The sequence below is a fragment of the Tasmannia lanceolata genome, unplaced genomic scaffold (genome assembly GCF_043159265.1).
Source record: "Tasmannia lanceolata isolate RefF3 unplaced genomic scaffold, GAP_Taslan_0.1 ptg000003l, whole genome shotgun sequence".
NCBI classification, from domain to species: Eukaryota; Viridiplantae; Streptophyta; class Magnoliopsida; order Canellales; family Winteraceae; genus Tasmannia; species Tasmannia lanceolata.
The window spans coordinates 12164680-12307523 of record NW_027518680.1 but is presented as its reverse complement, the minus strand read 5'-3'; the positions used below and the strand labels follow the sequence as shown (position 1 = coordinate 12307523).

General features: G+C 38.1%; 11 protein-coding genes and 2 long non-coding RNA genes across 19 annotated transcripts in view; 8 read left to right on the top strand and 5 right to left on the bottom strand.

Annotated features, from left to right (window-relative positions):
* LOC143851486 (uncharacterized) overlaps nt 1–1753 on the bottom strand; it is an 11251-nt gene extending 9498 nt beyond the window's left edge. For both annotated transcript variants that reach the window (XM_077360947.1, XM_077360952.1), the window contains exon 1: nt 1212–1753. In XM_077360947.1, the coding sequence (XP_077217062.1) occupies nt 1224–1697 (474 nt within the window). In that variant the 5' untranslated portion in view covers nt 1698–1753 and the 3' untranslated portion in view covers nt 1212–1223. The remainder of the gene's footprint in view (nt 1–1211) is intronic.
* A 1386-nt stretch (nt 1754–3139) lies between these two features.
* LOC143851472 (ubiquitin carboxyl-terminal hydrolase 6-like) lies at nt 3140–34974 on the top strand. Of its 2 annotated transcripts, XM_077360938.1 has the most exons (19): nt 3140–3219; nt 6829–6974; nt 7418–7453; nt 7544–7651; nt 11673–11773; nt 11924–12050; nt 23571–23630; nt 23720–23787; nt 24197–24247; nt 30126–30234; nt 32075–32163; nt 32244–32313; nt 32577–32657; nt 32782–32877; nt 33089–33137; nt 33861–33980; nt 34081–34155; nt 34305–34361; nt 34733–34974. In XM_077360938.1, the coding sequence occupies exons 1-18, from the start codon at nt 3144–3146 to the stop codon at nt 34358–34360; spliced, it is 1518 nt and encodes a 505-aa protein (XP_077217053.1). In that variant the 5' UTR covers nt 3140–3143; the 3' UTR covers nt 34361; nt 34733–34974. The 2 variants fall into 2 exon arrangements, with proteins under 2 accessions (XP_077217053.1, XP_077217046.1); XM_077360931.1 differs by lacking the exon at nt 34733–34974 and having other exon boundaries at nt 34305–34600.
* Nucleotides 34975–37421: 2447 nt separating this feature from the next.
* LOC143851460 (DEAD-box ATP-dependent RNA helicase 15) lies at nt 37422–48649 on the bottom strand. 2 transcript variants are annotated; one of them, XM_077360911.1, is made up of 12 exons: nt 48459–48649; nt 48256–48372; nt 45296–45396; nt 42801–42973; nt 42432–42663; nt 42184–42302; nt 41467–41523; nt 41178–41362; nt 39273–39417; nt 39113–39196; nt 38972–39035; nt 37422–37772 (listed from the first exon to the last, which is right to left on the bottom strand). In XM_077360911.1, the coding sequence occupies exons 2-12, from the start codon at nt 48369–48371 to the stop codon at nt 37762–37764; spliced, it is 1287 nt and encodes a 428-aa protein (XP_077217026.1). In that variant the 5' UTR covers nt 48372; nt 48459–48649; the 3' UTR covers nt 37422–37761. The 2 variants fall into 2 exon arrangements, with proteins under 2 accessions (XP_077217026.1, XP_077217033.1); XM_077360918.1 differs by lacking the exon at nt 48459–48649 and having other exon boundaries at nt 42801–43114; nt 48256–48294.
* A 4938-nt stretch (nt 48650–53587) lies between these two features.
* LOC143851448 (uncharacterized) lies at nt 53588–63210 on the top strand. Of its 2 annotated transcripts, XM_077360894.1 has the most exons (6): nt 53588–53631; nt 53950–54041; nt 60623–60758; nt 60861–60948; nt 61974–62126; nt 62933–63210. In XM_077360894.1, exons 3-6 carry the CDS (start codon nt 60626–60628, stop codon nt 62964–62966), a joined length of 408 nt encoding a protein of 135 aa, XP_077217009.1. In that variant the 5' UTR covers nt 53588–53631; nt 53950–54041; nt 60623–60625; the 3' UTR covers nt 62967–63210. The 2 variants fall into 2 exon arrangements, with proteins under 2 accessions (XP_077217009.1, XP_077217019.1); XM_077360904.1 differs by lacking the exon at nt 53588–53631 and having other exon boundaries at nt 53950–53966.
* Nucleotides 63211–66348: 3138 nt separating this feature from the next.
* Nucleotides 66349–88779, top strand: LOC143851436 (uncharacterized). 2 transcript variants are annotated; one of them, XM_077360882.1, is made up of 16 exons: nt 66349–66603; nt 66831–67891; nt 70802–70931; nt 71089–71290; nt 75243–75329; nt 75439–75498; nt 75606–75692; nt 76711–76782; nt 76977–77032; nt 78396–78481; nt 80826–80916; nt 81198–81355; nt 81447–81538; nt 87219–87299; nt 87774–87844; nt 88301–88779. In XM_077360882.1, the coding sequence occupies exons 2-16, from the start codon at nt 67330–67332 to the stop codon at nt 88374–88376; spliced, it is 1911 nt and encodes a 636-aa protein (XP_077216997.1). In that variant the 5' UTR covers nt 66349–66603; nt 66831–67329; the 3' UTR covers nt 88377–88779. The 2 variants fall into 2 exon arrangements, with proteins under 2 accessions (XP_077216997.1, XP_077216988.1); XM_077360873.1 differs by having other exon boundaries at nt 87771–87844.
* A 1296-nt stretch (nt 88780–90075) lies between these two features.
* LOC143861289 (uncharacterized) lies at nt 90076–91176 on the bottom strand. The gene is made up of 3 exons (XR_013239948.1): nt 91042–91176; nt 90728–90771; nt 90076–90134 (listed from the first exon to the last, which is right to left on the bottom strand). It is a non-coding gene; the product is annotated as an uncharacterized LOC143861289 (long non-coding RNA).
* A 2740-nt stretch (nt 91177–93916) lies between these two features.
* Nucleotides 93917–97954, top strand: LOC143851429 (uncharacterized). The gene is made up of 3 exons (XM_077360861.1): nt 93917–94086; nt 94797–95229; nt 97570–97954. The coding sequence occupies exons 1-2, from the start codon at nt 94074–94076 to the stop codon at nt 95219–95221; spliced, it is 438 nt and encodes a 145-aa protein (XP_077216976.1). The 5' UTR covers nt 93917–94073; the 3' UTR covers nt 95222–95229; nt 97570–97954.
* Nucleotides 97955–99270: 1316 nt separating this feature from the next.
* LOC143851422 (SMAD/FHA domain-containing protein) lies at nt 99271–103793 on the top strand. The gene is made up of 2 exons (XM_077360850.1): nt 99271–101112; nt 103074–103793. The coding sequence occupies exons 1-2, from the start codon at nt 100239–100241 to the stop codon at nt 103619–103621; spliced, it is 1422 nt and encodes a 473-aa protein (XP_077216965.1). The 5' UTR covers nt 99271–100238; the 3' UTR covers nt 103622–103793.
* Nucleotides 103794–105580: 1787 nt separating this feature from the next.
* On the bottom strand, nt 105581–109491 carry LOC143851412 (heat shock factor protein HSF30-like). 2 transcript variants are annotated; one of them, XR_013236322.1, is made up of 4 exons: nt 109042–109490; nt 107855–108136; nt 106214–107076; nt 105581–105924 (listed from the first exon to the last, which is right to left on the bottom strand). XR_013236322.1 is itself a non-coding variant. In XM_077360842.1 (4 exons), exons 3-4 carry the CDS (start codon nt 108125–108127, stop codon nt 106315–106317), a joined length of 1035 nt encoding a protein of 344 aa, XP_077216957.1. In that variant the 5' UTR covers nt 108128–108136; nt 109042–109085; nt 109243–109491; the 3' UTR covers nt 106018–106314. The 2 variants fall into 2 exon arrangements, 1 of the variants encoding a protein (XP_077216957.1); XM_077360842.1 differs by lacking the exon at nt 105581–105924 and having other exon boundaries at nt 106018–107076; nt 109042–109085; nt 109243–109491.
* A 1208-nt stretch (nt 109492–110699) lies between these two features.
* LOC143861285 (uncharacterized) lies at nt 110700–113215 on the top strand. The gene is made up of 3 exons (XR_013239947.1): nt 110700–110885; nt 112370–112659; nt 113146–113215. It is a non-coding gene; the product is annotated as an uncharacterized LOC143861285 (long non-coding RNA).
* Nucleotides 113216–113334: 119 nt separating this feature from the next.
* LOC143861279 (uncharacterized) lies at nt 113335–122415 on the top strand. Its single transcript, XM_077372222.1, has 5 exons — nt 113335–113403; nt 114541–114616; nt 114734–114770; nt 121833–121947; nt 122026–122415. Exons 2-5 carry the CDS (start codon nt 114554–114556, stop codon nt 122273–122275), a joined length of 465 nt encoding a protein of 154 aa, XP_077228337.1. The 5' UTR covers nt 113335–113403; nt 114541–114553; the 3' UTR covers nt 122276–122415.
* A 4353-nt stretch (nt 122416–126768) lies between these two features.
* On the bottom strand, nt 126769–127527 carry LOC143861272 (glutaredoxin-C6-like). The gene has a single exon (XM_077372215.1). It carries the CDS (start codon nt 127428–127430, stop codon nt 127059–127061), a length of 372 nt encoding a protein of 123 aa, XP_077228330.1. The 5' UTR covers nt 127431–127527; the 3' UTR covers nt 126769–127058.
* A 14599-nt stretch (nt 127528–142126) lies between these two features.
* LOC143865484 (uncharacterized) lies at nt 142127–142675 on the top strand. Its single transcript, XM_077375825.1, has one exon. The coding sequence runs from the start codon at nt 142127–142129 to the stop codon at nt 142673–142675; it is 549 nt and encodes a 182-aa protein (XP_077231940.1).
* Nucleotides 142676–142844: the final 169 nt, after the last annotated feature.

Genomic DNA, 142844 nt, shown 5'->3' with positions numbered 1-142844 from the left:
CCTTGGTTGTAAATTAGAGAGATGGCAGTTGCTATGAATTTAGAATCAGAGATATTAGCCATGTTTGCGTCTTTTAACCGTTTAGTGTCTTTTTCATCATTATGAGGTAAAGTTTTTTTCTCTATAACATCGACTAATTTCCCTAAGTAAACAATGTTTTTAGTTTTACAGGCTTTAAGGATCATTGGGCGGAATTATCAGGACAGCGGTGGAGTTCCGCACAGTGACCAAATCCCAAAAAAAATAAAAAAATTCAATCAACATGACTAGGGAGGAAGACTTACATAAGATAGCGATGCAAGGCTGTAAACATAGCCCAACACTTATGTGTGAATCAAACCCCGGTCCTCTCGTACTAGGGAAAGGTCCTCTCAATGCTCTAACGCCCACACCAAACAAAAAATGGAAGAGTTGCATGTCGTCTCAAAGAAACCAAAAGATTAGGCGTTTTCTTTCATGCAAACTTTAAATATGGGTAGGAGATTATGATTTATATTTGGACTATCCAAATGAATGATGTGGGCCCATATGTTTTTTTGAGCTCTTGCTCAGATAACTTATCTAAGGTATCTCGCAGAAAACGTTTCCCCTTATAAATATCCATTATTTATAAATGAAACAACACTTTCTATAATAAGAAGCAACTCATGAACTGTCATTGAAAAAAAAAACAAGAAGAAGAAGAGAAGAAGAAGCAACTCATGAACTTACCTCATCTAAAAACAGAACACATCATAAACATGTACTAATTCAACCATATTAATAAAGCATTTTCATAAAAATCGGACCGTGCTTAGTGTTTACTACTTGCAACGCAATATGTCGATCAAAACAAACACACCATACACACAGAATACATCCAACTGACTAAAATAAAAGAAAATGAAAAAGAAGAATCAAATTCACTTCATTTCCAATTCATAAAACTGACCACAAGCCCAGATCACATAAAAGTTCAAATTTTGTTACCCATTAAACAATTCAGCTTAATTTATCAAAAAACAATAAAACTCACAAAAGAACCCTTAACACACTTATCTAATAGAGAGAGAAAATTCTGTTACAACCGTAGAATAGAAACTCAAAATCATGATGTCAGTTTATAATTCAACTCAATTTGATCAGCTTAGGAATAACATTATCAACATCAAATCAAGACAAAACAAATTGACATTAAAAACACCATTCAACCCATAGAAATAATAACATACCCCATGAATTTATCATCTTTTTATTTGAAGGGATAGAGGATTCCACAGAAGTAGCAAGAACAATAAGGCATTTGGGACAAGAAATGGAATCATGGGATGAATGTTGCTACCAAGTCTCTTCCTTCTCAATCTCTTTCTAAAATACTCTCTCCTCTGTTCATTGTCTAATTGAATTGGGGCTGATTCCAAACCGGCTGCAATTATAAAAGGAGGGGGTTGCTGAAAAGGGCATTTGGAACGCCAAGATGTAAGGGGAAACCCTAATTTTAAGACCCTTCTGAGGAAAAGGGAGAGACCCCATCTGAGAAGCAAGGGAGGGAAAGGGTCTCTGTCAATGTTACAAAGGATGGGTGGGAAATCCCAATTGAGATAACATGGGATTTGAGAAGAGATGAAGAGCTGAGAATGGAGAGATGGGTTTGTTGTTTGGTATGTTAGGAGGTGGGTCATGGCTTGGAATCTCTGTTCCCATCTGGTTTGCTCCATGGATTTTGTGGAAGGAAGAGCTCTGTTTGAAAGGGGTTTTGTGATTTATGTGTGGGTGGTGAGGGGGAGGGTATTTTCGGTATTTGAGGCAGCTTAATACATGGGTATTCCAGTATTTTATAGGGAAAAATGAAAGATACACTCCCTCAACTTTCTTACATTTCCATCGATAACTCTAACTTTTCGAAGTCGTCAACGACCCTCTTAATTTTTAATAATGCTTTTTACGTGACGGTTTGGACGGAAACGAAGAAATTGTCACGAGGTGTCCTTGATGAATTTTGAACTATAGGATGAAAAAGTCAGGTGATCTACTTCATGGGAGATGAAAAGTCACAGGTGTCGTTGATAATTTTGAAAAGTCAGAATTATCGTTGAAAATGTTAGAAAGTTGAGGGAGTGTATCTCTATTTTCCCTCATTTTATGCTGTGTAAGCTCATCATTTTGTGACCAAAATACTCATTTTAGATTTTTTTTCTACTCACAAAATTCAGAGTGATATTTTTTTGCTAGCGTGGGTCCCACAAACTCAATTCAAACACATGCATTGGTTGGGGCCCACTATTGTACTTATGTTTTGATGGGGTTGGTCCAACTATCTCCATCATAGCCCACGAGTATGGTGGATCTACGATTTTACATGTCATGTTTTGATGGAGTGTGCCCAATTTTTTTACACCCATGCATAAGAAAGCACATAGAAATGATATTCCCACATCACTGATTCAAAACTTATCATTGACTGTTATGCGTATTTTGGTCTTTGTATAAGGTAATTTTTTTTATGTCTTTTCATGTATAAGGACATTTTGGTTTTTTAAACGAGTAAAAAAATTAATCATGGGTATTTTGGTCACAAAATGATGAAATGACCCACTTTCTAAAATTCACTTAACCATGATGACTCCATTTGCAAATTCTCACATTAGAAGACTCGTTTTTGCAAATAAAGCAAAGTAGAAGACTTGTTTTTGCAAAAAGCCCCTTCTCAAAAATATACTTTACGGCTTACACAATAATGATCGAAGGCATCCATTTCATGAGCCACAACTTAAATAGTTTACGCCCCCAAAAATATTTCCATAGGATTATCCTAGCCCTCCGATCTATAGAGGTACTGCATATTATGGAAAACCCTATAGATCGGAGGGTTAGGATGATCCTATGGAAGTGATTCTTTCGGAACTATGTACATTGTGGCCCATCAAATGGATGGTTTGGATCATCCTATTGTGTGGGCCGTACACAGTGTTTTTTTTGAAAAATATTAGACTATAGGGCTTACACTGTAAAAACTTGTTTATACAACACATGAGGAGGGTATTACGGTCATCTAAGGAAGTTTCGGGATCAACGGTCAATTCTACGCTGAGAATAAGCCCACGTTTTATATTATGACGAAATTACAAAAAGACCCTTGTAATTAAACTAAATTAACAAAACCAATGTTTTCAAGCCCTATTATTCAATCTCAAGGGCCACCTTCTCTCATTCTGCAAGCAACAGAGAACATGCCGACAGGTTACAGCCTTACTTTGAATCTAAATCCTTATGATTTTCATTTTCTTTTGAATATTGTTGTAAATTTTACTCTTAATTTTCTACTTGCTTGATTTGTTTATGCAATATCTCCATTGAGAATGCCCTTGCTGCTTAGATTTTCTAATCCCCTTGTCTTATTCAATGTTTAGGGCTTGATTTATGCTTTTCTCGAGTTGGGTCTCTGTCAATTTATTTATTTTCGTGGTATTTGGGTTTGAATAGTCCTTATCTTCAATTTCTAGAACTGGGTATTAAGATTACTGGGAGGTGATATATAATTATTTATCTCACTCTTTTCTTTTTTTAATGTAAATGTTTTTTGGTGGATGCTAAGGGCCGAATATATGAAATTTATATGTGATTCATTTATCCATTTTTACATGTTTGTCACCGACTTGTAGAATCATACTATTTATTAGATTTATTATTTATAAATACACTACTGATATTGGCACTACTATGTTCTAATAATTGCATAAAAATCAGCTTGTATTTTCTTTTTTATTTGGTTTGTGAGGCTTTTTGGGAACTATAATAACCTTTGACAGCTATCTAAATAATAAAAGACAAGAGGAGTTAGTGTGATTATCAAAACTTGGTAGTGTCAATAACAGTAGCCTATATATATATGTTGCATAAGTTTAATTAAATGTTCAATAAGAGTATGTGAATCGACCTCATGTTTAGATGCATAGAAAATAAATTATATTCACTGTCCAAGATATAGACTATAACGAACTGTGTGTTTACAGTTGTTAACTTTGTAGACCATTTAAATGCTGTTGAAGTTCATAGTATCCTATTAGTAGTCCTGGTGACTCAATACATTCAATAAGGACTGGACTGCCAAGGAATTGTGATGCGGATTGTAGGCCCAATGAGAGGCATATTTGCCCGATAGGACTCATAAGGACACTTTTACTGTTCGTAGGGATATTTTAGGGATTTAATTTGGGATTATTATGGTTATTTGGGCTTTTATTGATTTTAAGGGTGTTTTAGTCTTTTGTTATCGTTGGGTGCCTATTTATAGGCCAAATTACAGATTTTTTTGTTAGTTTTTGGATGATGAATTGAATTGATTGAGATTTCTCCTCTCTAATTTTCTATCTTCTTTCCCTTTCCCTTTCTTCCCCTCTTTCTCCTCTATTCTTCCTCTTTTAGGGATTTATTTGGGATGGAAAACACTTTGAAAACGGGATTCCGTTTGGAAAATAGAAAGGGGACTGAAATGACCCTTGATTTGATCCTTTTAAATGTGCATTTATTGCTTTTATGGGGATTTGAGCTCCCTACATTTGTCTTTTAGTGGATGTGGCTCAAATGGTTGAAGCCCGTTTTTTTTCCCAAAACAGAATCCCATTTTCCTAGCAGTGCTCATTTGGGATTATTAGGGTTATTTGGTCTTTATTGATTTTAGGGGTTAGGGGTATTTTAGTCTTTTATTATTGTTGGGTACCTGTTTTTTGGTAGTTTTTGGATGATGAATTGAATTGATTGAGAGTTCTTCCCTCTAATTTTCTATCTTCTTCTTCCCCTTTCCCTTTCTTCCCCTCTTTCTCCTCTTCTCCTCTTCTCTTCTTCTCATTTTTTTAATGGTTCTTCTCGTATTCTTCTATTTCTCTTACTGGGCCTCCATCAAATTAACTTTGTTAATAACTTATAATTAATGGATGGGCAGAGACTGGTACAAGTAAGCATTGGGGCACTATCTTTATTTTGAAGGATCGACTCTATGGGTTGATCAATGTGATTGATTTTTATGCTTTGGAAATCAAGTACATGAGAGTTATGTGTTTTCTTGATTAAATCTAAATTATTATTTTTTACATGGGTTCTACTGATCAATGCTGGTCTTCTCACAATTTTGTAAGAAATCCTTTTTTTATCAATTGTTACTTTGCTTCTGTCACAAGCATATTTCGCTACTGATTATCAGAGGTGTATTGAACACCTCAAAATCCGATTCATGTTGTTGATACGTGATACTCCTGAGGTGAAATGGCCATTAAAAAAAATGTCTAAAAAACTATAAAATAGGGAAAAAGGAATAGGCATTAAAAAAGTATCAGATTACTCTTCAGGACACGTTAGCTGTAACACAAGGGTGATTTTATGATTTGTACCAGACTACTTATTAAATGCTATATTGTCTATTTGTTGTTAGTTTGATGCCATACATCGTGAAATATTTCAGTTTTTTTAATATTATCCGTGAGTTCATGACACTTTTATGATTTTTTGATATAATTTAAGATTTATTCGGGAATACAAACTACAATGTAGTGAAGTACAAGTCATACAACTACACAGACTAGTTACAATATTCAAACTTCAAAGTGGGTTACAAAGAACAAAGTAAAATGTGATAATATTGTAAAAAGCATAAAATTAAATCTGTAAAGAACTTACAGAGCTAATTTGACACTGTTGAGAAACTATCAAGTAAGACTTCTTTTTTTCCTTAAAACTATTTATGCATAAATCAAGCATAAGAACACATTGACAAGCATATATCTCCACTATTTACCTTTTAAAAACAAAATATATCTCCACTATATAAGCATTAGGAAGCAAATCAATTGGAAAAAAAAAAGCAGAAAAATGTGGTCCTACCCTTACCTCAACACTGGAAATCATCAAAATTGTTTGTCCACTACTTTGATAGGTTGAGTGGAGAATGAAATGATGCATTTAACATGATGGAAAGTCTAACCCTTTATGTTGTATATGATGTTTCTTTATTTTTTTTTTCTTCCAATAGTGGATTTAATCAAGGGTCATTAATTTTGGAATAAAATTTCCAAATAACCATTTCTACTTTCATTATCATTAATGGGCACCATACAGATGTTTAAGTCCCTCAAGAAAGTCACAAATTCATCAAATAGATGGCTGCACAATCATTTTTAATGGAAGCAAATACATTAAAATAAAATGAGAAGGTTGCATAATTGTCACACGAGGACTCCACTATTTTTTTTTTGGGGTAGGTAAGCTGGGATCGAACCTGTGACCTCAAGGTTGAGAAACCAAGACTCAACCATTGAGCTACAAGCCCAACCCATAGCTCACGCTGTTCTTGATTTTACTTATATAACTTTTACTCACACTGTTGTTGATATTGCATGTAATTCTTGTATTGACTGTGTTAGTGAGATTTTATATCTTGCTGGCAGCTAGAGTTTGTGGACATTACACAATTTCGAGGTCACGGTTTCAGTCCCCTGTTACCTATTTAAAAAGAGTGTGGATATGAATTATTTGAACCACTGATCAGTAGATTGTGATCAGGAGAGGAAGAATTGGCAATTGAATCGCAACCAATCGAGTGAAAAACTGGCATTTTGTATTCCATTTCTGACGTAGTCCTACTGATTATCTTTTTCGATAGAATATGCTTTTCTTTATATTTTTGCGAAGTATATTTTGCAGTTCAAGCTTTTCCCGGCTTCTACATGCTACTTTTTATGTCTTTCCTTGGCGATTTAAATATATTTTGTTATTTTTTTTTGTCTAGGCATGTTGGTCGTCTTGGTTCTTATTACTTGTACTTTTGACATTTGCAACTGCTAAATTTTTCCGCAGTCAGCGTAAAATGGCAAAAGGAGCTGTTTCCAGCTGTAGAAGTTGATACAAGTCAGCCTCCTTTAGTTTTTAAATGCCAGTTGTATGATCTAACTGGAGTACCCCCTGAAAGGCAAAAGATTATGGTTAAAGGAGGCTTATTGAAGGTACTGGAGAAATTTTTATCCCTGGGCTTGGATTTTGCAATCTATAACATGCATAGCTAAGGTAGTTCATAGGATATCATGCAACACTTAGGTCTTGTTTGGATTGCAGGAATTTTTCAGAAAAGTTTGGAAAGGAAAAATATTTCTATAATTTCCTACTCTTTTCACACGAGAAAAAGATAACTTGAACCAACCGTATTCAATTTGTACTTAGAGGGACCTTCTATTTATGATAATATTCCTCTAAATTTATCATAATCATATCATTTCCCTTTAAATTATCAATAGAAAATAAATCTCAATAAAAAAATTTCTGCTAGAAATATTTTTCTTGAAATACAAACAGGCTCTTAGGAAACAATAAATTCCCGTGGTAGAGTTCTCATTTAAGATAGTAAGGTTACATCATTCCCATTTGCTCACTCATTCACTGGTCAATGCAGGATGATGCTGATTGGTCGACAATAGGAGTGAAAGAGGTAATTTTCCTGTTAGCATTTTTAACTCCAACATCTCTTGGCCATGTTCTTTTAATTTGTTGTTTATGATGAGTCACTATATTTGCGCAGGGTCAAAGATTGATGATGATGGGAACTGCAGATGAAATTGTGAAAGCTCCAGAAAAGGGCCCCGTCTTCATGGAAGACCTTCCAGAAGAAGAGCAAGTCGTTGCTGTGGTAGGGTCCGTGCCTGCTATTGTTAATGCTTTGTTCTCGAAGTCAATGTTTTCATATGATTCACATAGCACTTTTTTTTTTTCACATAGCACTACCATGCCATTATTTATTTAAGCTCATGAATAGCCATATTCAAGTTCAAAGGAGATGAGCACAGTTTTGAAGTCCAAAAGATTTTATTTTTTATCTTTATTTTCATCTTTTAGCTTCAAAAGGATGGTGGGGAGTTATTATAATCATAAATCTAGTTGTTAAATGTTGTTTGCACTTCAAACCAATAAAGTTTGTTAAATGACCTAAGTGCATCTTAAATGTGGAGAAATGACTTCAATTTAAATGTAAACTCCATGCCATCTTCAGATATAATGATGTCATCTGCATAGATAAGTACAATATTGATCCATGTTTTGCGTCACCCGGTAAAGAGTGAATAGCTTGAGGCACTTTGATGAAAATTGTTGCTCACTATGGCCCCTCTAAAATTTTCAAACCATGCATGAGGGGCATTTTTAAGTCCATAAAGGATTTCTTAGGTTGGTATGCCAATGAAGAATAAAAAGGGACAAGGTCCTAGGTAGACTTTTTTTCCAAATCTCCATGCAAGAAAGCATTGTGACCTGGTGGTCACGGGTTCGAGTCACGGAAACAGCCTCTCTGCAAAGCAGGGGTAAGGCTGCGTACATCTAGCCCTCCCCAGACCCTGCAATGGCTGGAGCCTCGTGCACTGGACCGCCCTTTCCATGCAAGAAAGCATTTTAACATCCATTCGAAAAGTGAAGATGAGAGAGCAAACTATAGCTGTCTTTGTCATTGGAGAGAATCTTCTCATACTCAATACCATACTCCTACTTGTATCTTTGAGCAACCAATCGTGCCTTACATCCATCTTTGCTCCCATTTGAATTGAGTTTAATGGAGTAAACTCATTTGCTCCCCATGACAATGACATCTGGAGGACACAAAAGACATAACCAACTCCCAAGTATCATTTTCATACAATGCTTGAAGCTTTCCATCCATAGCCTTCTTCCAACAATCCTGTTTAGGGTTTTGCTTATCGGTAGAAGGAATAGAATGTCACTCCAAATTAGCAAAAAAGGCTGTAGGAGGGAAGCCAAAATGGTCAAGAGGATTAGACAGATGAGAAGAACGATGTAAAGTACATGAGGAAGATGAAGTAGAATGATGTACATGATAATATGAAGTGCCTTGTGTAAGAATGATCTGATGCGTGAGTAGTGAACAGGATGACATGCATTTTCTTTACGAGAAGATCCTTACGAGGTCTCTTTCTTGTCTCCTTATGGTCTTACATGCATTTTTATGGTCTCTTTCTTGTATGTCTCAATATTAATAACTTATCTTTTGTCGTCTCTTTTTGGGTCTTGGTGGGTCAAATGGTCAATGAGAGTTAAATGCTTATGGAGAATCCTATTGCCTTCAGCTTAATGGTTAGTCTGGAAGGAGGCAAAAAATCTTTGTCCAACTTATCAACACGATAATTGTCAAAGTATCCAAACGTTCATTAAAATCTTCCATATTTCCTACTGGCTTGCACCACCAAGACCATGCAAGATAACCATTTTGATGCACATTTGGGCACTTCAGTGTTTCTAAACGCAGATGCGGGTCAGCATGCGGCCAAATGATAGAAAGGTTAAAAAAAACCGTTCAAAACGCGGCCAAAGGATAGAAAAGGCAAAAAACCGTTGGCCAACTTATCAACAGGATAATTGTCATAGTATCCAAATGTGCATTAAAATTTTCCATATTTCCTACTGGATTGCACCAACAAGACCATGTGAGATAACCATTTTGATGCACTTTTGGGTACTCCAGTGTTTCAAAATGTGGATGCGGGTCAAAACGCGACCAATTCAAATCCTAATCGACTCAGCACAACACCGTTGAGTACTTAGTTGACACGGATGAGTTCTCTGTTGATGCCGTCATAACTTGAGAGTCGAGATTTGATTGAATTTGTACAAAAAAACGTGGACTTGGACAAGAATGCGGCCAAGGTAAAAGGGAGTTGACTCGAGGGAGTCCATGATGACGTGGGGGAGTTTTTAAACTATGTTTCGACAACTATCATATGCATCAACATCTCTTATATTTATCTGGCACTACCGTTCATGGTATCAATAACAATTGGATATTAATCACTGTTGGGCTTCCCCGCTCCACCTTGTTAAGACTCCCGACGAGTGGTCGGCTAAAACTCAACTTTGATGGTAACAACAAAAGTCTCCAAAACGGATAAATCAGTTACCCGTTCTGCGGCTTGTTTGGGTGCGTGGGCGAGCGTGTGTGGGGGGGGGGGGAGTGGGGTTGCTTTGATTCTAATGGTAGAATTATTTTGGCTTATGCATGCCCAAATAGTTACAGTTACGCAAAGGAAGTAGGAGTTAGGGGTGTGTGACGTGTGGTTAAGCTTGCCCTCAGTTAGGTAGAACTAAGATCTGGGTTGAAGCCGACTCCCTCAACACTACTAGATGGCTAAAAGAGGAGTCAATCCCTCTGTGGAGGTTCATACTCCATATGGTTCAGGGAGATAAAGGACATGCTGGTGTAGTTCGAGTGTTTCTTCTCTCATATTCATCACGAAGGAAATGATTCGGCTGAATCTTCAGCCAATTTTGATATTTCTTATTCAGATTTAATGGTGTGGCACAAGATACGCATTTTATAATCATTTTTTGGTTTCTCTTGAGTGTTTTGACTTTTGAGTGTTGTTGTTCTGTTGGTTTTCCCCTGATTCAATTGTTCTGGCGGTTTCCGTCTGGTGGATTTGGTTGGTTGGGGCTGTGGAAGCCCCTCTTTTCAAGTGTGCTTGCTTTGCAGTCCTCGAGCTTTTTGTATTCTCTGCATTTTTCCTTTTCTTTTTGTAAGTTCTTTTTTTTTTTTTGAAATGGTAAATGATTGAATTAAAAAAGAACCGAGAAGGTCCACAATATTTACAAGAGAAAAAAGAAACAAAAATTACAAAGGGGAACTCATGGCGGCAAGAAATCAAACCACTCTTTACCCAATCTACTAACTCCTGCTCTAGCTAAAGAATCAGCCTCACCGTTGGCCGATCTCCTAACATTCTTAAACACTATCGAAGATCCGGAGCAAGATTCATCAATCTCCTCAAAGAGACTAAGAAACCTCCACGGAGGGGCCGCCAATCCCGACAACCAACTAACAGCATTGGCTGAGTCTCCTTCCGCTATCACAGAATCAAGCTGATCTTTATAAGTTCTTTTAATTGTTCAAAAAGAGAGAGAGGCGCAAGGTTTTTTCTTAACGTTAGTTTGAAACTTCAAAGTTGGTGGAAGAAGGCATATAGATTTTTTTTTTAATAGAAGAAGGTATAAATTTGATGATATATTATACATTCTCTTTCAGTTTTACTCATATGATGTCATCCAGAGTTGCACTCACGAAACACAAGAGGATTTTAGACATCTAACCCCAACTTGGAGCTTCTTCCTTAGCTTTTGGTCTCACTTTCACACATTAGTTTTGGAGATTGGTTTTTCTTCAATCAAATTACCACTAGTTATTATCAGTGACATTTGGTCTTGCTTTCGCACATTAAGTTTTGGGGCTTGGTCTTTCTTCAATCAAATTACCACTAGTTATTATTAGTTTCAATGCAGAGTCTTATGTCTCCCACGTTTTTAGTTTCATTTTTGTTTATCTCCATGGTGTCGGAGCAAGTCTATATTGTTTATGAGATTTTATTATTCGAATCACGTCAAGATATAGCTTTAAGATTAACAATTCATGTTTAATATTTCCCTACTGAAACTGAGTAAGCTCTATATTCATGTTTATTCAGCTGTTACCCTTTCCAATTCTCATGTTTAAACTTATATCCTGGTCTCAGCCTTTCAATGGAAGTGTATGGTTTTCGTTTTTCCTTTGTAGGAACTCTCAAAAGTGGATATTTAGTGCCATTTGAAAACCTAGAGAGAGAGAGAGAGTATATGAATTTTACACTTATCTTACAAATTGTGGTTTCTATTGCAAGGGTCACTCTGCTGGTCTATTCAATCTGGGAAATACCTGCTACATGAATTCTACACTACAATGCTTGCACTCGGTTCCAGAGTTGAAATCAGCTTTACTAAAGTGAGTTTATTTCTTTCGGAGAATGATATTACTGTATTTCATATATTTCAATTATTATGTATTTTTTCGAATTGTGCTTCCATGAAATATTGGGTATAGTTGTGTTTGCTGGGTTGATAATATCTATTCAATTTTTTTCTTTCTAAGCAGCTATACAAATTCTGGGAGGAGCAATGAATTAGATCAATCCTCTCATCTTTTGACCGTTGCCACACGAGATCTATTTGGTGAGCTTGATCGAAATGTCAAGCCTGTTGCTCCTATGCATTTTTGGATGGTTAGTTCCTCTTGTTCCACTTATCTTATCAAGATGCTTTTTGATGACTCAAGTGCCTTTCTCCACTACTTTATGAGGCCTTGAGAGTAAAATCTTTAAAACAAGGATTTAGTAGTGATGCAATTCATAAAATATGATCTTTTAAAGTTCTATATATGGAAATATTAAATAGTCATTGTCAATGTGTGAAAACTGGAACTTGGTGATGAACTCGACCCATGTAATTCTAGTTGACCTGGCCCGAGTTGAACAAGTCCACTGAGATCCTTAAAAGATTTAGAAAATCAGAGAAAAGGAATATGGAAAATAAAAATGAAATGTCTTTAAATCTGCATGCCTTAAAGTTTAAAAAAGCCTTAGGATCTCTCTCTCATGTAAGTAGTTTTTTTTTTTTTTTGAATGGTAATAGCAAATTCATTAAAAAAGCGAGACTGAGATGGTCCCAAGATTACAGACAAAATAACAAACAACACTAAAAGTACATGATAGAAAACACCCTCCAAGGAGGGAGGAAATCAAACAATTCTAAGCTCTCCCTAGATACACCATTTTTGGCCAATCTATCCGCCTCCCCATCGGCAGATCTTCTCACATGGGAAAACGAAACCGAAGCCGATCCCAATCTATCCTGAATCTCGTCAAAGAGAGCTGCAAGTCTCCAAGGAGGAACACGATCTCCTCTTAACCACCTTATGACGTGAAGATTCAATTACTAGCTTGTAGAAATCCACATCTTGGATCGATTTTATTCGTTGATAAATAGCACGAACTTCCGCCTCGATTGAGTCTGCCATACCAATTGGTCCTCTGAAAGCCCAAATCACTATCCCTTCTTCATTCCTCAACAACCCTCCAATCCCCGAAGGCCCCGGATTACCCAGACTAGAATCGTCAAAATTCAATTTTAGAATTCCATGGGCCGAAGGTGACCGGCTTGGATTACTTTCGTGCCTGACTGAACGCATAACATATCTCTTGCCAACCATGCCATAATTCGTAGGCCGAAACAAACCTAAAACTTTCTAGCAATTTTACCCATGAAATTGTTAAAGCAATCACCTTATTAAACAGAAATTGTGTACTTTTAGAATATCCCTTAAAAATTCCTGTATTCCGTTCTTTCCATAGGACCCAAATAGTAGCCATAAAGGAAACATCCCATAGAGTTTTTCCTTTATTTTTCCATGGCACCAATGCCCTATTTTCCAAAAGCTCCACAAGTTTAGCCGGGAATACCCATGCTATCCCAAATCTAAGTAGTTTTTTTTCCTTTATATGATTAAAAAGAATAACAAATTTTAGAAAGCAATTATTAAAAAACACTTAAGGATACCATTAAAAAAAGGACTTATGGATGTAACCATATTCTTTTTTTTTAACTTTATTCTTTTTACAGTGTAGCCTGTTGAAAAAAAATATTATAGCTGTGACCTTATCATATGGTTTGTTTAGTACATAGTTGCTAGAGTGGGAAGCGAGTGCGAGAAGTGATGCGGGAAGCAATGGGTTTAAAAAAATGCGGGAAGCGTAAAGCTCTAAAGAAAGTAAAGAGAAAATGTGTGAGACACGTCATTCAAAGTGAACATTAAGCATCTAAGAAGCCTCATTGGGAGCGAACAAGAAGTACATAGAAAGAGTAGGATTGTGGTGTAGGTTGAGGAAGTGTTAATATAGGTAAGGATTACAAGTAGAGAAGAAGACTTCACAACTAATTAGAATTACAAATATTAGGAATTTGCAATTTCACATGTTTTATTCATGTATATTTAATGTTAAGATTTTGGAAAAAGATTTACATAATTTGTATTTGAAACTTAAAATGACTTTTCAAATTTTAAAATTATATTTTTCTAAATGCGCTCATTCAACAATATCAAAAATAGAAAATATACTTTTAGGAAGAAATAATCACCTAAATAGGAAACATACTCTTAATTATGAGGAAACGCATAGGAAACATCTGGCAAGTACACTTCCCCTAAATTTGCGAAGCGAGAAGAACTTAACTTCTTAAGCAAGTTTTCGGGGAAGCGAGCTTCCCATCCAACTAGGAAGTTTCTGGCAACCATGGTTTAGCTTTTGCCATAGTTTAGAAGTACAAATTTTAGGAATCTGCAGTTTCGCATGTTTTATTCATGTATGTTTAATATTGTTAACTTACCAACTTCTCCAATAGCTTAAGCTGTTGGAGAAAGGCGTTATTTATCTTTTATACTTTAACACTCCCCCACACGTGTAGCCCACTTGACAAACACGTGGCACATGTGGTCCCACTTTGGGCAGACCATCGCATGTGGATTTTTGCTATCTGGAAGGTTTGAACTGAAGACCTTCGGCTTTGATACCATGTTAACTTACCAACTTCTCCAACAACTTAAGCTGTTGGAGAAAGGCGTTATTTATCGTTTATACTTTAACAAATATTAAGTTTTTGGAAAGGGAAAATTACAATTACACCCCCTCAACTTTCTAACACATTCAACGATAGCGCTATAGTTTCAAACTCATCAACTATACCCCCTGACTTTTCAACGTGTATAAGGTAGACCCCCTCACTTGACGGTCCGTCCACAGATCGAAGGGTTAGGATGATCCTGTGGAGCTGATTTTTGGGCACACCCTATCTATGTCATGACCCATCAAATTAATGCTTTGGATCATCCAAACAATGTAGGCCCACTGCGTTTTTGGTTGGCGGACTAGAGAAGGTTTTCTAGTCAACCGACTAGAGAGGAGATCTTAATTAGAATTGATAGTGTTTCAAAAAAGGGGGTCTACTTTATACACATTAGAAAGTCAGGGGGTGTAGTTGATGAGTTTGAAACTATAGAGTTATCGTTGAATGTGTCAAAAAGTTTAGGGGGTGTATCTATATTTTTCCCTTTTGGAAAAAGATTTGCATAATTTTCATTTGAAACTGAAATTGATTTTTCAAGTTTTAAATCTATATTTTTTAAATGCGCTCATTCAACATTATCGACTTAACTCTACAAAGCCTTTGTCCCAAACTAGTTGGGGTCGGCTAAATGAATCCTTTAGAAAAATTTCATGAAGAAGGTGAAAGGAATCTACCCGGCTCTAATCCTGGCTCTAGTTGGGTTCTTCTACGTGGATTATTTTCTTCCATTCTATCCTATCCAAGGTCATGTTCTCTGTTATGTTCTTAGCTATCAGGTCTTTCCTCACTGTTTCTACCCAAGTTGTATTCGGTCTGCCCCTGCCTCATTTTACTCCATCAACACCTCTTCTCACTGGAGCATCCAAAGGCCTACGTTGGATATGTCCAAACCATCTTAAGCGGTTTGGACAATTCAACATTATCAATAATAGAAAATATACTTTTAGGAAGAAATAATCACCTAAATAAGAAACCCGATTCAAAGATAAGAGGAAACGCATAGGAAACATCTGGCAAGCGCATTTCCCCTAAATGTGGGAAGCGAGAAGAACTCAACTTCCGAAGCGAGTTTCCGAGGAAGCGAGCTGCCCATCCAACTAGGAAGTTTCTGGCAACCATGGTTTAGTTTTTGCTTTGTTGTATTTGTGAGGGCTAGACCTTTCGGGTCTTATATTCCCCTACGCTTTTTTAATATGATTTTTTTTTTTTTGAATGCTAACCGGGTACAGAAGAAATTACAAAAGCACAACAAGCGCTTGGCTCTCTTAGAATACAAAAGATCAACGCGGAAGGGCGTCAAACAAGGCCAAGGCTTTTTTAGGGACCCCTCTCGCTAGACTATCCGCCACTAAGTTAGCGGATCGGCGATCATGATGGAACACTATATGAGAAGAACCGATTCTTTCAAGCTTCCCATCGAAGAATCTATCAAACCTCCACGGATGTTTTTGCGAGCCACTTAGCCGACATATGACATTTAAGGAGTCTCCTTCAACCACTACATAGGCCAGTGGCTTCGATCCAAGAACTTATGATTTTATTACCTTTCAAAAATAAGTAAATAAGGCTGACCAGCTTGTCCTTATACCTTGCAAAGAGAAGGACAGAGGGACATAAATGAAAGAGGGTTTATGGTAAAAATCTCCCACAGCTTGTTTGCTTTAGTTCATTAGTTTGGTTCTGGGAACTGCAGCCAGAAAGATTCTCAGTCCTTATGGAAGTTGTGAACATTTTATGTATGTGCTGGGGAAAGGCACCTAGAATGCTTCTCAGTTACCAACAGCTTTAGAAGAGTGCATTATTTGGGTGAGAAATTTTTAACATCAACCCTCTTTCATTGCCTATGCGCACTTGGCAAACTTTTGGGTTACTATGGGCCAGTGCTATCTCTAGGGTAGGAACTTAAAAATTCCAGGAGCTTTCTTTGGTATTTGGGGAATTACATGGATCGGGGTTCACTATGCCCTTCACCTCATTAGGTTTTTAGCATCTCACTTTCAACTTTCAATAGAAACATGAGAAGATGTTTTGCTTTGTATTGGCAGGATTTCCTTGGTTGAAAAATCAATGGTGTACAGAGTTATTTCTTGGAAAAACACTCAAGATATGATATTGATAAAGTAACAGTACAAAGTAGCCATGAAGACCTTGCACAAGCAACAACTAGAATACTGACTACGTAAGAGGAAATGAATCTACCCCTCAAAATTCCAGAAGATCCATCTCTTGTGAAGGTTGCATCATTACTGGTTCTTGGTATATATCTAAAAGTGGGTAACAATTCTTTCTTTCTTTCTTTTGGATGGTTGGATATTTCATTAATGGGGAGACCAAGATGGCCACCACAGAAAACAAATATGAGAACACAAAAAGACGAAAAAAATACAACAAGATAAAAAAAGGTCAAGAGAGGCTCAAGGAGGAAGGAAATCATATTGCTCCAGAGCCTCCAACTTGACGCCTCTTCTAGCTAAACTATCCGCTTCCCCATTGGCAGATCTTCTCACATGGCGAAAACAAATCGATGAGGATCTCACGATGTCAAGAATTTCGTCAAAACTGGTAACAATTCTGTACTAAGATCAGTGATTTCTAACACCATGTTAGCTATATTCGATGGACTCGGGCTTGATCTCTTAGGCTAAGCAATCACATTAGTAAAGTCATCTTCCAAGAACAGTAGACCCATGAAATTTACGTTAAAATAGCCAGTAAGTAGTTATCTGTTTTTGCTTCATTGGAGTTTTTGACACTAATAGGAGTTGTGAATACCTTTGCTATCTCCTTTATGTGATTTCTAGAAACTCCCAGTGCCAGTTGGTTCCAAGATGGCTCTAGAGTTCTGCCCAAGTTAAGTTAGATGCAATTAATTGCTGGGACTATCTATAATTCTATGGTTGAATGATTCTAGTTGCAATTAAATTCCAGTCTCGAAACTCTAACTCAAACAGTTTGATGCTATTAATTGGAGGGACTAGCTCTAATTCTCTTTCGTTGAATGATGCTAGTTGCAATTAATCTCTCTTCCCCAAACCAAACACCACTAGATTTTTTCGTAGACATCACCCACTTGTTTTTTTTCTTTTACACCACTAGATTTTTTTTCCTTGGCATCACTCACTTATTCATGGAGAGATTGATATCCGAAGTCAGAAATCATATTGCCCTGGTCGTGCTATTAGAGATTACCTTGTTTTATTTCATTTTGTACACCCCATAGAATGGCAAATTGGTTACTTGACAATGTTTCTTCTTTTGAAGAAACCTCTCGACCAACCCATTAAATCCTTCATTACCGAATCCAGAAACACCCATGGAGGACGCTAAATCCATATTTATGGACTGATTTGCAATTTTTTTTTTGGTGATTATTCACTTTCTCTTCAAAAAAAAAAAAAAAAAAAAAAAAAACTTCAGAGCAAAGTTCCTTTTTCTTGAGCATAATGCTAACGCTTAGCTTGCGGGCCCTCTATCATCATCCAAAGAATGCCTCCACAACCGTGGGGAAGAGTGGCTTGTGTGCCGGGGCACCCCATACATAACTAGTAGGAGCGCTTGTCCCTTCTACTGCTACAACAGAAGAAAAAAGAGATTTTAACAAGAAACATCCTTTGAGGATCTGATATCCAAACTCTTTTATTGAGATCACGGTAGGGCTGCACAACAAAACCGCTCAAACCGATAAACCGAACCGAACCGGGCCATTCGGTTCGGTTCGGTTTGGTTTTTATATCTACCGGTTCGGTCACGGTTACGATTTTCACAAAACCGATCCAATCGGTTCGGTTCACGGTTCAGAAAATATTAATCCACAAAACCAAACCGAACCGCAATTGATATGAAAACCGAACTGAACCGGTTCAGATATCTCTTTTTAGTATTTTTTGCCGTTCAACTTCAAACTTCAAACGGTTCGTCCATTATCCCCAAAATCAAATGGTCCAAAGTTGTCCATTATCCCCAAAATCAAACGGTTCGTCCAATAGTAATCCATTATGTCTTTTTCTATTTATGACTGCCCATTACTTATAGGTAAAATACAGATAAACCGTGAACCGAACCAAACCGAACCGGTCAAAACCGGTTCGGTTTGGTTTGGTTCAACTGCCAATCGATTCGGTTACGGTTTGGAAAAATTCCAAACCGATGGGATCGGTTCGGTTTAAGAAATTCCCTTAAACCGAACCGGACCGAACCATGTGCAGCCCTAGATCATGGGGGCATACATAAACACTATCACACTCTTAAGTGCAAGGAAGGAATCATATTCTTGCTTAAAGTTGGAAGTATCGACTTCCATCTACCCTGCCATGCTCTCTAAAATAGCACTCTTTGACACTGCCATCTATATGGGCAACTAGTCCATACAAGCTTGGGAAAAGAAGCTGTAAAATATGGCTCGAAGATTTTTGGTTTCTTTCTCTCCATTACAAAAACCTAATTTTCATTCAAAGAAGGGATGTGACATCAGAGGAGTATTTCTACAAAATCCTTGCAATGGATCCTTCAATTACTTGCCTTCTTTGTGTTCTCATATGGATAAAGCTTAATGCTTTTGCCAACAACTCAACTCAACTCAACTAAGCCTTTGTCCCAAACTAGTTGGGGTCGGCTAATGAATCCTTTAGAAAATTTTCATGAAGAAGGTGAAAGAATCTACCTGGCTCAAATTGACTAAGTCTAATCCTGACACTAGTTGGGTTCGTCTACATGGATCATTTTCTTCCATTCTATCCTATCCATTGTCATATTCTCTATTATGTTCCTAGCCAACAAGTCTTTCCTCACTGTTTCTACCCAAGTTGTTTTCGGTCTGCCCCTACCTCTTTTTACTCCATCAACTTGGCACGGGTCACTTCTTCTCACTGGAGCATCCAAAAGCCTATGTTGGATATGCCCAAACCATCTTACTGTTCTCTCTCATCTTCTCTTCAATTGGTGCCACTCCTACCTTTTTACGGATGTCTTCATTTTTAATTCTATCTAACCTTGTGTGGCCGTACATCCATCTGAGCATTCGCATCTCCGCTACACTCATTTTGTGAACATGCTGCTTCTTGTTGGCCCAACATTCTAAGCCGTACAGCATGGCTGGCCTCACAGCTGTCTTTATAAAACTTTCCCTTCAACTTGTTAGGTATTTTACGGTCGCACAGAACTCGTGAAGCATGCTTCCACTTCAAACAACCTACTCTTTTTCTATAGTTAACATCCTCTTCAATCTCTCCTTATGTAGGATTGAACCAAGATAGCAAAAGATATCCCCTCTTAGGTACCTTCTGTCCAGCCATATTTACTACATCCTCGCCTCGCCTCCTTACATTACTAAAGTTGCACTCCATATACTCTATCTTAGTCTTACTCAGTCTAAATCCTTTGGATTCCAAAGTAGTTCTCCATAACTCTAACTTATCATTAACTCCTGCTTTGATTTCGTCAATTAATACTATGTCATCTGCAGATAACATACACCACGGCACCTCATCTTGGATACCCTCTGTGAGTTCGTCCATAACTAGCGTGAAAGGATAAAGGCTTAGAGCCGATCCTTGATGCAGTCCTATTGTAATTGGAAACTCACTAAACGTGCCATCTGTAGTTCTGACACTAGTTACTGCTCCATCTTACATATCCTTAATCACATCAACATATTTAGTAGGCACATTTTTTCTTTCAAGGTCCCACCACATAACACTCCTGGGAACCCTATCATATGCATTCTCCAAATCAATGAAAACCATGTGAAGGTTCTTTTTATTTTCTCTAAATCTCTCCATTAACCACCTAATCAAGAAGATAGCTTCCATAGTTGATCATCTGGGCATAAAGCCAAACTGATTCTCTGATACCTTAGTCTATTTTCTTAGTCTATGCTCAATTACCCTCTCCCAAAGTTTCATGGTGTGACTCATTAGCTTAATTCCCCGATAATTAGTGCAACTCTGAATATCCCCTTTATTCTTATAAATAGGTACTAATGTACTCTTCCTCCACTCATTGGGCATCTTCTTATTCTTCAAAATATTGTTAAATAATCTAGTTAACCAAACCAAACCCACATCACCCAAACATGTCCAAGTCTCAACAAGAATACCGTCAGGCCCCCTAGCCTTACCTAATTTCATATTTTTCATAGCTGCTATTACCTCTGATGCTCAGATTCTACAAACAAATCTCCGGTTTGCATCATCAAAAGCTTTATCAAGTTCTCCCAAATTCCCTACGGGTTCTCCATTAAACAACTTATCGAAGTAACTTCTCCACCTCTCTTTAACCTCGTTTTCTTTTACTAACAATCTTTGATTCTCGTCTTTGATGCGTTTTATATGATTCCGCCAACAAAATGAAAATAAATGGTGATCTCCTTATTTAGTCCCCCTTGAACTTTGGAAAACCCTACCAAATTACTACTTACAAGCGCAAATAATAGAGAAACTTGTTGTTCAAATACATGAAAGAACCCATATTCTCCAAATAGTATGAAAACCCATTCTACTTGTGAAGTAATCAAGGAAATTCGATTCCACGTGATCATAAGAATTCTGTGTTCACCTGGAAAAGTGATGCAGTCCACCCTAACACCCAAGGAGGGGAAGTCTCATTCAAGAAAGAGGAAAGAAGAAGCGTTGAACTTGACTCTTATTGTTGTTATGATGATGCCAACTCAACACCTACTGATGCCAATAAAAAGGGGGTTATATCTGATTTTATTTTTTTTCAGATGGATTCTATGTGGGTTTTAAGAAAGTCTCATATTGACTTATTTAGGGACTAATTTTTAAGTTGGTAAGTTTCTATTTTCAAGTTTAGTTGCAATCTAAGGTAAACTAGAAGTCTTTTGGGTTTGTTTTAAAGTTAGATAGTGTCTACGATTAGGAGCTGTTGCTTTGAGAAGGCTTTGGACTCATAATAGGGAGAGCATATGGTATATAATCTATATAGGGGACCCTGGGGCTGGTATTGTAAGCAATACGGATTTTGAAGCTTATGCAAAGAGTTTTACTCTCTCTTTTTTGTTGTTTTCCTTTTGAGGTAACACCATATTCTGCCCTCCTTATCTTTATGGAGGGAGGGATGTTCTTGATTTTGTTTTTGGTTTGAATTTAAGTTTTGTGTTTGATATTCTATTTCTTCTGCACCACAAAGCAGTCTGCAGTCCTTATTTTCCCTCACGATTCCTCCTACGGGCATAGTGTTAAAGGATATTACCGTGCACCCAAGGGCACTCTAGGGATTTAAAAAATTCGTGAATCTCATCCAAGAAGAATCCACCTACTAACTAGCTCCACTGGTGCCTCTATAAATAAAGGTGGGAATACCAATAGCTCCTAAGCCTTGCCTTTACACCTAAATGAAAGAGGTGATGAGAAGCTTGAGAGTTCCTAACTTCTAGTTGGAAAACTCAACAAATTTCAGAGGGGGGCTTCTTTCTCTTTAACATGGTTAGAACAACCCCACGAACTTCAAAAAACCATTAGGCCATATGAATTTCGATCCAAGGAAGGAGAAAGCTCAGTAGAAGTCAAGCTTTCTTCTCCACTCGAATTGAAAGCAAAATCTTAAACTTTTTAAGTTATACTTGATTTCAATCAGTAACACATAAGGGATAAATCGGTCCAATATTTTAAGCTTTTAATTGAAGATGTAATGACCACTGGATTTAGAAGCTAAGCACTGCATGTAGCAGGTGTAGGGGCGGGGAAGGTGGGGGTCTAGAAGAGTCTAAGGTTGGGGGCGCCATGTGAGCATTTGTGTAATATTTTATTTCCGTGCCCTCTTTCCTCGTGCCTTCTGAAGACACCTTTGTGCTTCCTCCAATGAAGTACTTTTAAGAGTTGGAGTTTGATGCAAGGAAGTTAGTGATGGTGGGACTGATGGAGTAGTTCCGTCTCTCTAGGTCGCGTCCTTGGTCGTTCCTTCCTAAGGAGCGCCGAATCGCGGTTCTAGCGTGGGAGTGGCACCCATGAGGCACGATTCTTGCTCCTAAGGCTAAGCACCATAATTTCCCAACAATAATGAGGTAATGAATGTAGATTACTTCCTTTTTAATACATCTCTCGTGGAATTCATTCAGCACCTATATAAGATCATGCTTAAGAAAATTCTATACTCTTGGAATAGCGCTATTGGGAAGCCATCCTATTCTGGTGCGCTATCCCTTTCACTCACCACAGCTGTAAGTTCCTGAGTGTGGAGATTCTTGAAAAGTTCACGACTTCATCTGCTTTTCCTCCACTGAAGCCTCCCTTTTTGTAATGTGTTGTATACAATCGTTTCTAATAGATTGCACTTTAGTTGTTCAATACTTTATAGAAGTTGGAAAATTATCATTATTATCGAGTTGGTCAAGGATAAAAAGAGACCATTAGATGGCATTTTCCCTCACCCATTACTACTAAACTCAATTTTGATGGTGGCTCAATTGGGAATCCAGGCATGAGTGGAGGGTGCGTTCAGAAATAGCTAGGGGGACTTTTGAAAGGTTTTTCCGGGCCTAGAGGCGGAAGAGTACACTATTCTTATTCATCTACACATTTTTGTTCAAGAGATAAGGGAATAGACTTCTGGTAGAAAGGGATACATCGAATGTGACTAAATTGTTCTAACAATAGTCCAGGTCATTGGAGGCTTGTGTATACAATCAATGAAATAATCAAATAAGTGACATTAGTAGGATAACTACTGTCTAAGCGGCTGATGAGTTACCTGTTAAGATTGCAAGAGAGGGCAAAAAAACTATAACTAGATCATCTTGATGTACAGGACAATCTCCTGTAATTTCTGTACTTTCTGTTTTCTCAAAATATATTTTCTGTTATCATCTTTTAAAAAAGTACCAAAGAGTCTACTATTGTTGTTTGATGAGAGGGACCCATCACAGTTATCTGACATTAATTAGATCATAAAATTAATTAACATTTGCACATTGTCATCCATTGCCTTCTTTCTATGCATTTCAGAAATCATGTGCTATTTCTGAGTGTATTTTCTGGTATGACTGTGGTTGTAGCTTATATACACGATAGGTTGACAAGTTACGCATCTATCGCCTATGAAAAAAATTCCAGTGGCCCAAATTACATTATTTTCTTATGTGCAATTGGTCTCATCCTTTGGGGCAGGTATTACGTAAAAAGTATCCTCAGTTTGGCCAGCAGCATAATGGTGCCTTCATGCAACAGGTATTTAATTTTGTATTTAGTTACTTGATTGTAATAATCTGCTGTTTTGCTGATTGATTTTGGCATGCCTTCATTCAAATAATTGATAGGATGCTGAAGAATGCTGGACCCAACTTACGTATACACTTTCTCAATCTCTTAGGTCGCCGGAATCAAGGTATTTTGCTTTGTTTCAGATATTGCTAAGAGTGGTATCTACATGCATCCATATGCTAAGATACTCATATACTTGTGTAGGCTCAACTTATTGTTTTGGCACGATGTGTTACTGTCACGGTTTTAAATTTCGGCTGAAATCCAAAATTTCGGACAGAAATTTCGGATTTTGGCCAAGACCGAAACCGAAATTTATACTGAAATTATAAAATTTTAAGATTTACTCCAAAATTACCGAAATTTCATTTTCGGCTTAGGCCGAAACGGAAACCGAAATTTCAAACCTTGGTTACTGTGTCTCTGCTACCTACTATCTGTTATCCATATAGCTAGTTTATGAACTTTTTTTTTAATGGCAATGATTTTATCAAATCAAAACTAGTCCATGAACTTTTAATGTTGTGATGTAGGGAAAATGCTGAGGCTATGAAATCACTCTTTGGGATTGAACTTGTCAGCAGGTATGGATGTGTGCATAATGTTTTTATATTAACATGTGTCGGTTAGTGGGCATGGTTCACAACAAACAATATTATGACTATCTTTCTTGCTAAGATTTTATTCTGGAGTTCATATTTTTCATTTTTAGATAGAGGCTCGTTAAAGAACTCTATTTTGCTCCCTGTCCTGTATGGCTTACGACGAACCACTTCGCATATAAAACATCCAGTTAGTGAATTCATTTATTTAGCCATAGCATATATACCTTTTTTTGTTCATAGTTTCTGGTCACTGAATTTTTCTTCAACAATACGTATCAACAGAAATATGGTTAATTACTATACCAAAGAAATAATTGAAACCGAATAAATGCATTAGAAACATGATCTGAATTAATTATCCAAAACAAAAAGGCATGTTTCTGCATATTTTTACAGACCATTATGTAGTAAAATCATACTATCACTGCTAGAGTCCTTAGTTGATCGCTCTGTAAGGCCTTCATGAATAGCTGGACTGTGCAGCTGCTCACAGCCAATTATGGAGTTGCTCATGGGTCTAAATCGGCCTGAGTTCTGATAATTAAAATTCACATTTCCCAATGTGAAAAGTGCTGGAAATCCTTTTTTTAGGCAAGCCAGAAACCTCAACTCAAGAATCTGAGTCAATGTGAGAATGCAGTTGAAACGACAGTAGTGTGAATATGAACCTCTGACCAAAAAAGAAACCCTTCAAGTGAAATTTTTATTATTATTTACACTAGGCATGATTGGTTAAAAAATTATTATTTGACAAAGAAATGTTCTAAGAAGATGGTGGTAGTCACAAATATCTCCAATATATTTTGAATCGTGATAGTTTGCGATATTTTTGTAAAACGATACAATCCCAAAATTTCCCAAGATTTTGAAAATCTCCGAGACGCATTCATATTTTATTTTTTATCGTGAAATATCACAAAAAACGCAAATACTATATGGTGTCCAAATTTTGTTCTTAAATTTTATAATTTTAGATATTTTAAATAATTTATTTTTCCAGTTTTTCCTCGATATAAACCCAAAAATTAAAAAAATAAAATATCCTGAGAAATATTCGAGACAAATATTTGTGACTAGTGAACCTGATTTATCATTTTATCCTACAACTCCAAAATATCCCGAGATATCCCGACAATCAACCAACTCCACCAACACCAGCATGACCATAATCTCTCTGAATCGAGATTAAGAAGTACTGATCCTCTTCTTTAGGAAGTGCTAACCCTAGTTGCCATCCTGACATCATCAGATAAGGTTCAGACCGGTTGCATCATAAGTTGATCCGGTATGGTCATGCATAATCCACCCATAAACCTTGCCATTTGTTGCGATATGGTTTCCACTGGATCATTACACAAGGACAATCGGTAAAATTTCTCGATGTACTCTCTTACGAATCAACTCTTGTCTACAATTTTGGTATTGTTGGAAAATACATGATCATAATTGCGTGGTAGAAATCTTCCGTGCATTTTCTGCTCCATCCTTTCCTACAATCAGATGGGTGCTTTGCTATGCCGAGTTCTAGAGATTTGGAGTTGCTCCTTTATATGGAGGTCAGGCTACAAGCTTGACCTTCTTCACTTTAGGAATCTCCATATAGTAAAAAAACTCATTCAACCTCCAAAAGTTAATCGAGGAACTCCTTTATATGGAGGTTTCCATTGAAGTTTGGGAGATCCACTCTAATCTTTTAACTTATACTCCTAATGTAAGAACCGGTAAAATATATATATATATAAATATAAAAATGGCCTCATAGGTGGGTAATCATCGGCCATTACTCATTTTCCCCAAGTTAATCGGGCATGAGGACATCTGGCATAATAGGGCGTACACGATTCGAACCCAAGTCTAAGCTAAGATTGAACGGCTTCCTACCACTAAGCCACCGCCCCAGATGTCAACAAAAACGGAATAGATATATATATATGTTAAAAATTTCCAATAGTCACTATTCACAATAGTCACTATGCGAGATTACTATGCAGAAATACTATGCAAGTTCACTATTGAGATACACTATTTAAAAGTATTATTCACAGTAGGACCCACCGAGTACTATTTACAAACGAGTCCCACCATCAGTAGGTCCCACATCAGCGGGCCCCACACCCGCAGGTCCCACATCAGCGGGCCCCACATCAGCGGGCCCCACACAAGTAGGTCTCACACAAGTAGGTCCCACACAAGCGGGCCCCACGACCAGCGGGTCCTACCACCAGCGGGACCCATCCCTAGTGGAAACGAAAATATCATCGCACCGACGAAAATAATAATAAAAAAATGCAAAAATACTATTGACCGACAAAATTAATAATAAAAAAATATTATTAACTATGCAAAATACTGTTAACCGACGAAAATAATAATTTAAAATAGTAAATAGTTTTTACTATGCAAAAGTACTATGCAAAAATACTATTGACCGACAGAAATAATAATTTAAAATAGTAAATAGTCTTTACTATGCAAAAAGTACTATGCAAAAAAATGTCTATAAATAGAGGAGGAGGAGGAGAAGAAAAGGAGAAGAGAAGAGAAGAGAAGAGAAGAGAAGAGAAGAGAAGAGAGAGAGAGAGAGGAAGAGAAGAGAAGAAAGAGAAAGAGGAAGAGAGAGAGAGAAGAAGGAAAAAGAAAATCCACTACCAAGTAAGTCTTTTATAATAGTCTCTCTTTCATGGTTGGTTCTACCACCTACCTATATTTTATTTGAAGTAATGGTTGGTTTTACCACCTATATGGATAAAGTAATGGTTGGTTCTACCACCTATATACTGAACGGTGAAATGCTCGCATAGTAACCGTAAAGTAAACTGTAAGGAAAGAAAGGCGAAGAAAGGCGAACTGCTGAGCATAGTAGCCAAAGAATGGTGGCCCACATGAATAATAACATGCGGGGCCCACATGAATAGTAACATGCGAGGCCCACATGAATAGTAACATGCGGGGCCCACATGAATAGTAACATGCGGGGCCCACATGAATAGTAACATGCGGGGCCCACATGAATAGTAGCATGTGGGGTCCACATGAATGGTAACCTATGGGGTCCACATGCATAGTAACATGTGGGGTCCATATGAATAGTGTCTGCTAGGCCCCATGATCTTGAAATATGAATTTGATAACAAATAATATGGGGTCCACAGGGAACATTATTTTGGACATTGATGGACATTACCTGGATAGAAAGGACACTACCTTAAAATATGAATTTGATGATAACTGTTAATTTTTGGGCCCACTTGGTAGGGAGGCATACACGTGCAAGGTGGAACCACCCTCAAATTGGGGTATATATATCTTTGGTGGAAGTTTGATATAAAAAAATGAGACAGCAGTATAGCGCCTCAAAATGAGTGTCTATGCCAAAACAGAACGTGAATATGATTTTATCTTCAGGATGATGCCCCTCACACCCTCACTTAGAGGCCGTCCCAATATATATACATCCGAAGTCTTTACAAGGCAGGTGATACCTAACTTTGCTCGTACGACTTTCAATGTATCCAACAAGAATGGTGAAGTATTTGATTTACATTGTTTCTAAGTTATTCTATATTATATGTTGAAATGGATTCAGTTTAAATTGTATTTATTTGAAATGATTCTGAAAATCTCGAGGAAAGGTAGGAAAGGTTGCTGGGCTGTATATGGAAAATTTCTCCTCACTATGTAGACGTGTTTTAAAACTGGGGAGGGCGTGGACCCAAAAGGGCAGTGACCCAAAAGGGCATGACCCAGAACCGGATAATAGCGGACAGTATCTACATGGGTAGGATCGGGATTTCACATCATGGTATCAGGGCTGGACCTTCTATCATATTGGAAAAGTATTTGTTCAGTTTATTTGAATTGAATTCTGGTTTAGAAAATCTCTATGAATTATTATGTTGGAAAAGTATTTGAATGTTATTTGAATAAATATGGATCTTGATCTGCTGTTTAGATTGAACTATCATACCTGCTAGGTTACTATCACTCTGCTTGACGTTGATTCCTCCACCACAGGAGTTGAGGCATTAGATGGTGGAGCATTTGCAAATGAAGGAACCATGGGATAAGGGACTGTGTTATCAGAGAGTTTGTTCCTGAGTTTTTACATTTTGACGCCTTGCGTCATTTACCATGTCTATCAATACTTTGTTATGATAAGACATCTTTCAGTTGTAATAAGATTCTATCGTGGTTGATGCTTGTATAAAAAAAAAAAAAAAAAATAGTTACATGATTTTTGCTTTCTTTTGCTCGTAGCGACTCGTCGGAAATCGGGTCGTTACACCTAACCTTGATTTACGTTGTCTAGCCTTCTTCGAGCTCGTCATCACTGGACTCATCTATGTAGATTTGTGGCCTACATGGTTATCTAGGTCTGTTACCATGAGCAAGAAGATTGCAAGCCTCCTCAACAATCCGGTCCTGCCATCGTTAGGAACCTGGGTGCGCTTCATGGATTCCACCAATCGTGTGGTTGTTGCTCGCATCTCTTGTTGGAACACTTTGAGCAATACTACTATCACGGGTTAATATCCGTGAACACCATCCACAGAGTTGCGGTGATCCAATCCGTTTCTCTCCATCAAACTAAGGATGTCCTCGCTCTGATACCAAATACCGTAGCAGAAATTGCAAAGAAAGACAGAGAAAGGAGATCATGTCTTCTTTCTTTAATAAAAGCCATATATCCACAAGGAGAATTGGGCAAACATATTGTATTCAATAGAATATCAACACTCAGGGACTCCCAAACCCCTAGATTTGGCCCGTAAGAGTATTTTTCCAAAAATAGTAAAAATCCAAAAGTGATCCAAACATGTTTGACTCTAAATACTAAAACTAAAAAGAATGGATGCAAAATCCTCTAAATTGTTGAACATGATTTAGTAAAAATAGCAAAAATGGAAAAAGTAAGATATCTACATATTCTCAGGCTTAGTTTTTTATGGTCTGGCACTTGATCCACCATAGCGGGATCCCGACCCTTGAAGAGTCCATCGAGACACTTCCAACTCAATATTAAAAGCCCTGATCCAATGGTTAGATCAAAAGTTATAGTAGTTCGAGGTTTGACCTTCTTACTTGCCTTCTTTTGAGCTTGCACGTTTAGAAACTCTTCATCGGCTTGTTCTATGTCACAAGGTAAAACCAAATGTAGCAATTCAATGATTCATGTGATTTTTCTTTGACAATACTAAGAACAATAATTCTTTTTTGACTCAGGCAAGTCAAAAGAATTTTTGACTCAATAGAGCTAAAACCAAGTCAGTTCAAGCGAGTCAAAAGAGTTTTTTTATTTTCTTTTCTCATCCACAATGAAGGGATACCGTTGATTTACCAAATGAACTGGATAGTGATGAACCTATGCCTATGGTGCCTATGGAAAGAGATCATATTTTTAATAAGTGTGGCTTGAATGTTCCTTAATGGTTGTTGACACTCGCTGAGAGGCTATTTCCGAACTTCCGATGCAAAATATTGCATCTTTGAAGTGTTCTCCTGCAACACTTGCATTGTATTGTTTGATCTGGGAGTCAAAAAACTGTTGTCACCCAGAACTAGGTTCATACTTCCAGTGTCTTGAGACATTGATTTGTGGGAAATGATATCAGCACAACCATATTTTGATATTTTCACAAACCATGTTGTCTTTTAGTATTTAAAAAGCTGTCAAAAGGTTATTACATTTCCCACAAAGCTCTCACAAGCCTATTAAAGAAGAAAAGACAGCTGGGTTTGTGCAAATATCAAAATATGGTTGTGCTGATAACATTTCCCTTGATTTATTTATATTTTACAGCTTGCTACTATAAGTCCAGATCAGGAACCCTTCATAAAAGATGATTTTGGATTCCAGGGTCCATTGTGCAGAAAGTGGTGAAGAGAGCTCAGAGACGGAATCAGTATACTCACTCAAATGCCACATTTCACAAGAAGTGAACCATTTGTATGAAGGGCTAAAACATGTAAGTATTTCTTCTAGAAAGACATTTCTAATCCAGTTACAACGAGTGATATACTAAGTTGCATGCCTTCTGTGTTTACTTCTTGATGATTGTCATTATGGGATGGTCATGGGATGGTCTTAATGTTTTTAATATTGTACTTTTCTTAAATGTCATTAAATTATCAGGGAAGATGGAATGAGGGACTTTTGCTTAACTACTTAAGTTATTAGTGAATTTTGATGAGCTGTATATCCATGCTTGCATCTTTGTTTTGAATGTTGTATTCATTATTTTGTGCCTTCACAAGCCCATTTCTGATGAAGATATTTGGTGCATTCAAACATATTCTGTGTATTCAACTTTCAGCCCCAAGGAGTGTGAATGGAATTGTGGCGAAAATGTATGAGAAAAAAATATAGTTCCACTAATTATAGTACGTGAATCTGTGAATTTGTTTTGTAGTTATATTACAATGTAGATATAATATTTTTGGAGTGATACAGTTTAGATAATGATATTTCCACCTCACCAAGAGAGATGTACGGTCTAATGAAGCTACTACGAAATATTTACTCATGGGTGGGGCAAGCTCTTCTATTCCGGTTCATAGTTTCTCTTGGCTATATGGTTTATCGGGGGAAGAAATCAAGCTTATGTGATCACCCAAAGGAAATAGTCACAGAAATCTAAGATGAATTCCAACAGATTCCAGAAGTGAAATTGTACTTTCTGGTGCAGCAGAACTTTATAAATATTTATTTCGCGAGGTGACCGGCACAGACACCCGATTTTGTATTGTCATGATCAATTTATTTTTTCTTTTTCTTAATTTTCAGAAAAATACAACAAAGGTGGTGAAAATGCTGAGAAAGGGGGTGGAAATATCATTTTACTTTCCAGTTGTATCAGTTGTAAAATCATGCAAATGCAGTCTCATCACTCAGACTAAGATGCTTCCAATATTGTGGGGACTTAGTTGCCTTAATCACACTTCTTCTGTAACAACTAATAACCATGTGTTAGCCTCATTAATGAGTGCTAGCAAAACCAATGCCGTTGTGAGTCACAATAGTCGCTTTGAGAGTTGACTTTGTGGAAGACATGATGGATGCGATACTAACCTTGCAATTCAAATTCTCACAAATTTCACCCTTTCGACCTCAGTGACTAGTTACACAGAACATCCAAAATTGAGAAGAGCCAGCCAGCCTGCAACTCAGGGCCAAACATTATAGCCTGGTTAAAACTGGACATCTTGATAAGACCTTCACCCCATCATAGGGAGCACTTCACCGCAGTGGAAGTGCTTCTCGAATGTGAGCCATGCCCTTAAGACCCTGGAAATTGCTCAAGATTGAGGTGTATGTGAAAAAGCTGCAAGAATTTAGGCGTAATGTGAAGGTTGAGCAAATTTATAATATTCTCTTCCTTCTTTTTTTTGAAATGGCAATAATATTCTCTTCCTATTACCATGTTTGTGTGCTCCATTTAGTATGTTTGTATGTGTATGTACATGTGTAAGTGGAATGTATTGCATGTTTGGCCTGGACGTGCATACTCACTTTTGCACATGCAAACTAATATTTTGTAAGGAATAGTCCCGCCCTAAAAAATGGGGTGGGGATACCCTATGTCATCAAAAAAATCCCTTTATTGTCTGCCAAAACTTTCCTTAACAAATTTCCTTTTTTTGTTAAGCCTGTTTTTCTTTTGTAAATAACTTTTCTCCATGGAGGCGCTTTCATCATGCAACTAGATATTGTCTCCAACCAACTAATAACATTTAATGGAAGTGTGTGCATACCAATATGTCTCTCTTGATCAGACAACTTATTCTGTGCTAACTTAATCCATGCAGGGTCTGAAATCAGAATTGGAGAAGGTTTCTCCTTCCTTGGGGCGCAGTGCAGTTTATTTGAAAGAGTCGCGCATCAATGCCTTGCCTAGGCAAGAATTATAAATTTCTCTCTGTCTTGATTTATTGCAGCCGTCTTTTTGCAAGATTGCTTATGCTTATTATATTCCAGGTATTTGACTGTTCAGTTTGTCCGCTTTTTTTGGAAAAGGGAGTCAAATCAAAAGGCAAAGATTTTGCGGGTAATATGGTTTTTATCTCTTTCCTTTCATATTATTCTACAAATTTTATGTTTCTTTCTGAAGCCTTAGATTTGATTGTTAGTTTTGGAGGCTATCTGGTTGTATTGGGAAGCTAAATTGTATTTTTCGCTGGAGACCATTTCATTCCTTTGTTTAATATGCTTCTATTGTCTCTGTGCGTGCGTGCGTGTGTGTGTGTGTGTGTGTGTGTGTGTGTGTGTGTGTGTGTGTGTTCAAACAACTAAAATATGCCTTTCATGCAGAAAGTGGATTACCCATTGGAGTTGGATGTTTACGACCTTTGTTCAGATGAACTTCGCGCACAGTTGCAAACTCCTCGCCAGGTAAAGCTTCGTAGACCTTATTTACTTTCTGCACTTCAACAAGGCTATATGTCTCTGATGGGAGCATATTTATCTGTTGTTCTTCATCCTTGTGGTGTTGTCTTTGTTAACGTCCCAACATTAGATTCTAAGAGACGAAGAAAGTACCAAGCTGGGGTTAAAAGTCAAGGACAAGAACAGTGCCTCGAAAGACAACGATGCGAAGACACTGAAACTAGAGGTACACACACAGGATCACTTCTAGCCAGTGGAGGACAAGAGAGATTTTTTTTTTTCATAAGCCCCATTTCTTTCAACATAAAGCAAATTTTACGTCCATTTTTACGTTGAAAGAAATGGGGCGTAAGTGGAAGGCTGCTTTGAAAATCATAATTGTCGGATGGAATTTCACTGAAATTTATGCAAGGGATTATTGTTTCTTCCATCTGCAGGGATCTTCCAATGAAAATGGAGAACCATCTGTAGTTACTTCCCAAGAAGGTAAATATAAACCAGTAAAAAATGTCTTTGCACATTATTTCATTCTGTGTTATGTCTATAAAGCTTGTATATTTTAAATGAATAGACGTTGACACAGATAGTTCTGTTGCAACCAAAAAGTCACTACTTACTGAGACAAAAACTTGTCTGCATAAATTTTTGTGACAGAATTGAACCGTCTCTGTTTTTTTTTTTTTGTACTGTCACAAATAGCAAAACTGCTTGCGAAGTGGTAGTGATTTGTATTTGTTACTGAAGACCCCTATGGGGCATTGGTATTTTTTTTTTTACTTCAAACAAGTGATTCGGAGGCCTTTGTCTATAATTTGTGTCATCAAACCCCCAAAAGATGGATAAACAATTGCCATCAAATATTTAATGTCCAGCACGACAGAGCAAGTGGGAAAAGCGATTTTTTTTTCTTTTCTTTTTGTATCATATGCTTTTGTGAGCTGATATTTATACATTTTCTGCTGCTTCTTAATATACCTTTATAATCAATAAACGAAGAAAGTATTATCAAAGAAATGTACAGATATTTCATCATGTTGGATTCGTATGTACTATTTTTATAGTTTTTGCAGCAATAGGAGCTCTAGAATCCATTTCTATGTTGTGTAAACTCCATTTAAATATTTCCAAATTCATTTGTTTATCATTTTTTCCTGTTGATTGTGCATTCTAACCTTGCACTTCATGTGTTTCTAACTTTCTATACACCAGGTGCATCGTCCGAGAAACAAATGCATTTAACTGGAATTTATGACTTGATGGCTGTGCTGACCCACAAAGGGAGGAGTGCCGACTCCGGGCACTACGTCGCTTGGGTAAAACAAGAAAATGGTCAGTGCCCACTTTACTCCAAAAAAAAAAAAAAAAAAAAAGACCTGTTCATCCATCATGTATTTGCGCCCCAAATACTGAGAAATGGCTTTTGGTCCAGGGAATTGGATTCAATATGATGATGACAACCCGATTCCTCAAAGGGAAGAAGACATCACAAAGCTCTCTGGGGGAGGTAAGAGCGACTCTTCTGACAAGATCGTCTCTATATATGTTGTTCCGTGCTTTACATTTATAGATGTTTCAATTTCGTCTTTATTTTCCAAATGAAATCCTGTTTTGGAAGTGTTTTCCTATATTTATAGATGTTTCTTTGTTCTTCAGGTGACTGGCATATGGCTTACATTTGCATGTATAAAGCTCGCGTTGTTTTCATTTAAGGTAACCCTCAGCTTTTTTCCTTGTTACAGCTGAATAGTAACTTCCCATTTGGTGTAGATTACAAAGGCAATGTTGTGTTTTTATAACCTCTACAACTATCTGCCCTGCTTTTAAGAAAGCCCAATAGCCCCACAGGAAATGAGAAATACTAGTGTGTTAGAGCTTCCTCTTCAAATGGATTGTGTACATTGAAGGGTGGCTGGGTTAAGCAGCCTCAATTAAAATTTTATTTTATACAATGTTTGAAATTCCAGCCTAAATATTGTGTGAATGCATGTGTTTTCTTGTTTAAATCAAGAAGAAAAAAAATCAGAAAAACTGACGTCTTTTCTCTTTTATATTATTCATTCTGTGAATTTTCTCTTGCCCAGGCCACAAAGTCCTAAACCTAATCGATTGTGCTAGATTTCATCTCTGGAAATGGCTTCTAGGCACCCAAATCAACATACATTCCCAAGGTATAATTGAAGGAGAGATTATATGGGGGCTCCCTTTTTTTATATTGGCACTTTTTAGATATATTTCACTCGCTGGCGAAATGTAAAAAATAATATTTTATTTGTTACAAAATTTCGGGAAAATAAAATAAAAATAAAAAATCAAGAAGGTCGAATTTCCTCATAGAAAAATGAAATTTCGGTCAAAATAAAGTAACGTTTCAGGTATGTGTCATTTCGGTTTCGGTCAAATTTCGGATTTCGGTCGAAATTAAAACCATGGTTACAACACCCTTGAGATTTGATCCAACAGCAGCTCCTCGAAAAGTGAGTGAGCTGCTGTTGGATCAAATATCAAGGATGAGATGCTGAGTACATGTTCGTAAGGCCTTTCATCATATTATAATACCCGGTAACCAACGAAAGACATCAAAACGAGGGTGTAAAAATATCATCTCACTAAATTAAAAATAATGGAGACTTAATCACTGATTCATAGACATTATTTTTTAGGTTAGGGCCCCAATCAATGTATGGCCCACCAAATCAATGGTCCGGATAGCCAGTGGAATTGGGAGATCCGAATTTGATCCTGTGCCCCCAGTAAGAATTTGGGTAAAACTGATTAAAACCTTAAGTAGCAAGCAGTGTTTCACGTCTTACTATACATGGTGTATTGCTTGGATTCATGTTCATGAGCTTATTACAAAGTGGGTGGGAATATCATGAGCTTGTTAAAACCTCAATATCTGCATTCCTTATTTGATAATGGCACTCAAAACACTTTTTCAATAGGCTGTCGGTATCTTCTGAGAATAGCTATAGCTTTAAAGCTAGTTAGAAAAAGGGGGTGAATTTAAAGAATGGTTTAGATCTTTGAACAAGGAGGACCAACTTTATTTTTGCAAAAAAATATGTGCACCTCCTTATAAACACCATATGCCACATGTTTATTAGAAAATTCATTGCAACCCTTATTACAATATCCTCACTCTCCAATTTGTAGAGGCTGATCGGAGGGTTTCGATCATCCTACGGAATTGATTTTATGGGCAATGCCTATTTACGTTGGGCCCGAGTGATATTTTTTTTTTTTAAAATATACTTTTATGATGTACACCTTCAAAGATCTAGACCATTCATTGTTGGGCCCCACCAATCAATGCACAAAGAGAGAAAAGAGAGTCCTGGTTGTGAGATTACGTACATGTGGACCTGCCTGGTTCAAAGATCTAAACAATTCACATATGTTAGAGAGAGAGAGGCTTCACAACCGGTAAAGGGGGGTGTATTTATTGTAGAAGAGGGTGAATTTATCTTTAAATGTAAATGTCTCTATCTATATTAAATACTTTATACAACTAAAGATGTTATTTAAATACTTATAAATGTAAAAGTTTCTAATCTATACAAAACATTTTATATAACATAAAGAGGTTGTTTAAAACCTTACAAAACTAAATTTCTCTTTAGAGGATCTTCAACCCCCAGGTTAAAGCTTTCATAAATGTAATTCTCTGTGTTAAATAATTTATATAACAAAGTAGTAACAAAAAAAGATTATTTAAAAACTTCTAAATGGAAATTTCTCTATATGTCAAATACTTTAAATAACAAACAAGTGAATTAAGGAAATCCATATATTACTATAAACCATATTTTAATGTGATTTAAATACATCCTAATAAAAAAAATTGGGACGTGTACAAATTGGATTTGTTGATACTAAAAACTTGAATCGAGAAGGAAAATAATAAGGGGTGTCCACAAGGCATGAGACGCAGACCATGTATGTGACCTAAGAGGTTTTCCATTAGGGCCCGTTTGGATACCTCGTGTATTTTGATTTGGATTTGAGTTTTGGATACAAAACACATCAATCAACACGATCATGTTCTAAGAGAGAGAGGGAGGGAGGGATGTAACGCTGTTGCTGGAGTAACATCGAGGAGCAGCGACGGTGAAGGAAGTTGCCACAACTATTGATTTCCAAATAATGCCTCACAGAACAGATTTGAAAATCGGAATTTTTTGCACTGTTGTAGCTGATTTGGAAATCTAAGGATATGATCCAGTTCAAAATATCAACTAAATTCAAATCTAAATCTTGTTGGTATCCAAACGTGGCCTTAGGGATTTGCCATTATAAATGGGAAGTGATACATTCACTCCCTTTTTTCCCTGGCCACCCCTTCTAGAGTACTTCGGAACTATTTCTTAGACTCCCTTGATTAGACTTCGGAACTAAATTCAAATCAAATTTTAGTTTGTTGTATGAATATGCATTGATTAGACTCCCTTGATTCCTAGTTAAGCAATTAATATCAATAGAGAAATTTACACACAAGTTGCATATATGCAGTAGAGAAATAAATATAAATAGATAATACTTCAAATTTTATTTTATTTTTTGGAAAATGAACACTTGAAATTTTACCTGGAGGTGGATGCACTAAATCAACTAAAAGCATCTCAATGGAAATAATCACAACTTGTATAGGACGGAGGGAGCTAAGCCAGCTGTAAGAGACCCCAAAAAACAATAGGCAAATATTAATGTACTTTCTACAACTAGGCAAACATCAACAAAACTAAAATTGAGAAGTTAAACATGCTAGCAGAGTATCATAAGCACTTACCAACAGCAGCTTTTATTAACTCCATAAGATTTTACTAGTAAAAGAATGAGAAAGCAAGTCTTAATACTAAGGTTCCCCATTCCCCCATCTCTGTTTTCAGTCTATTTTAGTTCAATAGCTACCAAAATGTCTAGTTCTAGCTCTATGAGTGCCCTCTCAAGCAACAGTCAAAAGAGTGATACATGAGTACCACATTATAACACATTTCTCTACTTCAAGTACGATTGTTCACAGAACCCTCCCCATCAACGATGTAACAGGCATTTGCACAAAGCCTGCGTTTCTGGATAAATTACATTGAAGCTCTCCATGTCTGCAACATCATCACGACGGCACTGCAATACAGGAAGAGAGTAGGGTTCGTAAGAAATAATATGTTGTCAGGCAATACTTTACCAACGGAAAGAAGTACAAAGAAAGAGAACAAGTGAGGGCAACTTGTTCCAGTAATGACCAGCCATTCCTCTTTTGTTTGGATAGGCCATGCCCCAAAAATCTTCCACATTGCACCATTCTAAGCAGGCGAGCCTTGGCGCAACAGTAAGGTCCATTGCGACCTGGTGGTCAAGGGTTCGAGTCACAGAAACAGCCTCTCTGCAAAGCAGGGGTAAGGCTGCGTACATCTAGCCCTCCCAAGACCCCGCAATGGCGGGAGCCTCGTGCACTGGGCCACCCTTTTTTATTGCACCGTCCTAAGCCTTTAATAGGTGGATTTGTGAATGAGCAGTGCAGAAACTAATGATGCAAGCATGCAGGAATCTCCAAAAAAACCAGAGGGTTAACATCACAAATGCAAGATCAGAAGGTAATGTGAGGAAGAAGCCAGAAGCATGTCTTTAGAAAAGGGAAAATTTAGAAAGCAAATAGAATTGAGGAGCAACAGGGGAAGCATTTTCTTTTTAAAAGACAAGAGGGGGAGAGCATGTTGGAAAGGCAATGGAAGCAAAGTGGGTTAAAAAGAAGAAACATTTAACATGAGACACGGGATCTGGTGGACGAAAAAAAGAAAAAGTTCAAAGAAAAAATATTTGGACAGATTTGAAAGAAAAAAAAACTTTTTTTTATACATGCAGGAAGAGGTTCAAGGGCTAAAAATCCAGTTTTTTTTAATTTACTGTGGAAGGTTCAGAGGTTATAATTGGAAGCAAGCATCAACCTCGTGGGACGGAGAACGCAGGATAATAGGGAACTTAGAAGCAAGCATCCACTTAATGGGAAGCACGATTCAGGATAATAGGAAAAAAGCTTCTTGTTATTTGAGCGACAATTCTCAATACCTGACAAGTAAGGGTTCTGTCAACCACGAAGGACAATTCTTGGTTAAATGTGTTGAACTTCACTTCTAATGCACAATATTTAGTAAGTGACCCATCCATTTTAGGGCCTACCAGATCAATTGTTTGCATCTTAAAACCACTGGACCCACCAAATGTGGGGACACCATAAAACTCATTGAAAAGAAGCTACTCATATTATATTTACTACAGAAGAGCAGAACGTAAAATAAAGAAAGAGAAACAGAGATGTAACGTACTATATGTGGAGGTGTCGATTTGCTCTGGAAGCTCCTTTATGTCTACCTCAAACCTCTCTTGAACCTGACACATTGAGACAGCCGGTTGAGATTTTAAGCAGTAATGAAGTGTATACACCATGAACGATGCGCATTACAAACCTGATTAAGAATGTCAGAGTCTGAACCAGATGATACAAATGTAATCGCGAGCCCTTTAGTACCAAACCGGCCAGCTCTACCAACCTGCCAAGAGAAAAGCAGTTGGTTAACAAGGTGTTCGGTATGGACGTGATTAAGAATGAAAGACGTAGGTAATGACCCTGTGTAAGTAAGTGTCAGCAGAATCAGGCATGTCATAGTTGATCACAATGTTGACACGTTCAATATCAATTCCCCTGCCGACTAAATCTGTTGCCACAAGAATCCTTTTATGCCCCTCCTTGAAGCTTTTGTACCTTGTCAACCTGAAAATGGCACCGACTTCAGATGACACATAATAGCTAACATTCCAACTGACTACAATATATAAAATAGAAACAGAGCAAGCCATAAGCATACCGGATATGTGGCTAGCGCACTAATCGCAAATTTGTGGTAGTATTTCAATTCAACATATCAGAATTTTTGGAATATTTTAAATATCTGACTTTTTTTACATATTACAATTCATTTGAGATATTTGGATAAAAAAACAAAAAACAAAAAATTATCCTGAGATTTTTTTTCACTCCACCTGCATTATGCATGTGCTCCCCTCCCCTTATAACATAATTTGACGTGAAAAGTGGGCAATTTTAACGCTTTTTTACATCAAATCACGTTAAAGGGGGGGCGGGGGGCATGCGTAATGCAGGGGTGGTGAAAATATCATCGCCCTTTCAAAGTTATCACAATAACTTAAATTTTTATCCTGAAAATTTTAAGAAAACTTTTCTTTCTAATATTTTTCTTGAATTAAATATTTTTAACATTTTATTTTCCGTTTTTTATCTTAGTATAAACCAAAAAAATAAACAAATAATAAAATCTCAATGATATATCCTTCCTGGGAAATTCCCGATGCAAATCGCACAACACACAAGGCATCAATAGAAGTGCTCTGCACTGTTTATGAAGGTAAACGAAATCAAATCTTCCTAACAAGAATAATACCAAACGAAAGCAGACATATAACCTCCATAACCATTCCAAAAAAGGTTAAAAAAAAAAAAGCCTCCCTAATTTTTCGTGCACAGATATTAAATATTGCCAATTTGCCACATTATGCAATCTAGCTCAGATTTCAAAGGGTAAAAATATGGACCATTCATACATACATCATGGGTGAAGTACTGCATTTACTGATTGACATAGGGCTTTCAGATATGCCAAGAACTTTCTGAATCATTTACCATTCAAAAAAAATTCTGAATCATGTCCCTCAATTTGCATTGATCATTCAATATTGAGCATTGAGCATTGGTCAGATGTGAACAACTATGGTTACGTGCACCATTATACATGCATGTACTTGGTTGAATGAAATATAATTTTCATTCAGGAGTCTCAGATTCATGCATACACATCCACAGGCGGTGTGAACATCATCAGTACATGTATCAACATGTAGACTCAAATGAAGTCGTGTAAAGAAATTTATGTGAACATGTGGTGTATTTATATCCATGTTCAGCTGTATATTGTACATACAACATGTATAAGCATGGATAATAATGACAAATAGAGGTCATAAGATGCATGGAACCACCATATGAAAAGTCAACCCATAAATCCTCCTAAAACCATCTCAAAAAAGAGAAAAAATAAACATCTGCCATATCCATGATGGTGCATACAACCAAGAGGATTAAACAAATTAATCTGAAGTTGTGAGCAAAACTGCATATAACCACCATATGAAAAGGCCAACATAACCACCATATGAAAAGGCCAACAAAAAAAACCCTCTTAGAATCAGCTCAAGAAAGACAGCAGCAAAAATCTTCCATATCGCATGACCAGATACTGGTTGTCAGGAATTTACAATATATTTAGAGGCATCGAAAATTTTCTGGATGGAAAAAGTACATATGTCCATCAATATCCATCCAAAAAGTAATAGAAACAAAAAAATATAATATTAGATAGACTAAACTAACTTGATTGAGTAAAAAACTAAACCTAAATAAACATAACTACCAAAACTAAGAGGGCAACGACTGGAACTGGATTGATAGCCCCTCACCTTTCCTCCTGTGACATGCCAGAGTGGATGCAGATAGACGGAAAATTACATTCCACAAGCAACTTGTTCAGCTCAGCCGCTCTGCTGACACTTTTGACGAAGATGACAACTTGATTGAAGTCCAATGCGTCCAGGAGATCGTTCAACTTGCGATTTTTTTCCAACTCGCTCAATTTAATGTAGTGCTGCCAAGAAATCAACAGCAGTTAGCAAAGGCTATTAAGTGACTGACACAATAACAGGTTATTACTAATATTAATCCATAAAGAACTAAGATGCTAAGAGGTACCTGCACAAGACCGTGCAACGTCAACTTGGCCTCATCATCCACATATATTTCCATTGGCTGAAAGGGAACAAATGTCAGATTAAAGTAGATTAGGAGCGTGTCCTCAAGCTAACTGAATCCTGTACCAAATCAATGATGCATGAAAATATCTTGAATCAAACGTTCCACTCCATCTGATTTGGTACACCAGCATTACGCCTCCTTCTAGAAACTTGTTTCTACCACTGGTAAATCCCTGGCCCAATGTATTACCACTGGTAAATCCCTGGCCCAATGTATTAAACCCAGCCACATACAACTGCAGTTAATACATCCAATTTATATCACATTATCACACATAGGGCACTGTAATTCCAGAACACGCCCTAATGTATTAAACCCAGCCCACATACAACTACAGTAAATACAGGAAGAGATGCAAAAGAATCGGGGGGTGCGGGTGGCGGCGGCATGACAAGAATCCCACGCACAACACGAGCCCAACTGGTAAACCTAATACAGGGACCTAAACAGTGACCTTGACCCGGAAATTACTAAACTAAAACCCACCTACAGAAAACACACTAGAGCCAGTAAAAATAAATGAAACACAGCATCCAGGGCAAGCACAAAGCTGAATCCTCTAAATTTGTTAGTTGTTGATATTTTCCTGGAAAGAAGTTGGCATTATGAAAAGGGTAGTTCTAAATTTGAGGTGCGCTGGCAACAGGAGATTACATCTTGCATAAATCTCTTGCAGACAGGGCGGATCTCCTTGCTGAGTGTGGCCGAAAACATCATAACTTGCTTGTCATGAGGAGTCATCTTGAAAATCTCCTGCACATCTCTTCGCATGTCTACAGAAGATACACAGCCATGAAATGAAAAGATCAAGCGTACAGAATATGAACTGGAAATACAGGAGTTTGAACCTTAAAAAGGATCGATGGCAAGGTCAGAAATTGCTTCAAATGCAAAAATCATACCGAGTGATTCAAGCATTTTGTCACATTCGTCTAGGATAAAATGCCTCACATTCTTCAATCCCAAGTCTTTATCCCTTGCCAGTGCCAGTATCCTCCCAGGTGTCCCAACAACAATATGCGGGCACTCGCTCTTAAGTAAATCTTTGTGACTTTTGATGTGGACACCGCCATAGAAGACAGCAACCTTAATGTCAGGTAAGTACGTGCTAAACCTCTCAAACTCGTGGCAGATCTGTGGGCAACATCAGATAATACTACCAAAAATTAGAACTAAAAAATACTGTAAATAACCATAAAAATTAAGCAAAATATTGCCACCACAAGATGAGCAAAGAAATGAAGATCAAGCCAAGGATCCTCAAGACAAACCTGGTAAGCTAACTCCCTTGTATGGCATAAAACAAGCGCAGCAACCTGACCTGCAACAGGCTCAATCTGTTGCAGGGTTGAGAGAACAAAAACGGCAGTTTTACCCATCCCCGACTTCGCTTGACAGATGACATCCATCCCCAAAATAGCTTGAGGAATGCACTCATGTTGAACTGGTGGAGAACCAAACAAAATCGGAGCGAAGTAACCCGCAGTAAGTAAAAAATGATCCTCCGGATCCTTTTAATGGAAGAAAGGTTTACCGAACCAAATTTCTCCTCCAAAATCGGGAGAGTATGGAATTAGTGTATTACCTGAAATCATCAAATTAAACAATTTAGAGCAACACCTATGTCATGAATAAAGAGTAACACAAAGAAATGCAACAGAGGGGAGAAAGTCTCAATAATAATACAGAAACAGTAGCTAAACAGGTGTACTGAAACCTACAACAGTCATGGATTTAAATTAGCCAATACCAAGACATAACACCCAATACATCTCAGCTTTTCAGATGGGTGATATAAACAACAAAGAGTGTGTATGATCACATACACTGCGCATCCCAAGAAACATACTATCAACGGGTAAAATGTTTTTCTCGTGAAATATAGTACAAGTATCAATTTTGAGGTGATCGATACTGATTAAATCCAATACTTTAGCACTGAGGGCCTAGCAAAAATCCTCTACAACTACAAACTCAAATTGGTAAAAAATATCAGCAATTAATGTTTCCAGAATTAGGTTGTAAGCACAGTTTAAAGCCAAATCCAACCTACCATGTGGATAGCATGAAAGTATATCAAAAGGGGGGGAAATGCTAGCCTGTAAATGGAAATACATGTGAAACCCATGGGCCAGTGATCTGAACTATTAATATGGTGGGTGCCTCTATAGTTGGCCTTTATTTTTTAAATGTATACAACATGAATTAATTTTGAGGTGATCAATACATACTAAATCCAATACTTTAGCACGTAAGGCCTAGCAAAAATCCTCTCTATAACTACAAAAACTGATTAAAAAAATATATCAGCAGTAAATGTTTACGGAATTAGGTTGTAAGCACGGTTTAACGCCTAACCCAACCTAACATACGAACAGAATTAAAGTCTACCAATGGGGGTGGGGGGGGGGGGGATTTTTGTAACTGTAGTTGGCCTTAATGCAAAGAATACATGGCATTTGTATGACCCTAGCTGGATGGCTGCATCCAATCAGCTCCTTGCAAAATTAATTTGCTAATAAATTAAGGGGAATGATGTTTCCACCCCCCTTATGAATCATTTACATTTGTCATTTCCTAAAAGTGGCTGCCTTTCCAACCCTTTTTGTTGAATTTACACAAAAAAGAAGTCATTTTCAAGAAAATACAAACAAAAAGGGGTGGAAATGCTGGGAAAGGAGGTCAAAATATCATATCCCATATATAATTAGATTGCACAAATTAATAAATATATAGTTTAAGCTGTGACTGAAAACAATATCAGCTTTCTAATGTACTGAAGCGTTAAAAGCTGAAACAAGAGGATATTATGCCAGTTGAATTTATTTATTTTTTTCTGGATGGTATTATGCCAGTTGAATGTTATCATCAGTAACCCCTTTTAAATCAATGTTACACCTGGATGTATATCACTGGACAGGAACTGCATTTGCAATTCTAGGGAAAATTCTAAACGCAAAGCAGGGGCTTCAGAGGTAGATATTGGGGGGAGAGTTCAGTAACCCCTTTTAAATCGATGTCACACTCGATGTATATCACTGGACAGAAGATGTGTTTGCAATTCTAGGGAAAATTCTAATTGCAAAGCAGGCACTTCAAAGGTAGATATTGAAGGCAGAGTTCAGTAACCCTTTTTAAATCGATGTTACACTGGACGTATATCACTGGACAGTAGATGTATTGGGGGGAGAATTCAGTAACCCACTTTAAATCAATGTCACGCTAGATGTATATCACTGGACAGAAGATGCATTTGCAATTCTAGGGACACACTGGGCGTATGTCACTGGACAGCAAATGCATTTGCAATTCTAGAGAAAATTCTCATTGCAGAGCAGGGGTTCCAGACGTAAAAATTAGGGGAAGAGTTGCTCAGGGAATATTCTAATTGCAAAGCAAGGGCTCCGAAAGTAGATACTGCGGGAATAGCTCAGTAACCCCTTTTAAATTGATGTTACACTGGATGCATGTCACTGGATAGCAGATGCATTTGCAATTCAGGGGAAAATTCTAATTGCAAATCAAGAGGGTTCCAAAGGGGAAGAGTTGACCAGGGCAGCTAGTCATCCATCTATCCAGAATGACAATAAAATAATAAACAACAAGTTGTGAAATCGGGATAAAATCTCAAATTCTTCGCGTTATTTCATAGTTGCTTAGCACATGAGCACAATACTATTCTGACAATTCAACACAATCATATTCATATTTATAAAATTATGCAATTTCAACAGAGAAATTGTAAGGAAACAAGTTCAGAGTTTGCCTTCTGAAGGATGCTCAAATCCCGAATCAACAATAGCTCGAAGGAGCTCTGGCTTCAAAAGAAAATCTCTGAATCCCGAACTGTGAATTCCTACGTAGCCCCTACATGACAGAAGATATGGAAATAAAAACGTAAACAATATCACCAGCCATAATCTCTTTTATTCAATGTGTAAAATAATGAAGTATATAGCAATTATACATGTGTATACAAGATTTATGGTCAGAAGCTCAAATTGTACATCAAAGGGAGAAATCCCTATAAAGGTATATATAACTCGGCTGACACACAAGTTTTGGCAGAACAAAAAAACAAGGTGAGACTCAACAAAAAGGAGACAGAACATATAAATATGCGGAGATAAACCAGACTCACTAAGCCTGTGCAAGTAATATAGGTAAGCATCATTTGCATTGGATTATAAATACCAGGGTCAAAACGAATTAAAACAATAAGAACCTAGGTAACTGAACAGGTAAACCAAATCCTGCAGAAGACTGATGGCTGCAGAACAAATAACACGATAGGCACTTGGCAAAGCCGAATGTTGAGTAGGGGGGGCAAAGGAGACGGAACATATAAATATGCGGGATAAACCAGACTCATTAAGCCCTGTGCAAGTAATATAGGTAGCATCATTTGCATTGGATTATAAATACCCGGGTCAAAACGAATTAAAACAATAAGAACCTAGGTAACTGAACAGATAAACCAAATCCTGCAGAAGACTGATGGCTGCAGAACAAATAACATGATATGCACTTAGCAAAGATGAATGTTGAGTAAGGGGGGGGGGCAAATATGGGGGGCTGTTGTCTTGGAAAACCTGAGATGAAATTTCCTCAAAACGATGTAAAGTAGGAAAAAATTGAGAAAATACTCTCAACCCGGTAATGTGGTCATGGCCACCTCTCAATTATGTAAGCCCTACAAGGATCCTACAATTATTCATCCTTCCCCAGTTTTCAAAACTTTAAAAAAAAGGCACTCAAACTGTTACTAAGTTAAAAACTCAAACTTATCCCTAATTAAAATAAAGACATTACTTTCAGCCACCACCAAAATCCAGATGCTCTCTTCAAGAGCACCCCTCCTTTTTTCTGTGAATGGTTCAAGAGCACCTCTTCTCAACCTCCAAAATGCACAACAACATAATGGCAAAAAACTGCATTCCTCACATGGCCAACATACTCATAGCTTAAAAAGAAGAACAGAGAAATGTCTCTACAAAATTGCAATCCAAACCATCAAGCTTGTGATAATCCTCTAAAGTTGACTCCAGGTGAAAGGAAAATCTCAAAATCCAAATGAATTTAGGCGACAAAATAGACGCCATCAACCAAAACAAGTATCTTGATAACCACACCACCCTTAATATATTAAGCATGAAAGCCCGAAGCTCAAAGCTTCTCAAAGGGGCCGTTTGGATACGTGGATTTTAGAATCTTGGATTTCCTCAAAATCGTAGATGGGAGACGAGAGGAGACCAGACCTCGTTTCCTTATTTCTCGCCCTTCTTTCTGTCAGCAAGAGAGAAGGAGATCATCCCATGTTTCCACGTTTTAGAAATCTAAGGATGGGGGAGAGATTTCTAAAACCTGGATTTCTTACTTAAAATTCAAGTATCTAGGGAGAAGCGAAACGGACGGTCTCCTTCTTCTCTTATCTCCCATCCAGGATTTTGAGGAAATCCAAGATTCTAAAATCCGCGTATCCAAACAGCTCCAAAGATATTAGAATCATCCACCAGCCAAGGACCATGAAAAAAAATGAAAATCTTCAAACTAATAAAAACCAAGATCATACTCAATGTTCTCTTCTAATGTAACTGCACTAAAAAATCCCACGCCTCAGTAACGCAACTCAGCCAAATAGCTCAGAATCATCCATGTCAACCTAAATATATTAAGCATAACAGCTCAAAATTCACAGCTTCTCAAATAGGTCACAAGCATACACCAAACAAAGACCACAGAAAAAAAAATCTTCAAACTAATAAAACCCAAGATTGAATTAAGTGTTCCATTTTAAAGTAATTGCACTAAAAAATCCCACTACATTATTTTTCCCCAGTGACAGGCCATACACAAATTTGAAGAAGCATCTCCGACTAGAATAACTCTACTGAGAAACTTCAGATCTATTAAAAAATATAAAGATGCATAAAAACAAAAAAATCAACTTTTTATGACATGAAATAACCCTGTCATCAGAGAGAAAACAAAAACACTAACTATAACTAATCAGGATACAAAACTTCAGCAAATAAACCTAAAGGGGCCGGTTTGGATATGCAGATTTTAGAATCTTGGATTCCTCAAAATCCTGGATGGGAGACGAGAAAAAAAGACCATCCATTGTTTTCAGATTTCTCGTCCTTCTTTACGTCAGCAAGAGAGTATAAGATCATCCCATGTTTCCACGTTTTAGAAATCACAGGGTGGGGGAGAGATTTTTAAAACCTGGATTTCTTACATAAAATCCAATATTCTAAAGAAAGCGGAACAGACAGTCTCCTTCTCTTGTCTCCCATCTAGGATTTTGAGGAACTCCAAGATTCTAAAACCCGACGTGTATCCAAACGGCCCCTAAACAATTAAAACATTCAAACAAATGCCTATTTCAGGCCGATACAAAGATTCAAATTTCCTACAGGGAGTCATAGCCAAAAACAAAAATTTTAATACAACAGATTCTTGAAAAAAGCAGAATCCCGACGAAACATACTTAGAAATGCAAAACATATTAGATCTACTTTTAAATAACTAGGTAAAGATAAAATAATATGATCCTCCAGAACATCTCACTGATAAAATCAAACAGATAAAGTCCTTGATACCAATATAGAGCATAAAAAACCCTAACTTTTCAAATAGATGAATCAAATTTACAAAAAATAAAGATCTACAGAGACAAAAACAGAAAGTATCGAAGAAGAGAAAATCGAAGGAGAAATTTACTTCTTGGCTGATTCGCCAGTACCCTTGGCCGCAACGGAATCAGGAGCCTTGTCTTCCTCCTCTTCGTAATCGAGAAGCTCCTCCTCGTAAGCATCGTTATCCCTAGCTTCTCCCATTCTACACAGTGTAAAATAACAAAGATCAGATGAGATCTAAAGAAAGCGAAAAAAAATTTCAGAGAGAAAATATTCAGAGAGACTTGCCTTTTGCCTTTGAATCCGCGAGGAAGAGATTAGGGTTAGAGGTTTGATAAGTCTGCAAGAAAGACAGAACAGGTAAATAGCAAAAAGCTCGTTTGGTAGGGTTTAGAGAGGGTACAAAAACATAGGGTTAGGGTTTCCAAAGGAACGAAAGAGAGATAGAAGAAAAACAAAATGAAAATAAAAGCGCTCGATCTAGTCTCTAGAGACCCTATTTATAGGGAGAGATGGCTTAAGTGGTTCTCGGACTGTTGTGTAACAATGGGCCGGACTCCGTGGGCTTCTGTTCGTTTCAGATTATAAATAATTGATTGTCCAGAATTATCTATTATAAAATCGATTACTATTAACGCCCTGCTCGTTTTTTATTATGAAAACTGATTGTGAGTGTTGAACCGATTATTGGGCTCAAATTTAAACATAATTTTGCATTTAATAATAGGTTCTGTACTCACAAATCACAATCGGTTGACATAATCTTAAATGAACAGGGGTTAAAAGAGTGTTAGGTAAACTCATATAATAATCGCTTATAAACTACAATCTGATTATCCGATTGTAATAAAATATGCATACAGCTATAATCACCAAAATTGGTGATTATAAAACGATTGTGCGCGTTTGGAAGACGAAGATTTCGCGAATTCCAAATCGTTTCCCCATAATACCCTTAAATATTTTCTGTAATGATAATAGTTACCCCTTGCCTATCGTTTTGCATAGTAATAATGTATTAATTAGAAAACAAAAGGTCGAAGGCTGGCGGCCAACATGTTCAGTACAAAGCTTGATTCTTTGGCTCTTGAAGATTTCCTTGATGTCACTATTAGTCTGCTATCGTCGCAATCCACCATTGGCCTTCTGAAATACCAGCTACACACCCCTCGAATCATCCTAGTTATGACTCTTCTTGATTCGATCAACACAACTTTATGCGCATGTGTAGCTGCCAATCCGTTGACTCCCCTAGTCAACCCTGGAGAGAGATCTCGATCCATCCTCCCCTACATAAGTACTATCACCTTCTCACTATTGTCTGCAGCCTAAAAACCTGGCTCTACACCAACTACGAAAGAGACCCTACACGTGCACCCGCTACCACTCTCTTTTCGGCTTGCCATCGAGATCTTAGGAACACTAGTCACAATGTCCCCGACCATACGATATAATCCACCACACTTCTCTCCTTTCATCGGAGCCATATAGCCACGTGTGATTTTCATGACTCCACTTGTAGGCATGGTTTTAATTTTCGACCGAAATCTGAAATTTTGAATTTCGGTGGGGACCGAAACCGGTATTTGGCGAAATTAGAAATTTCGCCATTTACCAAATTTCGGCCAAAATTTCAGAATTTCTTCTGAAATTTCGAGAAAATTCATTTTTTATTTTAAAAAAAACAAGCGTTACAAAATTTCGAACGAGAGTACCAAATTTCGATCGAAATTTTGGTTTTTCGGAAGTCCGAAACTTGTACCGAAATCGAAATTTTAATCCTTGCTTGCAGGTAGCTAAATACCTGCAACCTCTAAAGTCCAACCAACTAGGAGACACTAAATCTTTCGCATCTTCGGGACATACGCTGCACCACCCAAAGTACGAACCGCTCCATGAACATCTTGATCTTCACCATCCCAATTCCCCTTGTTTCACAAGTAAACCCGTCACCCAAGGACACTACACCTGCCCTTGTCTCCCGGAACGTATCAAAATATTCTCTCATGTAGCATAAATGAAGAGAGCACCCTGAATCTAGATGACCTTCCTCTTTTATTCTCACCATGAAAAACCAACCCACGCTCTTGACTCCCATCAAGAAGATGTTTCTTCCGCATACAATAAAGTCGTCGCCAAGTTGTCATCATCAGGAAGAGAAGTAAGAAGCAAAAGGTCATTGTCTTCTTCCTTCAACTTTTCAGCAACCTTGTGGAGTTGATCCACAAGCCCATTGAACATTGTAATGTGTTACAGAAGATTTCCTCCTTTTGCATCTTCAACCCGTACAACTGTCGATTCAGATAAAATCAGTTGTCCAGGCGTTTTGACATGCAAAGCTTTTCCATCTTCTTCAATAATATAGGAGCTCCATCTTCTTCCATAATGTTAAACGTAACGTTATATGCCAGACATAGTCAAATCGTGCTGTCCGCCTTCGACTCAATATCTTCCCACTCGGCATCCGTCATGTTCTTCGTCTTTCTATCATTTACCTTCAATGCCTTAGCTAGTCCTTATTGAACTAGGATGTCCTTCACCCTCATCCATCATAGGGTGAAATTATCTTTTCTGTCAAACTTGTCGATGTTGAATTGGGTAGAACTCGATTTTACCGTCATCTCATATTACTCCGCACTTCTTGGTGTAGCGCTCCACGTCGAACGAGAATCTTCGTTGGAGAATCTTTCTACTCCCAAAGATCACTCTAGCCACGATCCAACCACACCACCCACCATCACTACGGTTGCAACCCGACCTGAAAATAACCGAGGTCGGATTTAGAAATCACGTGTCTTAGGTTGGTAGGGTTTCAGGTAAAAAAACCAACAAAATCTTGGGTCGGGTAGGGTTTAATGAAAAAAAAAACCCCAAAAGCGGACCCGACTACTAGTGTACTATGAATTTCTTAAATATCTCTTGAATAACATGGCGAATTATTTTCTAATATACTGATATAATTGTTTACATGGGCTAATCATGTCCGTGACATGAAAAATTACTTCTTTTTAAAACTTATACACTCAGATGATATAATTATAGAGATTTTTTGTGTGAAAATTTTTCGTTTTCTACAGTGTTTGAAATTCATTATCCTATGGTAAATAATAAAAACTCGACCCGACCCAAACCTACACGGAAAACTATCATGGGTAGGATTAGGTTTATGAATATAGCATTTTCTCAAAGAAAACCCAACCCGGTCTGTCTCGAGATAATTTCTCGGGTAGGATAAGGTTCTAGAAAACTCGATCCGAGGTGAAACCCTAACGATCACTCCACCCGGCCTCGGTGATCGCTCTTTATGCAAGGGCTAAAGAAGGGCCCATGAATAGGTTACATCATTAAGTGCAACCGAATCCAGTTTCTCAATTGACTTTAAAAATGATGTGGATCTATTCAAGGGCCCTTCCATAAAGAGGGCCCTTGCATCTATCATTCATCGAAAAAATAATATACAAAGATTACAATGGATTAAACCAAAACCCATAAACTCGCAAGCCTCTCCTTCCTTCTATCACCCAAGATTGTACAGAGAGTAACTCGAGAGAAAACTCCAAGAGAAAACCCCGAGAAGAAAGCCCAAGAAGACCCACTTCTTCCTGCTCTCTAACTCCCTTAGGTATCTGACACACCCAAAATCGGCTCTCTTTTGCATCTGTACACACTTCACGCCCAAGAGCCCTCTTTATATTTAGGTTTTCCGAAAAACCTAAAAAACAAATATCTATTTTTGCTTTATTGCATTCCCACCAATGTCATGGCAAATAAGGCAACTTTCCCAACAAGGCTCTATCTCGTAGATTATTTCCATAGGGTAATCCTAACCCTCCGTTACAGAGAGGGACTGCACATTATAGCAACCTCAATAGATCGAAGGGTGAGAATCATCATATGGAGATCATCTATGGTGTACAGCCTATTTACGCGATGGCCCAGTAACAAACGAACAGTTTGGATCATCCTATGAAGAGGACCCCACAATACTTTTTCAAAAATAATGGTCTTTGTGCTCACACGCCATATAAAATCCCACATTTTATTAGGACTGTCAATCGGGCCAAGCTTGGGCGGGCCTGAGGTGCTCAAGCTCAGCCCATGTCTATACAACGGGCTTCGGGCTGAGTTCGGACCTGACTAAATTAGAAAATTTGCTTGCCCAAACTCCACAACGGGCTTCGGGCCGAGTTCAAGCTTGCCCATCACCTCTTATTTTCTGCACGAGGAAAGACTAAGGCAAGCATAAAAAAGCCAATTTCATAGAAAGCCATTAAACTTGTTGGCTTTGGCATGTGAGAAAAGCCACACCGATTATTTTTTGCCAGATTTTGTCTTATTCATTTAATAAATCTGAGGTCAAACTATAGCCTATAGGATATGATGATCCAAACCGTTCATATGGAGTGGGCTGAAGAGGGGCCCAATCTGTATACTTCAACGGTTTGGATCATCATATTAAGTGGGTTGAAGAGGGGCAAAATAAAGAAAGAAAAAAAACCTATTTAATGTCGAACTATAGCTTATAGGATATTAATGTTTAAGTAACCTATTGAATTAATATCTACTGATTTTTAAGGGCATAAAAAATCTTAAAAAATTATATAGTAAATATATTATCGGGCCCGGGCCTATAACGGGCTGGACGACCCTTGATCAAGCTCAGCCCAAATTAGAGTTTGGGCTTCAACTTTTGACCAAGCTTGGTTTGATTTGTTCTCATTTTAATTATGGGCGGGCTTTTAGCGGGCCGAACGGGCGGGCTTCGAGCTTGCCCATCCCCATTGACAGTCCTACATTTTATACTACAATATGGAGGGACACTCTCAATTCCAAGCTATTGCATTATCCGCCATTTGTTGCTCCAGCTATCCATAGATTAATAAATATCAGAATCCGACCATCCTAATAAATGCAGGATATGACTTAACTTCAAATTTATTTGGGGAGAGTCTATCCCCGACTGATCAGTTCCTTGGAATTAAACTATCCTAAGAAAACACAGGATATTTTGGGAAATGTTATCAGCACTACTGTATTTTGATGAGGCACTCTCACTTTATTAAAAGTACGGTATGACCCGCACCATAGGATGATCCAAACCGTCCATTAGATGGGCCATAGCCTAAATAGGTTGAGTCCCGGAATTTATTTTCATAGGTTGATCCTAACCCTCCGATCTATATAGGGTTAGATCAACCGTCTAACTTTCAGATCGGAGGGTTAGGACCAACCTATTTAAATGATTTTTTGGGCCCAATCTATTTAGGCTGTGGCCCATCTAATGGACGGTTTGGATCATCCTATGGTGCGGGCCATACCGTACTTTTAATCAAGTGAGGAGTGCGCTCATCAAAATACAGTAGTGCTGATAACATTTCCCACTCATCAAATTCTAGCTTTATATGAAACCCTAGTTTCTCTCTCCTGCTTCTTCTATTCGTCTCTTTGCTCTTCGGAGAAGGTACGTTTCATAGATTCCAAAGATTTTGAAACCCTAGTTTCTCTTCTCTGTTAATTTAAGATTATGTCAACCGATTGTGAGTGCCGAACCTATTATTATATGCAAAATTACGTTTAAATTTGAGTCCAATAATCGGTTTAGCACTCACAGCCGGTTTTCATAATCTAAAATGAACTGGGCCTTTAGTGGGTGTTTTTTCATGATTATAGATCGAAAATATCTAAGAAATTAGATGGTGGGTTACCATTTTTCTTTCAGATATAAAACATGTTGATTGTCATTTGGTGTATGAAATTAACTAAACTTATTTTTTTACAGTCTACATTGAGAAGAAGGTAGCATTCCTTGGATTGTAGAAGCGTTTTCTCCTTATAACTCTAAGTCAAGGAACTCTGCAATTTCAAATTTAAGTGAGAATATGCTTGCTGGTTAATTTAATTATAATTAATTAATATTTTTGTTTATAGTTAGTTGCTTTTAATATAATTCATTTTCCTGCCATTCGGTTTTATTTTAGCGCCCATTGAAACTATATTATTGTATGATTACATCTTCTCCTTTGGCTGGTGTATGGATGATTGTTGATTTGTGTTTCATAATTGACAATAGGATTCGTTACCTTTCAAAAAAATAAAAAATAAAAAATAATTGACTATAGTGGGATGCAAGCTACTACCCATTAATGTTTCTCTCCTGAACTGTATAAGGCTGTAGGAATGTGAAATTGTATTCATAAAGAACTATGCTGCATTTCATAAGTGGAATTAGGCTTCTTGTGGAGTGACATATAGAGTCTAGCATCTATCCTTGAGCAAGGGGGCGAGCCCTGGTGCAACAGTAAGGTTGCTCCATCGTGACTTGGTGGTCGGGGTTGAGTCACAGAAATAGCCTCTCTACAAAGCAGGGGTAAGGCTGCGTACATCTAGTCCTCCCCAGACCTTGTAACGGCGGGAGCCTCGTGCACTGGGCCGCCATCTATCCTTGAGCAATGTGAATACAATCATGATAATATCGTCAAGTGCTTTGTATGAGCAAGGGGGCGAGCCTTGGCGCAACGGTAAGGTTGCTTCATTGTGACTTGGTGGTCACGGTTCGAGTCACAGAAATAGCCTCTCTGCAAAGCAGGGGTAAGGCTGCGTACATCTAGCCTTCCCCAGACCCCGCAATGGCAGGAGCCCCGTCCACTGGGCTGCCATCTATCCTTGAGCAATGTGAATACAATCATGATAGATAAAGTTACAACCATAGGAATGTGAAATTTTATTCATAAAGAAATGTGTTGCATGTAACGGGCGTAATTAGGCTTCTTGTGGAGTGACGTAGTTTTAAAACTCCCCCACCTCATCGTGGACTCCTTGGAGTCGACTCCCTTTTACCTTGGACGTGTTATGTGTTTGCTCTATAGAGTCAATAAAAACTCTTTTAACTCTCCCGAGTTATGACTGTGTCAACCGAGTACTCAGCCGCGTCAACTGAGTACTTGACCGCATCGTGCCGAGTCCGCTAGGACTTTTTTTCAACCTCGTTTTAACCCACATCTGAGTTTTGAAACATTGTGGAGTGGGACATATAGTCTATCATCTTTCCTCGAGAAATGGTGAATACAATCATGATAGTATCTTCATTTTTTAAATGATACAAGTTATATTTAAGTAGAGGAGAAAATATCCAAGATCTAGATGGTTGAAAATACAAAGGAAGAAAGAAAAATAGGAGATGAACTACATAAAATGATCAAGGAGGAAGCTGATGAAAAAATCTCTAGACCCGCCCTGTGAACTCCGTCTCTCGCAATCCGATCTGTTTTGCTATTGTCCGATCAACGGATGTGCTGAAACCGGACTGAATGCCCCTCGACACGTTCATGAATCCCATCGATCAACACCGTGAACATTCAAGGGTGAGAACGACTACTAAACATCCATCTTATGACATTTAAGGAGTCACCCTCCACAACAAGCCTTCCCAAACCGCTCTCAAGAGTTATCCTAATGTACTGGAGGACCACTCTAACCTCAGCCTCATTAGATTCCTTGACCCCAATAGGACGTGAGAAATCCCATCTAGTCTCTCTCTCTCTCTCTCTCTATCTCTCTCTCTCCGTCTCTGATTATGCCTCCCATCCCTAGCGGTCAGGATTGCCAAGGCTTGACCCATCAAAATTTAACTTGAGCATATAATGGTTAGGAGGCCCACGTAGGTAAAACGGACTGTGCCCTTCTTGATCCTGAGCAAATCTCCTTCCAGCACCTATTAAAATCAGAGGAAGATTAAAATTTGAAGGAGGGAGGACCCTCTCCCAAGAAATAATAATGGAAATAATCTTTGTGCAAATGAGTAGAGACTGTAGAGGATCTTTGGTGAGGCTATTGAATATCCTTGCATTCCTCTCCTTCCAAAGGATCTATATGGTGGCTACCTTCGCCCTCTCCATAGAATTCTTCCTTTTGAAGGCTAGGGCACTAGAAGCTAACTTTCCAATTCATCGACCAAGTGGCAAGGGAAAACCCATGGCATCACAAAATTTTCAAGAATGTGGCACCATACCTCCATAGCAAAAGGACAATGAAGGAGCAAGTGGTTTACGGATTCCTCATCTCTCACTCAGAGAGTACAATGGTCTATGGTCCCGCAAATGGTCCACAGTAAGGATCTTGCCCTGAAAAGCAGTCCATCCAAAAACGCACACGACTACGGTGAGAAAAACTCCTTTCAAGTTTCAACATGATGTAGCTACAAGTACTCCAATCAAAAAATTTAAATGACCAAAACCATTACTAGGCAAGTTCTTCAACCTCCCCTAAACCTTATAAATTTCTATTGGATTATTGCTGCTAATTCCAACATCGTCAATATAGTACATAAATCTTTTCCTATATTTTTATAGAGTAGGAGTAACTATTTGCACTTTTAGAAGCTAATTACTAAAACACCATTTCATAATTTATCAAAAGATGCTATAGTTTCTTGTTTGAACATCATCCAAAAAAAAAAACTTCGTTGTTTGAAGCCACTATTCCATCTCCTCAGACTATTAATCAATTTTAGACTTTCCTGTTATCTTGATTCCCACAGAATTTGTGTATTGTTAGAAGTAAATGTCATATTGGGAGGAGTACTTGGTAACTAATTGTTTTCACCAAGACAAGTCCAGTCATGTATAGGCTATTTACTTCTAGATGCACATCAGTTGTTAGACGTGAGGCTGGCAATGATCCACCACTCTATATTTAAGAACAAGCTAGCCCGACCCTTATCTTTGTCTAGTGTGTTAATTATGTTTCATCTTTGTAACCCATTTATAATATTGACATCATACTAGTATGATATTCACAATTTGCAACCTTTATAATCTAGAGCTTGTGCTTTTCCTCTCATGGTGTGAATGCAGATATATTACATGCTATTTATTCCCTTTATTGACTTAATAACTTATATCTGCACTTTTGCATATAGAATTATAAACAGCAATCAAGGTTCGAGGCCTAGACTCGTGCTAAGACCTTCCTAAGTTAGAATGAAGGCAGTCATGCTTCAATTTTGTTAAGAATGTGCAGTCTTGGTTTACTTGTTGTTTAAGAACTCCCCAAGTCAACTGTCGGCTCGCTCGAGTTGACTAGGTTTTACTTTGGCCAAGTTTCTCATTTGACCCACCCAAGTTAATGAATAGTTGACCACTTCAATCATTGACTTTCCCGAGTTCTTGCCTGAGTTCTCGTTTTGGAATGTTGGTTTTTTACGATCACTTCGCAGATATCGTAGCCTCATTTGAAAGGACATTAAACAATTGGACTCTCAAAAAGGAGATTAACCATACCATGTTTTTCTCAACCATGGAGTATAGCATGGGATTGATGAGGAGCAGCCCGCTAAAGGGAAATCCGTGGAGATGTTTTTTTTTCCGCCAGTCAGGCATTTATGATATTTACCTTTAAGTAGCAGGAAAGAGCAAATGTAACTACATACTAAGTTGAAATCTGTGATTTCCTTTCTCTCGTGATGGTGAATTCAGATTTCTTCGAGAACAGCTCAACTCAACTCAACTCAACTAAGCCTTTGTCTCAAAATAGTTGGGGTTGGCTAATGAATCTTTTAGAAAATTTTCATGAAAAAGTGAAAGGATCTACCCTGAAATAGTTAAAAAAATATATTAAAAAAATGCAGATTTCTTGAAGAACACGTTAAAGAAATGTCATTCCTTCCTCTGAACTAGTTACTGAATGTTAGCCAAGACATATCTAAAAGTCTCACATCAAACACAAAAATAGATTCAGTTAGCAATCGTCATTGACATTCTTACCACGTGTCATCCCTAGAGTACCGACTCTGACATATAGCTGCAAATCTTCATAGAATCACCACTGCTAATTGAGCAATTAGCCAAACATGAGGGTTGGTGTCACTGTTCTTTAATACAGAATAGTCGATTGTGGCCAAGCCTCGGTCTCATCACAACCCAGGATCAACAAGAATTGGATTCTTTTCTTCTTTTGGGGTCGGGGGTGGGGGTTAGGGGGTGGAGGAGGGGGAGGTAAGAGATGAGAATGACACCATTTACTGTCTTTTTTTCTTTTTTTTGAATGGTACCATTTACTGTCTTATCCCGTGTTAATTGGTCACTGTCTGAAATAAGGCCGAGATCGAACTCTTTTCACAAGTATCCGCATATTCTATATTATTGGTTGTTAGAGATTATCAAAGTGTATTGACTAAGTTCTTGCATGGTCTTAAATGTCCACCAAAATCATCACAAAATGACTGCGGTGTTTCCCTTGCAATCCCCACCGAAACGATGCCGAAATCGAAATACATATTGAAATCAAAATCGTATGTGCACCAGTGGTTTATTACATAAGTATGTGTTACTTAATTATATTTATATGAATTGAATATGAAATGTGGTGTATGTACTATATAGATATTTATATGAATTATATGTTAAACGAGGTATGTACTGAATTATCAGACAAGTGTGACTGCACATATCACCAGGTGTTTGATGTTATTATCCATTATGGATGGCTGCCTTTCTTTTGTGATGGTTTCTAAGTGTATATTTGTGTTTATTCTAGCATTTCTTGAAGTTTCAACTTAAATTCTATCATTTGCATATCATTCCATATGTTTCAGTGATTTGAAAGAATTTCCACCGAAACCGAAATGTTTCCGTCTCAGTGGTGACCGAAATAAAAACTGAAACCGAATTTAAAACATTGGGTTCTTGAAGGGGTAAGTGTAACGGATTTCCTTTCCAGAATATCTTAGGAGTGAAAATGATTTGGCTGATAGGCTGAGCTAATCGAGTGTTAGGAGAGATTCTTCGTATATAGAGTAACGTGTGCACCCTGATGAAGTTACATTTTTCAAAAATACCATTGTTTCCATAAAAAATATAAGTAAAATCAAATGTACACAACCTGCAACCATCTTGGGGGCAAACACTAGTCACCAACTAGTTCTAAAATAATCCTCTTCTTTTGGTTCTTAGACAAATATCTATCTTAGGTGTATTGTCCTTTATGGAATTCAAGGGTATTTATGGATACTCATTGTCTTGCTGATGCACCTCAGACATCTCTGAAATGCCAAAAAAAAATAAAATTGTAAATATCATAAACTTAGGAAGACAAGTTAGTTAAACTAAAATATAAGCAACACTTTAGATGAGATCTATGAGATACTAATTGGCTTAAAATGTAACATGAGGATGGTTGCTTGGTCTATGTATGAGTACTTATTATGGTAAATGCTATAACAGCCTACTTTTTTCTGTTTTTCAAGATTCATCTGAATTATTTTTGACTTTTCTATTATCTAAAGATAAGGAAATGAAATGGGTTCCATTAATTAAAAAGGTAATGAAATGGGTTGCCAGACTAAAGATCCTAGTCCCATTTAATTGTCAGAGTGAAAATGTCCGTGTGGAAATGTCCAAGCGATCGATGATGAAGATAAATCGCTATGGTTTGTTATGATGTAGCTGAAACAAAAAGTGTACGGATGACTTGTGTAGAGGGTGCCTCCATCTACCATTTCTTGTCTCAAAGGTAAGTAAGTCAAAGGCCTTCATGGAAATTCTCTTCCCTATTTTGTGAAATGGCGGCTATTTGCTTGAGCTTTGAGGAGGAGTGGACTTGCTCCCATATCCATCATGAAGGGATGCAAACGTAGATAAATTAGCTAATTTCAGGGCGCAGCGCGCGTGGATGAAAATGTCAGATTTGTAGTTCTTTTTGTTGTTTCGGTCTAGCCTAGGCATTCGTGTTTGCTTGCCCATTTAGATCTTTATTTTTGGCTTAAGGTCTTGCTTATGCTCCTGTTTCTTTGTTTTCTTCTTTTTTTTTTTATCTTTTCTTTTTGCTCCTTTTATTTTTTTGGCCCTTCTATTGTTTTTTATCTTGCCTTTCTTTAATGGGCTACGTGTCAAAAAAATATGAATTCATATAATTTATGAATTGAAACTTTATCAAAAGTTCAAACATGTGGTAGGAATGAAGTATTTAAACTTATTTTAATAACATGAATAGGGATTTCAAGTTCAGAAGTGATACTTGCACTCCTTTGTTTTGATAATGGCAATTCTGACTTTATTTAAGACTCTATTGATTGGTTGTTGATAACTTGTTGGGAAATTTAACAGCCTTTAACAGCTAATTAAGAAAGTATGAAACAAAGAGGGGAGTGCCATTATTAAAACAAGGGGGTGCAGATACAAGCAGTAGTAGTTCATGAATCTTCTTGATAGACAAGTTGCATTGCATCTCTCACTAGGTTGGATGGCCTACTTTTGAGAGTACTATCATTGTTCTCAATTCTCAGTCACTGGGAATTATTTTTCCTAATTTAAGGGTGCTTCTTCATCATTAATTAGTTCAAACGCATTCTGCCCTCATTCTTCTAGTGCAACTTTTTTTTGTTTTGTTTCAAATATCTTGCATTTTTACTATCTGACGTTGACTAATTTTTATTGATCTTCTCTTGCTTTTGCAAGGGGATGGATCGTTCTGAGTTATGGGCGATATTTGGACCTGGTATTGCGGGTGCGGTTTTTGGTATGGGCTGGTGGTTTTGGGTCGATGCTGTCGTCTGCAGCTCGGTTAAAATCTCCTTCCTACACTACCTTCCTGGTAATCTATCCCCCCACCCCACAACTCTCTCTCTCTCTCTCTCTCCTCAATCTTTTGGAATTAGCATTTTTTCCCTAAATCCTTCATGGATGCATTTTACAGGCATCTTTGCATCGCTCGCTGCTTTGATGTTTAACTGTGTCAGAAGAGAAGACATTGATTATTCACCATATGAAGATGGAGAGTGGAGGTCAGGCCTTCAATTTCATTTTTTTTTCTTCCATTTACCTTTTCTCTTTCTTTTTTTCGACCGTAGGTTCTAATTATGCATGCTGTTGTCGACTTCTTTGCTCTTGGTTATGTTAGGATTTTGCTCACTGTGTATACAAATTTGGGGTTATCCACTGGTGTTTTAGTTTCTCTGATGTGAACTGGTTTTAGGTTTCAGAGGTCTGTGTTAGGATTTATAGATCAAATGAGCAGACATTTAGCTCTTTTTATAGCGCCTTAGGTTTTTTTTTTTTTTTTTTTTTTTGAGGGGGGGTGTTATCTGCCTCATGTTTGGGAAGAGTGTCAGCCATGCTAATCTGGGATGATCCTCAAGACAGTGGATCGTCCATGACAATCAGAATCATCTTTACCAAGACTGATAAAAAAATAAGTATGTACTACCACTTTGGTTTCTTGTATATGCTTGACTCCGCTAATGATGCTTGTCCTTGGTATATGCAATATGCTTAGTTATGAATCCCCTTAATCTTCTTTAATATACCTTTTGTTACCATTAAAAAAATAAAATTGGGGCATCCCTCTGTTTAAGACAGCAACATTCGTCCAGGGTAGTCAAAATTCGGGAAGATTATGGATCTGTACTCGTCCGTGCTATTTAGATAATGCATCAATTACCTTAATTTCCCATGCAAATTAACTGGAAACAGGTCCTTTGCTTTGAAGAAAGCTGCTTCAAAACCCCTAACTTGTGAAAAAAAGCAGAGTTACCCGGATCTACTGTACATCCTACAGAGAGGATGTTGAAACTACTACTGCGTGTGGTGTGTGCACATGCTGGTTGGTGCAATTATATGCGTATGCTGTCATCAAGAGATCTATAAAATTGCATGCTTGCCTTTGTTTGAACCATTATCTACATAGTGTTTCATTCTTCGAAGGATTTTCTAGAGTTGTTTTAAGTTTTGCTGGTTTACTTACTACCGAAAGTATTGTTTACACGACCTGCGTATAACTTTTCCACTGATAAAGCTTTTGAAATTGCAGGTTAAAGCTTTGGCTCTTCTTAGCATATGTAGTTTCATTTGTGTCTCTAGCAGCATCTGTTGGCCTACTGATACAAGATGCACTTACAACTTCTGGCCCCTCAACATGGACAGGCACTGCTGGTGTCTTGCAGTGCGTGTTTGTATTGATCAGGTATGGTTGGTTTCTTTAAAGAATATACAAGCATATAAGACTTGCATCATGTTCTTTGTAGGTACTCCACAGTTGGTACTGAACATGACATTCTCTTCGAGTGAATGCAGAACATGGGATTTTTTTATTTATTTTACATGGGGTATTATTGATAAAGCATGGTAAATTGGGAAAGATGGTTTCTTTCTAGTTATTGGATAAAAAAATAGATGGAAATACCCTTTTCAATTTGTTATTTCAGTGCATTGTGCGTGGTCAGTTTATTTTTTAATGGGGTTATTTCACGTACATTTTTTTTAGTGGTAAGAACAAATTTCATTTCAAGAAAAGACCAAGGAGGTCTTTACAAAGGAACAAGAACAATAAGAACCTGAAAAGAACAGCCTCACTTGGGAAAAAATACATATGAACCCGAAAGGAATGGGACTTAAGGACGAAGATAATCAAACAACTCCACCTCTGCCCTCGAAAACCCGGTTCTAGCAAGAGAGGTATTAGCCGATCAATGAATATGGCGAAATGATAAACTAGCCGCTGCCACTCTATCCTGGATCTCTTCAAAAAAAGAAGCAAACCGCCAGGATGCGAGTGGGACACCTTCAGCCATCTAATCACATTAAGCCATTCCTTGTAATGAGTCAAGTTGACATTCATTGGTTACAAAATTCAACTGCCATTGTTCGAATTTACACCAAATACCACCCAAACAAACACATGATATAGGGCACCTTCTGTTTTTCTTCAATCTATATTTTTAAGCATTTGCTCTCATTGTGCATCTAGTTGACTCATCTGTATGAATGCAGCGGGCTGATCTTCTGGACCTCTCATACAGAATAAGTTGGAGAAGAATCGGAGAACAGTTTGTGACTTGTGCAGTTGATCAAAGAGAGGAATAGTTTACTACTCTTAATTCTTTTTAGTTTTTGTAAATGCGGCGATGCTGTGCTGATCATTTTCAACAATGGAACACCCCAGTTAGTCGAAAGCAATGACTCTTACTGAAATACCCCAAATCTGTTGGGTCTGGAAAGTGTGTTTATACCAGAAATCCAGTTATATATTGTATATTTATTGCCCCAAAGCCTGGAGTTTGTCTTTGCACTGTGCAAACATCATATGATCTGTAGTGACCCAAGAATTTTGCACTGAAATTTGCAGATTTTGAAGAAAAAGGGAAGCTTGGGGATCAAACTCATGACCTCACTGAAGAAAAGGTAAGCAACCTCGCAAGAGCTTTGTTGGATTAAGTCGGGTTAATCAAGCATTATGATCTGTAGAGGGATACGTTGATCGGAGAGTTAGGATCATCCTATGAAGATGATTTTAGTGTTACAAGTGTACATCCTATTTACGTTGTGGCCTAACAAATGAAAGGTTTGGATCATCTTATGAAGTGGGTTCCATAATACTTTTTGAAAAATACTGGACTTCAATTTCGGGCCGTAGATAAATGAGTAATGCTTTAATAGGGCGCAACCTTGTCGTAATACAATGAGGCAGGCCAACTATGACAGTGAGCCCCCCCTTTGATCGATCCGGACCCTCTATTTGATAGGCTTTGCTTTGGATCTCGATCTCTAATGGCCCAACTATTGACAGCTTGGAAATTCATATCACTCTTAAGCATAGTACTGATCTTTGTTTGTTATTTGAAATAGTCAACTTAAGCTCTGGACAGAGGTTAGTCACTGGTTAAATTTCCTCAGTTTGGAGATAAGAATGCTTGGCTATTAGTGAGTCAGCTGGAGCCAATGCCAATGCTCCCAATTTTGACACTTGATGTCATAAAATTAGATGATGAAGACCTTGACAAGTTTGAATGTTTGCTTTCCTTCTCTGCAAGTTCTTGAATTTAAAACTTGTCAATGTACAGCATCCAGAGCTCCACAATCTTTATCTGCACATGCCCCTAACTTGCTTGAGCTGAAGTTGAAATGTGTCAAACAAAATACACTTTCTCTTAGATCACATCTATTGTCTGTTTTTCATCCTTCAATTGAGAAACCAAAAGTTTCTCCATTAAAAGTTTGATGATTTGAATTCTCTCATCTTCGTGGCCCTTTCACATCTATGTGTTTTCAGAAAGGGGACTGATTTCCCCCTCAACCATATCCTGATAATGACACTACTCAATTTGTTTTGAACTTTCCACTAAACTTTTCATGGTATGATATCAACATCCAATCAGAAAAGTGTCAAACAAAGTTTTTTGTGCCATTATGAATATATGGTAGTGCCATCAACGGAACATCTGATTCAAGTCCTCATTTGGGTCAGTTCTGTCCTATCAACCTGTTTTTTAAGATAAAGTTTTGCCTTGTCAACTCAATCAACTTAAAATTTGTCAATAGACTGACATGTCTTAGGGTACATATGTTTCATAAATCCATTTAAAGGTCAAAGGTTGTAATATTCTCTGCCACCAATTGATTTTGAGTTTTATACTAAAATATCCTTAAAATTTATACTAACCCATACAAAACATTTTAAGCTCGATTCTTTTTGGGTTTTGAGAATTGATTTTGAGTTCAAAATTGATTATTGGGTTCAAAGTTGAATGCAATTTTGAACGGTGGGTCCGAGGTGGCTGCTCTCCTATAAAAAGTGAGCTGCCAAATAGCCTAAACATTCCTTGTTAAGATATATTTTATAGGGAGTGATCTTTCTCTCTCCTCTGGGTTACGGAGAGAAAGAGGAGAGAGATAGGCACATGGGGAGTCGATTTATCATTTTGGGGTTAATTTATCACTGCCCTTCTGTTAGGGTTTAAGAGGTAGGTCTCTATCCCAAACTCAGGCCCTTTTCGGTTTTGGATTTTGAGAATTGATTTTGAGTCCAAAACTGATTATTAAACAAGAGTAAGGCCATGTTTGATTTAGAGTGTCACGACCGACTGTGAGATCCAAACCTATTATTGGACTCAAAATTACACGGCCTAATTCTTGCTTAATAATCAGTTTTGGACGCAATCTCAATTGTCAAAATCCAAAACGAATGGTGTCTCTGGTAAGATTCAAAATTTCAAGGATTGAGATGCTAAAATTGCTTATATTAGATATATGAGCCCTACCTCCATTATTCAAAAACACTCCACTTAGATTATGAAAACAATTTAACATCAACAGAAATCCTCTTAATTTTGAAAAGTTATGATGTAAATCAAATTCATTGAGTGTATTGATCCTCGTATTTATCGGATACTATCGGTGATACGGCCCGATAATATCAATAAACATATATACGATGTATGTACTATATCCCAATAATATCTTCGTATGATACGAACTGATAATTAGCATGTTTAACTCACGCATGCATCAGATCTATATATTTTTTTTACATCGTGTATCACTCATGTGTCAATCTCAACCGTTCATCCATCAATCTCACATTGGATTGCCGATGTCTCAAAAATCACTCCAATCAAACAACCCCGATTACCTTTTTTGTGGTTTGCAAATAAATGGTTAGAACTTAGAACTTACAACAACAATAGTCAAGGTGCACCTGAACCTTTGGAATGACCAAAATGACCTCTCCAAAAATCAGTTACCCTAATGGGGTTTACAACATGGACTTTGATTTTTCTTTGGCATCTATGTAGGGCATTAACTACACATCCCTGGATCAAAATCCAGTTTTCTAATGACCAGACTCCATTAAAGTAGGGGTGCAATTTGGGCCGGGCTCAACCCGAACCCGACGGGTTCAACCTGATTTTGGCTCGGGTTGGGTTGGCATTTTCCAGGGTTGGAAAAAGCCAACCCGATTTAATTTTGGGTTAGGTTAGGGTTGAGGCCTTGGCAACCCGACCCGACCCTACCTGAACCCAACCTCCGTCCTCTAATTTTATCATGATTTTCTTAGGATTATGTTTTTTTTTCTTGTATTTTTCTGTTTGGTCGTAGACGAACCCGACTCAACTTGACCTGATTTGGAGGCAGGTTGGTTAGGGTTGACCATTCTCAACCCGAGGCTCGGGTTGGGTCGGTTTAGGGTTGAGGGAATGCTATCACAGGTTGGGTTAGGGTTGGCCTCAACCCAATCCAACCACCCGAGTTGCATCCCTACGTTTAAGGCAAAAAATACCCAAATAAGTGCCCTAATTAATCAGTGTCTTTAATGGGTATTTTCGTAATTTTAACTCAAGTGCGTGGGGCACCCTCTAAAAAGTTGTTTAATAAATGCGTTTTGGTACGAACTTCAGATAGAAATCATAAGAAAAAACTTTCTCACTTGGTATCGTTATTTTTTTTACAAGGAAAATTTGCCGGCGAAAGAACTGATCTTACAAAAACGGGGCCTATGTAGAAAAACCCCTGGTAATCTTTCTGGGTTCAGAGAGAGAAAGAGAGAGCAACAAAACCCTTGTGGAGAAACACACTCTTTCCTTTGTTTAATTGAGAGAAAAGAAACCCATCAAAGGGAAAAGAAAATTGGGTTTTTGGGAAAGAGTATAGGGACTCATTCGAAGGTATTTTTAACTTTTTTATTGCTATTAATGTCGATGATGATTGTTTTAATGTTTTTTTTTTTTTTTTTTCATTTTTTTGTAGAAGATTGTTTAATGTTTGTTTTATTGCCTTTTGCTTTGATTCGATTCTATGTTTTATTAGATAGGAAATATATTGTGTACTTGAAATTTTGGGCTTTTCTCATGGGCTTGATTTCTGTAATTTGTTGATTGTTTGAACTGGACAGAAAGGAGAAGAGTTTTGTAGAAAAAAGGGGGTTTTAGTAAGGTAGAATATTTGAGTTAAAGGAGGGTTTGTGGGTTTTTTGGAGGTCAGTTTTGGGTGTTATTAGGTGGATGAACAGCGTTGTTATATTGATAGAATTGTTCTTGAAGTGGGTCTTTGTTATTTATTTATTCTAAGTTGGATTCAGTGGGGTTTTAGATGCATTAGATACTGAATTTTTTGTTTGGGGAAAAAGGGATGAATTAAGGATTTGGATTGGCTTGGTAGACTGAACATTGATATCAGAAAGGAATTTATTTATTTATTTGCAAGTTTAGATATTGAGAGGGTGAATTCAAGGATTGGGTTATATGTGAGTGGGATTGAATTGGTTTTTTTTTACTTTGTTTTACATCTTTTAATTGCAATGGGAATCAGCAGAATTGCAGTGGGGACATGTAGGGTGTGTATGGGCGGAGAGAAGTGGGAACTTTAAGGTATGGGGAAGTTTATTTGATTGAATGTTGATATCAGGAAGGGTTTTCGGGATGAATTCTGGAATGGATGATATCAATCTGCTTAGGCAGGCACAGCGACATCATTTGGTGGTGAGAGAAATTGGGGAAGAAATTGATTTAGAGATAGGACATGGCGACGAGGACCCTTCATTTGCTAATACCCCTCTCGTCGTTGTCTCCCAAGAACCTCCAACTGTTGAAGAGCAGGAAGAGAACAAGGATCAGCTTTTGATTTCTCAACATCCGTACGAAGATCAAGAGATGACAAAGCTACAACCGAAAAAAAGAAAGAAGAAAGTTGTGAAGAAATGGAGGGAGGAATGGGCGGATACGTACAAGTGGGCGTATGTTCATGTTCAGGATGGAACTGCAAGGATATTTTGCTCTGTTTGTAGGGATTATGGGAGGAAGCATAAAAGGAATCCATATGGGAATGAAGGCAGTAGGAATATGCAGATGAGTGCGTTGGAAGAACATAACAACAGTTTGCTTCACAAAGAGGCTCTTCGGCTTCAGCTGGCTTCCAAGGATAAACCCTCTGTCGATAGATCTATCTTCGTAAAAGGTCAGTACCCGGTTCCATTATGCATGCCCTTATTCTAGAAGACCTTATTGTCTCTTTCGATAGATCTATATTCGTAAAAGGTTAGTACCCGGTTCCATTATGCATGCCCTTATTCTAGAAGACCTTATTGTTTCTTAATCATTTGGTTTTGTATCCAGTGAAATTTCTTTGTTCAATCTTTGGTTGGAAATGGAATGTGATGTTTGCATGCTTTTAGCTTCTCATTTAGTGGCGGCGTGTGCATTTTTTTGTCGATTGCACACTCTCTTACCTACTTTGGCAATCGTAGTTTTTACAGATGCTTTCACCTTTTGACAATATATGAAGTCAATTTATCAGGCACACCCCCCCTCTCTCTGATTGGAACTCTTTATTGCTTTATCCCTCTAATGTTGCCACTTTGATTTTTCCCACGAAAGATTAATATGATTAATAAAAAGCAATGGCCAAATCCAAATGAAGGAATAGTTGCAAAGCTGCTAAGTCATGCCATTTCAGATCCTTGTATCAGTAAATGAAACCTCAACATTTGTTACGTTAATCTCTATACTAGGCGGATATGAGCAACGTTAAATTTCGGTTTCGGTAGGAAATTTTGGCCGAAATCTTGTAAAAACATGAGAATTTTTTGGTACTGAATCACAGCCTAAATCCAGGTAAGATTCTTCATCATTGGTTTTTCTTTTTAATTTTGTCTTTTTAGAAATATCTTAAGAATCTCGTTGTTCTTCTCTTTTGTGTGAGTAGAGTTGATTCTTATCAGGGTTTCTGTTGACAAAAATTTGTCTTTTATTTATCTAAAAAGTTGCATGTTTCTCATATTTTGACCGAAACATTAACGAAATCCCAAATCCCCCTAGGGGCCACCATTGCTCCTTCTATACTCATACCCTAAGCCTCCTCCTAACTAGGGGTGCAACTCGGGTCAGGTTGGCCGCAACCTGACCCTAACCCGAACGATCAGTTCTTCAGTCCTAACCCGACCCGACCCGTCCTCCAACCTGAGCAGGGTCAACCCGAATCCTAACCTGAGCTCTCAACCCTAACCCGACCCGACTAGACCGAGTCCCACCCTACTAGCAGTTAGTAGCAGAAAAACGTTTTTTTTCTCAGGCATGTGTTCGATCAGAACACATATATGGTTATTACAGGTCATTTTCAAGGTTACCACGGTAGATTTGCTTGTAGGAGTGACAATGAATTTATCTGGAAAAATGAAAAATGTAGAAAAAAAGGGATGCTTAGTTGCTTACCTTGTTGCTGAATGGGACACGAGAGTCGACGGCAAACGGATATGTGTAGGAGCTGCCAGAGAAGAAGACTAATAGTCCGTGTCATGGTTTTAAATTTCGGCCGAAACGATATTTCGTTTCGGCCGAAATATTTCGGTTTCGGTGGAAACCGAAACGAAATTCACTGTGAGTCGGAAAAGTACCAAACTTCGCCGAAACGTTTCGGAAATTTCGGTGAAATTTCGGAAATTTCGGTGAAGTTTCGGTGAAACGTTTCGGAAATTTCGGTGAAACGTTTCGGTGAAGTACAAAATTTCGGAAATTTCGGTGAAACGTTTCGGAAATTTCGGTGAAATTTTTACAAGATTTCGTCCGAAATTTCGTACCGAAACCGAAACCGAGATTTAAAACCTTGGTCCGTGTTAACATCAGCGGATGGATATGGTTGTTTGTCCGGGATGAAGCTGCGACCTGAGGGCGTTTCTCTGTTCTAAGTACAGGGTTTCAGAGCTCCAATGTTACTTTGAAAAAGATGAGAGGATGGGAGAAAGAAAAAGAGCAGAATAGGTAAGCATTAACTGTGTTGTCTGCTTTTCTTTTCTTTTTTTTTTTGGGAAAAAGAGGTGATAAGTATAGATGATGGTAAACAATTAAAGAGGGAGGGTTACTTTCGATGGGTGGTGTACGTGTGGACCAAAAATGAGTAATGGTACTTTATTTGTGCTACAGTGAAAGGGCGGCCCAGTGCACGAGGCTCCCTCGGTCCCTCCATTGCGGGGTCTGGGGAGGGCAAGATGTACGCAGCCGTACCCCTGCTTTGCAGAGAGGCTGTTTCCATGACATGAACCTGTGACTAGCAGGTCACAATGGAGTAACCTTACCGTTGCGCCAAGGCTCGCCCTCTTATTTGTGCTACAGAGAGAAGTAAAAAATTAATTAAAAAAGGGACAGAAAGACAGACGTAAAGCTGTGATAGCTGTCAAACTATAAAAAGTGAATTTTAAAAATCCTCTCCGCCATTGCTTTTTCCATAATTTTCAAAAGTTTCAACTTTTGTGCATGAAGCGTCAGGTTTCGGGTCGGGTCGGGTCGGGTTGTCAGATGCTTCAACCCGAATTTAATTCGGGTTGGCATTTTCTAACCTGAACCCAACCCAAGAATTGATTTTCCCAACCCAACCCAAGCCCCATCAGGTTCGGGTTGAGCCCGACCCAAGTTGCACCCCTAAAACAAAGTCTATACAACAGGACACCCTGAAGGGGGAGAAAATAAAATAAAAAACTCAAAATTGAGCCTATTGACACCTTCCATACATGGCGATTGGCCTCGCCGTTAGCTAATCTTCTCGTGTGCTGATCAAATTCTGTGTTATTTAGTATGAATTATGAACTTTTCATGACGCTCATCTGTTTAATATTGATGGGCTGGCAGCATTATTAAATAAATGTATTGGAGAATTTGAGTATAATGTCTTCATTTCTTCTTCATTTTAAAATTTGAATAAGGATGTGAGCTGTAATTGTTATGTCAGAATTATATAATATTCACATTCGTTGTTCATTTTCTACTGAACTGGAAATGTTATATCAGAATAGTATAATATTCACATTTGTTGCCATTTTCTACTAAATTCTTTTGGTTTAAATGTGACTTGTTTCTCTAAATTGGAACCTCAAAGCCCATATGTCAAAGACTGCTGGGTCGATTGTTGAAGCTGTGTTGAGAAGGGACCCCCATGAGCTCGAGTTTATACAGTCAGTGCAAGAAGTTGTTCATTCTTTAGAACCAGTGTTAGCAAAAAATTCTCAGTAAGTTACCTTGAGAAATAATTATCTTGTTCTGTTTTTAGTCTTGGCGATATTGTTATATATATTTTTGATATATTTGAGCTACAACTTTTCACACGCTTTACCATTAATAAAAAAGAAATTTTCACACGCTTTAGGTGATCTTGATATGTTTCAGGTATGTTCACATTCTGGAACGCTTGTTAGAACCTGAGAGAATGATTATCTTTCGTGTACCATGGATTGATGATAAGGGAGAGACACACGTGAATAGAGGTTTCCGCATACAGTTCAGTCAGGTCCTGGGTCCTTGTAGGGGTGGTCTTCGTTATCATCCAATGATGAACCTAAGTGTTGCGAAATTTCTAGGTTTCGAACAGGTATATTTCATGGTTACTAAATATTTTCACCCTTATGCTGCATCTTACTTTTTCTGTTTCTTTTTAATATGAAATTGGTGGACCCGCATTTTACATGTAGGACAAACTTCATAACAAAAGTATACAAAGTTGAAATGGAATAAAATGAACAAACTTTCTATTTAATAAGGTTTTTTCATTAGGGTGTGGGGGTTTCCACTCCCAAATTGTATTTTAAACTTAAGCTACATCTTCCTTAAGCTTCATCTCCTCCACTACATCTTCCTTACGGAGGCATTGGAAAGTTGGGCCTCGACTCCATTGAAGAGAAAGGGTAAAATCTTGTGGAACGTCTCCTTCTTGGCCACCATATGGGTCCTATGGAAAGAGAGAAATGCACGAGTATTCAAGGGCTTTTCGAAAGGACTGCTATTCCTCTTTAACAAGGTGGTAGCGCTCACAATAGCTTGGGTAAGAACTCCTTCATGCTATAGATTTGTCTCCGCTTATGATCTGTGGAATAGATGGAAAGTGATTTGTATTGGAGGAAGTGAAGCAACCATTATAGCTCTAGAATGGAAACCTCCGGCCCAAGGCTTCTTCAAACTCAACTTCGATGGTTCTAGTATGGGAAAATTTGGGACCTTCCGGAATTGGAAGTGTGTTAAGGAACGATATAGGTGAAGTTATACCTATTCCGGGCCGATAGGAGTGCTGGATGCTAATGAGGCAGAGGTGCGGGCCATTCACCATGGTATAAGACTTCTAGACAATACAATCTTGGAAAAAATGGAGGTAGAAAGGGACTCATTGAATGTGATTAGGTGGCTTGAAGTTTCACACCCTATTCCATGTAGATTCGCCTCCTTCGACAAAATTCAGGGCAAAGTGGGTGGCGCAACTATAAATTTCCATCTTGTTAAGCGAACACCTAATGGTGTAGCGGATAAGCTCGCAAGTGATGGAGTGCTCAAAGATAGCATTGGTCAATTTGACTTTCTTCCCCCCCCGACGTCTGTAGGGGGTCGGGCTATGTATTCTTTTTGCTAGTTATATAGACCTTGTCGGTCTCTTGCTATTTTAATAATATTTATCCACGATTCAAAAAAAGAAAAGGAAAAAGAAACCTCTGATTTTGATACAGATAACATTTTTCATAAATAAATATTGGTCAATCTTGCACCATTGATTTAAGTGATGGAGCCTTCTAAGCTTCATCCATCAAAGTTATGGGTACTATAGGAGGTTGGGTCATAGAGGTCCTTTTTTTGTATTGATAGATAATGATCTCTTTTGACAGTCTATTTATCTTAGGGGGATTTGGATCATAGGGACCCATTCTTGCTCTTGCAAAGTGCTTTCCTATTAGTTGTGGACACGGACATGATTATTGCTTCTCTACTCCTTGTCGGACACGGCAAACACATAAAATTTAGAAACGGAGACACGTCTAAAATATAAAGCATTCATGATTTGTGGACATGGATTCATGTGTCGAGTTTCGACACAAATACGAAGAGTCTGACATGGCAACCCATAAAAATCTAGAAATTGTGACATGCCCATACAAGGACATACATATAAAATTATTGGTTACTAACATAATTTGCAACAATATAAATACAATATTCATTTAACAAACCAATACATCTTAGGATTAATCAACTATAATCTAAAACATACATGATAACAACGCATTCATCAATTTAATCTAGTTCTCTTCAGTATCCAATATTCAACGAGAAAGGGAGACCAATTGGATACAATGGATATAATATTGGAATGAGAGTTTGTTTAGGGTTTTGGGTTTAGGAGAGGGTATATAAGTTAAAGAAGGGCTAAAAGAGGAGTTTATAATAAAAGAGGAGTTAAAAATAAAATAGATAAATATAACATTCAATAATAAAAAGGAATGTCACACACTTGACATGGTGTACGGTACAAAAACGTGTCGACACGCCCACATTAAGTCTGACACTTCTAGCAGTAGATTTAAAAGTGTCAAAAGGAGTGTCGACATATGTAGACCCACGTGTCGTGTCAGACTGATGGGTGCTTTCTGGAACTTATTGAAATATGGCCTGAGAGCATAGGTGCTTTCTAGAACTTAAATTATGTGCCTTCTAGACCTTAAAAAGGAATAAGTTCAAAGTGTCAGCTAAATCATAGGTACTTTCTAGAGCTTATTGAGAATTTGAAATATGGCCTTCGAGCATCTCCTTTTGTAGCATGTATTGTCTTAGAAATACATTTTCCATTGTTTAGAGTAGCTTCTCTAAGGTGATAAATTGGGAGTTTGCACTTTAATAATCTTAGAAATACGCTTTGCACCAAGCCATTGACATGCTTAAGATGAAGAAATTTTGGCTTGTTAATTGTTGCATCATGTGTAGGGAGGCAAATAAATTGTTGAATCACTTCTTCCTCCATTGTAGGGGTTGGTAGCATCTCAGTTGCTTTGGTGTTCTTCGGGTGCTTCCAAGAAAGGTGACTGGTGTTGTCGTTTCTTGGGCCTTGAAGCCATTTGGTGATGATGTTAGAACCGTTTGGGAAATGGTAATGCCTGGAATCTTTTGGACTGGATGAGCCAAAAAGAACAAGAGAACCTTTAAAGACTGTACCTCTTCAATATTAGCAAATGTTATGAAGATTAAAATGGTAACATTCAATGGCTTGGTGCAAAAAAAGAATTCTCGGGGAAGAAGGCATTTCACCATGGCAGTCTAAGATGGAAAAAAGTTGTGACCAAGTAGATCCTTCATCCGTAGGGACCACCAAGCTTAACGTCAGTGGTAGCTTATGTGGTTTTTTATGCCGTGATGGGGTTGGTGGTGTTTTTAGGAACTCAAAGGGAGTGATTATTAGGCCCTTCTCCAACCCCATTCCCATTGGCGTAGACTTACCTGAAGTGGAAGCATTGGCTATTTTGACTGATTTGTACATTTAGCATTTGTAGATTGTGATACTGATCGAAGGAAATTCATCAAATGTTATCGATTGGGCTACCCAAGCTAGCTTGGGGCCATGGCTGTTGGCTAACACTGTTTTGTAGATCATCGACCTATGTTTTGTACTCTCTGAAGCAACATCCCTTGGAATGCCAATGAGATGGTCTATTCTCTTGTGCGGGACAGTGTGTGAGGGGTTTGTTACCTATTGAATAGTGTGTGTTTGTCTCTGTTCTTTCCTCTTTTGGGCAATATTCCTTTGTGTTTTCCACTTGGGGACAGCTTGTGCTGCTTTCTGTTCTCTGCAGTTCACGCTGCCTAAATATAATTTTCTTTTAGCTAAAAAAAGAAAAGCATTAGTTTAAAGACTCATTTCTGGCACACTTTTTTGCACATGTTTTAAGCAAGAAATAACTAGTAAAAAAAAAGGGCGGCCTAGTGCACTAGGCTCCCGCCGTTGCGGGGTCTGAGGAGGGCTAGATGTACGCAGCCCTACCCCTGCTTTGCAGAGAGGCTGTTTCCGTGACTCTAACCCGTGACCACCAGGTCACAATGGAGCAACCTTGCCGTTGCGTTGAGGCTTGCCCTCAAGAAATAACTAGTAAGGAAGGCAATTTTTTTTACATACTAATGATTTCTCAAGTTATGAACTTATAACAGCAAACTATCTTTTCATCTGACATGTATTTCTTTTGAATTTTAGCAAAATAAAGAAATGTTCAACACTATACACCGTGGGATTCCTTCTCTTTTTATTTGATGTCATCCCAGTTTTCACTAAGATGTTCATGTTTGGCATGCATTCTTGTCCCTTTGAATGAAGTCTTGATTTTCAAGTAAAAGAAGTTCAATGATTAATTTTTTCCACTTATTTTCTTTGGCACTGTTCATATTCTTCATACTTGGATTTGTTGATGTCATGCTAGTTATGATTATAATTAACTGACTATTAGGATGAAGTCGGTGAAAACTGAATTTACTTTTATAAGGTATTTACAATGCAGCATCTCGTTACTTCTCTGCAGACTCTAAAAAATGCTTTATCACCATACAAACTTGGAGGTGCTGGGGGAGGAAGTGATTTTGATCCAAAAGGAAAAAGCGATAATGAGGTATTATGTGTTTCCTTTGAGGAGAATTTTATTATGATTCCAAGGTTGAACCTTTTCCAAATGTTCCAAGAGTGGTTTGTTAAGTGTAATATGGATTACGTGCTGGCAGATCATGCGCTTTTGCCAAAGTTATATGGACGAGTTATATCGGTATTTGGGTCCTGATCAGGTAATAAGATGATTTTTCTTTGTTTCAATATGCCTGCTCTCAGAAGTTTAAAATGCCAAATCTTTCAATATGTATTTGATGCTTTCAGTGTCACATTTATGTAATAGGATATTCCGGCAGAAGAAATGGGTGTTGGCCCTAGAGAAATGGGCTACCTCTTTGGACAATACAGGCGCCTTGCAGGTCATTTTCAGGTATTTATGACAGTTAAACTGTAAGTGCTAGAAACAAACTGAATCGCTCCAGAATCTTCTTGAGAAACTGTGTACTTGTTACATCATATTATCGCAAACCAGTATGCCATGGAATACCAGGGGATGCCTGGTCATTTTTTTTGGGTTGTAAGTTGCTTTAAGGATTTTTTTTGAATGTCAAGTTGCTTAAAGGATTAAATGGAAATTCCTATAGTTTTCAGAACTTGATGATAAGAAGACAATTATAATTATTGTTATTGCTATTACTATTATTCATTTTTTTATTAAATTACTTTTACCCATTATTTAGATTACTATATGCTTGAAAACCGAAAACATGAACGTCTTAATTCAAAAGGTGGTGCAGTTCACAACCTGTTTGGTCACATGGTACATTCTTGATTTGTGTCTCATCAGCCTGTTTTGGCTTGAGGTTCTGGTATCCATAGGTGTGGCTATCTATTGAAAGCACCACATATTAATGCTTTGGGAATTTCCAACCTTATATACTTCTGTTTTCAAGGTTTTATTTACTGCAACGAATGGAAGGGCAAGTGACATCTTTGCCCTGTATTCTCCATACAGTAAGTGAAACATGGAATAAATATAGTTTAAGTTGTGTATACATTGACCAAAGTGCTTTTGATCCAAGTGTCCTTCATTTCTCCTTCCACCAAGATTGTCCTATGATATATCCTTTGACATTTGCATTCATAAACGTTACCGGCTACTTGCTTCTTAGAGTCCAGGGCTTTTTTTTATAACATAGGGTATCCCCACCCCAATTTTTAGTGCGGGACCATTCCCTATGGATGTGCTTAATCACCCATAAACCACGCGCATCGGGTAAGCCCGGGGGGTGGGGGTGGTTCGAACTCGAGTCAATGGGGAGCATACCCATGACTTTAAGCCAAAGAGCCACACCCGTACAGGTTTGTTAGAGTCCAGTTTGCTGTCCATGTAGAGGGATTTTGGGGTTTTGCCTTTAGAATTTCATTAGTGTGCTTTACTTATGCAGGGAAATTTTACGGGACCAAAGATCTTCTGGTCAGGTTCTAGTCTCCGGACTGAAGCTACTGGCTATGGACTGGTACTGTATTTCTTCTGAATCTTGATACCTGCTACTCCAGGGATCACTTTATTTCTTCTGAATCTTAATACCTGCTAGTCAGGGATCATTGTCATTTCAATCGTTATATTGCCGTCTGTGCTTACAGTTTTAGACCTTTGTTCTAAATTTATACCTTTGTTGCTTTCTCATGAATGCCGCTGCTTTTTCTGCAGGTTTTCTTTGCCCATATAATACTTGCGGAAATGAATAAAGAAATCAAAGGATTGAGGTTTCTAACTTTATCTTAGATGCTAATGCAAAAACTAATAGAAGGAGAGATTTGCACTTGCATCATTTTGCCATTTTTAGTAAATTTTATAATTGGGTTTTGTTATTAATGAAAACACAGACACAGACACAGACACACACACGTGCACGTGCACGTGCACGTGCACACACACATAATATATATATATATATATATATATATATATATATATATATATATGTATGTATATTGTAGAACCTGTCTAAGTTGATACCGGATAAGTTAATGACCTCTCTATCTTAATGTAAAATCACTGCCCTGGGCTTCAGACTTAAGCCTAAGATTATAACCTCTGTGATTTATTATTTAGCAATATTTTCCAAATATTTGCTCGGTCCCAACCCAATTTGTTTTTATTGTTTAAATTTTTTTTTACTTCAAATGCATAGGAAGATTACTACTTAAAAAGCCTATCTGAGGTGTGCTTTCAATTTTGAGAGATCTTCCTACAAATCATGTAAGTATTGGTAGAGTGCCTCCTCGACAAAATAACTATTAGTAGTGACTCATTTAATTGAGAAAATGTTATAATTTTAATTGAAAGGACCGTAAACCCATTAATTGGGACGACTATTAACCTCTTTGAGTTCCTAGGTTAAGTTAGTAATTTGTCTTATTTATACTGCCCCATTGGTCCCCCAAACTTATTAACTTAGAAAGGTTCTACTGTTTATGAAGTCTTGATTGAGATTGCCACAATTTTAGTCTTGTAACTGAAGCAGTATTTGGGAGCAGATGAATGGACTCTAATGAGTAACTATTGTTTTTTTTTTAGAATGGTTAATGAGTAACCACTGTACACATCATATATGCCATTGTGAGAGTTACAAATAGATATTCTGATAGTTATTGCATGTGGAAATTTCCTTTGCAATCATAGAATGTTTCTGGTAAAGAAAAACATGTGTATTTTTGTTATTTTATACTATGTAACACATTTTGTTGTGGAGGATTGGGGAGACCATGGTTTGGATGCGTCTTCCTCTGATCTCTATAAGGGATTTTTTCAACAAGTGATTTGCCTTTGCTAGTCATTGCCAGTGGAAATTGTTTTTTCCATCATATAATGGTTTTTGATAGATAAACATGCTGTTACTTGCCTTGAATGTGGCTTCCTCTAATACATTTAGTGAATACATGAAATTTAAATATCCAGAGACTTGAATAATCTGTAATTTGACATTTACATAGACTCATTTACTTGTTCATTTATTTTAGTGCTTTGATGCTGTGGTTGAGATTTGGGCATCTAAAATAAGTTGTATTCTTTCTTCCTTTTTTTATATCCCGTTTTTTATATCCATTTGAACTTTTATTCCTACAGATGTGCTGTAAGTGGTGCGGGAAAAATAGCGATGCATGTGCTAGAGAAGCTTCATTCGTATGGTGCTCTCCCGATTACAATATCAGGTAACCTTTGAATTTTTGTTTAAATGTTCTATATTCAATAGAAGAAATAAATCATATATTGTTACGGACTTCCTTATGCAGAAAATTAAATACTTCATTCTTATGTTTTACAAGCATACTACGTCCATTGGTCTCACAATTATACATGTATTTGAGGTTTGGATGTTTGTATTGGATTGAGAAATCTTTGTTAGCTGTTCTTCTTGAGCTACCATCGTGGAATCTAATCTTGATTGGGAGGATACTGGTAGATGTATTTCTAGTGAAAGTTTATTGAAAATATGTTTGTTGAAGGTGACCAATAACGTCATTCTGCGGGCGAATCTGTCAACACTGAGGAAGAGCTTTTGTCCTTAGAAATTCTTGACAAATCTTGGATTTGGCTTGCACTACAAATGTGTTATTTGGTGAATTTTACTTGAGGTAGAAAGTGTTTAAAGTTTAAACAGACTTTGTATGTGGTGAGATTTACCCCTGTGCAATATTTTGGTTCTATGCTGTTGGTTGACATGTTTGTGAGTGATGTATTTTTACAATAGAAAGGGTGCAGATCAATGTCTAAACAATCATTTGCATACACTGTTAAGTTTGGATTATGGGACTTACTATTCTTTTGAATGGCAAATATAAATTTTATTAGAAAAAATAGTAAAGGCTCACGACCAAGATGGTCGAAGCTATATGGAAAACCGCTACAATAAAAGAAAAAGAGTATCGGCCACCAGGAGGCAAAAAAATCAAAGATCTCCAAAGCAGCCCTTCCTACACCTGCTCAAGCAAGAGTATCAGCGTCACTATTCATCGATCTTTTCACATGCTGAAACTTAATATGGAAGCCTTCTACACACGAATCTCATTGATCAAATCGGCGAATCTCCAAGGATGGGGATGACTACCATCCATACACCTAATCACATTAAGCGAGTCTCTCGAGTCAGCCTACTCTGGACAGTCTCATCTGAAATTCTAATACCTTGGAAGACCTCTCTTAATTCTGCTTCATTGGAATCTGCAATCCCAATCGGTCTAGAATACTCCCACTTGGTCATCCTCCGATCATCCCTGGGACTCCTGCAACACCGGCTGCCCCTGGGGGTTACCTTATCTTGAGCCATCAAAATTGAGTTTTAATAGGCCTTGATGAGGAGGAGCCCATTGGGGGGAACCGACCTCCTTATTGTCGCCGCTAGCACAAAACTTACTCCAGCACCTCTATAAGTCAGTACTAGAAATAAATCTAAAGCAGGGGAGAATTTACTATTCAGATCATTTTTATGCCTTCCAACTATATTGTGCTTACATTTCATATTTGCAAACTTTAAATTGAATGTTTAGGGTTATGTTTTTAGATAATTTATGGTAAGTAAAACAGAACTGTGGAAATTGTGTATTTCTGATAGTGTCCTGCACATGTTACAAACTTAATGTTGAAGTCTATTTCATTTCATTCTTGAGAGGGTACTTGATTTTGTACCATCCATTGCAACTAATCTTATTCCTGGGTGCCATGCTAGATTTTGAATATCAGCCATGCTAGATTTTTTCCAAATTTAAACTTCGTAACAATGGGTGTACATAAAAAAATAATAGAAGAAAAGTAGTTGTAGGCTTCAAGCTTATTTATTTATTTTTGTGAGTGTGTGTGTGTGTGTGAGAGAGAGAGAGGGAGGGGGGGGGGAGGGGGGGAGGGGAGGGAGGAAGGGAGAGGCGGGGGAGGGAGGGCGGGGGAGGGGAGGGAGGGAGGGAGGGGGAGGGAGGGAGGGGAGGAGGGGAGGGAGGGGAGGGAGGGGGAGGGAGGGAGGGAGGGAGCTCCCTGCCCTATCAATTATGCAAGGATAGCAAATGTTGAGGTCGCTGACTTATTTCTATTGTCAACTCATGGAAGTATTGCATTGTCTTTAAGTATTTATGGGGGGAGGGGGGGGGAGGGGGGGAGGGGGGGGAGGAAGGGAGAGGCGGGGGAGGGAGGGCGGGGGAGGGGAGGGAGGGAGGGGAGGAGGGGAGGGAGGGGAGGGAGGGGGAGGGAGGGAGGGAGGGAGCTCCCTGCCCTATCAATTATGCAAGGATAGCAAATGTTGAGGTCGCTGACTTATTTCTATTGTCAACTCATGGAAGTATTGCATTGTCTTTAAGTATTTATCTTAGGCCCGCAGCTTTAGAAACAGTTACTTATGGATTGCATGCCAACAAATGCTCATATCATACTTATTTCAGCTTTAGAAACAGTTACTTATGTATTGCATTGTCTTGAAGTATTTATCTTAGGCCCGCAGCTTTAGAAACAGTTACTTATGGATTGCATGCCAACAAATGCTCATATCATACTTATTTCACGCTTGAGCAGACTCCAAGGGCTATTTACTGGATGAAGATGGATTTGATTACCCAAAATTGACACTTCTAAGGGACATCAAAGTTCAGCAAAGAAGTTTGAGGTGCCACCATATTTCTCCACTATTGATTTTACCCTTTTTAATCTGTCTGCTATTTTTAGAAAGGGATTTGCTAGCGTCCATCGCAGAAGGCATTTCGCGGACGGTCTGTTGCATGTCAGAGCAGCCACCAAGGCTCACTTTTCAGCAGATTTTGTCTTCATTCATGAGGTGGCTGCTTTGACATGCAACAGACCGTCCGCGAAATGCCTTCTGTGATGGACACTAGCAATCCCTTTTAGCAATTATATTCTTCACTGATTCATATTTCTGGCCTTGGATAGAGACTATCTAAAGACATATGCTAGAGCTAAGTACTTCGAGGATGCAAAACCTTGGAACGAGCGGTGTGATCTTGCATTTCCTTGTGCTTCACAAAATGAAATTGACCAATCTGATGCCCTTGCATTGGTTAATTCTGGTTGTCGTATATTGATAGAAGGTACTAGGTCCTCATGCAATGTCTTGGATGTTTTACTTCTGTTTTTCTTTCTTTTGATGATGATAGTTATTATTTCCCATTCAATTTCCAGGATCAACAATGCCTTGTACCTCTCAAGCAATTGATGTTCTGAGGAAAGCTAAAGTTCTGATTGCTCCTGCAAAGGCTGCCAGTGCTGGAGGGGTACGAGTAAACATTCCCTTTCTCAAGCCTATGCACAATTTATTTCTTCCGAGCATGTGAATAAGTAGTGTGCTAATGAAATAACATTCAACATTTCCATACTATGATTTAATTATCATGGTCGTCATTTTGTTTTCTGAAATGTACGAGAATGAAATGGCTATTGTAATCCTGGTTTTAAATTTCGGATTTCGGTGGGGACCGAAACTTTGATTTAATGTTATTTTATTTTTTTTTAAGAAAATTGTTACAAAATTTCGGCCGAAATTTCGGAATGTCGGTCTGAAATTTTGATTTAATGTTATTTTATTTTTTTTAAAGAAAATTGTTACAAAATTTCGGCCGAAATTTCGGAATGTCGGTCTGAAATTTTGAACTGAAATACCAAATTCGGCCCGAAATTTTGGATTTTGCCGAAATTTGGGATTTCGGTGGGGTCCGAAATTGGTACCGAAACCGAAATTTAAAACCTTGATTGTGATAAACATATATGCTTTCATATTCTTTGAACCCAACATTCAAAATAATATTGTCCGTGTATTGTGTATATTGTTGTTCAAAATTCGACTTTTCAGGGGTCTTGTCAAGTTCAGAATATCAATACTTTACGTAATGTGATCTGCTAATATAATCCACATGTATGGTGTCGTTATTTGGAATCCTGACAGTTGAGTTATTTCTAAGTTCATATTTCATAACCTTTTTGATCTAGAACTGTTCTATAGAATCATGATGTCTGTCATCACATAAATTGGAGTTTCCTTGTGTCTTATACAGTTATACTAGTTTATCGTGCTAATTTTGATAATGCTAGTAGCATCTTTCCTGAACTAGTCACATCATACATAGATTTATAGCTGAACTAGTACATCTTTTACTAAAAAATCCTGTCCGTGTGGGATTATCCAGTGTTAGCATATTGATTGGTAAATCTTATTACAATTAAATAAAGAAAGAAGATTGGGAAAATCTTGTTAGCCATTAACTTTCCATGTAATGAAAAACATTTTGAAAGCACTTGATTTGCTATACTAGAATAATAGATTGTTCATGAGTAGCTGATAGCAAGTTTTAAAAGGCATTGTAACACATACAATGCGTAATATGTTGAAGTTTTTGTCGGGCAAGTCATAGTTGGAACAAGTGTTTTATTTTCCTGACAACTTAGACAAAAACAATAGAAAGTTTCTTATTTTAAAAACTTTATAAATTATCAATCTTTTAGACTTAGTAAACCCAAGAGATGGTGTGAAGGAGCTTTTAGCCAAGTTTTAAGATGATGATGAGATGGTATTGAATCTTAGATTTAGTGTATGAAAGATGGAGATTGAAAAAATAGAAAGTTTCTTCTTGTAGAATTTTTTTAAAATATCTATCTTTTAGACATAGGAAACCATAGAATTGATGTCAACCCCTATGATTTCTCTTATAGTGAAATCAAAATCAACAAATAAAATTGGCACCCCTCTCTTTATTTACACTTTTCTAAAGGGAAATGATTTTCCACTCCTACCATCAGCAATTCCACCTTTTTTTTGTTTCTTTCTTTGCTCTACGACTAGTTTGGGCGGTATTGTCTCTCCTTCTCTGCTCTCTCGCCAAAATAATTACTAGTAAAATCCAACTAGGTCCACCATTTCTTTATGGGATTTCCTAGTGTCCATCGCAAAAGTCATTTCGCAGATGGTCTGTTGCATGTCAGAGCAGCCACATAGGCTCACTTTTCAGCAGATTTTGTCTTCATTCATGAGGTGGCTGCTCTGACATGGAACAGACCAGCTGCGAAATGACTTTTGCGACGGACCCTAGCAAATCCCTTTCTTTATACATATTTTTAAGGAAAAACAAAATCTTTCTTAAAAAAGAAATACCATTGTTTCGACAAGAAGCAAAAGAAGGTCATCTTCAACCCTTCAACCTCGAGAAGCTTTCCAAGAAGCTCTGCTGCAAGGCTGACGAATGGATCAAAAAAATAAGATCAAATACAACAAGAAGAATGTAAAAGAAAAACTCAAATCAGTGCTGATTCTGGCTCCGACGCATTTGATCTAAACGAGACTCACCAAAGAAAGGCGATGAGAAACCTAAGGAGGACCCTCCAAAGAAAGCCAATCTAGACCTGAAAGGCATCCAGGTGAAACAACTCTTCCTCTAGCTTTATGTTGATGAGAATAAGGTTGATTCACTGCCCTTTGAATCCATCTACATTGATCGGTGATGGTTCTACCCGGGAGAGAACTCGAAGAGAGGGTTTCGCTTGGGGAGAGTTTCACTCAGGAGAGAAGTCGGGGACTCGGGCAGAGATGGTCTTGCTCAGGGGTGTCAAGAGAGGATTTCGCAAGGGGTTTCAAAAGTTTGGTGTAGGGAGAGAAATATGGTTCGGTCAACTTTGGTTTACCTTTGAATTGAACTACCCTTGAAATGGGGGCTCTTTAAGTTTGCCATTTTGTGGTAAAAATAGGGCACTTGAGGAAATGGGTTACAAGTTGGCAAGGGGTAAATTTTCTGTTTACATCAAGTGGAACACCTCCCAAATCAGGTCGGGGGTAAAAAATGTCTCAAGTTTACGGGCAGTGGAACAGACCACCAACCCGTGCGGGTGTGGCTCTTTGGCTTAAAGTCATGGGTGCGCTCCCCATTGATGCGAGTTTGAATCCCCCTGGGCTTACCCTATGCGTGTGGTTGACCGGTGATTGCGCGCATCCATAGGGAATAGTCCCGCCCTAAAAATTGGGGTGGGGATACCCTATGCCATAAAAAAATGTGGAGCAGACCGTTGGAGAAATATTTGCATACATGATGTAAGAAGCATAAAATATAGGATGCCTCCTAAAGAACCTAAAGCCTATTTCATGGAAAACTTTGTGTTGTTTTAAGCTTTCAGTTAATTATAAACTTTTAGCAAAGGCAAAATCAGCACATCCAAACGCCTGTGAAACTTGTCTCCAAATGGTCTACCCCATTTGAATGCTTCATTTTACTTCTTTTTTTGTGTACTCTACATAATTCCTACAGATTTGACACTAGGAGTAAAATTGTTCTAAAAGGTTGTTTTCTTTTCAGAAGTTGAACATCTTCAAAAGTTCCACAATACCATCAATGAGAAGAAATTTTCACATTGCCTTCACATATACAAGCATTAACCTTGTCTCAATCAGGGAAGAGACAAGAGTTCCACTGTCTACCCCAGTGGTACTTTCCAAAAGTTCACTTCCATCCTTGGGTATTTCCATGTATATTCTCAATTTTCTTGCTCAGATGCGTACAACCAACTTAGAAATACTTGTTTTCTAGACTACATCTTGTCTAACAATTTCAGGACTGATTTGCGGTAAGTGCATATCATCAAAGGAATGACATATTTGAACCATCTGTAGTTGTTGGGAAATTGTAATTGGGCTTCTATACGTGTTTCTATCAAAGCTTCTTAATTTCACCCTTCCATAAGAAGATATGTAAACACCTGAAAGGTCCATGGAGAAATCTCGCTAGCAGGTAGTAGGATCCACCGAGCACTTTATACGAATAGTCATCACCCATGATTCTTGGAGAAAGCCTTAGTCCCAGTTAAAAAAAAAAGACGAATACTTGGGCAGAAGAAAAAGACTAATCATACAGTCTGGTCTTCCACCATTGTTGGTTGTCTGCCAAGTAAATGGTCTAGAAGAGGAAGCCTAAACATCCAATTTGGTCTCCATCATTGTTTGTTGGCAGGCCAAACCAGTGGTCTAGACGACCAATACTATTCTATAACCATATACAACCTTTCCATGAAGTAATATTCACAAAAATCGTACTCAAACAAGAACTCACCGATCCGGGAGGAGTACGTTGTTATCTTCCCAACCAATTTACTTCTTCGGAGTGGCGTGTGTTCGTATGATTCTACATGGGCGATTTCTTCCCTCTTGCTTTGCCGGCATTTTAGATGATTCTCATGGTTGTCATACGCATTAGACATCAGGAGTGCCTCCGATGGATTATGACTCCTACCGCTTCAGTGGATCGTTTACATATTTGATCCAGGCGGGCCAGAACTCGAGCGCGAGTTTTTTTCAAGAGTGGGAGAATGATGGAGATTGTAGGCCCAATAAAAGGCATATTTGCCCATTAGGACTTTTAGGATTTATTTCCATGTTATTTAGTTTCTAAGATTTTTTCCATATTTTTAGTTTTTAGGGCTTTTATTTTCCATGTTATTTAGAGTTAAGAAAGCTATTTTCTTTCCATGGAATTTTATTTTAATTGCCTATATATAGGCCTCATGTATTAGGAATTTTCAGTTTTTGATGATTAATTGATTGGGATGCAAATTTTCTCTCCTCTAATTCTTCTTTTCTTATATTTCTAGTTCTCTTCTTCTTCCATCTTTTCTTCTTCCCCTATTCTTCTTCTATTCTTCTCCTTCTCTTCTCGTATCCTTCTTCTCTCTTCTCCTCTTTCTTCTATTTCTCTTCCTGGTCCTACATCAGTTAATTCCTTATTTTCTATTATTTTCATTAGTTTCTTTTGACCGTTTTCAAGTTTAATCTACTATCGTTTTCATGTTGCATACAAGGGATAGATGGTAGTAATTCATGTGTGCTTATATTAAAATTCTAGATTCAGTAACTTAGATTGAATCATGATTTAAGATCTTTTGAAGTATTTCAAAGTTTTAAAGTTATTTTAATCTTGATTTCAGAAATATTTCATGCATGTTTTAGTTGTAGAATTAATCATCTCATGAAGATTATTACTTCTACTTTATATTTGAAATCTAGTTCCAGCATTGAGTTAATTCAGCATAATTTCATTCAAATCCCCAATCTTCTATGCAATCTAGTAGAAGGGCCTACTATGTAGTCGTTCGACTGGATGATCCGTGGAATGGTAGATCATGCAATCAAATCTAGTTTTCTTGCTTGCGCTAACTTTAATTTTTGTTAGGTTTCATTTTTTTAAATGCTTATTAGTGCATATTCATTCTACTTGCGTAGTCTTGCATCGTTAGTTCATATATGGAGATTAAATCAATCATATTAGTTAAGATCGAAGGCAAAGGTCAAGCGAAATTATGCTGAAATTATGCTAAATCAATCATTAGTGGAGACTGAGCGTAGGTCAAGCGAAATTGGTGCCTAACCCCTTCCAATTTTGGAACCAGATAAAGTACCCTATCTTCCGTAATGTATGGCTAGTTTTATATAGTCATAATCGGGGTCCTGAGTCCATCAACTTAGGGGGTGACTCTAAAACACAAAGAATATCCAATAAGCATTGGATTTTCCTTTTATCTGGTGAGCAATGCTACAATATAGTATGTTCTCATGGTTGCAAGTGTTATTTTTCTTCAATTTTTTTTATAATCATGTAAGCATAGTAAATACTTAATAAAATTTAGAAAAATGAATTGAAATAGAACCTTTTACCCTAGCAGCAATGACTGCCAAATATTTTAACAGAATCTTCAGTGCTTCAATCTTCACATCTATCAAAAAAAGGAAGGAAAAAAAGGAAACTGAACCCCCCAGGAAAACAAGTAAATAGCTGATAAAATTTTGCAATTTCTGTCTTTTAAATATTATCTAAATGATTTCTACCTATCAGTCTATGTTCATATATGACACTTCTTTTCTTGACAGGTTTAGCACTAGATTTCTATTTAATTATGTACCAAAATTAATCAATTGGGTTGCAGGTTGCGGTTGGAGAACTTGAACTGAATCATGAGTACAATTTGATGCACTGGTCACCAGAAGACTTCGAAAATAAATTGCAGGTAGGATTAGGCTCTTTCATGTAATCTCATTTTCCCCATGTTAGAAATCTTGGAAAATGTTGTCATACTTTCTATCCATCAAAACTATCAAAACATATAGGATTCACAAACTGATATAATTTTATCATAGTTTATTGGCTACCGGGCCCCTGGCCAGATGTGCTGTGTTTCTGAATCCATTTATTGTGTAGTTTACATATTCTGCTAGTCAAGAAGTGCATAGCTTTATTCAAGCTGCAGATTATAAAATAAAAGGCTCAGCATACTGTTCTTAGGTTGCTAACTTTAAACATATCAAGATATTTTTATTTCTACTGTGTTGTTTTCAAATTAAGAAAGAACTTGTGAGACATTATTAGAAAGAAGTTTGATTTGAATAGAACATAGTACATTTTAAAGTTCCTAGTTCCTACGTTTACTAATGACTTTAAACTTCGCTCTTTGTGTTTGTTGTTTTCCCTTTCCTGGCAGGAGACAATGAAGCAAACATATCAGAAAGCCATCAAGGCGGCAAGTGAATATGGGTTTCTAAAGGAAAATCCAGAGTAAGCACTTGACCACGCTCACCTACATTAAGTAAATTATTAAATTGCTCCATTTTGCCAATATGTAACTAATGATGCGAGTGTTGATAATTAGTGCCAAAGTCTGCCTGTTTTCACAATTTGCTGCAGCTTCTCTTACGCCTTGTTTGGATTGAAAGAAAAATATTGCTGACAGAATATTTTTCTTCAGAAAATATTTTCTTGACACAATTTAGAGGGAAACGATATGATTATGGTTAGTTTAGAGGGATATTATCATAAATTGAGGTCCTTCTAAGTAAAGAAATGATTCAAGTTATCCTTTTTCATGTGTAAAAAAGTAGGACATTTCAGAAATATTTTTCCTTTACAAACTTTTCCTAAATATTCCTTCAATCCAATAGTGCACGGATTCAGATATTGGCATTGCGCCTGAAAAATACATTATGTTATTTTTTACTTCTGGTTTTGTTGCAGTGCTTTGGTACATGGGGCGAACATCTGTGCTTTCCTAAATCTTGCTCAAGCAATGTGTGATCAAGGATGCGTTTAAAGCTAATATGTTTCCTTAACCAATGAGGAATTTCTCCGACAAGCGATGGCCACGGGAAGCAACTCGCTCTCGTGCATGGAAAAGGCCCTCTTCGGCTGCCAACTGTCTGCGAATCACCAACCAGTTCCACTTGTATATGCATATTGCAAGGTTCATCACCTAATTAGTGGAACATGACATTGAGATGCGCCTGGAAACTTTCATTGTGCTGTAACATATATTTATTTGCATAATCAAATTGATTGAGGACTGTAGGAAATGCACTCTAGAGGGAGTAGAAAGGCGTCTGAAAAAAAAAAAATGTGGTTGATAGCAATATATATCAGGGACCCAAAATGCATGCTGAAGTCTTACAGATGAACCATGAAGTGATTGAGAATAAGATGCATTATTTATCAGTGTATATGATGAGAAACAAAAAAATTGTCATTTCACAGAGCGTCAGGTGTAATCCTCATTAATGGCTGTCTTGAATGTCTGTCATTTTCACAGAGCAAGGTTTTCACTACCCTTGCTATCATCTCCCTTATTGGAAGTCCCTGGTCTATTGTCATGATGTTTCTTGAAGCATATTTTTATGGGCAGGCAAGGATTTGCATGGTTGGCTCTGTTCAGGTGTGGGTTCATGGTTCGCAAATTTTCTAACCTATTCCATCGCAATTTTTATGGGCGGGCGGATTTACGTAGGACCCAACCTGGTATGGGATAGGTTTAAAGGGCTTAGTCTAACATATTCCATTACTTTTGACATTTGGTTAGGTACCTATACTACCTAGCATTTGGTATCAGAGTATTCGTCACTTCACGTGTTCGAGTCACGGAAGGGGAGACCTGTGGAGAGAACTACCAGAGTGAAAGCCATTAGAGTGGGCCGCCATGGAAGAAGCTGATTTGCATGACCTTATGTGGCAGTTTGATTGATGCACAAAATTTTTTGGAGTCGTCCAAAGGCCACAATCAAAAGCGTCAAAGTGAATTATGCCTTAGCAAAAGTTGGTCAATATGCATTCCTAACACTTAAGCCAAGCTGGAAATATAAGCCTGAAGCTGGGTTGAGGATCCTATATCCTGAAATTCACAATGATTAGACGATCCTAGCTGCTCAATTAGTAGGATGGTTCAAACACCAAAAAGGTCCATATTCACTGAAAGTGTTAGGATGGTCTATCTAGTCTAATTTTGGCGACCTGAAATTTCCATGATGGTCTATAAACCCAGAATCTGCTTTTGTTATTACAAGGAAAACCTAAGCGTCTCACTTTTTAAAGTTCCTATATTATGTGATAGAGATTGCTTTTTTGGTTTGCTCTTCAATTTCATGGGGCTTGTAATTGATTTGGATGTAAGTTATGAACAAGGAAAGAGAGAATATGATAAAAGCAATCCCTCCCACACACCAAAGATTTAGTTTTTTCATATAAAAAATGAACTCCACAAATCTCCTTTACCATGCCAACAAAGAGGAAAATGAATTTGGGTTTTGTACAATGAGAGACATACATTGGTAGAAAAATGTCAGCAGCTTTCAGTCTGTCTTTATGGGTTGTAGAAACAATTGCCACACTTGCATTTCCAGCCTTCTGGCTCGTAGTTTGCATATTGAATGCCCAAATGATCAGTGGTTGTGGGCACTTGTATAGCTTCACAGGGACTGCATCCTTCACACTTGTGATCACAATTTGGTGGTGTAGACCCTAGAGTGCTAAGCCCTTTAAATGCTTCTTCATGGACTTTCCCTTCCATCTTTCCATAGAAACCCTTAACATTAATGAAAATAAAGAAATAAGTAAATAATCCCCCCCCCCCCCCCCCCCCCCCCACACACACACACACATATATATATATATATATATATATATATATATATATATATATATATATATATATATATATATATAAAATAAGATTGTGCGGTCGACCGCACCTAAGCTTAGGTGGGGTCGAGGGCCCAAACACATGGGTCCCACATTTTTTGTGCTGATCAAAACCATTCATTTGCAAGGCCCCATCATAGATAGGTTGTGTACAAAAAATCAGGTCCATTGGATCATCCTAACGCCTCCAAAAATGGAGGGAAAAAATGGGCAGATTTGTTGCAAACAGTGTCTTTCCATTTTGACATCCACAAATGGATGGGTTAGGATGATCCTAAGGAGCTGATTTTTTGTACATACCCCATCTATGTATGCTTTGGGTCATCCTAACAAAGTGGGCCCGCATGAGTTTGGGGCCCTCGACCGCACCTAAGCTTGGTGCGGTCGACCGCACAATCATTTTTCTATATATATATATATATATATATATATAGAGAGAGAGAGAGAGAGAGAGAGAGAGAGAGAGAGAGAGAGTACCTGTTTTGATTCCCATTCAGCTTGAAAGGAGTGAGGAGTTTGGCCTGTATTTTTATCAAAAGCGTAGAGAAAAGGGATGGGTTAATTAGTACTGTTATTCTGCATTCTAAAAGCAGACAAAGGGAATATTAGGTGAAAGATGGAATATTTTTGTTACTGCAAAAAGTTACAGAAATTTGTATCTCCATTTTCTTTCTGTTGATGTAAAAGTAGAAAAAGTTGGTGAATATAACAGATGGGTAGTGGTGAAAGTTACAAGAAGCTCTCTTTTCCAACTTTCAAGAGAAAATGAAGTGAGATAGATGGAGGCTCACCTTTAGCAAAAGGCCTGCTGGTTGCAGAAGCCCAACTCATGATTTGGAGAATGGTGATTAGAACAGGCCAAACTATCTTTTTTTGCTCAGCCCACATGATGATAAGATGATGATGTGTGTGTGTTTGTGTGTGTGTGTGTGTGAGAGAGAGAGAGAGAGAGAGAGAGAGAGATTGAATCACTTCAAGAAGACATGATTGTCTTATTATATCAAAGTAAACTTCCCAAAAAAGCTGGCAGCTTCATATCTTCCTCTCTTCTGGATTTCCTCTGTTCCAGATCTTGCTTCACATCCAAGTGATTCTTCTTTCTTCCCAAGATTTCTAACCCCCAAAATCCCTTCTATGACAACTCACTCTAAAACCAAATCCCTTCTATGACAACTCACTCTAAAACCACTCTCTCTCTCTCTCAACGTCTCTCTGTTTGAACTTTGAACAGGTGGTCAATTTTCATCAGTCTATCTAAACTTGTACAGTTTGAGGTGGTCCTCGGGCGTTGGAAAATAGCTTCCCTTTTTGGGTCTTAACCTAGGCCACCTATATGCTGAAAATTTAAGAGAAATCCCTTGACTGCAGAGCCCCTGATTCTTCCAGTTGTAGAAAGAAACCCAAAACCGCATTTGAAAACCATAAATACTGCCTCCAGACTTTGATACAAAGAATTTATGACAATTCCCTTGCTTCGATAATTAAGTTATTTAGTCCACAGAAAATGCCATCTAGTTTCAAGTACTATGATCATAGTTAGGATTGTCTGATGAGCTTGATCATACTAATGACACATCATAGATCCACCATGTGAATTTTTTTTTTTTGAGAAAGATGAAAGGTACCTTCATTGATAGCAAAAGACATTACACTGGGGACAAGATGTCCCCATGTCCCATAATTACAACAAGCTCAAGAAAGTGTACAGAAAACCGTATGTCATGTCCGATTGATCCCTCCTGTTGGCGGCATCATCTCGATAATGTCATGTCCCATTGATCCCTTCTGTTGGCATCATCTCGATAAGGACGGATTCTCTGAGAACACCATTCTTAGCAAGTTGGTCAGCCAATACGCTTGCCAATCTCTTGCGATGTACAATGAAAGGCTTAATACGATCTACCAGATCCCTGATCTCCGATATGAGGTGCCTGATTCTCCATGGTCCTTTTGCAAAATACGATCACCATATGAAATTATGAATCGTTTGAATTGTATTGATTTCATGTGGGCCCCATCAAAATGTGTCTCTTGCAGGTGAAATGCCTCTAAGAGTATAGTAACTGTTTGAAATGGTGCAGATGTAACAGATTTTTGGAAAGTAAGAAATGCAAAAATCAACTCTTCCTTTTCGGTGATAAGAAAAAAATGTACTTTTCTTCAACTTTATTGTGATTAGTTGCATTTTGCAACAAGCACTTTTCTAGTACATTAATGGGTTGTGGCTCCCTGTCCGTGGGGTTTTCATGAGGAATAACCCGAAAACAAGGATATTTCATAGGTAATCCATGAAAAATTATATGATGAAGGGGTCGTATGAACACGTAAAGGAATAACCCATAGAAGTACCACCCTTGATATTTGATCCAACAGCAAGCTGCTGTTGGATCAAATATCAAGGGTGGTAGCCCTCAAAATGAGGAGCTGCTGTTGGATCAAATATCAAGGGTGGTAGTCCTACCGAATTGCTGTAAGGCCTCACACCGTATAAAAACTCAGTGAGTTGATGGTTGGTGGGAAAGAATAGTGAAATCTTAGGGCTGAATAGGGGTGAGGATTGACCCACCCAGGGACTTCCATTTGCCCTTCGCAATGGTTGAGTAGCACATGAGAAAAAGCTGGGTCTTTTGCCTCTCTCTCTCTCTCGATCTTTTATTGCTGAGGTCTACTGCACTAGCTATGGAATAATAGGCATGCAAGGTGTGTCTTGGGAACAACACAAGAATTTAGTGTTGTTTAGACTTTAGACTTTAGACTGCACTAAAAATCATTCGACGAAGAGCAAAAGAAACAAGAGCTTATTAAAACAACCGATTCCTATTTGGAAAGGGAATGCAAAGAGATATTAAAATAAAATGTCTACTGTTATTGGCACTACTATGCTTTGATAATTCCACGAACTCAGCTTGTCTTTTCATTTTTAATTGGCTTCCAAGAGCTTATTGCGATTTGTAATAACCTTTGGCCGCTGTTTAAATAGTAAAAGACAAGATGGCTTGGTGCAAGTATTAAAACATGGTAGTGCCAATATCAATAGCCAGGTAAATTATATCAGCAAAATCATGTTTTAATAATTGCACAAAACTTTCTTGTCTTTTATTATTTAAAGAGATGTCTAAGATTATAGAAATGCTAGATTGCAGGCGCCCTTTGCCCCGCACCCCTACCGGTCAAAAACCATTAAAGACAGTTATGATTGTGATTTTCCGGGCCATATTTAATGGTATTTGACCAATGGGGTGTCCTTTCCCCTTATTTTGCAAGGGCGCCTGTGAATCTAGCATTCCACCTAAGATTATTACGCTTCCCAGAAAGCTCTCAAAGCCAATTAGAAAAGAAAAGACAAGCCAAGTCTGTGCAGTTGTTAAAACATGGTAATGCTGATATCATTTCCCTTTAAATATTATTAGGACGTTCCATTAAATTTTGTACCTACGCTGGCGTCTTGATCCAAAATAATTTCTAACCTTAGGATGTGGATACGATGGACAGGTTCGGATCTATTGTGCCCAAATCCTATCCATTAACATCCTTCCAGGAAATGATATTAGCACAACAATAGTTTGATATTTTCACAAACCATCTTGTCTTTTTGTATTTAAAGAGCTGTAAAGCCAATTAAAGAATAAAACACAGCTGGGTTTTTCTTCAAATATCAAAAACTACAGTTGTGCTCAAAGGACACGTCTTTTAGACTGCCTACAAATAAACACTGAAACCCATCAACCTCGTATCTTCCCCTCTTTCTTCCAGTATTTCCTGATTTTGGAACCTTCTATTTGGGCTTTAAGAGGTGAAATCATCCTCTCCCCAAAAATCATCAATGGCTGAAGCAGGTATTTTCATGCCTTTTAACCCTTCTCTTCTATATCTCTTTTTTCATCGATTAGTTGTTATTTGTCATTTTTTTTTAATTGGTTTTTTGGGGTGATGGGTTTTTGGCAAACCATTTCTCTGGAGCAGACAAGTATTTACATTTTCTTGTGGATTTTTCGGATTCATCAGTGGCCCTGTTTCTTGAGTTATCGATTACTGGGTCTAGAAAATGTTGTTTTTATTTAGTTGAATCTTCAATTCATAACTCTATGTATCATATAAAATGATATGTGCATGTTATTATGGTGTATATTGGGTTAGTTAGAATATAATTATTATGTGGTTATGGCTTATGTGTTTTAGGGTAGGTGGGGTGTTATTTGTTGATGATGTGTCTTGTAAGTAGGCAAATGGATTGATGATTTGTAATTACCTTTGTACTTGTATTTAAGTAGTTGTATTACATTGGAAATGAGGAGAATTTAGCAACCAAAGAGGAAACTTATGTTTCTAAAGAGTCATGGCTCCTCTCGAATTGAACCTTTAGGAGGTCCGGTTGCCTCGAATTGATTTCTTTCCCTTTCTTTTCTATCATTTATCTTTTATTTTGTTTATATGTGTTACGGTCAATTAGGCACGTAACAGATTTGTGTATCTTGAGTTCATTTATTTATTGATAGTAGGGTAAACAGATAAAATTTGTTTTCCTCTTTTCCATTTTAAATTGCAGAAAAAGAAGTAAAAGCACCCAATCTATTCGAAAGAGTAAAGGAAGAGATTGAAGCGGTCATGCATACTGATAAATCCCATGTTCATAGAACTAATGGAACAAGGGCAGGCATTGATGATTTTAATCAAGCCAAGGCTCCAGCCATTTTAGAAAGAGCCAAAGAACCCAATCAAACTAAGAGATCCCATAACAAGGAAACTCATGGAACGAGCTCCGAAATTGATGAACATACTCCTGTTGATGAAGTCAAGGCTCCTAACATTTTCGAACGAGCCAAAGAAGAGGTCGAGGCCATAGTCGAAACTATACATCCAAAGAAACAACCTGATCACAATTCATCTTCAAAGAAGGAAGGGGGATTCTGGGGCTTTCTTGGAAGAAGTTTAGAGAAATTCTGCTTCCCTTGGGATAAAAAGAGGAACTAATTACAAAGGTTCGTGGATCTTGTTTTATTTGTTATATGTTTGTGCTTTTCTAATTACAGGATGCTCATAAGTCATAACTATGCAAGTTTGTAATCCGTTTGATGATTATTCTTTGCTTTTATGCTTTTTTATTCTCTGTGGAGTGTAGAAGGGGATTTATTCTTTGCTTTTATTCTTATTTCATTTTTCCTAAAAGGGTTGTTGTATTTAGTCTATATAAGATTCTTGTTTTTTGCAATATTGGTATTCATTGTTTTCTTTCTGTAATAGCATTGTCGATAGCTGAATAAGTGAATATTGGTTTCTCGATCTTTGTTAAAGGTGTCTTGAACTCTTAGCATGATGGGACTTCGGAATTTTTTTTTCTAGTGTTAGTGTATGTTGAGATGTAAAAGGGGGATGGGGGTGCCGATGTTGGCTTGCTGATGGCCGAAGTTTGAATTGGTCATCTGGTAACCAATTTTCCAAGCCATGATGCGTCACTTGGGATTTTTAATATGGTCAATTGGAGAGAGAAAAGTATCATCATCCAAGATTAAAGCATGGAGAGGTTTTTAGGGCTCACGCTAGAACCAAGTTCCTGTGTGGCCATCTCTAAGATTTACTTTAAAATGATATTAGGGCCCAAATCCACGGATTTGGTCTGATTTCCTAGCACCATCCATGATTAAAGCATGAAGAGGTTTTTAGGTATCACACTAGAACCAAGTTCCCATTTTTGTGTTTAAATCTTATGAAACCCTGATGCCTTGTTGCCTTATTGTCTTGCTGTCCTATTCATGGGATTGTACTTGTGCTGTCTTCTTCGTGGATTGATGTGTGTGTGTGTGTGTGTGTGTGTGTGTGTGTGTGTGTTGCCTTATTGTCTTGCTGTCCTATTTATGGGATTGTACTTTTGCTGTCTTCTTCGTGTGTGTGTGTGTGTGTGTGTGTGGAGCATACAGTTGTTGCATGATTTGTGTTTTATTTGGTTGCTTTTGGATTTGCGGATCTCTATTGTGAGTGAAAGTAGACCTAATCTTTCAAGCATCATGGAGAAGCCCAGAATTCCAGAATGCATTTTACACTTGTTTAGTTGAATGGATCCAGCCTTAGGTGCTAGACGGTCAATACGGATACTGGCTGCAGGAAGATTATCAGATCATGAAATATCTTTGGAATAGCTTGGAACCTCAAGAAAATGCAAATGTTATTCTTAGATACTACTACAGAAGTTGGAGCATTGTTAGGAAGACTTACTTGTCTAATAAAATATCTCCCGTGTTTATGAATTGTTTGGAAATATTTCTTACTCTCACAAGGGGACAAGACTCTCAGTGAGTGCTATAGCATCCTACATAGTAATTGTTAAGAACTAAATGTATATTATCAATGATGTGGACTTGTTAAAGCGAAGACACGAGGAGTTAAAGTGGAAATATTCCTCTGTTCTCAGTCTTGAATATCATTTAGTGCGTGGGTAGATCTTATCCAGTGAATGGATTCCCTCTCTTATTAATTGGTATTCACGTCTTCAATGCATTGTAGTTTTTCAGTTTTTCCGACTTGCAATGGTAGTGTTGGTGATGGATCTGCCCTGATGACATCTGCAAGCCAATATGATGGAGATAGAGGATGCAGTGGTGATTTCGGTAGAGGTCGTGATTCAAGTGGAGGACGTGACAGAAGCCGTGAAATTATGAAGTATATACTAACCGCAATTTAGATAATTATTGGAATATTTTTGACAAGCCTGCGTGGTCTAATTCGGTCTCTTATGTGGCATGAAGTGTTGATATGTAGCCAAATAGTTCTGTTGAAAATAAAAAAGGCAATTCGAGCGGTGATTTAGTCTTGCTTTCTTGTGATGAGTATGTGATGCTTATTAAGAGCTCCTGACTGTTCATAAGTCATCCTTCTACATCCATGACTACTGGCTAACTTAGGTAATCATACATCCATGACTACTGGCTAACTTAGGTAATCATACATCCTTTCTTTTACAGAGGACAGTAACCTTGGTCATTGATTCAGGAGACTTTGACCATATGGTAAGTGAGTCTTCATTTGATAATCATGTTTCAAACTCATCTATTACTCTTGCTGATAGTTCTTTGTCCCTTGTGTCTGGTAGAGGTACAAAGCATTTTCTTCATTTGTTAAGCATGTTGCAAACTCATTTATTACTCTTGCCACTGGTTCTTTGTCCCCCGTGTCTGGTAGAGGTACGGTTTGTCCTAGCTTATCCCTTTCATTGTCTTATGTGCGTCATGTTCCTAAGTTCCCATTTAATTTGGTATCTGTGAGTAAATTACCTCAATCTTTTCATTGTTCCAAACTCCTTATCCTTCCTTCTTTATGTTTTTCAGGAGCTAAAGGCAAAGTGGATGATTGGTGGCGAACTTGAGTTAGACAAACTTTTCTATTTGGATCTTGGTTATGATGGTGCTGCTTTTCATTCTCTGGCTTAGTTGAATTAGTCATCTTTCCTTGGATAGTTTCAAGTTGTTAGTTCCTTCTTTACATTTTGTGTCCACTTTAGAATGTAAGGCTTGTGAGCTAGGCAAGTATCACAAAGTTCCGTTTTGCTATAGAAGTGATAACCGTGAGTTTGTCTCTTTTTCAGCAGTGCATTCAAATTTGGGTTCTGACTAGAAGAAAATGTTTGTCAATTCATTGGCAGTTATACTTATTGAAAGAAAGTTCAGAGTTCTCATTTCAAAAGAAACAAAAAAGAAAAAGGGTCAGAGATCTTATTTATTCTTAAATTATTCACAAAGAAATAAGAAAATGGAAGATCGTGTTCTCGCCCATGAATGTAGGCGTCTTGCCGAACCACGCAAAATCTCGGTGTTCATCTTGTGGCTTGTTTTCTTGCTTTACTTTTCCTTTAATTTGTGCATGGTCGGATTGGATTTTCCCGGTGGATTTTCTCAACAACTTCAATCATAGTTTGTCCATATTTTTGAGCAATTCATGCTGGACCATAGTTAAAATGCTTCTTTCCGGAACTTGTTTTATTGAAACAAGGATCTGTCCCCATTGAAGTGGTTAGCAGACATTCTATTTGGTGCATTGATTTGTTGGGTAACTGAGTGTTAGAATTGAATCATTCCTTAAGGGAAATTATTGGATTCCCCTCTTCACATTAATTGTGATTAATAATCTATATATGACGAGCAACTTCAATCAGGCTATGTTTGGCACCTTATGCATTGTACTTCTGCCTGAAGGAAACTTGTATAGGACTTACCAACCCTTCACAAAGCTCTGGTGATTAGTGTTGAAACTTAAATCCCTATTCTGTTGAATTTGATTTGACTCTCTTTTGGTACAACATTTCAAGCATATGTTTTTTCTCTTGATGGTGATTCTAGGAAGACACAACTGCATCACCATAGACGGTACACACCTTTCTAGTGTTGCAATAGTGCAAGTGCAAATAACCGAATTGCGTCTGATGGTATTAGCACATTGGAAACATGAAAACACCAGAGTGTTTCCATCATGGTAACATGTCTTCTTATTGTCATTCATCTTGATATGTTTAAATGGTAACACATATCCCTTTTTTTTCCTTACCAGAAGATGGACATCGTCTCTGCCCTCATGCTGTCAAGAGACTCGGTTAGATTGTTTTACTTAAATTATTTTTGTGTGAGATGCTTCAATGGCTTACTAGAAAATCACCTTCTGCTTTTTGGCTATTTACCTAGATTCATTAAGTTTCAACACTGTCAATATGCAGCGTTTGTTAATGGAGTTCAAGAAATCCTACCACAATTCGATGGAATGTGAATTTTCTTTGTCATTTTAGAGTGGATTGATTAATTTTGAGAAAATATGCATTAGCATTGTTATCAAAAGCAATCACAAGCCTTGGAAGCATCAGCTACTGCAACTCACTTGAGTTCTATATGACAAAATCTTCAATGGGTTCTTCATCCGTCTAGTATTTATATTTGCCATAGCCTAGCATACAAGTTTTTTGTTTCCTTTTCAGTTGTTACATCCCAAAATTCCCTGGTTTTGTTTTGCATTGTTCCTAATGATAGATATGTGGATGTAGGTCTGACCTGAAGAGACTATATAGGAGCCTTGTCTTGGCATAAGGTACTTGCTTGAGTTGATGCATGGGTATACTGTACAGTTTTACAATTTGACAGTTATGGGCAGCTCAAAGATCGTTAACCACCTTTTTGGCTATGCAGACGATCATGGGAAGATTGAATCATAGTGAACATTATTGGGTCCCAACTACATAAGATGTGTAATCAGGACAGTTAATCTGGTGGATTTATCATTATGCGATTCACATGCTCTTGGCCCCCACTTCAAACAGACATCCCATCCGTAAGATTAAGGCCTATAAAAATCACCGGACGGATCAATGGGGCAAAATTAATGGCTTCCAAAGAACCCTTAATGTCCCATTTATTAGTGGGATTCGCTAGGGACCATCAGAGAAGGCATTTCGCAGATTTTGTCTTATTCATGAGGTGGCTGCTCTCTCATGCAACAGCCGGCAGTGGAGTGAAATGACATCTGCGATGGTCCCTATCAAATCCCTTTAAATTAAACTATGATCAGATGGGCCTGATCATAGTTTTCCTCTCTGATCGTGACCGGTCATCTGATTGGCAATCACAACGCATGCATTGAATTGAAATCCGATTCACAATCCGCTGATGATCCAACGGTCAGAATTATCAGATAGGCATAATTTTTGTGAAATTTCCCGCCATATCTAAGCCATGATGGGTTCCACCGGATGGAAAGTCTGGATCACCGGATCATGGTAGGCCCCACTTCATTCCAAAAACAGGGAGGTGGATGTCATTGTTATCAATCTACGAGGACATTTTGGTCAATTGGCACACAAGGGTGTTGAGAAAATCCGCCGGGCAATCCGATCCGATCGTGCACAAATATAACGAAAAGTAAAATAAGCCAAGCAAATCAAGTCACAAGATAAACACCAAGATTTTATGTGATTCGGCAAAGCCTACTCCACGGGTGAGAAACACTATCTTCCACTATGAGAAAAAATAATATACAAGAATTACAATGGATTAATCACAAACCCACAAATCCGCAAACCTTTCCTTGCTTCTCAAACCTAAACCCAGATAGAAAACCTCTATTCTTCTTTTTCTCCATTTGTCTCTCTCTTCACTTCTTTTTTCCTTTTTCTCTCTTGATTTTTCAAACACTCCAAAGAATGCCGCTTCCTATTTTTAGTTGTTTCCAAATATCTTTGCCTCTTGCAAGCCAACTACAGTACGTGGGAAAGTACGTGGGAAACAAGGCAACTTTCCAACAGCATTCCCGTCATTTTAAGCCACCAAACTTGGTTCTCGCCGCTCAACCTATCTCTCTGCAATTCATGGAGCTAGAAGGTGAAGACGGATCAAAACTTATCATCAAAGAGGGCTTCAAGAAAGAAATTGGAAGAGGGTTGGGGTTTTCTTCCAAAGATCAGACCGTATCCCGTATTCATATTGTATTAGAACTACAAGGTTCTGTTCAAGAAGAGCAAAGAGAATCCAATCCAGATGGTGAAATCTTGGTCTATTATGAAGTTATTGGGAAGAATCCTATCTGGGTTTTCAGCAAAAGTTGTGGAGAGAAAAGGGTTTTTAGGAAATTGGATAAAGGGGTGTTGAGAGTTGGTGACCAGTTTTCACTTTCTCTGCAGAAACCCTATTTCTTTACTTTGAAAAAAGGGGGTTTTGAGGGAGGAAATAAGGAGGAGGAGGAGAGGGTTTTGAATGCGGTTGAGAGGAGAAAGAGGAGGACTTTGGAGAGGAAAGAAGAGGAAGAGAGACAAAATAGGGAAATTTTTTGTGATTTAGGATTTGAAGATTTAGGGTTTGAATCATTGGACGTTTCACAGATGGATCCTGTTAGAGGTCAGATTTCTGAGTTTTCTGATTTTCTTTCCTTTTGTATGGAATTATGTAATTTTTTTATTTGGTACTGTTGAACTGCAACTGAATTTGAAAATTGAAATTGGTGCTGTTTTGAACATTAGAAAGGCATTTTTTTTCTGTAATGTATGTTTTTCTTACAAAGCGGGATAGGGATATAAACCTATTAAATTGGCATGAAAGTCTTAATTTCTGGAACTGTGATAACTGTATCTGTAGGTACTCTTGTCATCTCTCACCCAAGCACACATAGAAAGCTGTACTTTTTTTCTTTTTTTTTACAAGCATTATTTTACTTATTTAGAAGTATAGATTAGTCACATATAAGGGACTGATTCTACTGGTTTTGATTAGTCACATATAAGGGACTGATTCTACTGGTTTTGATTAGTCACATATAAGGGACTGATTCTCCTGAATAAATTGCATAGACACATACTAATAGTGGAAAGAACTATCTGACTTTTTTTCCAAAATTCTAACTGTTTACAGCGTTTTTTAAGGACCTAGGATTCCTTTTCTGTCCGATAAGGAATCCCAATGGATCGTGACCCAGACACAGGTGAATTTTGATCCGAACCTGATCCATTAACACCCTTATAATTCAAAGTAGGTAACTGGACAGTGGTTCTTGGTAGATTCTACTTGAAATTGACTCCGGATCTTGCGAAGAGACACAAGATCATCCACGAGCAAAGGTAAAGCCTTGATTCACATGGGATTGATATGCTAGAATAGAAGACAAAGCTGTAGAAATCAGCTTGCAAACCTTTTTCTCTGTGAAATTTTCAAGCAAAAACCTCATCTTTTGCAAGAGGATTTTCCTTCAAATTCCCCAAGGCTGGCATTCCTTTTCAATTCAATTCTCAAAATTCAAAAAATTATTACAATATGAGAGGAAACAAAAACTATTACAATATGAGAGGAAAATGCCTTTTATAGGCTGCCCATCCAAGGAAAAAAAAGTATACACCTAACTAAGCCAAAATGACTTAAAAGGAAAACTACCTCCAAAATAATCAAAGAACCCTTACCAATGGAAAAGACCATTGAAGACATATAAGAAAGGAGAAAAATTACAAGCATTCCACTATATGAAACAAAACAAACAACCTTAAGAAGTTATAAAGGCATATATAGAAAATTGAGGGGATACTCCTGCATCAGCCAACTGATTTGGTGGTTGGGTGGAACGGACCACCAAACTGACCTCATCGCAGACATTCAGATAGGGTGCAAATTCAGCTTAATTCAGCTGTTTGAGGTTACATATATTTCCGTACATGCATTCACATGCTTCCATGAATCTATCAGTGTTTAAATATGTACTTGTCACTTTATCCATTTATGTTGTTATGCATGTCTTTATCTGTGATTTTACACATCCACTCGGAGATACATATACATGGGATTCTTGTCTTCAACCATTTTGCTAAAAAAGGCTTTGGCGAGAACTTACTGGATGAAAATGCCCTCTATGAAAGTTGCATCTTCATGGGTACCTGTTATATCAGCTGTTGTATGTGTATACTCATAGAGGTGTTTTAGTGAATATCTTTATTTTTGGTGGGTAAGCTGGGATTGAACCTCCAGCCTCCAGGTTGGAGAACAAAAAAGCCTTGACCGTTGTGCTAGAGGATCAATCCCTGTTTTAGTGAAAAGCTGTTGGTCATTCTTTTGATTATGGGTCAATTAGGACATTCTTGAGCCTTAACTTTTGGCTGCCAGACTTGCCTGTGGGTTATTGACTGTTCAATCAGTTCGGTGGTCACGTCTTGGATCGGCCAAAGCTCACAAATTGCTCCTATTGGATGACCACGATTCATAGAACAGAGTCTACCGGTTAAACATTTAGGATCATCTGATAAGTTTGATTTTCGGCATTGCATCTGGATTGGCCAAGTCCTCTTTATTGTACATTATTAAAAATTTCGTGAATGCAGAGTTTGGTTTTTTGGTGATGGGCCAAGAATTCAACCACTACCCAAAGCAAAAGATCCGTGATATGAAGGATTGGGATTGGTTCCTTGAGGACCAAAGAGAAAATAGCAAAGATGATGAGGCCAGTGAGGAAGAGATGCCAAAAGGAAGAAAGGGGGAGAGGAGAAAGAATAAAGGCGAAGACAATGATGACGACGACTGGACGGGTGACAGCGAGGATGATAAGGTGTTAGTTGCAAAATTCAGAAGCGCTAAGAGACCCAAGTACTCTATGACTAGATCAAAGGATACAGAAAAAACAAGTAAGAATTCACAAGGTCGTAAGAAATCAATGCACCCGAAAACTGTCCGTGCTAATGAAGATGAACATGATGATGAGGATGAAGATGAGGATTACTTAGGTGGTTTCATTGTTAATGATGATGACCTAGGAGAAGAAGAAGAACAAAAAATTAATTTTGCTGAGGAAGAAGAAGAAGAAGTGGAGGAAGAGGAATATGACAATGATGAAGACAGTGATGACAGTGGCGAGGAAGAGATTGAAGATTGAAGTAATGGTTAATATAGGAAACATACGCCTTTTCATGTTCATTAGTTCAGTAATGTTTTCTTGTTCATTAGTTCCAGAGATTATCTCATGTAAACATGCTGTTTTATCTCATGTGCATATATGCTCTGTTAGTCTCAATTAATAATCTTCAAATGAAATTTTTGTTCCCTTATGGTTCAAGGTGCTCAGTTCTTGTGATTGAATATATTCAGAGCACCTTTATCATCACAAAGCTGTTAGGTCAATCCTAGTTATATGTTGTACATCAAGAAACTAATTGGACATACATGTGTTCTTTTACAAATTTACCTGTTTATTCTCAATTAAGAATGTTCATAATTAACATTTTATAGCAGTCATCAGTTTGTAGAATGATCATCATGGGTTCCTTCCAGAAACTAGAGAACTTAAACTGAATCAGTTGATGATATGCTCATGATTTTAATGAACTCCCACAAATTAATTTCTCCCTCTGATATCAAATTTCTTCTGAATTGTCGTGATAATGTTTAATAAAAGGGATAATTACATTTACACCCCCTCAACTATAACCAATTTCCAATCGGGTCCATGTGGTTTCAATTTCATCAAAGACACCACCTCAAGTTTCCGTGGGTTTTTTTAACGGATGGAGAGGAGGAAATGACTATAATGCCTTCATCTTCCCCAACTGAAAATTAGGGTTTTCATACTTGAAAACTGAAATTTAGGGTTTGATTGTTTATTTATCAACATAAACCCTTGATTTAGGAGTTTTATTTGTCTTCATTCACATCATTATTATGATTTGCATAGAAACCCTAATATTTGAGGGCTTTTTTGTTTGTTTTTATCGCTGTTTTTTTCTTGAAATGTGGGTTTGATGTAGCCATGGGATGGGGTTTCATTGTCTATGGTGGAGGTGACGGCGGTGGCGGCGGTGGCCGGAGGTGCGACGGCGGTAAATGGCGTAACCCTAATCCTCTGCAAATGGCTTAAAACCAAGGGCATTTCTGTCATCAAAATATTAACCGTGGTTAGTTTTAGTCATTCCGTTAAGTTAAACTAACGGTTCGTCAACGGAGGGAGTCTACTTAAAAATGTCGGAAACTTGAGGGGTGTCTTTGATGAAGTTGAAACCACAGGGACCCGATTGGAAATTGGCTATAGTTGAGTGGGTGTAAATGTAATTATCCCCTAATAAAAATAATGAATTTTAGAATTTCCATGTGTTTACTTTCTTCCAATGGGATTGTCTCGCATCCCATTATATACATAAAGAATTGGTTCCACAATTGGGGGTTGTCTATTTTTAGGCCAAGTTTGATTCTTTGGTTTGCTAGGGACTTTAGCAGAAGGCATTTTGTGGCTGGCTGTTGCGTGAGAGAGCATCGACCTCAGATGAATTAAATGAATAAAGACAAAATCTGCTGAAAAGTAAGCCTATGTGATTGTTCTCTCATGCAACAACCAGTCGAGAAATGCATCTCTGCAATAAGTCCCTAGCAAATTCCTGTGATAGAAGTTTTCCTTTAAAATTTCCAAGTCTCCTTTAATCTTTCTTCACTAAGTTCCTAGCAAATCCCTGTGATAGCAGTTCTCCTTTAAATTTTCCCTCCTCTAATCTTTCTTCATCTCTTCACATACGTCACTTTACATATACAAGTCAAAGACAATTATTTACTAAGGATTTTTTTGGTAATATCTGCCTCGAATGTGCAACTGCACCTTTTTCTCTGCTTCCCAAAAGATCCTTTGTTTTCTTTCAAAGAATTTGTTTAAACTCTTCCACCCTCTTCCCAAAATATCCCAAATTTCTGTATTGCTTCTTTATTTCTTGTATTATGATGAAATTATTACTATAAGCTTCTCCCCGAGAAAGAAGTGAGAAAAGTTTCTAATTGTTTGGAAGGATCGGGCATCCACAGGGGCTCTCTTTCTTTACTCTTTAATTAGCTTTTCTCACAAAACATAAGAAGCTAACAACAAGCAATCAGGTATTTAATACTAAAGAGGGTCACATTCTCAAAACAAGGGAGTGCCGATATCATTTCTCCTAATGAAGTACCGGTCATTCATAATCTTTTTACAAATCTATATCAAGGCGGCCTTGCTTCTAATACACAAGTAAACCTCTTTTCAGTCATAACACCCCCACCACAAACTAAACCAACAAAAGACTACCTTCAATATATAACTGAAAACAAGACAATAGGACAAAAGAAAACAAAGCAACAGTTTTATAAAGATTGCAAGGGCAGCATCTCTTTCGGCGTACTCTTACAATCTTCTAATTTCTTCATCAACCAACCATATACTCAATCCTACAAAACAAACCACAGAACCAGAAGCATAATCAGCTATAGAGAGCCAAGAAAAGCAGATAGTAGAAGAAAGATGAGAATGAGAGGTGGAGAGGGAAAGAATACGAGCATGAAGTAAATAACAACTCAAAAACTCAGTAACACCCATTTAGAGGAGGATAAAGAATCATCTTCATCACCCCTGCACATTCCGTCCTTCCTGCGCCCTCTAATTTAGTTAATGAATGCCCTTTCTACTTGTAGAAAACAAACATACAACAACAAAGTTCCAAGTTGATAATAACCACACCTATATCCAGAACAAGGGTTGCAGAAGCTGATAAGGAAAGCAACCCAAATACAAGACTAAAGAGCCCCACCCCCCATATGTATATACATTGATTCAACTTTTTACGCAAACCCCATTTGCTCCACCGGGACATGTACAGCATCAACAAAGTTGTTCGCAGGTTTCGCAGCCAAATCCTCCACTTCCACGTCAATTTCAACTTGATGACCTTCTCCATTTCCTGTAATCAGCTCCTCATTCAGTAATTCTTCCCACATTATATCATTCATACAACCCAAATCTGGATCCTCAGAAGAATTGCCGGCATCATTGTCTATCGCAGAAAATAGTGTCCCGATCTCCGTTTCGAACCCATTTTCTTCCTGTGCATAACTCAGAACTCGAGAACCCATCACAGAGGTTGCATCGCCTTGAAATTCTTCCAATTTCTCTGAACTTAACGTTGCAGGCAATCTCCGTTTCTTTCCCACGCCTCGCAATTCGATCTGCTTCCGATGCTGAATCAATTGTTGGACGAAAATCGGGTTCTTAAGAGCTCTTGCCAAGAAGGCCATCATCTGTTGCTGCTTTCGTTCTGTGTCTCGCAACCTTTCTTCCATTGTGATGAACTTAGCTCGAGAGTTTTGCTGTTGCTGTCTGAGCTTCACAATCTCAACCATTAAGACATTGTGGTCTCTTCTCAGTTGTTCGATCTCGCCTTCCAGCGCCAATTGTCCCAGTTCCATACAAGCGCCCATTCCTTGTTGTTGCATATTTGGCGAGACGTGCCTTCTCCTCTTGATGTTCTTCAAGAGATGTTTCTGCCCTCCCAAAAATCCTTCATTTGCAAACTCCCACCGATCTGGATTGACCTTTCTAAAGCCCTGTAACCATCATTTCCATTGCAGATATGGTTGAGACCCATATCAGAGATAGGCAAATCTACATGTTTCTAGTTATTCAGAAACATAAAAAAAATGTTTTCCCACCCTACTACACCACAGGATTCAAATCTCCCCCTAACCATAATATGAAACAGAAGATAAAAGATAAACAACAAAGGTTCTAAATGATTATGCGTTTGCTCTTATTAGAACAAGAGAAAAGATTCAGCTAGCCAATTATTATTAGAGGCATTTGATGAGCAGAGAAACATACATATACATAGAGCTCCAGAATTCACAAAATTCAGAAAAGTTTCGTTCATCCTCAACTGCAAAATGTGTTAACAGAGAGAAAACAACCCTCCAGGGATCATATAATAACTATTTGAAGCTTTGAGCAACTTAGCTTTTTCAGAAAACACAAATCTTTGCAAAATCAAAATTAAGTACATGAAAAAATAGCATATCATCTTGGAAGAACCCAGAAATCCAGCTTGAAAACCCAACAAATTGCAACACCCAATATCCCATGTTCAGAATACAGAGAAAAAACTCATAAATTCACCACAGCTACACTAGTCTTACAGAATATATGGAAGAAACCAGAAATTCATCTTCAAATACAATACTTTTCAAAATCCGAATCCTCCACGAAAAGCAAATAGGAGCAAAAAAATAATAATAACAAGAAGACAATACCTTCAATTCTATACAAGAGAACAAAACAGATTCCAAAATCAGGCATTGGGAACAGTAACATAGCAGCTTAAGTACTTACATATGTGTTAAGCTGGCGTATAAAGCTGGAGAAATTGCTGTGCTTGAAATATTTAGGCAGGAGATTGGTAGCAAACTTGTGTGAATCCCATACAATGAAGCTATTGCGAGTTCGACTCCATGACACAATCGAATCAGTAGCTGAGCTCTCCACCATGTCATATGTTTTTGTCAAGAAAGGAGGTGGCCCAGAGTCGTGCAGACCCTCCATGGGCTGAGGATACAAGGTCGATGAACCATTCATTTCCTCTTCCTTCACAGCAACACCTTCCATGGCCTTCTCCTAAAAGGGGGAGAGAGACTTCATTGTTTAAGTATAAATGATTAAATAAAACCAACTCTAACAGCTTAAGCTCTTGGACTAATTGATTAATTGGTTGTTTCATATGGTATGAGAGCTATTGCCTCACTGCCTTTCTCCATTCAAAACCCAACAACTCCTTGATATTAGGCCATGTATGATAGCCTAATATATGATCGACTTTTTCCTGATTTTTAGCCACTTCTCAGTTCTCACCCTCAAATCATTCGTGCCCTCTCAAGCCTCTTCTCCTTCCACCTTCCGTGCCCCTCCCTCACCACTTGGAGACACCTTCCCTACTCCTCGATATCAGCCATGTATTTTTTGGGAAGTTATAATATAGTGTCTCCAAGTGGTGAGGGAGGGGTAGGGAAGGTGGCAGGAGAAGAGGCTTGAGAGGGCACAAATGATTTGAGGGTGAGAAGTGGCTAAAAATCAGGAAAAAGTCGATCATGTTTTGAATCTAGTTTTTTGTTTCTTGGTTTTTAAGGCTTTTCCTGCCCGCTCCTCAGTCCTCACTCATTCCCTCTCAAATCTATCCCTCTCCAACTCTTAACAGCTTAAGCTTTTGGAGTGATTGGTTGTTTCACACTTCAAGCTAGAGCACAATGAAGATAATGAAACGATTATATTCATAAGCTTAAGGCCCCTTTGGTTTCGGATTTTGAGAACTGATTGTGAGTTCAAAACTGATTACTGGACCCAAAATTAAACGTAAATTTGAGTACAGTGATCAGTTTTGGGCTCACAATCAGTTCTCAAAATCCAAAACAAAGAGCACCTAAACGTAATTTTGAGTCGAATTATCAGTTTTGGATTCAATCGGTTCTCAAAATCCAAAACAAATAGGAACTAAATGAAGTAAGAAGATTCTCAAAGTCACTTACAATGGTACTAGCTCCTCTCTCCCACCAGAAAAGACCAGTGATTTCTGAAAACAAACGAATTTTGAGAACAAAGAGGAAATGCCCAGAAAGAGGAACTACATAATAACTGATCTAAGATGGATTCTGGGCTTTCTATGTAAGCTTCTAAACAGATTTTTCTGAATTCGAGATTTGTAGACCGATTTCATCTGAGAAACTTGCCTTATGTAACTGGGTTGGTGAAGAAAAGTGATTCCATGAATTGGGTTTTGTAGATTATGATGATCTTCCAGTTGGATTGTATCTAAAAAAAGTAGGATTTCATGAATGGAATTTGAATTGGGTTTTTTGTTTAAGGTCATTTGAAAATAACTACTAAGATTGCAAAAGAGGGAGAGTATATATGAAGGAAGAATAGAAAGTTCTGGAGAGAGGATGGTTTGTTGGATATCTCTGATATGTGTTCTTAGAAATTTCCGACAGTTGGCATTTTAGAGTAGTTTGGTGTCCCGTGTCCCGTGTACCGAGAGTTTCTGGATATTCGGTAGGAACATTCTAATAATAAATTATACTGAAAGTGATAATTGCACTCCATTTTCTATTATTTTCACTCCTCTTGTTTGTCTTTTCGAAACGACAAACAAAAGGGGTGGGGATATAATATCATTTCTGTTTTTCATGTTATGCGGGAGCTGACAAGTTTGTAGCTCTCACTGATCTTTAACACAACACGTGGTACTTGCATGGGTGACTAAAACTGGAAAGAGGTGGGGCTTCCTTGCTTGTAGGATCCGAGGGGAAATTGTACCGATCGGGCAATCTCAGCCGTTGATCAAATAGAGTTGTGTATGTTGATTGTTAAATGGACTTTTTTCAAACATGACCTTAGTAGGACTTGAATCCTTGGAAATTTCGTCTATAATTCTAGTATCGCAAGTCCATTGGTGCTAGGGGTGCAACTTGAGTGGGGCTCAACCTGAACTGATTTTGGCTCGGCTTGGGTTGGGTTAGTGTTTGGAAAAGGCAACCCAATTTAATTTTGCATTGGGTTAGGGTTGGGGCCTTGACAACCCAAACCTGACCTCCATCCTCTAACTTTATTATGATTTTCTTTGGATTATATTTTTTTCTTGTATTTTTTCTGTTTGGCCCTAGATGAACCTGAACCCGAACCCAACCTGACTCAACCTGATCCAATTTCGGGTTAGATGTATCAGTTTAGGGTTGAGAGATTTAGAGGCGGGTTGGGTTAGGGTTGACCACCCTCGACCTAGGGTTCGGGTTGGGCCAGGATAGAGTTGAGGGAATGTTATCTTGGGTTAGGATTAGAGTTGAGGGAAATGTTATCTAAGGTTATTCTAGGTTTGCCCTCAGCCTGATCCAACCCGACCCAAGTTGCAACCCTAATTGGTACAACAATGTGTGAGCATGTGACAGTTATTGGTGGGACCCACAAAAATACAAAAGGGTCCCAATGCTAATGCTCTCCCCCTCTCTCTCCAATGACTTTTACTTTTTATTTATTGCAATTTTACCAAAATTATAGATAACTTTCTGTTTTATTTGCAAGGGTAATATAATAAGAGGAATGATAAATGAAGGGCCCTCTTTACGCAAGGGCCGGAGAAGGGCCCTTTAATAGTCCCTTCTCCGGCCCTTGCATAAAAAGGGCCCTAATGACATGGATCTATTCAAGGGCCCTTCTCCGGCTCTCATAAAAAGGGCCCTTCATCTATCATTCCTCATATAATAATCATATATGGGTCCGTAAAATCCCTCCTCTTCCAAATAGGGCTGCAACTTGGGTCCTCTCAGCCCCATTGGTTAAACCCAATTTCTGTCAGGCTTGGGTTGGCATTTTCACGGTTTGTGTTGTGAAATTTTTGGAATTTTAAGTTTAAAAAAAAAAAATGTCACTAGATATGTAGAAATGTTTGTTAGAGAAATAATTCTGTATCTGTTGGAAAGAAAAATTCTGCATCTGTTGGAAAGAAAAAAGCAGTAACCAGTTTGCTTCAAGGCGCGAAATCGCTTTCCTTAAGACAGATTTCGCCCCCACTAGAAGTGTGCAAAGGGGATCCGCGAACTGCCTCCAAGATACAATGAAGCTAGTAGGAATGTCCTACTAATTTGACGACGCTATGCACAAGCGGAGTCAAATCCGAAATGCCCTTAGAATCTTACAAGCCTGAGAGAATCAGTCTAATTTCTGTTACTGCAGTATAACAGTAATTAGATAAACAATAAGAAAATAGTTTAGTAAAACGAATTTTGGTGGGAGCAAGAAAGAGAGTATAATGCACTGGAAGTATTAAGAATTTGTCCAGAAATGGGTAAATTCGATTCTGTCTTGAAATGGCTGGGTTCTACAACTTTTATAGAGCCTCTGGTGACTTTTCAGTGTGAAAAGCACCCCTGTATAGAGTCTTTCCAGATCGGTTTGAATTCTGGCCGTTAGATCGCGCCCATACGCGATTCAACGAACTAGATCAATCCTAGAGAGACTGTTGGGATATTTAAATTCCTGTCCTCCCATTTAACCGTTAGATGATCCATCTATGGTACAGATCGCACTCCTTAGATCCTTGACCGTTGGGGAAGGGACACAACCCAATGGATCGCACCCACTGACCGTTGGAGCACTGGGCCCGCTGGGCTGACCGTTGTGCTCGAATCAAAGCCCAACCCAATCGAACTATTCGACACTGGGTTTGGGCTTGATGGGCCTATGAACTATTCAGCCCACCCACTAGACCGATCCACAATCGTCTAGATCCAACGGTCCAGATCAAATCTGGAAAAATTAAAGGCTCCAATCGCTCCTCGCTACGATGCGGGGTGCGAAGTGCGCCTAAAAAAGCGCCAATAAAGCGCCCTATAGCCCACGCCGCGCGTGCGTGTGCGCGGACGGTGCAATCGCGGACGGTGCGTTGCACCGTCCCACGGTTCGACCCACGGCTAAGACCCCATGTGCACATAAACAAATAAGAAGAAAGAGTGAAGCTTTATAAGCTCAACTCTTTCTTTCTTACGAGTCGGTACGGGACTATCTTTTCCCTCTACTTTACACTCTTCTCTTTCTCTTGCAAAAAGTAACTATTTCCAAAGAAAAGTTTTTCCTTTTCCAAAACACACTTAAAGAAAATATTTTCCAAAAATTGTTTTGACAAAAAAACACTTGATTTTGAAAAATCTTTAACAATGTTGCTTTACAAGAATTGTTTCTTGGACTGAAGATGGGTTGCTAGGATTTAGATTCGTAGAATGAGATGGAATTTTAATCTTTTTCATGAGCTCTATATAAGTATCCTAATTTTGTTATGCTACTCTCTGTTGATGGGGTATGTAGATTGTAATGGAGGAGGTTGTAGAAGCTGTTGAGAAGGTGATAAAAGAATGGGATCAGACATTTGCACAAACCCAAGAGAATGTAAGAGCGATTGAGGTATGTGGGAAGTCAGGAAGAGGAACAGAGGAAACGAGTTCTCTTCCCAGATTGAATTGGTGGGCACAGGATGGGCTGGCTTTACTTAGATCATTGCAGTTTAGGCTTGATCTTCTAGCGCTACAGCTTCCTACAGAAGAAGAAGCACAATCTACTAAGGCAAAATTAAAAACTTGGGAGGAGCAGTATAAGAGGTTCTAGCTTCTCTCATCATTCATTCCTTGGTTTTGTTCCAGTTGAAATCTCTTGGGTTTTAACAGTTGAGCTGAATTTTTAGGTTTCCTATTTATTGTTTGCCATTCATGTTTTGTGGGTGTAATTTGAAATGTTTGATTTTAGTAACTTGTGTTGAAGCTTTTATATTATGAAAGATCAAATAATGCCATTTCTAACTGCTTAAGCTTTTGGATTAACTGGTTGTTTCACATGGTATCAGAGCAAAGGGACCCGGGTTCAAAACTCCTTGATATTAAAAATCCACATGTGCCACGTGTAAGCCAACCCTAAAAAAAGAGGGGCCACACGTGAGGGGGAGTGTTAAAGTAAAAAAATAAAATAAAATAAAATAACGCCATCTCTAACAGCTTAAGCTTTTGGAGTAATTGGTTGTTTCACAGGAGCCATTATTTAAAGTTGGTTTGTTTTAAAGTTTTTATGGTGTTTGTTTCTTTGGTTCTTAGTTTACATTTGAGCTTGAGGAACACTAATTTACAGGCAAAGACCAACATCAGGAAAGCTGCTCAGGAAGAGGTAAGGTCATTCCTTATGCTTGCATTTGTACCATAAAGTTTATTTCGTGGAGCCTTGCCTTGCTTGTTCTGTCATTTCATCTAATGCAACAATTTTCATGACATGGCTGAAATGGGAATGTTGTGGTTGCAGCGGGAGCTTCTCTTAGGAGGCGGAGAAGATTCCACAATTTGTTGACGCAATTTGCAGTACGTGCTACTTTTTTTTCCTATTTAGGCCATGTTTGTTTTGGATTTTGAGAACCAAATGTGAGTCAAAATGTATCTCTCTTATGCTCTTTATGTAGAGGGTTTCAATTGTAGTTAAGGTCTTATTTAAGTGTAAACTCATGTATTAAAAAAATATTCTCAATTCTCAAACTTCCACCTTCGTGACTCCAAATACCCGGATTCGTTATAGTTCCTCCTGTGATACTCCAACCCCCCCCTTAATTGGTTATCCCTAAATGAGTCATGAAGGGTATGAATCTTGCGAGAAGCTTGATGGAATCAATTTTCCGTAGTGTAGACATTTCATGACCAAAGGGCTGGTACATTTGTTGTGAACCTACTATGTTTGGAACGTATATGGATGATTTAGTTCCACATGAACAATGACATTAATGATGTGCTCTGTACAGAGAACCAATACGACAATGGTACTCTTGTCTTTGCATTCTGCTGAAGTGTCAGAAGTACACATACACCTTTGGTTTGGTCACATATTTTAATATACTGCTTCCAGAAGTAGTTCAAAACTTAAGTGCGCAGCGCATGCACGAGAGCATTTCGCGTGATAGATCAAGAGGCCACCATGCAGAGTAGAGTAAACGATAAGTATAAGGGTGTGGGATGCATGTTGGATATGGATGGTCCATATACTCATTTATTCTATTTAGTTTGCTTTTATTTTTTGCTGCTACTCATTAAGTGCCTCGGATCTTCTATATAGGCAAAAGAAAATTGGTCGTTTGAGCATAAATCTTCTGTATTCTCTTTACATTCCTCATCATAATGGAAGTGTGAATTCTAAGAACCATAGGTTGATTTTTTTGTTCTTCATTCTTTTTATACTCATCATAAAGGAAAGAAGCTTTTGATATGTTGTAGTAGAGAGATTTATATGCTTTTAAGAATTCAAAAAATGTTTGGTTTAAACTATTTTGACATTTTCTTAAAAGAGCGAATATATATTGGATTGTCGCCATATTTGTAGCCTAAAATTTTGGAACTTGGAGGAACTATGTACTGGATCCTCCTAGTATTCAATACCCACACTTTTATCCAGGTAACATAGTTGTTAAGGAATTTCATGTATGGTTCTTATGTTTTATATTTGTCTTTTAGGACAAAGGCTGGAATGACATCTGCTGCAGAAAGCATTACTGAGAGCCTGCACCGCACTCGTCAGCTGATGGTTCAGGTTATGATTTATGAGAGAACTCATCCATCATCATTTATACTATGTTCTGTAATGGTATAAGGTATATGGGCACCTCCTTTTTATAAATTTTCTTGCTAAATTTTGGTTTGTTTTCAGGAGGTGGAGAGAAGTGCAAGCACACTTACGACTTTTGGTAGGTCCTTCTATGCTACCCAATATGTTCATTTTTATTTGATGTTCGTCTTTATTTGATGAGTAATATCAGCTGGAACATACTGTCTCTGTTAATGATCTTTCTTGCCATGATTTGGAAATTTGTTTATTGATTGTTTAACAAGCCTTCCCTGGATATAGTGTGCTGTTTAATGAGTCTTGATATATACATATGGGACTTGCTAGGCAATTTGGCAGAAAGCCATTTCGCGCCTGACTTTTGCATGTGAGAACAACCGCACATGTTGACTTTATGGCAGATTTTGTCTTATGCATTTAATTCAGCGGTGTGGCTGTTCTAACTTGCAAAATCCAGCCGCGAAATGTGTGTGTGTGTGTGTGTGTGTGTGTGTGTGGCTAACATCCAATACTAAATCTCGTTTTGTTCATCATTGGAGCTAGCTGAACATTTGCTACTACAAAGGCATTCTGCAATCTCGTCTTGAACTGACGGCCATTATAAGTTGTATTTCAACGTAATACATGAATGCAAAATTTATGTATTCAAGGAGATTGTAGGCATATCTGTTTCTGTTTAACTCTCCACTTCTCACATCTTCTGGATAGATCCTGGACCACCATTATCTCTGTAGTCCATTATATTTATCAATGAACGGCCATCGCTTTGGAAGGTTTCTCGCAACAACCCATTGGCACAAGAGCTCCCATTGGGGGGGGGGGGGGGGGGGGCATTCCTTACACTTTCTAGACTAGGGTACACTGGTGCAACTGAGTTATCCACATAATCTAAGGCTTGAGTTTCAACTTCTTTTTCTACCAATTGACATCCAATACTACATGCAATTGAGAGTTTCACAGTAGATCATAATCTGTTGCTTTCTTCTCTGTTTTCTTCTGTGGATCATTATTTTCATGGGTGAATCACCATGTTGAATAGCTTAAAGGAGGACTATCGTATATACTGTTAGAGCAGTTAGGGTTTAAGCAAGGATGCTTAAAGCATTACACCCAAGGTATCTAGTTTGGAATACCAAGTTTGTTGCCTCCAGCCCCTATATATAGAGATACACTAGGGTTATGAGAGGTTAATGGGCTCCAGCCCAAATGGGCCCACTACACCTGCTCCATTACCTATTGGGCTTATATTAGAACATACATGGGTTATATTATATATACCCAACAATCTCCTCCTATGTTCTACATATAGCACAATCCAATAGATAGATAATGTGATGTCCAAACAAAATTATTGAAGCACCCATATCACCATATCAATAAAGATTTGTAATCCAATTGAAAACAAAATACTTTAAAGAATAACCAAAAGTTTTAGAAATAATCTAAACTCAAACATAAGCAGTTTCATATGTAGGTGAACTATTTAATCAACGAAAAAGAAAATAATAGTTCCCACTGCGCTATAAGGATTCACTCATCAAGTAAGTCATCCTCATCAAGATCCAAATTGAGGCAATCTCCTCCATTTTCGCCAATTCCTGTAAATGATCAAATATGAATTTCATTAAAAAATGAATCCAATCATTTGTGTATTTTACTAAAAGTATCTAGTTCTACGAGAAGAACTTAGTACAATTTCATAATGGCTGAAAAAACAAATATTAATATCAATAAGCATCAATGTCAAGTTTCAATTAAGAACAAGACCTAAATAGTTTCTTTTACAAAGAACCATTCCATGTTTCCATTTGGAATGTTACAGGCATCATATCCAAATTGAGTTAAGCTGTATCATCAAGTTTGGAATGAAACAACCTTTCCCAAGAAGGATATGTCATCAAATGTGGAATGACATAAAGATAACTGTAAACATCATTGAAACATATCAAGTGCTTATCTTGGCCAAGATAGGGAGATTCGAAAAAATTCAAAATAATAGGAATGTAGGTTAAGACACGTCTACACAGTCTTTAACCCCATCTCCCCCACAGTTTTGAATATTCGATCTTTGTTCAGTCCCTTCGTAAGAGCGTCGGCCATATTATCCTTCGATCGCACATCAACCAAAGTGATAATACCTTGTTCTAGAAGATAATTCAGCGTGGCATGTTTCAGCCTGACATGTCTCCTCTTACCATTAAAGAGTGAGTTTTTCACAATCGTAATTGTAGCTTGATTATCACAGAACAAACTTAAAGAGTTAATCTTTAAATGGGTCAATGGAATGTCCAGGATCAGATCTCTTATCCACTCTGCTTCATCTCCTGTAGAAGCTAAAGCATAAAGTTCCGATTCCATAGAAGACAGAGCAATACAAGTCTGTCTCTTTGACTTCCATGCAACAGCGGCTCCACCCAGTGTAAAAACATAACCACTGGTAGATTTACTGTCTCCTAATTCTGAGCCCCATGATGCATCAGAATACCCTTCCAGGATAGGAGGATGGCCAGTATAACATAGAGCATATCCTTGAGTACCCTTAAGGTATCTCATCAGCCTCAGAAGGGCATCCCAGTGCTCATGGCCAGGATTACTAGTGAAACGACTCAGCATGCCAACTGTAAAGGCTATGTCTGGTCTAGTGCAACTCATAGCATACATGAGACTACCAATCAGTTTAGAATAATCTAACTGATTCACACTGTCTCCTCCATTAGAGATCAGCTTCTTGGTATAATCAAATGGTGTCTCAATCGGTTTACACTCACTGTATCCCCATGTAGAAAGTAGTTTTTCAATATAATGGGCTTGGCTAAGAGTAATCCCTTGCCTTTCAAAACTTACTTTCATACCAAGAATGGTGTCAACCACACCAAGATCTTTCATGTCGAATTCTTGAGCCAAAGTGGTTTTCACGTCACTCACTACAGAGAGATCGGAACCAATAATCAACATATCGTCTACATACAAACAAATAAACGCAACCTTATTCGACACAGAACGATAGTAAAGGCATTTATCTGAGTAACTGGTCTGAAAACCAAAGCTCTTTACTACCTTGTCAAATTTTTGATGCCACAATTTAGGTGCTTGTTTAAGACCATACAAAGATTTGTGTAACTTACAAACTCTGTTCTCGAAACCTTCCATGACAAACCTTTCAGGTTGGTTCATGTAGATTTCCTCTGTGAGGTCTCCATTAAGGAAAGCCGTTTTTACATCCATTTGATGCACACCATACTTCTCAATAGAAGCCAAAGCAAGAAGAATTCTTATCGTTGCCAAATGGCAGACCGGTGAGTAAACATCAAAGTAGTCTATCCCACTGACTTGAGTATAGCCCTTAGCTACTAAACGTGCTTTATACCGAGCTATGGATCCGTCAGGATTAAGTTTCTTCTTCAAAATCCACTTACAGCCCACAGTCTTAGCCCCTTTTGGCAAATCGACTAGCTGCCAAGTTTGATTTTGTAGCAGAGAGCTCATTTCATCATCAATGGCTTCTGCCCACAACAAAGAGTCCCTAGATCTCATCGCTTCCTTATAGGTTGATGGATCATTCTCTACATGGTAGGTCACAAAGTCCTCACCAAAGTTCTTGGGTACTCTATCTCTTGTAGAAACTCTTAAATGTTCTGATGTAGAAATCAGTGTAGGACAGGTGTCAGAAGTATTCTGTTCAAACTCTACATGCGATTCTGTAACCATTTCAGTATCGCCAGGTAGGTTCAAACCATGATCTCTGAGAAATTTATTCTCAAAGAATACTGCATCTCTAGATTCTATAACCAAATTGGTAGATAGATCCAAAAACCGATCAGCAGCACTATCTTCTGCACCACCTAGATAAACACAAGTGTTTGTTCTAGGTCCTACCTTAGGTCTCCTAGGGTCTTGTATCCTCACATAAGCAATACAGCCCCAAGTCTTAAGAGTGTCATATCGACAAGGATGTTTATGCCATAACTCATAAGGAGTAGTGGTCAACTTAGAGTGGTGTACTCTATTCAGGATGTGATTTGCAGTTAAAACTGCTTCTCCCCAATAGCTAGTAGGCATGCCAGCTGTCAATAACATAGAGTTTAACATTTCAGTTAACGTCCGGTTCTTACGTTCAGCTATGCCATTAGATTGAGGTGAGTAAGGAGCAGTAGTTTCAAGTATTATGCCCTGAGAGGCACAGAATTCCTTGAACTCTGTCAAAGTGTATTCTCCTCCTCTGTCACTCCTAAATCGCTTAATTTTCAAGTTCAATTGATTTTCAACACGATTCTTGAAAATTTTAAATTTATCAAAAGCTTCATCTTTCGATTTTAGGAGATAAATATGACAAAATCTAGAAAAATCGTCTATAAAAGTGATTAAATACTTCCGACCACCTCGAGTAGTGAAACTTTTAAAGTCACAGAGGTCAGAATGTATTAACTCAAGAAGTTTTGTGCTCCTAGAAACCGAACGAAAAGGTTTTCTAGTGATCTTGGTTTGTGCACACACTTCACACCTGTCAAATCTAATCGATGTATCTAAAGGTATATTATAAGTTTTAGCAAGTGTGACCATTTTCCTATAGTTCACATGTCCCAATCTAGTGTGTAACAACTTAGGATCAATCAAAGTGGAACTAACCTGACTAACGGTTTCATTTGCTAAACTCAGTCTATACATACCATCGATTAAGAAAGCACAGCCAAAATAATAAGAGTTAACAGTTAAAGTTACTCTACCACCCAAAAAAGATGAACACATGCCAGCATTGTCTAAAAGACTAATAGAAATTAAATTCTTTTGAATAGCAGGAACTACTTTAACATTTTTTAAAGTGAGTATTTTACCTGAAGAAAGGACCAGGTTCGCAGTTCCAGTGTGAGTCACCTGTGCCTCAGCTCCACTAGCCACTGTAACGGTCTCTTTCACGCCAACAGCATCCGTAAGAAGTTTCTTTGAGTTGCAAACATGGCAGGTGGCTCCTGTATCTAACCACCAGTCTGAAGAAGTACTGGCCTTACCATTTCCTAACATGGCAATAAAACTCTTAGGCGCAGCACTGCCCACCATCATATGAGCTTCCTTTTGTGGTGTGTCAGATTTAGCCTTCTTAGGTTGTTTACATTCTGCAGCAAAGTGACCCCATTTCCCACAGTTGTGGCACTTGCCCTTCTTTTTCTGAAAGATAGTCTTTTTGGCCTCCAACTTGGGATGTTCACTTTTAGGTGACTTGGATTTCCGAGGAAATTTCTTGGGATATGTTACCGCGTTAGCAGCAGACTGTTGCTGTCTAACCATCTCCAAGTTATTCCTAGCTCGATTCCCATCTTCGATTCGAATGAATCGTTTGAGATCATCCAGTCCCACTTGCACCTTTTTCCGATACATCTCGGTTTTGAAAGAATGCCATGCAGATGGTAATTTATATATAATTGCACCCACAAGAAACGAATCACAGACAGCTATTTTTTCATTATTCAACTTAGATCTCAAATTCTCTAGATCAGTAACTTGAGGAGTGATTTCCTTGTCTTCTTGAAACTTGAAATCCATGAATTTGTCCACAAGATGGGTCTTGGACAATTCCTCCTCCTTCTTGAATTGAGCATCTAAGTTGTCCCATATTGCTTTAGCAGTGTTAAATTTACTATAGGTTTCTGCAAGACGATCTGAAAGACAATTCAACAAGTAGTCTTTGCAGAAATCCTCGTCTCTAAGCCATTGAGATTCATCAACTTCTTCATCCGTCTCAGCAAAGGTACTCAAAACAGTGTAAAAACAATTCATATATTTTAGACTGAATTGAGTCTTTCGCTTCCATGAGTTAAACTCAGATCCACCAAAGGAGTGAAGTTTGACCATCTCAAAAGGCATAGAAATCTTTTCCATTTGATATTTCAGAGGAAATTAAAAAAATAGAAAGAGTGCACCTGATTGGAGAGAAACCCAAAATATATAGATGGTAGTTGAGAAACGTTCCCAAAGATGGGACCACCGAGCAATTCGGGTCCAACAAGTTTTCTCCGAAATCACCAACAAATGGAATATGACGACTAAAAATTCGCCCAACAAAAATTCGGCAACGAGTAGCTGATTTGCCCACCGAACACCCAAAAAAACAACAACAAAAATTGTACGAAGGCAAACCCTCGGCCAAATCGAATTCTCTGGGTGATGAAACCCACGCCCAAAAAATTGCTGCGAGGCTGCAACTCTAATGGCTTCTCGGCCTCCTCAAAGTGATAAAACTCCACGAGATGGTTCAGATAGCAGATAGTGCGGCAAAAGAGGGTTTGGCAACACTCTGTAAACAAGAGGGTGTTTTGATGTCTGGTCTTGAGAACGGCACAAAAAATTTGTGGTAAAAAATTTAGAGGTCGTTGAATCAAGCAAAGGGTGAGATGGCTGCCAAGAGCAATTGTCCCTTTTTTTTTTTTTTTTTTTTTTGTTGTGTCTGCAGAGTGAAAAAAAACGCCCCTATAACCCAAATCGTTGTTGAAGCAGAGTAACAAATCCCACGCCCAAAATGCCCAAACTGTTTCTTGGGAGAAGATAACCCAACGCCCAATCTGAGAAACACAAGAAACAGAGATGTTTGTTTTCCTTTAGATCAAAACCCAAACCAAACATAAGAATCAGAATCGTTGTGGAGAAGAAAACCACGCCCAATGCCCAATCTTGAAAAAAAACCCGGCCAAAAAACCAACTTTGTCCAACGAGGGTCGGTGGTTTGCAGAGATCCACTCCCAACCTTCTGTGGGAGATGAAAACCCACGTTTTAAAAAATGACTAGGGGGAGAAAAAGCTTTTTGGGAAAAACGGCTAGGGTTTTTTCCTTATGCTTTAAGATTGTTAGAGCAGTTAGGGTTTAAGCAAGGATGCTTAAAGCATTACACCCAAGGTATCTAGTTTGGAATACCAAGTTTGTTGCCTCCAGCCCCTATATATAGAGATACACTAGGGTTATGAGAGGTTAATGGGCTCCAGCCCAAATGGGCCCACTACACCTGCTCCATTACCTATTGGGCTTATATTAGAACATACATGGGTTATATTATATATACCCAACATATACATGGAAAAATAAAGTTTTTTAGGCGGCAGAGAACTATGACTGCTAGCGGAGCCATTATCGGTTTTATTTCAAATCTTAACAATTATAGTAGAGCTGAAGCTCAAACTGTGATGGATTTTTCAGAGGAATCTAGAAGTGTATTAAGAAAGGCCGAAAGTGAATACAAGGGGCACCGCTCGTTGCTTATGCGGACTCGACGCCTCCTCACCACAATGAAACGGCAAGATGTTCTTGACAGGTGCAACACATTCAGCATCTTGATCGCAATTGCTTCAATCACACTTTCAAGGGTTAATTTTCAATCTTTGTTCAACAGGGTAATACTGGTGGTTGGGTTTCTCTTCTTCGCTTCTGCTGTTCTCTATGTTGTCTCTAAACGTGTTGGGCTGCTTAAGTTGCACAGAAAGCTTACCGCTGCCATTAAAGCGGGTTCAATAGGACTCAAAGAGATTGGACCAGAGAAGATGACTTCAGGGGCTCAAAATGGGTTGGATCTTGTAAAGAACGATGGGATTGGAGATCCTAACATGGAAGTCCCATCGACACGTATGCATGATGAACTTTGAATTTTTCATGCCCCCAATTTTGCTTGAGAAATACATTCCATTTTTTCATAAATGCATTTTCTTTCTAATTATTGCCAATGTTGAGCTACATTTAAAATGTAAAAATCGAAATTAAGTTATTTTTCCAACTCTGAACTGACCATCAAATTGCTAAGCATTGTCTATTCGTTTGCAATTGTTGCTTCTATTCGAACCAGACTAGTATTTCTTATGCATTGTAAACAAAACTTCGGTCTTTATGCATCAATATTGATATATACTCCGACAAGAGTGCTTAATGTTTTTATTGCAATACATAACCAAAAATTCGAATTTATCAAATTTACTGAAATGAATTTTTGATAAATCCATAGAGCGATCGTTAAAATCTTCCCATTTTTATTAATTGGATGCCGCAATCCAACGGTGCCCCCTCATTGTAATGTGTACACAGATCTCAGGATTCTTCTGATTCGCCCTAGTAATCTGTATATCCTCTACCAACCTCTTAACAGTTTCTTCATCAAACGTAAACCTGAGTTGACTAGGGGATGTCACCACTGCAAAGGCATTTTTATTACCTTAGGCGAGTTAGAGTTATGAGTGACTCAGTAGGGCCAAACCGAGTCGACTCTGCCATGCCAATGACTGCCTCAAAGGAGTTTTGCTCTCTACAAATCTAAATTTTCTTATTTGTCCATGTAAATTACCAAACATAACCGTATCAAATTTATATAATGGAGAATCTCCACAAGAAAAAACAGTTATGCAAACTATTTCTGATCTTTATATACACGTTTATCAGAAATTACAGAATATAAGTCAGATTTTTATTCTGGGTCGTCCTGAACACTAACAAACCAGAACTCTGCATACAAGCTTCTCAAAACTACACAATGTCAACCAAAATTTCCTTCTAGATGGCCCTGGAACCTGCCAAAAGGGGGTTATCAATACCCTGCACTTGCATATGAATCAAAATTCCCACCTGGGTCTCCCTGAAAACTACCAAAAAAAGACATTTTAAAAGAACACATATCTATAGAGTCATACCACATGAGATTCAGAATCTTTTTGACAAGGAAAACCCTTGTAGAGGGAAACAAGAAGGAAAAGTCGCTAGCATAAAATGCAATCAGAAGGTATTGGAGAGTGAGTGATCATCCCATCTCTTTGTCGGTTGTCTTCTAATCACTTGTCCAAATTAGTTGAATGAAAATAGATAAAAAAAAAACACAGGAGAGCTCCCCTTTAAGGCTTGCCACTGTAGCACAGTTAGATTTACTTAATAGAAGAAAATCCCCAAAGCCATCCCTCTTAATTCATCCAATCTTAGTTGCATCAATTAGAAATTTCTCAGTAAACCATCATTTATATCATAGCATTGTAGAGAAGATCATTTATCCTTTTACCTTCGCTAGCCTTGCATTCTTCTACGATGTTTCCTACCTTCAATCGTTGCTAGGATTGTTCTCTACTTGTTTTTCATGCGAGAGGAGAGAAAGAACAATTGGTTTTTCGTAGGGGTGTCAATGGACCATCCGAATCCAACTAAGGATCCATGGACAGATTTTGGATCCTTATCATAGGATACAAAATTATTTCAGAACGGATCTAGACAACTAAAAAACCCCACAGGACAGTCCTAAATCCGCAACGTTTTCTTTTCCACTGCTTCTCCTCTTCTCCTGATCGTGTAGAGAACCAGGCCTTTTTGCTGCTTCATCTTTCCTTCACACTTGAAAACTCATCACAGTTTTCCTTCGTACTTGAAACAGAAGACAACATGGGAAGCAAATGCTCAAAGGTTCAACAAATGCCATCCATTGCCTCTCTCTCTCTCTCTCTCTCTCACACACACACACACACACACACACAAATGATGTGTAGTTTTTATTAATGAAAAGAAAGGAGAAATCTCAGCGACCAAGGTGGTCAAAACCTATAAAGCAAAGTAGGACAATCCCAAAAAAAAAATAAAAAAATCAAGAGAGAACAACTCGTGATCGATACAAGGCAATCAGCCTCCTAATTATCCGATCTCCAAACATGGCGGAGGACTGGAGGTGGATTAGACACCCCTCCATGTGTTCCTAAATCCCTTCAATCAGGTCTACGGGCCTCTACAGATTGTATCGGCTACCATCGACTGGAGGTGGATCAGATACCCCTCCATGTGATCCTAAATCCCTTCAATCAGGTCTACGGACCTCTACAGATTGTATCGGCTACCATCCATCTACCTGATGACATTGAGGGAATCTCCCACGCCAATTAGTCTACTGACTCTACCCATATCTCTAGTGGCAGTGATCTCGATTCCCTACAACACCATCCTTACTTTTGCTTCATTGGAGTCCTTGATCCCGATGCCTACCGAAAAAACCCACCTAGTGGATCTTGTATCATCTCTGACAATTCTCCCTACGCCTACATGTCCAAGCTTACCAATGCTCAATCCGTCAAAATTTAACTCTGCCAACCTAGATCGGGAAGGTTCGGTCTGGGGGAGAACTTCTCGACCCTATGGGGCTTATGTTGGAAGAGAACTTGAAGCATGGTAAGATCCTCACGTAAGAGACAATAAGTGAAATGACCTTCGTGAAAATAAAATACGAAGCTTTTGACAGCATTTTTGAATATTCGAGCACTTCTCTGATTCCGAAGGATCCATATAGCATCTAGAAGTGCTACCCTCCAAAGGATCATCCTTTTCTTAGGCCAAGGCTCACAAAACTAGTTGCCATAAGATTAGACATTCAAAGAGGATAAACCCATGAATCCTTGAAACTCCAAATATGGCCCTGAAGGATACATTTGGTTACAACTGAATATCCCCATTAAAAGGTAATTAAGTAGAATTCGCCAATTTGTTGGACATTGTTGAAGGTTGATGAAGAATATCCGGTGGTGATGATAACTGATATATGTTGCCAAATATCGCTTGATGGTGACTGATGTCTATTGCTGAATGTTCATTGATTATGGTGCGTGCGACTGCCAAAGAAAATGTAACTCCATAGATGAGCACCGAAGAGGATTATCAAAATCAATGGGTAATAATGGACCGTCGTCTCAATGGATTAGATGATACTTGATTATCTATAGGCGAGTCTTCATGGGTCGATTTAGATATTGTTCCTCGTGAAAAAAGAGTTAGTAGGGACCGTTGCCTCGATGGGCAAGGGTAGGCCTCGATAGAGAAACCACCATGCATCGAGGAATACTCTTTCAGGCACGCACCTTAAAAGAATCGAGACTCTTCAACTGAAACGAGCACATATTTCCATCATGCACCTCAAATGGGGGCACCTTAACTGAATTAGGCCAAAGAAAAATGTTAGGTTTGGAAAATAAGAGAGTGACTAGATGCACCGTGGGAAAAGCAAATACCAACAAAAAAGCATGACAACTCTATGACTTTTAAGAGTGCGAGAAGAGTACGTTTTTGAGTGGTTGGACATCAAATTGGGGGTATAGGGTATTTATTGTAAGATGAAGAGGTATATGCAGAAATTGATGGGTGAATAGAAGCACTGGAGAAATTTTGAAAATTGTAAGGTGTCATTATCAATATCTAGAGCATTAATCTACTTAATACAAATGGAGGGGGTGTATGAATGAAAACAAATGGGTGTATTTCTCACAAAACAGAAAAAGGGGAGTACAAATGGTAGGTGCTGAATTAGGGTCTTATTTTTTATTATCACTTTCAGGTTTCAGCCAGCTACAATGTCTCCATCATCCTTCTTATGTCTCTTACCCAAACTTTGTTGGAAGAGCTGAAATGTGTTTTTAGGAATGGCCCACGAAATTAATTTCATTCTAGTAACTTGGAATAAGATTTCATTAAACTTGGGCCTCTTATTAGCCTAACTCCCTATTTTCTACCTTCTTAACATACAAAAAAAGATAACTTGAACCAACCCTATTCAATTTTTAAATAGAGGGAATTTCAATTCATGCTTATATCCCTCTAACTCAACCATAATCATATCATATTCCTCTAAATAGTGGAAATAAAAAAAAATCCAAGAAAAGATTTTCCAACATAAATGTTTCTCTTGCAATCCAAACATGGATAAGCAAGAAGGAAAGATGATTCTAATCCATATTAATTGTTTAGTTGCCTAATCTACCACTCCTATATCCATAATTCACACCTCTTTTGTTTGTCTATTTTACTAAAGTCAAAAGAGGAAAACAAAGGAAAATAAAGAAAAGAAAAGGTTAAAAAAGGCGCACTTCTCGAGGTGTAATGTAACGACATGACATGACATGCTCTTCCATTATCACACCATCCTTCATCTTTTTCCCTTTCACTTCAAAACCAAAATCAAGCTAGAAAAAAGAATACTACTAAAACAAAAGCTAAGCTTGTTATTGGCTTATAGCCACCCCCTTCCCTTTATAAGGACACCTCCTTTTTTGTCTTTTTCACCTTAAAAACGTCACACATGACATATATGATACACCTCAAAAGCGTTTAAATAGCAAGATGAGTCACCATCAAAAGTATCAAGAGGGTGTCTGTATAAAAAAAAGAGTCGTGTAGTAATAATTAAACTCATAACCAGTAACACCACCATGTTCTTCTTCTTGTATCTTGTATGAACTACGAACTTGAACACACACACACACACACACACAGCAGGGAGTAATAAGTAATTGCACCAATAATCCGAACACGAAAACAGAGAATTACAAGTAAAAGAAAGGGAGCAAACCCAAATCCAGTCAAATTTTAGGGTCGAGAAGAAGGTGAGATTACAATATAACCATTGGCCATCGATTATTATAAGTTTTATAACCAAAGGGCACCTACTTCTCGGAGTTTAGGAAGAAGGGACCCACTGAGATGAAGGGCCACGAGGCTTTCAAGGCCACCCACATGGGCCCCACCTATAAAAACGGCCGGCGCACCGTAGTCAGCCCTGCTATTGTGCGCACCGAGCGCAGGTCTCGCCTTCTCCATCTCCCCCTCGTCTAACTCTATAACAGTCGGGTGGACCCCCAAAGTGGCAAATAAACTCTTCATGACGTGGCACATTAAGCACGATGTTTTGCTGAAGATGATCACAGGATTCTCCGATATCATCCGTTGGATCCTCTTCTCCGTTGACGTCTCTCCCACGTCCATCGTCAGCGTCGTTAACTCTCTCTCTAACCCTTGCATCTCCGTTAACAGTTTCCGTCAGAGAGAGAGAGAAAGAAGAGAAATCTAGAGAGAGAGAGAGGGAGGGAGGGTTTTTTTTTTTTTTTTCCCTTGTTTTGCGAAGAATGGGGATTTGGGGGGGTTTGTATAAAAAGAGGGGGCGTCACATGGGGAGGGCGGTGTGGTGATGATGACGTAAGGGACACGTAAGGGAGATTGCTGACGTCAGATGGCGGGAGAGCCATGCTGGAAAAATAGATGGTTACGTCAGCCCACGACGCGGATCTGGTGCCGTTACGGCTGTTGCTCTCCCTTACCCGAGAAATTATGACGTCAATCATACAATGGAACAGCGTTTCTTTTTTTACACGTGGCAGTTCCCTAGCCTTTGAATTTTTCTCCTCTATATTCGAACAAGAACCAAATGAAATTTACTCTCTTACCGACACAGATTTTCGGGCCACCCCTTTGTAGGGTAAGACGGGTGTCTCATAAATGAGTTTTGTTTTTATATGGTGTAAGCCTTTAATGCGTTGGTAATGACACCCCGTACTTTTTCTCTAATCATGTTATTTGCCACGCAACCATACACTACTACATAATTTTCTTAGGCAAACGTAGCATATAGTCATGTGTTTCTCAAAAAGCACTGTACGGACCACACTATAGGATGATCCAAACAGTCCATGTGATGGGCTACAATGTAAATATGTTGTGCCCTAGAAATAATTTCTATAGGATGATCACAACCCTCCGATTTGCAGAGAAACTGCATATTATGGAAACCTCTATATAACGGAGGGATAGGATCAGCCTATTGGAATGATTTTTGGGGCACAACTTATTTACGTTGTGGCCCATCACATGGATGTTTTGGATCATCCTATAGTGTGGTCCGTACAATACTTTTTGAGAAATATGGGACAATAAGGGCTTACACCATATAAATCTCGTCATAAATAGACTAGAGGGGGCGGGCCGGAGAAAGAGAAGTGGCGAATATAACCCTTCCCACGAATGTTTTAGGGCAAAAAGAACTAAATATCTTTTTTAATTTCCTTTGTTTTAAACCCAAATGGACAAATGGGTTCTCGCCATAGCATCACGAGTGACGTAAGACAGCCCTTAGGTTTAGGAAAATCAACAAAAGTAGCACATTCTCCATTTTTTGGGCTCTCCCATCGGTCTTAATGTCCATATATCATTTTATTTTGGGAAAATGATAAAAAAAAAATGGGACTTCTAACTGAAATTATGAAAAAGGGTTGAGTTGGCTAAATATCTTTCTTAATTTCTTTTGTTTTAAACCCAGCATGGGAATGGACAAATGGGTTCTTGCCATAACATCACGAGTGACGTAAGACAGCCCTTAGGTTTAGGAAAATCAAGAAAAGTAGGTATTTTTTCTTTCTTTCTTTCTTTCTTTTTTGCATATATACATGCACATTTTTGTTTTCTTTGGGCTCTCCCATCGGTCTTACTCTCCATCATGATATCATTTTATCTTTAGAAGAAGAACTTCGTATGTTTTTAGGATAAAAACAGAAATTTGTTTGATAGTAAGAAAGTAGTGTGTACAATTTTAAGGTGAGGTGTCATGTGTGTCCAATTATCAAATGACAACAGATATTTATCAAAGTACAAATGAAAATTACCATCCAGAATGATAGTAAGAAAGTTCCTCCTCCTCCTCCTCCTCCTTCTTCTCCTAAGAAAAACATAAGGGAGATGATATGTTCACCCCCTGCAGTACGCATTCACCCCACTTTTAACGCGAACAGTGGGCAACTTTGACGCTTTTTTACATCAAATCATGTTAAAGTCGGGGCGAATGCGTACTGCAAGGGGAGTGAAAATATCACCGCCTAAAATAGCCGATCTAAGTGTGTAATTATGTTTGGACTTACTGTGACTTATCTGACCAACGGACTTGATCAGGTACACGTGGCACGATCGTTAAGAGCCTAATAGCTACTGAACTTAAATGTAGCATTTCCCATAAATTTCTTAGATTATTTCAATAGCTTTCAACCAAAACCCAATGACAGTCTGACACGTGTAATGCATAGTTGTTACGTATTTCCAATGGCTTTGGATGCACATGTGGAAATCAGGCTACAACAAGCACTACGTTTCTTCTTTATTAAAATCATTTACTTATCTAAATCCTTTTCTTAGTATCTAATTAATATTTTTTAAAGTGGAAAGGACTTTAGTGGAAAAGCCCTCTTTGTCTGCCATTGCTACCCATAAAAAGAATAATCAAATGCCTAAAGTTTGGGAAATATGTCAATTCATATAGTCTTTTACAATTGGGTGCACCTATCAAAAACTACCCATGAAAACTCAGTGGTGGGCCCACTTGCATGACATCACCATTATATTTCCTCAATCTATGGGCCCCTCAAAGCCTTTAGATGACATAGCTCATAGTCACACTCCTCACTATTCTCCTTTTTTTAGCTTTTCTTTTCCATGGAATTGGGATCCCAAAATAATTATTTTAGCTATATAAAAAAAAAAGAGAATATAACAGACTTCACTTTTGAGAAAGAGGACAAGTATTATGTTTGCAACATTTAGACTAAACAAAGACATTAATTAGCTCTTTGCTTCAAAACCAAGAAATACTTTGTTTGTTAATGCTGTTTTAAGTAAAAATTATTTTAGGTGAGATAGTTTTTGCCTTAAAGTGGGGTCAAGAAGCTTAGAAGGGTGTGGCTCTTTGGCGTAAAGTCATGGGTTTGCTCCCCAGTGACGAGCGTTCGAATCCCCCCTTGCTCACCCGATGCCCGTGGTTTCCGGGTGATTGCGCGCATCCGTAGGGAAATAGTCCTACCCCCGAAGGATGATGACACATATCAAAAGTCTCTAAAGTTTCTTAGATGTGATAGGATCCATTGATCGAGAGCCCTACTTGTAAAATAATTTCTCTAAAGTTTGTTAAACCTAGAAAAATCTCATCATGTAATAGTTTCTAAGGCCTTTTTGCCTGAAATAACTTTTATCCAAAGAAGACAACTCTTAGGGCATGTTTGGAAAATATGAAAAATAGATTCATATAAGGGGAAATGATATTTCCACCCCCTCTTCTCTGCCATTTCTTAAAAATGACTCCATTGCCAATTTCCCACCTCTATTTTGTCTTTTCTTGCATGCCGTTTCATATGAGTTGTTGAAGTAGTTGAAATTACTATAATAATCATATACCGTTGACCAGGAGAGAATGGGTAGACGAAACGGACCGTGTCGGGCCCGTTACGGTCCGTTGGACGTGTCGCTCTTTTTGACCTTTGGGTTTTTTTCTCCGTTCCGATAGCGATGCTGACGTGTCACCGATCCGAGTCCGACATTGCTACGTCATCCGACACGTCATCCCTCTCTGGTCCACGAAAACATCCGTCGCTTTCCCAATTTCGCATTATCTCTGTCCGCGTGTCATCATCCTGTCTGACGTGGCAAAGTTAACGTCAGATGGGACATGAACACGTGTCATCGTGGAGTAATGGTGGTGGGAATGAACGGACGGTTGAGATCACGCGGGGGTAGTGGGATTTGGAATTATGTGGTAAAAAATCCTGACATCATGGGTGATGAAGGGACCTTTTGTGGGTCCCAGTTTTTACTGAAGGTCTGAAAGTAGTAAAGTTAGTGGGGCCATGCATTTGTTACAGATAGTGATATTTCCATTTTTACTACTGTTTTGAATTCAATTTCCACAGAAATTGTCTCCTCCTTTTATCTTTCTTCTGCTCCCTAATTTACCTTTTCCAACAATATAAATGAAGGAAATACCAAAACCAAGGAGAGGCTGATAACCGAAGTGCCATATTTTGATAATGGCACTGCTCACTTTGTCTTATAGTTTTTTATTTAGCTTTCCCATTGGTGCAATTAGTGGGCCCATCAATGTGGTATCTGATTTTTTTTTTTTTTTTTGGTTTTAAAGTGGATTGAGTAGACCACATTGCCCGGGCCCCACAAAGTGATTAATGGTCGTCGATATAGTATGTTAAATAAAAGAACTATAAATATCAATGGTTGAAGATTGCCGGAAAAAACAACCTTTTTGATTTTAGGGTCATAATCGTCCGTTTATTGTGGGACCAGCTTTGCTCAACGCTGTTGTGGATATGCCCGTTCGATTTCGAAAATTATAGGAAAGTTTTGTTTGGTACTCTACTCTTGAAGACCAGATTAGATATTGCACTGGGACCCACTTGTATTCAACTTTCCTTATGGGCCCATCTAATTCGTGATGAATAGGGGTGTAAATGGATATTCAAAAATTTGATTATTGTCTGCATCCGAATCCGTTTAAAGCGAATATTATCCGAATCCGTTTCAAGCGGATATTATCCGAATCCGTTTATGAGATATCCGGCTCTTAGCGGATGCGAATCTGTTAAATCTTATATCCGATCCGTTTAACATCTGAATCCGAGAAGTATATCCTTTGTATTTATTATTAGTAATATCATTAATATTTATTTTTAGTAATGACACACTATCTTTTGTTTCTAAAAGAAAAATAAAATTTCTTTTTAGAAAAAAGAAACAAAAACCAATCCAACCCAACCCCGCAACGCAACCCAACCCAACGCGAGATAGCATTCTTTGCTCTAATCCTCTCTAAGAAACTGCTCAGATGCCGGCAGAATTGAAGTTGATTGCCTACGTATTTAACTTTATTTTCATGCCCATCCAATTAGAGATGAATCTAAGGTGAGCCCACCCAATTGGAGATGAATCTAAGGCGAGTCCATTTTTTATTACAATGGGAAGAGAATGAGGAAACTAGAATTTCAGAACCTAAGGATCATACAAATGATGTATTAGACGCAAGGGGAAATCGATTATATTTTCCCTTTTTTTCCCTGTTCTTTTTATCACAACTAGACCTCGCAAACGGGTGGGCCGGGTTGGGTTTCACCCAACCTGTACGGGTCCGGGTGGTACGGGCCGGGTAACAAATGACCCGGAATCTTACGGGCCACTATTTTGAGAACCCAGACCCCACCCATATGGGCACGGTGGACCCGTGGGTCACCCAGTTGTTGTTTTATTCCCACACTATAGGATGATCCAAACCGTCCATGTGATGGGCCATAATGTAAATAGGCTGTGCCCCAAAAATCATTTCCATAGGATGATCCTAGCCCTCTAATCTATTAAGGAATTGCATATTATTTTTTATGGAAACCTCTATAGATCAGAGGGCTAGGATCATCCTATGGAAATGGATTTTGGGGCACAACTTATTTAAGATGTGTTCCATCACATGGACGTTTTAGATCATCCTATGGAAATGGATTTTGGGGCACAACTTATTTAAGATGTGTTCCATCACATGGACGTTTTAGATCATCCTATGATGTGGTCCGTATAGTAATTTCTGAAAAATATAAGACCATACGGGCTTACACCATATAAAATCTCGATCATTTGGGTTTTTACGGGCACCCACAGGTTTACCCAGCCCGGCCCAGTTTTGACGGATTTGGCTGGAGCGGGTCAAATTAGTGACCCAAGCTTGTAAATTATGGGCGGGCCAGGTGGACCCGCAGGTCCAGGTCACATTTTGCGAGGTCTAATCACAACCCATTCTCTATACACCTGTGTTTTTGTCCTTGATTTCCACTTCAACGTGCAGCACCACATCTAAAAACCACTGATTAAGAAACTAATGATGCCGGCAAAATTGAAATTGATTGCCTATGCAAAATTTGCTAGATATATAAATAAGTAGAAAAAAAAGTTCAGAGAATCTAATAATTCAGAAATGGCCATCTTCATTTGTCTACATATTCGTCAGGTCCTACAGAAAAATCCCAACACCCCAAACCCAAAGAATAAAAAATTAACATGTGATTCGAAAAAACTCAAATAAACAAGAGATGTGTCTATTGTTGGAAATTTAATCTTGACCACTTGATCTTGATCTTCTATCCACTTGACTTCCTTGGCTTGGAAGACAAGACTTGACCACATTGAAAATCTCCTTTATGGCATTTAATGGTCTAGGGACTATGTTTTGTGTTTTGGAATTGTGCTAGTCATTTACTTTTTATGTAATAGTGTGCTAGTGGTGCTTAGGAAAGCTAATAGTAATTAAGAAAAGTTAATTTCGGATTTGTAATGAGGGGTAAGATTTAGACCTTGTATCTTCTTCATTTTGTAACTTCTTTTAGTGAAATTTGAAGGGTTTTGAGTAGTACAACAACTTGGGTTGCTTTCTTTGTGTGTTTGACATCAAGAGAACAATCTTCTTCTCTTGAAACTCATCTTCTCCCTCCAACCTCGTTGGTTTCATTCCAACATCTATTATGTACAAATTACAAACCATGTTGATCTAAGGAAGCTTATCCTGCATCCGTGAGAGTGGTAATAAACCAGTGATGCCGAGGTTCGAATTTCTTACTCTTTACATGCGAAGGCAAGCAGAGAGGAGTTATTGCTACCTGCACATAATAGAAAATTGATGAATGAAGCCCGTTTTCAAGCGCCCTGAAATCAAGTCCCTCATCACTGTAGTCTTGCTCCTTCTCAAGGAACTGCAAGTAAAACAAATGTTTGTTTGCTCACAAGTTTATCTGATTTCTCTTAATCCTTCACTCAAAGATTTAAACTTTTGCTAACTAAGAATCAGAATATGTTTCTAGAAGTAGATTTCCTGTTGTGGGTTCCTAATAAACAAGAGAAACACAAGTCCCGTATGAGTTTTGCCTGATTTTGAAGTTCGAGCATCCAAATGGATGGAAAAAGTTTAGCAACTGGAGTACTGTTTCAAAACACAGCCAAAGCAAATCCTAATCTACTCGGCACGGAACGGTCGAGCACTCAGTTGACGCGGTAATAACTCGGGTGAGTCAAAGGAGTTTCGATTGACTTTATAGGACAAAATGCAAAAACGCAGTGAACGTAAAAGAGAGTCGACTAGGGGGAGTCTCCGATGACACAGTTGTTTAGAAACTATGAACTGGAGTCCCTCTACACGGAAGTATTTTTTTTCACAGTTCCTCATTGAGCATCAGCATTTCCTGCTTCTGCAATTGATTCTATCTCTACAGGTTTCCTTTGCACATTGAGACGCATGCTGCCCCCTGGAAGCCTTACATTCTTTTGAGGAAGAACTCTGACATGCATCTGAGACTCTAGAATACGAAGAGCAGCATATGGTTAAATTACTGGCAGCCGCAGAGGCATCTCGGCTGGGGTGTGCAAGCTTGAATGCCAAGGCTTTGTTGGTTAGACATGAAATGAGAAGCAGAAGAGTGCCTGATTGCCGAGAGGGCTTGCCAGCTTGGAACGGACCATAGACTCTGCGTGGTGGCTTTGAAGCCCTGTCAACGCAAGAATTGATGCTTGAGCAAAGATGAATGAGCATGGAAATAAGTTGTCTTAACAGGTATTAACAGATATTGTACTCATGTTTCATATATTTTTAGCTATAAATGCATAAATACAAGTGCCACAAACTGCAGAAACAACTTGTTTCTAACGTATGATATAGGACGCATCCTGTCAAGCCAGTTCATCTTCTCACTCTTCTTAATTACACACCTTCAATATATTCCTAGCTTACTTTTTTCCAATTTTCAGATTATGTTTCTGGTGGCATTCCCCTAGGGAGACCATTCATGTTGGTTTGGATATAAAAAGGGAGCGCCACAGCATGCACAATTTTATTTACATTCAAAATTACTAGGTCACCAGGACAGGAGAATATAAGGCTACAGGTTAAAAATATCATATAAAGATATCAGAGGTTCATAATTTTCAGATACCCAACACCTAACGTATAAGATCATATTAAGGCAGATGGGAGCGCCGCTGCATCCATAATTTTATTTACTTTCAACATTTCTATGTCACCAGGAGAGTAGAATACAAGGCTGCAGGTTAAAAATATGATATCACGAATTCACAATACTTAGATGGAAGAGCAATGAAAGAAGACCAAAATTTTCTATGCCCCCTTCTGCAGAAAATTCAATGAGTTGTATGTGAAGATACCACCATAGAGTAGCAAGCAGTTCCTAACACTTTGAAGAGCATTCCTGTTGGAAGGAGCCTCAGATATTGTCAGCAGAAAGGGGCACTGATACGGCAGAAAGAAATATCTTCGCCCAGAGTAGGTTTTAACATCCCAGAGTTCGCAGTTCTTTTCTTGGTTTTCAAAGGAGGTCAATGATGGATCTAGCTCCTCCATCCCTCACACATTAGCACCATTGATAGCCAGAATTTCCTAGGGAGTAATCGAGACATTACAAGCACTCTTTGTAAATCTGTTCGCAAAGACAGACCACATGTCTTTCAATTGGAGCTACTCCTCACGGTTTTGGAGGCAGTCTTATTGGCGCAAACCACGTAAGAAACTGAAGGACGGAGAGGAATGGATCCATAGCATCTCCTTGGACGAAGGAAAAGACGCAACCGCCACTTGTCTCGCCTTTGCAGCTAGCTTCTATCACGTATGGATAGAAAGAAACTCTAGAGTACGTGAAAAATAAGGTATACAAGAACTGATTTTCGAGCCATCATTGACAACATCCGAAACATTGCGCTTCCTCCGCCTTAATGATGTCATCAGCCAAAGACACACTCGGGTTGCCGAGCTTGGGCTGTCCCCTTCGCCCGAAAGAAACTAGTCCAAAGCTGTGTCATTAGGCCAAACCGAGAGCCGGTTTTATCAAGTTAAACTCAGACGCCTCTTTGGGCAAAGGTGACGCTGCCATTTGGGGGATATTGATGCAGGGTAAGTGGTAAGATATGTTAACCAGATCACAAGGATGAGGCAAAATGATCCAATGTTGATAACATGGCGACTGCAAAAGAGTCAGTAGAAGTAGAATGCTACACTATAGTAAAATAGCGGTGACCGAAAGGCATCATCAAATGGCATGGTATTTCCACAGCAATGGCAACTTTCAGAAGATTGAAAACCTATGGATCGAGTCAGACCCTTTATTAGCTTTATTAGTTGTAAACATCATATTGGGCACCTACGAGTTTCCTTGCAAGTCATTGATGACACTTACAAGGGTTAAAGAAAAACTTGCTCACTTTAAGAACTGGGAGATAAGTCACATTAGGAGAGAAGCTAGCGGTGCCGCAGACTACCTATCCAAAACGGCTTGTCCTTGCAAAGGGGAAAATGTGCCTATGCCCTTGACCCCTTCCCCCTCTTTTGTATATTGTAACTCTAGATAGGTCTGATCAACCTTATGAAAGATTGTAAATTTTTATCTCTCTGTTAATGAATTCGTAGGGGTCTGCCTAGCCCCAGCTTACTTACCAAAAAAATTGCATGTGAAATGTGGAGTATATATTATGTATAAATATTTATATTAATTACATGTGACATATAGCATGTACTGAATTATCGGTGTTTGATGTTGTTAAACCATTATGGGTGTGTTTTGCTTATGCAATGGTTTTTCAAGTGTGTATGTGTACTTATTCTATCACTTCCTGAAGTTTCATCTTACATGTCTATCATTTGGATGTGTTTTTTTATTTTTTTTGAAATGGTCGTTTGGATGTGTTTTTCATATAATTTTGCAATTTTACAAAATTTCCATTGAAATTTTTATCCGAAACACATGTCTCCATTTCCTTCCTGACCAAAAGCATATCATATCGGAAGCGAAACCCGAAACCTTGTGTGACATTAAAATGCACTTACGTACATAATAAGTGTATACATTAACTATTGTTGGGGCTCCACACAAAAGCAATAGTACCACATCGGACATGTGAAATGGATGTGGATGGGTTATAAGGGAATGGTCACCCTCCCTCTAAAAGCTAGCTTTTTAGGGGTGACCCTACAACTATTACATAACTTCAAATCAACTAGCGAAAATTGAAACTATGCATGATGGATGTTCCAATATATTTTTAATATTTCCAATAAAATCTAGATTAGAGAGAGAGACAGAGAGAGAGAAAAAAGAGAGACTAGTTCAAGTTTCAAAACCATAGAAAAACTCACGGGAGGTGCCCAGGAAGGCAAAACAACTTAAATAGGAGTCTGCAAGAGAGACAGAGAAATCAGAGGGTTCGGCAGAGAGAAACTGAGACTGGCCCAAGTCATAAACCCACAGAAAAACTCAGTATTACGGACATTTTGGTCATTTTTTATAACACCAAATTCCACACCTTCTTGTCTTCTTGTGCATGTGTCCTATTTTTTGTAGGTTATATATAAGGAATGCTAAACTAAACAGCGCCCTTGCAAAAAACCAGCCACAAGGGGCCCCTTGTCCGATCCATATCATCAAAGTGCATTTATTGTTCCTTTACTTCTACATTCGATCCCATTAGAACTCCGTCCAAAAAGTTAAGCGTGCCTAGGCAGGAGTAATACTAGGATAGGTGACCTCTTTGGAAGTACTTGTGTTGCACCCCTCTCTTTTAGGGTCGAGTCTCTAGCTCAATTGGTTAAGGCTCTACTCTTCAGCCATGAGGTCGGAGATTCAATCCCAGCTTACCTGCCCAAAAATATAAATGTTTCTTTGGTCATGTGGATCCAACGGGGTTACCTGCAGCTGGTTTTCATAAGGGCGCCATTCAGTTTAGCATTCCTTTTATATATATATATATACTTAATTTTGCAAAAGAGCTTTAAACAACTAATTAGAAAATTGTTTAATAATGACACCCCCTAGTCTTATATGAGTATACAACGACAAAGCATTGATTATTGTGAGGGAGTTGCTCAATTCCTAACAAACAAAACACAACCACGTACGTCCCATCCCTTTATTTATCCTTCTCTTGCTCTATTAATTCTTCTAATGGATTGTAGCAGCAATCAAAGAAGGAACATGGCTTTGTGTCGGTGCGTAGCAATTGGGAGTATGGAGTATGTGGTGCATATATTCATCTCCAGGTTGCCATTTATATTGAGATCTAGACCGTTCATTTTGTGGCCCGATGGCAAAATTGATTGATAGAATAAACTTGCCGTCAGATTAGTGAACTTCTTGTGTGTTAAATGCAGAGTCCTTTGGCATTGATTGCCATTTGTCTGCCTATCATTAGAGGGTGAGAATGTGGATCTATGGTTGGATAGATTTTTGCATTGATCATTTTTAAGTACAAGAATACTTTTCGGTGGAATATTCACATTATGTGAAATATCCTGACTATCAATAGTCACGTATTGGTCTATAAAACATAGAAAAGCAGGATTTTATGACGTTCTATAATTGTGGGATGAACCAAATCCTCACTGAATTTCATCTTTCCATTGTTACCGTGTAGATTACTGTTATAAGTAGTTCATAGGGAGGAGACAAATATTTGATTATCCTACAATTTACCTCGTAGAATAGTGATAGGTAGTGTTAATTTGGTTTCCAATCTCGTAGAGTAGTGGGAGGGGGTGTCATTACCGGTATACAAAGAGAAGAGAGAGAGGGAATAGATAACGCATCATTCTCCAAGCCAAATTCTACCTTTTTTGAGAAATTTGGCTTGGAAGGTATAAGGACGAGGCATGGATGCCACGTTCCTAGACATGCAATTACCTATGAAACTTATCTTGATTTTGACGCTACATTAGCAACCAAACAAGAGATTTTGCGGAAGTGGCACCCAAATCCAAAGCAAAACCCCTAAACTATCCTGGCTTTTGTCCAACCAAACACACCTGGCCCTGTTTGGATTGCAGCAAAAGTTTGAAAATAAATTTTTTTCAAGCATTTCCTTTTTTTCCCTCACTTATTTTCTTGTGAAAGAAATATAATATCCCTCCAAGGAATCCGTATCCGTATCATTTCCTTCTCAATTTTAGAAAGAAAAATATTTATGGGAAAAAAAATTCTACCAAAAATGTTTCCCTAGAATCCAAATAGGGCGTAAATATGATACTATTTTACTGTGGAAAATGAAATCCCGCAACCCCGATTCATTGTATTACATGCTTTCTAGTCTCTATCGTATATACGTATCACATATCATATTACTTGGCTTGTTAAATATTGGTAGGAGGGGGAGGTCAGCATTTTTTTTTATTGTGGTAACAAAGCTCTGAGTTGATTGTGTTTTGCTTCTTCATCTGAAAAAGATGATCAAAGAATATTCCCAATCATGGTCTTTGCATATTGAAACATCCATACATGATACCAAAAGAAACTCCAGATGTTTTATGTCTTTCTCTTTGAATAAGATCTCAATTTCTTTGTGAAATTCTTCTGTTAATGTGAGGTCATTTGTTCCTTAATGTCCGCACGGTGGATCTTGCTGATCTTGAATTATGGCTTAGTCCGAGCTAAAATAGGTAATTAGTAGAGAATTTGAAGAGAACAAGTAGGACCGATGATCCTTATGTGGATGATAGGGGTAAATGCTAACATGCAATTTTTGGGTTTCATCAGCATTTGGGATTGTTGATCTTGTAAACCATCATGAGACGAACCACACGGTCTTGGTTCCATGTTTCGATTGTTTATCTTGCAAGCCATCATGAGACGAATCACCGTGTATGATAAAGTGTAACGATCCTGAGTGGGGACCCGCCAAGGTATGGGAGTGGGTGGGACCCAGCCTAGTATGGGACAAGTTTAAAGGCCTTGCCTAGTGCGCTCCAACAGCTATAGAGCTTTTGGCGTATTGGTAATGTATATACCTAGGCCTAGCCTAACGTGTTCCAATAGTTCTGGAGCTATTTTGCTTTTCTAGGTGGGCCTCCAGTTAGGACCTGAACATAAAGGACTACGAAAATCAACAATTGAGCTTTTCTTGAAGAAATCCCAAACCTAGCAGTCACAGTCTTTTTAGCATTTTTTCAAAGTTGTACACTTGTCGAAAGTCAGCCACGATTGGAGGAGAGAGTAAAAAGAGTTTTCATTATCACCTATCAGTAAACAGCTTATGACTGGAGTTGGAAAATCTAAACAGAGAGTGGAGAAGTTCTCTTCCCACTCTACTTATCTTCTTCCAATTTTATTACTCGAGCATGATCTTATTTATGCTGAGAGTTGCTATCTCGAATGTGGTTCTGTGTTTCATGATGCATGCAAACTCAATAGGTACAATAACGAAACAAAAAGACTATGGATTCAAATTTTAATAATGAAGTATCACACAAGACACTAATACAAGATTCATCTTGAAGACATCCATCTCTGTAATCTCTATCATTCACATCCAGTGGTAAGAGTATGTTTGCACTATTATCTGAATCCATGAGTGAAAGATGTCCTTCGCCGACAACTTAACAATGTCCAACATCAACTCAACAATATTCAACATCAACCTGCAACTAACCCAATACAAAACTTTCCCAGAGAAGGGGAAAAGAGCATACTCATTGAATTCCACAAACCCTTACCCTTGGAATAAATTTACAATCACTATCTAGAGGTGAAATGGGAGGGTTGATATGATGTGTGGAGAGATACAGAGAGAATGTGTGTCGGTAATCCAAAATATGGTAGAACATGTATAAGTTAATACCCAAGGAACTTACTGGACAATATTAATATGAGAGAATATAGACAAGTTATTAACTTATATTGGTAGAACATGTATAAGTTAATACCCAAGGAACTTAACTGGACAATATTAATATGAGAGAATATAGACAAGTTATTAACTTATATCCAAGGTTTTAAATTTTAATTTTGGAATGCGTTTCGGTCCTCACCGAAACCGAAATTTCGGCCAAAATCAGACGAAACCAATAAAGTAGTATTTTATCTTGTCCTAAATTTTTGGCCGAAATTTCAGTAATTTCGGGAGAATATTAAAGAACATCTAAATTCCAAAATTTTCTGATTTTCATTAAATTTCCCAAAATTTCGATCAAAATTTCGAAATTTAAGTCGAAAGTTTACACGATATTGGTTTCGTCCTAGACCGAAACCCGAAATTTCGGATTTTGGTTGAAATTTAAAACCTTGCTTATATCTAGGGAAAACACCTAATATCAATAAAATTTAAGGTACGTGCACAAGTTCCTTGGTAAATTATAGTTTAATAAAAAAATAATTAAAAAATCTCTTTGGGTTAAACATTGTTGACAGAAACACTATCAATGGAAAAATGATCCTTTCAAGCTCCTTATATAGGTTTTTTAAGCAGAAATCCTCCAACATATTTTAAATTGTTTGTATTTTTTTAATTGAATTGTAAAGAATTAATTGAATTAATAGGGAAATGAAATAGGGTGAGCACCCCAACGATTAAGAAGATCGTAACCATACAAAGAATCAAAAATAAAAATCATGCAAGAAGTAAAGAAAAAAAATCTAGGAGGAGGGAAATAAAACACTTCCAACTCCGCCCAACTTTAGGTAGCCTATGCTCTCTGCTCCCAATCATGATTTATGGACGGCCAAATTTCCCTATTGTTACATATCCCTTACCATCCTTGCTGTAGGTCATGCATCGATACAAACCGAAAGCTAGGCGACATTCTTAGTTCTTACCCAAGAGATGGTTAGGGTTAGAATCTTGACGAAGAGGAAGTAAGGGGACTAATGTAAGACGCTCTTACCAAGGAAATTAAGGATGGAGATTCCATGGAGAAGATCTGGGCTAAGCAAGGAGGATGGAAATATTCGGATGTCTAAATCTACCACAACGTTTTGGGGCGTTGTTGGCATTTCCTTCTATGTTCTTTTCTTAAGCCATTTGCATGGCGGCAAGAGAGAGAGAGAGAGAATCTCTATGACATTCCCTCTAAAAGGAACCAAAAAGTTGCAATGCACTTCAACTTCAAACTCTCCCCAAAAATAGCTGAGCCAAGAATCTGTTATTGGATCCCTCCAAATAACCTAGAATTCAAGCTAAACACAGACGCCTCCTTAGAACCTGGAGGTGGGGGGATCGGAGGCCTTCTCCGTGGCTCTCATGGACTGTCCCTTGCAATGTTCTTGGAAAATATAGCTAAGCAGGAAATCTTTGAGCTTGAATTCGATGCAGTTGCTAAAGGATTGGAGCTCTCCATTGCCATAGGCATCCAATCACTGTGGATAGAATCTGATTCAAATTTCGTTGTTGATATTATTAAGGGTACTGCCACTGCGCCATGGACAAAGAGACCCCTATTGCGCAAGATAAGAAATCAGCTCCTCCTCCTCCACAGTTGGAGAATCTCCCATGCATTGAGAGAAGCAAATTCAGCCGTGGAGTTTCACTCCAAAAGAAGCTACCCCTGCAAAGGGATCTTCACTGACCCCTCTTTGGCCCCCCCATCCCTCCTCAAGATCGTTGATGAAGGCAGAAATGGGACCCCCTACACAAGGCTGTAATCTTCTTTTGTTTCTTCTTTGTACTTTTGGTTCCTAACGGGATCCTTGCAGCCCATTGAGACTGTTGGCTTCTAAGCCCCCCTAGCTGTTACTTTTTTTCTTTTTTATCAATGATATCTGGTAGGGTCTTGCCTAACCCCAGCTTACCCATCAAGAGAGAGAGAGAGAG

Bases quoted from the DNA above. Each gene is read 5' to 3' on its own strand.
- LOC143861279 (XM_077372222.1), top strand. From the start codon at position 114,554: ATGACATCTGCTGCAGAAAGCATTACTGAGAGCCTGCACCGCACTCGT. The intron at 114,617-114,733 runs GTTATGATTTAT...GTTTGTTTTCAG, and splicing joins CTCGTCAGCTGATGGTTCAG to GAGGTGGAGAGAAGTGCAAG. The intron at 121,948-122,025 runs GTGCAACACATT...TTTGTTCAACAG, and splicing joins CGGCAAGATGTTCTTGACAG to GGTAATACTGGTGGTTGGGT.
- LOC143851460 (XM_077360911.1), bottom strand. From the start codon at position 48,371: ATGGGAGAAGCTAGGGATAACGATGCTTACGAGGAGGAGCTTCTCGAT. The intron at 42,974-45,295 runs GCAAACTCTGAA...GTTCTCCACCAG, and splicing joins ATTTGAGCATCCTTCAGAAG to TTCAACATGAGTGCATTCCT. The intron at 42,664-42,800 runs GTTTGTCTTGAG...TGTTGCCCACAG, and splicing joins CAAGGGAGTTAGCTTACCAG to ATCTGCCACGAGTTTGAGAG.
- LOC143861272 (XM_077372215.1), bottom strand. From the start codon at position 127,430: ATGCAAGGGTTAGAGAGAGAGTTAACGACGCTGACGATGGACGTGGGA.
- LOC143851422 (XM_077360850.1), top strand. From the start codon at position 100,239: ATGAGAAAAAATAATATACAAGAATTACAATGGATTAATCACAAACCC. The intron at 101,113-103,073 runs GTCAGATTTCTG...TCGTGAATGCAG, and splicing joins ACAGATGGATCCTGTTAGAG to AGTTTGGTTTTTTGGTGATG.
- LOC143851412 (XM_077360842.1), bottom strand. From the start codon at position 108,127: ATGGAAGGTGTTGCTGTGAAGGAAGAGGAAATGAATGGTTCATCGACC. The intron at 107,077-107,854 runs GTAAGTACTTAA...TGATGGTTACAG, and splicing joins TACGCCAGCTTAACACATAT to GGCTTTAGAAAGGTCAATCC.
- LOC143851472 (XM_077360938.1), top strand. From the start codon at position 3,144: ATGTTTTCAAGCCCTATTATTCAATCTCAAGGGCCACCTTCTCTCATT. The intron at 23,631-23,719 runs GTATTTAATTTT...AATAATTGATAG, and splicing joins ATGGTGCCTTCATGCAACAG to GATGCTGAAGAATGCTGGAC. The intron at 33,138-33,860 runs GTAAATATAAAC...TCTATACACCAG, and splicing joins TGTAGTTACTTCCCAAGAAG to GTGCATCGTCCGAGAAACAA.
- LOC143851448 (XM_077360894.1), top strand. From the start codon at position 60,626: ATGGATCGTTCTGAGTTATGGGCGATATTTGGACCTGGTATTGCGGGT. The intron at 60,759-60,860 runs GTAATCTATCCC...TGCATTTTACAG, and splicing joins CTTCCTACACTACCTTCCTG to GCATCTTTGCATCGCTCGCT. The intron at 62,127-62,932 runs GTATGGTTGGTT...GTATGAATGCAG, and splicing joins TGCGTGTTTGTATTGATCAG to CGGGCTGATCTTCTGGACCT.
- LOC143865484 (XM_077375825.1), top strand. From the start codon at position 142,127: ATGCACTTCAACTTCAAACTCTCCCCAAAAATAGCTGAGCCAAGAATC.
- LOC143851436 (XM_077360873.1), top strand. From the start codon at position 67,330: ATGTTGATATCAGGAAGGGTTTTCGGGATGAATTCTGGAATGGATGAT. The intron at 75,330-75,438 runs GTATTATGTGTT...ACGTGCTGGCAG, and splicing joins AAGGAAAAAGCGATAATGAG to ATCATGCGCTTTTGCCAAAG. The intron at 78,482-80,825 runs GTAACCTTTGAA...ACGCTTGAGCAG, and splicing joins TCTCCCGATTACAATATCAG to ACTCCAAGGGCTATTTACTG.